Below are 120,593 nucleotides of genomic sequence, written 5' to 3'. Positions count from 1 at the left end.
TAAACTTGCTAGCATAAGATTAAGACCATAGGGAGTCGGGCGGTAGCACAGTGGGTTAAGCGCATGTGGCACAAAGCACAAGGACCGGCATAAGGTTCCCGGTTCGAGCCCCCGGCTCCCCACCTGCAGGGGAGTGAAGCAGGTTTGCAGGTGTCTGTCTTTCTCTCCTCCTCTCTGTCTTCCCCTCCTCTCTCCATTTCTCTCTGTCCTATCCAACAATGACGACAACAACAACAACAATAATAACCACAACAATAAAACAACAAGGGTAACAAACGGGAATAAATATATATTTCAAAAAAAAAAAAAAAGATTCCTGGTGACAAACATTTCTGGTCCTTGTGGAATTTGGTTCCAGAGCCCTCTGGTCATCTTCCCCTAATATTTTCCCCTTGGGGGGGCATGAACCAACATTCTTTTTGGGGAACAGGGTGAAGTGGCTCTGGCTTCAGTAATCGCTTCTCTACTGGACATGGACGTCAGCAGGTGGATCCACACCCCCAGCCTATTTCTCTCTTTCCCTAGTGGGGTAGGGCTCTGGAAAGTGGCGGTCATCTGGCCAGGAGGTCAGGATGGAATCATAGAGCATCTGCAACATGGAAGGCTCTAACTTTCCATTCCTGCTAAAACTCAGGAAGTTTTTCCAAGCTACATTCCCAAGAAAAGAGGCAGCCGTGATTAATTTTTTAACCATATTACTTATCAACCAGCTCTTTTTTTTTGCCTTTATTAGGGGATTAATGTTATTTACATTTGACAGTAAATACAATAGTTTGTACATGCATAACATTTCTCAGTCTTCCACATAACAATACAACCCCCACTAGGTCCTCTGTCATGCTTCTTGGACCTGTATTCTCCCCACCCACCCACCCCAGAGTCTTTTACTTTGGTGCACTACGCCAATTCCAGTTCAGGTTCTACCCCCTCTTAGGGTGGTGCACCCCACACTTGGAGGTTACAAGGCCTCTGGATCTTGTCCCATAACCCTAGAATTGCCGTGAGAAGGAAATTTAAGAGCCACCAAACATACAAAAGGCAGCGATTTCTTCAGGGAAAACGAGAAGAGTACACACACCATAAGTGTGGTGCAGTGAGGTCTCAGCACTGCTTGCTGCTCTTCAAGCTTCCCCCTGAAGATACTCCCGTGTGATGACTGGGGGCTTGAACCTAGATCTTCACGCACAGGAAAGTGTGCAATCTACAGAGCGAGCTACCTTCCAGTCCCCAAGCTTGAGTTTCTTTCCTTTTTTTCTCTTTCTTCTTCTTCTTTTTTATTTATTATTGGATAGAGATAAAGAATAATTGAGAGGGGAAAGGAGAGAAAGAGAGAGACCTGTAGCCCTGCTTCACCCATTGTGAAGTTTCCCTACTACAGATAGAGTCCAGGGGCTTGAACTAGGTCCTCGCTCACTGTAATGTGAGAGCTTAACCAGCTGTGCCACCACCTGGCCCTTTCTTTTCTTTTCTTTTCTTTTCTATCTCTTCTATTTCCTTCTTTTTTCTCCTTCCCTCCGTTCCTCCCTTCCTTCCTTCTTCAACAGAGAAACAGAGAGAATCAAAGAGAGCACAGCACTAAAGCTTCTTCCCCGAAATGTCATGGGGCCAGGCTCAAACCTGGGTCTCCCTGACACGGGAAGCAGCTGACAGTGCAGTGAGTTATTTCCCTAGTCCACCTCAAATCCCGGCACTCTGCCTTCCCCCACTCACCAGGCTCCACCTTGGAGAACGCTGCCCTCCTCAGCCCCTTTTCTCCACTTTCCTCCTCCCAGGCCAGGAAGGAATTCTACTGCTTAGTCCTGTGACAGGAAATGGCTCTGAGCTAGCCTCCTTGAGCCTATGGTTTACACTAGAATTCTAAACTTAGCTCTCGCTGCAGATCAGCTAGAGACTAAAAGAAAATGTTTGGAAGCTCAGAGCAAAACACACCAGACCCAAGCCCTGTTGTAGCTCACACAGAAGCCATTCGGACAGACGGACAGACCCTGACCTGCTGACCTGCTGGCCTTGGGTGCTTTCCTGCCCGCCAGCCCCACCTCTCCTCCCACCCACCATAAACATCCCACTGACAACAGGCCCTGCTTGGCATCAGCCACTGGGTCTCGGCGGCGGCAGCAGCTGGTTCTGGGAGTGGGGACACAGGAGTCAGAGCACGCTTCTCTGACAGGGGCTGCCTTGTTTCTCTGGGGCTCCAGCTTCCTGAGGAGACAGACGGTCTGTCCAGCTTTCTGGGGCTCTTCATCAGGTGAACACCCCCTCGTTTCTCATTCCCTTCACCTCCTCCAAGTCCACTAACTACCTTCATTTCCCGAGTTTTGTTTTTTTCTTCCTCCAGGGTTATCACTGAGCTCAGTGTCTGCATTATGAATCCACTGCTCCTGTGGTCATTATTATTATTATTTTATTTTTTGAACTGGACAGAGAAATTGTGAGAAAAGGAAATAGAGAGGGAGAGAGAACGACGCCTGCAGACCTGCTTCAGCACATGTGAAGCAACCCCCCTGCAGGTGGGGAGCCGGGGGATCAAACCGGGATCCTTGCATGGGTCTGTGCGCTTCATACCATGTGCGCTACCTCCTGACCCGAGTCTAAATTATTACAGTGGTTTGTGTTTCTTGGTCTGACGTTGATTTTTTTTTTTAAATTTTATTTATTAATGAGAAACATAGGAGGGGGAGAGAGAGAGAGAGCCAGATATCACTTTGGTACATGTGCTGCCAGGGATTGAACTCAGGACCTCATGCCTGAGAGTCCTGTGCTTTATCCACTGCGCCACCTCCTGGACCACTGACTTTGATTTAAAAAAAAAAATTATTATCTTTACTTATTGGATAGAAACAGCCAGAAATCGAGAGGGAAGGAGGAGATAGACAGAGAGACACCTACAGCCCTGTTTCACCACTCGCAAAGCTTTCCCCCTGCAGGTGGGGGGCAGGGGCTCGAACCCGGGTCATTCTGCACTGTGACATGTTGCTCAACCAGGTGTGCCACCACCCGGCCCCTGACTTTGATTTTTTAAGAAAAAAATTCTAAGGGGGTCGGGCGATAGTGCAGCGGATTAAGCGCAGGTGGCACAAAGCACAAGGACCGGCATAAGGATCCCGGTTCAAGCCCCCGGCTCCCCACCTGCAGGGGAGTCGCTTCACAGGCGGTGAAGCAGGTCTGCAGGTGTCTGTCTTTCTCTCCCCCTCTCTGTCTTCCCCTCCTCTCTCCATTTTTCTGTCCTGTCCAACAATGAATGACATCAACAATAACAATAATGATCACAACAAGGCTACAACAACAAGGGCAACAAAAGGGGGGGAATGGCTCCCAGGAGCAGTAGATTCATGGTGCAGGCACTGAGCCCCAGAAATAACCCTGGAGGCAAAAAAATAATAATAATTTTCTTTTATCCCCCTTTTGTTGCCCTTTATTTTTTTGTTGTTGTAGTTATTGTTGTCATCGTTGTTGGATAGGACAGAGAGAAATGGAGAGAGGAGGGGCAGACAGAGAGGGGGAGAGAAAGACAGACACCTGCAGACCTGCTTTACCGCCTGTGAAGCGACTCCCCTGCAGGTGAGGAGCCGGGGGCTCGAACCGGGATCCTTATGCCGGTCCCTGCGCTTAGTGCTACATGCGCTTAACCCGCTGCGCCACCGCCCGACTCCCCATTTGTTAACTTTTTGAAGTTATTCTTTCTTTTAAGTTTCCATAGAACGTCTCAACTGTATTTCCACATCGGTGTCTTGCCCTGAACTAGAAGTTCCTCGGTTCTTGTCGAACTCCCATTATATTACCTGAGTATTAAGGGCATCCACTGCAGGGCTTGGCAGTAGGGTTCTGGCAAAGGAGACAGTCTAGAAAAAATGCCCTTAGTGGAGAGCTAAGTCCGCCATCTAGCGGTGAAATGGAAAAATTGCACGCGGCTTTTGGCTTCTAACATAACTTTGATGCAAAAGTAACACTCAGAATTTATTTATTTTGCTTTTGATCTTTTATTAATGTTTTACTGGTGTCAGAAGAAAATTGAGAGGGAAGGGGGGATTGAGAAGGGAGAGATAGAGAGAGACCTGTTGCTCTGAGTCACCACTTATGGTTTTTTTCTCCCTTGCAGGTGAGAACTAGGGGCTTGAACCCACATCACCGAACATTGAAACATGCATTCTATCAGCTGCACCACATGGCCCCCCAAGACCTCCATATTTAAAGCAGTTCCTTAGGTATTTCACTGTCTATATTTAGAAATGCAATCTCACCTTTCAAGTAACACAACCCATCTTTTAGCAGATTTCTTGATTTATTTATTTAAGAACTGAGAGTATCACTCTGGCACGTTCAGTGCCAGGGACCAAACCTGAGTTGGATCTTACATTTGAGAGTCCAACACTTTACCCATCATGATACCTCCTGGGCAGTATGACATGCCTCTTCCTTAGAGCATTTTGATCAAGTACTTTTTTCAGTTAACTACACAAAACTATAAAGCTTCTGTGTGAAAAGAAGCTTCCCCAGAGACCCACCCTACTAGGGAAAGAGAGAGGCAGGCTGGGAGTATGGACCGACCAGTCAACATCCATGTTCAGCGGGGAAGCAGCTACAGAAGCCAGACCTTCCACCGTCTGCACCCACAGTGACCCTGGGTCCATGCTCCCAGAGGGATAGAGAATGGGAAAGCTATCAGGGGAGGGGGTGGGATGCGGAGTTCTGGTGGTGGGAACTGTGTGGAGTTGTGCCTCTCTTATCCTATGGTTTTGTTGTCTCCTTTCTTAAATAAAAAATTTTTAAAAAAAGAAGCTACCATTGGGAGCCCTGCAGTAGCACAGCGGGTTAAGCACTTGTGGAGCGAAGCGCAGGGACCGGCATGAGGATCCCGGTTCGAGCCCCCGGCTCCCCACCTGCAGGGGAGTCGCTTCCCAGGCGGTGAAGCAGGTCTGCAGGTGTCTGTCTTTCTCTCCCCCTCTCTGTCTTCCCCTCCTCTCTCCATTTCTCTCTGTCCTATCCAACAACAGCAACAACAATAATAACTGCAACAATAAAACAAGGGCAACAAAATGGCAAGAATGGCCTTCAGGAGCAGTGGAGTGTGTAGGGCACTGAGCCCCAACGATAACCCTGAAGGTAAAAAGACAGAAAGAAAGACAGACAGACAGACAGAAAGAAAGGAAGAAAGAAAGAAAGAGGGGTTAGGCGGTGGCGCAGTGGGTTAAGCATAGGTGGCGCAAAGCACAAGGACTGGCTTAAGGATCCCGGTTCGAGCCCCCGGGACTCGAGGGACTGAAGGAGACCACTCTTCCACCAGCACAGGGAGCGAGGGGATGGCCGCAGAACTGCCATCGCCACACACACACACACTCACACACACACTCACTCACACAAACACACACACACACACTCACACAAACACACACACACACACTCACACACACACACACACACTTACACACACACACACACTCACACACACACACTCACACACACACACAATACACACAAATACACACACACACAATACACACACAAATACACACACTCACTCACACACACTCAGACACACACCCACTCACACACACAACACACACACAAATACACACACACTCACACCAACATACACACACACACACTCACACAAAGATACACACAAACACACACACACAAATACACACACTGACACACACACACACACACACACTGTGACATGAATGTGGGTCTCCTGTTGTAGACGAGGCCTCTGGCTGTGATCTTTTATAAACTGGGACCTGTGGCAATGGTGCAGTAAACAATTGATATCAACTCTTCAGTCTTGTGCTGCTTCTCTGGGCTACCTTTCCTCTGGAAATAAAGCTCATTCATTTTTTTTTTTTTAATTTTTGAAATTTTATTTATTTTCCCTTTTGTAGCCCTTGTTTTTATTGTTGTTGTAGTTATTGTTGTTGTTATTGATATTGTTGTCGTTAGATAGGACAGAGAGAAATGGAGAGAGGAGGGGAAGACAAGAGAGTGGGGGAGAGAAAGACAGACACCTGCAGACCTGCTTCACCACCTGTGAAGTGACCCCCCTGCAGGTGGGGAACCAGGGGCTTGAACCAGGATCCTTATGCTGGTCCCTGCACTTCGCACCACGTGCACTTAACCCACTGCGCTACCGCCCGACTCCCATAAAGCTCATTCTTACTGGAAAGACTTTTAATTTTTTAAAATATATATTTATTCCCTTTTGTTGCCCTTGTTGTTTTATTGTTATAGTCATTATTGTTGTTGATGTCGTCATTGTTAGATAGGACAGAGAGGAATGGAGAGAAGAGGGGAAGACAGAGAGGGGGAGAGAAAGACAGACACCTGCAGACTTGCTTCACCGCCTGTGAAGCGACTCCCCTGGAGGTGGGGAGCCGGGGCTCGATCCAGGATCTTTTCGCTGGTCCTTGAGCTTTGCCCCATGTGCCCTTAACCCTGAGCTACCGCCCGACTCCTATGTGCCCACTCTCATACCTGCCCCCACTGCCCCAATCTACAACCAGGCAGATATACGATAGGAGAGTTTATTTACTTATTTATTTGCTTCCAGGGTTATCGCCCGACTCCCGGCTTTTTTTTTTTTTGCCAGGGTTATCACTGAGGCTCAGAGCCTGCACAGCTCCACTGTACTTAGTGGCTATTTTTTTTTCCTTTTGCTAGGGGGGATGAGAAAAAGAAATAAGGGGGGGTGGAGAGGCCTACAACAGTGCTCCACCGCTTGTGAAGTCTCCCTCCTACAGGTGGGGCCTGGGGCTTGAACCCAGATCCTCCTGCACAGGAACGCTTGTTCTTTATGATGTGTACCACTGTCTGAATCCATGGCCATCACATTTATTAGTTTATAGGGTGGGGGCTAAAGGTTTGTTGACACATGGGTGTATTTCCTCATCTCACTCACAGGTGTCTGCAAAACACTCTCACCCCCAAACTAGCTCCTTTGCTGCTGTCATGCACCTGGGTCCTCAAGCCTGCCGCTCCCTGCCCTGCCCTGCCCTGCCCTGCCCTGCCCTGCCCTGCCCTGCCCTGCCCTGCCCTCACGAGTATCATTTTAAGTTGACTTGAAAGGCGTCTGAAGTCAAGATGCTGGCTAAAAACTGATAGACCGCGACCCTGTGAAACCACCACCAGAAAGAGCTTTTCAGAGCGACCTGGCCAGTGTTTGAACGGTTTGCTGTACTTACCACTGGCAGAAGAGAAGGAGGCCATAAAGATGTCAGGGTCCTAGGGAAGAAGGCAGAAGAGCGGACAGCCTTGTCCATCCCAGGGCGCTGCCTGCGTTCCTTTGGTGAGAAGGCTGGCGGCGAGGAGAGGCTGGGCAGGGGTGCCTGTGATGAGCCCCGACCCAGGGCCCGCACTTCCCAGGCCAGGCATTTTAAACAGCAGCTATGAGGAAGTCGGGTTGGAATGACTGGAGGGACACGCCTCCTTTCCCAGGTCCTACAACATCTGTAAACTTAGGAAGGCTCAGGAGGGGGTTCGTGCACTCCAAGGTAACAATGCTGAGCTTCAGAAACAACCTCAACAGATTTAAAAAAAATCAAGTCCTGGCTCTAGGGTGGGCTGGAGCAGGGGTAGCCTAATGGTGATGTCAGTACACTCAGCAACTCCCCTTCTGGCGAAAGCTCCAAAGGCAACAAACGCACCCATCCAAAGTCATGTGCGGACATCCTATGCTCGCGGCAGCACAACTGGTAAACAGTACCAAACCGGAAGCAACCCAGGTGTCCAGCAACAGATGAGTGAGCGGCTGAGCAAGTCATGGGATTTGTACGCAATGGAATAGCATTCACCTGTAAATAATGATGGAGTCAAGAGGCTGGGTAGTGGCTCACATGGCTAAGCGACTTACTCTGAAGCACAAAGGACCTGTACAAGGATCCCGGTTCCAGCCCCCGGCTCCCCACCTACAGGGGGGTCCCTTCACAAGCGGTGAAGCAGGTCTGCAGGTGTCTGTCTTTCTCCCTCCTCCCCTCTCAATTTTTCTCTCTGTCCTATCCAATAAAGTGGAAAAAAATGGCCTCCAGGAGCAGTGGATTCATAGCGCTGGCACTGAGCCCCAGCAATCACCCTGGAGGCAAAAAAAAAGTCACCTCCTTCACCTTATCTTGGATGGAGTTTAAAGGAACCATATTAAGTGAGATAAATGAAAAAGGCAGCTAAACACCAGATGAGCTCACTCATAGCTAAAACAACAGTGACGAAAAGGGAAAACAAAGTAAAACTTGGACTAGATTTGGTGTTCTACACTAAATCAAAGGATTCTGGGAAAGGAGCCGGGGTGGGGGGGGGCGCGTTACAGAGACAGGACTTCTGCATCCTGGTGGATGATGGTGAAAAAATATCTAAGTTGGGGAAGAGAGTGTTTTGCAGACACCTGGTAAGATGAGAAATTTTATCCATGTGACAACCGTACTATAAGCCATTACCCCCCCCCCCCAATAAAATCACTTAAAACCTCCATAACTTTCATGCCTGAGACACCAAAATCCTGGCTTAGGGGCCGGGTGGTGGTGCACCTGGTTGAGCAAACGTTACTATGCGCAGGGACCCAGGTTCAAGTGCCTGGTCCCCACCTGCAGGGGGAAAGCTTTGCAAGTGGTGAAACAGGGCTGCAGGTGTCTCTCTGTCCCTCCCTTCCCACTTGATTTCTGGCTGTCTCTATCCAATAAATAAATTAATTAATTAAATAAATTTTTAAAAAATCCTAGCTTTCAGTTTATGTTAACAGGTGTTGAGTTGGGTCAATTTGCAAAATGCTGAATCAACATTTATAATGCTGAGGAACAGCTAAAATTTCAAAGGAGCGGGAGTCGGGCGGCGGCGCAGCGGGTTAAGCACACGTGGCGCAAAGCACAAGGACCAGTGTAAGGATCCCGGTTCGAGCCCCCGGCTCCCCACCTGCAGGGGAGTCGCTTCACAGGCGGTGAAGCAGGTCTGCAGGTGTCTGTCTCTCTCTCCCCCTCTCTGTCCAATCCAACAACAATGACATCAATAACAACTGCAACAAAAGGGAAGAAGTTAAAAAAAATCTCAAAGGAAAAGGCAAGGTACCAGTTAACACTCTGCATCAGTAGATGATCCACCTAAATTTAGTCCTAAGAACCTTGTTTTTCTCTTGGCCCCTTAACAGTGTGAATTCTTACCTTTTTCTTCTATATATAGCCTGTTACATAAACCTCTAATTGGCACTTCTCACAGAACAGCTAGTTCTTTAAAAGACTGTGAGCTCCTTGGGAGTCGGGCGGTAGCGCAGCGGGTTAAGCGCACGTGGCGCAAAGCACAAGGACCAGCGTAAGGATGCTGGTTTGAGCCCCCGGCTCCCCACCTGCAGGGGAGTCACTTCACAGGCGGTGAAGCAGGCCTGCAGGTGTCTGTCTTTCTCTCCCCCTCTCCGTCTTCCCCTCCTCTCTCCATTTATCTCTGTCTTATCCAACAACGACAACAGCAATAACAACAATAATAAACAAGGGCAACAAAAGCGGAAAAAAAATGGCCTTTAGCAGTGGATTCACAGTATAGGCACCGAGTCCCAGCGATAACCCTGGAGGGAAAAAAAAAATAGTGAGGGGGAGACAGAAAAGGAGAAAGAGAAGACACCTGCAGACCTACCTTACTGCCTGTGAAGCAGCCTTGCTGCAGCTGGGGAGCAGGGGCTCAAAGCCAGGCCCTTGTGCCGTCCCTTGCGCTTGGTACTCTGTGCACTTAACTGGGCGCACTACCCCCTACTCCCAAGGTTCTCTTTCTGTGGCGCCTGGGTCACACATATGTGATTTTTGCTGCTCTGGGCTGCTTTCTCAGAGACACACAGAGAAAGAGACACCACAGCACTCCCACGATTCTCTCTCATCTGACAGTAAGACTAGAACACAGTCCCTCCCACCCCCCATCTTATTGCCTCATTAAATAGCTCTTGAAGATGGTCTGTGATTATATTTTTCCTGTCTGCCACTGAGAATTAAGATACCCCCTTTTTGTTTTGCCTCCAGGGTTACTGCTGGGGCTCGGTGCCCGCACTATGAACCCACTGCTCCTGGAGGCCATTTTTTTCCCCTTTTGTTGTCTATCGTTGTTGCTGTTAATATTATTGTTGTCATCGTTGTTGGACAGTTGTTGGACAGGACAGAGAGAAATGGAGAGGAGGGGAAGACAGAGGGGGAGAGAAAGACAGACACCTGCAGACCTGCTTCACCACCTGTGAAGCGACTCCCCTGCAGGTGGGGAACCAGGGCTCGAACTGGGATCCTTACTCTGGTCCTTGCGCTTCACGCCACGCGCGCTTCACCCGCTGCGCTACCGCCCGGCCCCTGAGAACCAAGATATCTTAAAGTAACAAATTTTTATTTTTTTAAAATTATTTTGATTTGATAGAGACAGTTAGAAATCAAGAGAAGGGGGAGACAGGGAGACAGACACCTGCAGCCCTGCTCTACTGTGAAGCTGTTCCCCTGCAGGTGAGGACTAGGGGCTCCAACCTGGGTGTTTGTGCATTGTAATGGGTGCGCTCAACCAGGTGCGCCACCACCTGGTCCCTAAATTTTTGAGGGTTATATATATATTTTGGGGGCGGAGTGAGAAGTACTTCAGAATTTTGGTTATGGGTTCATCTTGTGTGGGACGTTTCCGTCTCTCTAACTGCTTCCACGCAGCTCTCCAAGGCTGAGGTTCTGCGGACACAGCAGAGCTCATGTCCAGATAGGTAGGCAGGCTGTTGGCTCAGACCCTGGCTACAGTGTAAGTGACGGGCCCAGGTGCTGTCCCTGGCTGGATCTCTTGTTCCCTTTCAAGAGTGAAACTCCCCCCTCAGACCCTGCTTTCATTACTCTTCAGGAACTGAATTTCCTGACCGCTCTTTCCTGCTTCCAAGCCTCACAGTCTAGATACTGGCTTACAAGTTGAGTGCCCTTGTATTTCTGGTTCTTGGGGAAGGAGCACACTGCTTTTAGACACAGCTGTGCTTAAAGATTCCATTTCCCCCAGTCACCATGCCCACATATCTAGGCGCTCCTGAAGAGAACATTTTAAAAGCAGATATGTATGTAACTGAGCCAAGGAAAAAATGGATCCTGGACAATAAAGTTCTGCCATGTGCCATCTACTGGTAACAGATCTGAGTGAATTCTGACAAGTGAGACCTGTGGATTTGTCTGGATTTATAACAAGCACAGAGCAGATTAGCCGCACGGCTGGAGTTCATGAGATCAAATGAAGAAGGCCGTCAAGTTTGCTGACAAAACGGCGTGCCACCTGGAGGAACAGACCCCACAAATAACCTCAAGGTCCAGCCAGATTAATAGAAAATGTTTTTAATTGTTTTTGAAAACATTTAAAAAACAATTTTTGAGCACTTTCAATAAAAAAGAGAACTGAAATGCTACTGCAATATTCAACTACTGTAGTTCCAGCAGGTACAACAGACAACAAAACACTGGGGAAAACTGACTTTTTTGTACTAAATGAAAACATGAAAGAGGGCTTGTTTTTGTCATTTATGGTGGAGTAAAGCACAGTATAGTACAAGACTATTAAATGGATCTCAGAGGCACTGCACACACACACACACACACACACACACACACACACACACACACACACACCCCTTTCCTTCTTTTCAGTTCAAAAGTCAGTGCGTATTGCAATTATATGCAAAGTTATTTACTTCAGGAAGTCCTATCATGATAAACATCAAGCAAAGATGTGGTAAACACCAAAACAATGAGAACAATCTGAGTAAAGAAACATATTCAACAATAACTAAGCAAAAGGAGCAAACATTAAAAAAAGAAAAAGTCCCAGTAAATAACTTGTGGATAACTATGCCTGTCTGTTCAGCATGGAACCAGTTTCAATACAGCCAAAACAAAACAAAAAAGCCCCAACAAACAAACAAACAAACAAACCCAAATAAAAAGAAGTGGTTACAGGAATACCTAGTGCTGTACAGGGAAAGTCAGTGACAGTCATGCACAACGGTGGTCATGTATCGACACGGGGAAGCAGACCAAACTTGATTCTTCCTGCTGTGATATTCTCATGTGAGAGAAGAAGAAATAGAAACATCTCATTGAGATCAATGTACATTGCTACATAAGACAATTTTATCTGTCACTTTGATGACATTTTTTTTTTTGTCTTTTCATAATGAAACACATTTAAAAAGTTTTTAATCTGTGGACTGCATTGGTTGCATTTATCCTAAGAGATGTGCCTACCAACAGGTTCAACAAATTTAGTGCAATATATGAACCCCAGAAAAGTTTGCCGGACAAATTTAACCAAATTTAAAGTGTTTGCTGCAATACTGCGCAGGGGGGTTAAAAATTCTCCAGTCTTTATGATTTAATTTTTTTATCAAAAAGATTACATTATTATTATTTTGTATGTTAGTAGGAAGCTAATAATGTAAACAAGGGATTAGAATGGCCTCAAAATCTCCTTTTCAGAGTATCTCATATAGAAAGGCTCCCATCATTTGTTAAAAGAAATTACACAGTTTCCTTTGGGTATTGCATACTTTGGTGTGCAGTAGTACTGTGTCTCAAAGTACAGTGAAGAAATGACTAGCGTCAAGGAAAATATCTAACAGATTAAATCAAGATAACAGCAAACACACACAAATGCCAGTAACTAGGACATATCAATATATAAACCTCTGAGCCAACCCTAGCACCATTTATTTATCAAGATATGTTAATACCCTAACCTTGCAAAGTTACTGAACAATGAAACCAAATTAAATTAAACCCTTCATCACATTTGTTAAACACTCATTGATTGTAATAGTCTTCTGATTGGCTTCCTAATTAAGGTAAAGGAGAGTTTAGCTAGGTTCAAGGTAGCACAGTTCTGGTTTAATGTGAGCTTTGAAAACTTAATGGCAATTTTAAAATCTCTTCAAAAATGTTGAAACTCACTGAAACAAAGCTGTTGACTAGTGAGTAGATTTGTGTCAATATGAAATTCATAAATAATTATTTGTAAAACAAAACAGAACCGCAGAGAGAAACATTTTAAAACAAATCCTGAGAGCTTCTTTTGCAATTGTGTTCCTCACAATAAATTAAGCACGTAATAAAATGCCCTCTTTTTCAAGTGATATTATTATCCCCTTTGTTTGATCAGAGATAAAGATTTTGTGGCTTCAGACCTCAGGCGGTGAATTAAGTGTTGGCTCCTTCATTCTTACTTGTTTCTCAAAAGAATCCTATGACCAAACTGTATTAAACTCAGCAGCAGCCAAGGGGTGAGTCGTCACTAAGTGCAGGGCTTGAGGATTTTATAAATGTCCTCCCCCTGCCAAAAAAAAAAAAAGCATCAGACAGATTTGAGTACATTTTTTCAGCCATTGTGATGAAGCTGAGAAATGCTTGTTTTTCGGAATTCCTCAATCTCAACTATCAGATAGTGAGACATACAGTGTCATCCCAACATGCTTGCATTTTACTCTGGGAAATGCTAGTGCCTGAAGCTGTTTCGTGTGTCTATGCTATGTGTTAGCTCCATAGTAAAGTCAACACATTAAAATAAGATGAATGCAAGGTCACGATAAAAATGGCTACTTGCTTTTCTTTTTTAAAACTTTAGTGCAGCTTCTGCTTTCCTTAAATTAACATGTAATCCTCCATTATTTTCTCCTATTCAAGCCCTTCATTGCAGGTGCAAGTGGTACTGAAGTCCCAGAATGTTCTACAGAGATCTTTCATTCTACAGTAGCTCAAATAGTTAGAAGAACCTGAATATTATCCCTGTTTTCAAGGAAGACCTCCGTGTCTACATCTTAGCTATGATCTCACATCTAATAAAAGACAATGCCAACTCAGCAAAAAAGCCTACCCCTAAAAATCAATGGTTTCCTCTAAATTCTGAGTAGGTCAACTGATGAATCAAAATGAACTTACACAAAATAAAGATCTAAACTGTTCTTGTAAAAGCTGGTTAGTCACCTGCTTACTAGCAAACAATGGGATTAAGTGGGGGGGGGGGATGTCAAACAGTTTAAAGACCTAATGCTTGCTCTTCTGCAGCCTACTGTCTTCAGAAATGTGTCACGACTGAGGCAAGTCTAACCATTCATTTCCTACTTGAAGAAGCAGCCACTTCTGCAGCAAACTCTTTGAAAACGTCACAAGTGATAGTAAGTGTTTCTGCTGCGGGAGGCACTTCCATTAAGACAAATACAATACATATGTCTTAAGATACAGTGTGCTACATATCATAAAACACAACTAACCCAACATTTCAACAGCAGGATGGTCCTTGCTTTCTATCCACTCAAAACCTGACGGCGTCATAGAGCTCATGGACTCGTTGCAAATCTGTTGGAACAAAGGGTCATTCTTTAACTCTTCCAGTGCGGCCTCGTCATCTTGTCCCTGCTGACGGCCTGGGTCAAACAGTAGGTTTGGGTCTAAAGTGTTCAGATCATTGATGCTGCCTGAGAGCTCAGAAGACAGCCTGATGTCACTCGACAAATCTGATGTCACCTGGCTCGCCAGCTGCTGGCCGGTCTGCAGGCTGTCTCCGCTCAGCAGGTCTTTAACAGTGCTACTGAAATCCAACTGCTGCTCTCCGATATCTGATTGTGCTTGATTTTCCTCAGGAGAAAAACTGATCTGGTCGGTGCTATTACTTCTGGTGAGGTAAGATGGTGTTTGGAATTCATACACAGACGTGCTGGAGTCCATCATATTCTGTGGGTTGGCACTGGGGAGAACGGTGGAAGTCTCCAAGATCTGAGTGAGGTTCATCCGGGCAGTGTAGTTGGAGGGTAGGTTGTTCACGCCCAGGCCTCTTACCGCATCATCGTTGTCAGAGTCCAGCTTACTCAACAGGACGCTGGTTATTTTTTTACTGTTGGTTTGCTTCTGTAGAGTGTTAGGGAAAGCTGTCTGCATCATGACGGTCAGTGGAACCGATTGACTTCTTTGAGCTATGTTATTGGCACATGCGTCTGTGTGAACATTTGTGAAAACATGAACTTCGGGGGCTACTGGGCTTCCAAAGGGGGTCACATTAGATCGAGGGAGATTAGACACGGGGTAGAGGGTGCTTCCACTAAGGTTACGCTGGCGATGGACAGCAGGACTCACGCTGCGACACCTGAAGCTGCCGCTGCCAGATGCATTAGTTCCTTTGCTATCAAGAGGGGCAGGGACGGCGAAACCCTCCTGCTTGCTAGCACTGCTTACAGTGACTGCACCCTGGTGCTGCACAGGAGACACGGGGGTCAGGCGGCCAAAGTGAGTGTCGTGGTGTCTGGACTGAGACTGGTAAGACTGTCCGGGCACAGCGAAGGCGTGAGGCTTCCTGAAACGGTCTTCTACCAGCTCCTGGTAGCTTGGCAGGATGCCGTGGCCAGACACTGAGGAGCCCCCCACCCCACCGTACCCGTTATTCATCCACTCCAGCTTGGTTTTGTCAGGGTGGGTGGCCATGGGCCTCTGCATCGGTTTCACGGGACTACTGGAGACGATGCTGGCATCGTGGTACGCCATGCTGGAGCTGATGGGAGTGAACGCGAACGGATTCCTGCACTCCACGGGGCTGGGAGGGACGCTGCTGCTGCAGTTCGAGTGTGGGGTTCCGATGGGCGTGTGGCGGCTGCTGCCGAGGGCGCTGTCCACAGGAGTGGTCTGAGCTAGCCGAGAGCAAGGGCTCTCCCGTGACAGGCCCTGAGACCCAGCGATCATCTCAGAGGTGGGCGTGGGGGTGGGGGTCGGGGTGGGCGTGGGCGTGGGGGTGGGCGTGTGGATCGGAGTGCCGCTGCTGTGGATCGGGTGGTAGAAGTGGGTGCCGGAGGCGTGCGAGGGCACGGGCGCTCCTGGGGTGACGGACGGGCTCTGCAGGGCCATTCCCAGACAGTTTCCGTAAGTGTGGGGACGGTTCATGGACATCTGCTGCTCCATCAGCACCAGCTCCTCCACAATACTGTCCTGCGTGAGCTCGTCGTCAAACGGGAAGTAGCTTTCGTTGGTCTGGGAGACAGAAGGCTCATACTCGGCCAGTTCAGACGGGAGAGGTAACTGAGCCGAAGTCTGCGCTTGGATTTGATTCAGAGAAGATTCCGGCATCTGGTCATGCAGCTGTGGGGTATAGGGGCCCCGGGGCATCCCTTCCAAGTCCCAGACGGCCTTCTCTAAGTCATGGGTATCAGGCTGCTCGGGAAGCGACAGAACACTCATGTCCTGCTGCTGTTCGCAGGTGGCGGGTAGCAACTCGGATTCCTTAGAGACCGGCTGCCATTCGTTCGGACTGAAGCTGCCATCTGATTTTGACTCACTGTCCAAGAGAAAGACGCTCCTTTCAAGCTTCACTTTTACTTCTGGAGAGGATGACGGTGTCGCATGCTGCTCCGAAGCCAGCTCAGTGGTCACGAGAGGAGAGGCGTTCAAGGGCTGGTCTGCCACTGTGTGCGTGCTAACACTCGCCGGTACCTTGTCAGGAGCCTGCGCGCCGGCTGCCGGACTCTCTGTTTGCCCTGGATGTGGGACCTTCTGGTCCTTCTTCCCACTGCCCGGTTTCTGCCCCTCGACCGGCGCTGCAGGAAGCCGCTCCACAATCGGCTTCTTTACAGGAGGCACCTGGGACTCTTGCGGTGCGGAAGAAAGTCGCTTTCTTGGACATTTAGCGCACGGTTTAGGGTCTTTGTTTGTTGAGTCGCCGTGGGATGGTGAGTTGGCGCCGGTGAGAGTTGCATTTGGAGTGGCGACTGGGAGACTGGCGGTGCTTTGATTACCGCCTGCTGAAGTGCCTGGTGGAAGCTCAGTACAGCGACTGTTACATTTGGTCCTCTGGTCACAGACCTTAGCTGCTTTTACTTCAGTGACACTGTCACTCGAAGGCTTTTGCACTCCCCCATCTGTATTACTTTTCTGCCCTGGAAGGGCACTGGTAGTTGTTCTGGGTGCTTTACTCGAGTCAAGGCTCTCTTGGCACTGCAAAGGACGCTCCTCTGATGATGTTTCCGGCTCCATTTTTACTTCCACGGCGGATGTCCCCCCAGTACTGCCGGACCTGGATCCTGGAGACTGAAGTGAAACAACAGAACCATTCTTGATCTGTGGAAAGGTCCTTGGCTCCTCAGCGGTTCCTGAAGCGCTGCTCGCTGAGGCAGTGGTTTTGAGAGGCGCGCTGCTGTTGCTGGGTGTGAGTGATACTGCCGTCATTTTCACCACACTGAGAGAACTCATGTGTGAAGTGGGGACCACAGCTGTCTTGATGGGACTGCTAGTAAAGAGGACAGTAGTCGGAGAGCGGATGGTGAGCGCGCTGCTGTTGGCGGGTTTGGGCAAGATCTGAGGGTAGCGGTGCCGGGCAGAACGGTCCCCCCCCGGACTGGCTGGGACGTTCTGTGGAGTCTTCGGTGCCTGTTTCACAGACTGCATGTGCTGAGTGACCACCTGCACGTTGAGGGGGAGCACTCTGCCGTCAGAGGAACTCACTGGGCTTGGTGAAGTCACCAACTGCCTGGTCCGCTGGACCTGTTAGAAGGTCAAAAAGCACAAAACATCAGATTTAAACACATCTAGGATGCAAACATTCATTTAGACGTTTGTGCAATGCCAAGACATTTAATAAATGTAGTACTGAGAGAGAGAGAGAGAGAGAGGCGGCTCCAGTGTTAGACTAGAGCTCTTCAAGGCTGAGCTTCTTCCCACCAGCTACATTAATATAATAAATACAACCCAGTGCAATAAAGTTAAAAAAAAAAAAAGCAAAGCTATATGTAAGAATACCAAGACACTTTCCAATTAACAAAATTCAAAACTTCATACTTGTGAATACCTGCCAAAATGACAATCTTAAAATAATTTTTTTTATTTATTTATTCCCTTTTTTGTTGCCCTTGTTGTTTATTCTTATTGGTGTCGTCGTTATTGGATAAGACAGAGAGAAATGGAGAGAGGAGGGGAAGACAGAGGGGGGAGAGAAAGACAGACACCTGCAGACCTGCTTCATCGCCTGTGAAGCGACTCCCCTGCAGGTGGGGAGCCGGGGGCTCGAACCAGGATCCTCACGCCGGTCCTTGCACTTAACACACTGTGCTCCCACCCGACTCCCCGAAATGACAATTTTTACTGTCATCTAGAAGAGGAGATGAAATCCTGAAGACAGTGACTAAGAAGATGACAGACTCAATGGGGGGAGCGGGGGGCTGCCTTCTCAGTGTCTGAGTCTGGATGTCAGTGACCAATGGCTGCTATGGTCGGGTGCTAGATAAAACCACTGTTTTCCCAAGTTTTCTCTAGAGTGAACAGTACAAGAATAGTCCTTTTTCAAATAACATGAAAATGGTGAGTATAAGAAGAATGCGAAGGAATGGCTCCTAACTAGTAACAGAAAATACCAAGCTGTTTGGGCATGATAGACTCATTTTCAAAGCCCCCTTTGCCATAACCTTAGCTGTGTGAGACCAGAAGGAAGAAGACATCAGTAACCTCTAGTCGTTGGTGAGGAAACAAACTGAAATGATCTCAGGGACTTGCCCAAGCTTCTGTGTATATTCGGCAAGAAAGATAGGTCTGTATCAAAGTACTATTAATCCATATAATTTTCCTCCATCTCAATGTTAGAAGGAAAAATTAAACCAGAAACTGCAAATGTGCAATCTTGGTTTATGCTCACAATGTTTATGTCTTCGATCTTTGTATTTTTCGTGTCTGTTCCCTCTGTAATCAACAACACGCACACTGAATTAAAGACTGGTCAAACTGGAATCTGCGCCTACACTTTCCTCCTCTTCACACACTATTTGTCATCTCCCCGCCGTCCCAGTAGAGCCAAGCACTACTTAGCCATGTTACCGGAATGGGGCTAGGCACAGCTGCCACGACAATGCCGATAGGCTGAGGAGAGAGAATGGAAGGGTTTCCATTAGGAAGAGTGTTCACTCCATTGGCTGCGGTTCCTTCTGATTTTTTTGCTGAGGATTCTCCTGGCAAAGGGGACTGCAGCTTCTGTTCTTGCTGCTTCTTCTGGATTTTGCGTTGTAACTGCTGCTTCGCATCTACAGGAGACTGCAACGTCTTTACTTGAGGTTGAAAAGAATGACTTTCAGCTGTTGGGATGAACGCAGAAGGCGGCGTAACTCCTTTAAGCCCTGAAAATTAACAGAAAGATAAAATAAATATTGCCTCTTACCGAATTTCTTTAATTTCTTTGAATACATAGCCACCTACTGGGTAAAGCAACCAAATCCAGCACACCTTGCCACATGACTTCTTTACAATGCTCTGGAATTAGAACTGCCAACTTACAGACACTTGTCAGCATGATTCTAGTTATCATCTTATAGTTCAATTACGAGGCTGTTTTAGTTAAATCAACAATAACAGATGAAAATTTGAAGAGTAACAGAAACATCGCAAATGTGCAGAAGCTAAGCTAAGTGTACATTTTGTCAGTAGGTATCAGGAAACACATTGACATTTATAGTTTCCATCTAGAGACAGGAAAATGTTCTCATAAGATTAGTTTGCTGTAGTGGGTTCTCCAATTGTCCATAAAGAAACCAAATCTAGTAATTTTCTGAGTCACAGTTACATCACTAATAATAAAAGTGAAAATTAAACAACAAAGAAAGATAAGACAATATTAACAGACTGAATAACTGAGGGAGTCATTTAATACAATACTGTTAACCCTCAAAACCGTCAGTTCTGATATTTCTGTCTGAGTGCATATATTAAAACATACTCTTTTGATTTTATACTGTTTAATGTAATTAATTTTTGCAGACAAAGGCACTTCTTGTTTTCTTCAAAATTTACTTCATTTGTAAATATTAGTTTCTGGGATAGAAGTTTGGCAAATAATTCTAAGATGAATCAACTTTCTTTCTTTCTTTCTTTCGGCCTCCAGGGTTATTGCTGGGGCTCGGTGCCTGCACTATGAATCCACTGCTCCTGGAGACCATTTTTTTCCCCCTTTTGTTGCCCTTCTTGTAGCCTTGTTGTGGTTATTATTGTTGTTGTTGATGTCGTTCATTGTTGGATAGGACAAAGAGAAATGGAGAGAGGAGGGGAAGGCAGAGAGGGGGAGAGAAAGACAGACACCTGCTGACCTGCTTCACCACCTGTGAAGCGGCTCCCCTGTAGGTGGGGAGCCGGGGGCTGGAAATGGGATCCTCACGCTGGTCCTTGCGCTTTGCGCCACCTGCGCTTAACCCGCTGCGCTACTGCCTGACCCCCATGAATCAACTTTCTATTTGTAATATTTACTAAAGATATATACTTGAAAGTGCAAATATACATGTTTACAGTTTAAGTAGCAATGGAAAAATTTATGAGTATGAAGCAGAAAATCTTTATTCTTATCATAGAAAAGCAGAAAACATTTCTAAGTTTCACAAAGAAAGCACTAGGAAGGGGGCCGGCCGGTGGTGCACTCCGCTGAGCACATAAACTCCCATGTACAAAGACCCCACCTGCAGGGAAGCAGCAGCAGCCTGGCAAGTGGTGAAGCAACACTACTCTTGTCTCTTTCTCTCTGTGTTCTCCTTCCCTCATGTTCTCTCTGTCTCTATCCAAAATAAATCATAAAAAGAATTAAAAGACATAAACTCTTTGGTCAATCTCTTCCTTTGTCAGAAACTCTAGCTATCCTGACACTGTGTGAGTCTTAACTTGTTAACAGTTATTCTGTACCTGGTGATGCCGCCGCCATTACAGTAAGAGCTGCTACTGACTTTGTGCCTATGCAGTGGCTCTTCACAAGGAAGCGGGCCAACTCCAGAACCGTGTCAAACGGCTGACTTAACACTTTCTGGGCCCATTCACACACCAGACTGCAAGCGGAAGAGATGACTTCCTCGTCAATATTTTGCTGCCCTGAAGGTTCAGCAACTTCCGACTAAACAAAGAAAAGAAAGAGTTAATTTTTAAGAGCGTTCAGAGAAGCAAAACTGAAGCATATGTCGTATAATCTTCATCCTGGGAGACAGGACTTGCGTGCCTGAGCCAGGCACAGTTCTTGGCACGGCCACAGGCCAAAGCTGAGCAGTGCTTTAGTTTCCTATTCTTGCTCATCAAAGTAAATAAATAAGTAAATGTTAAAAAATGGGAAGAGTACCTATTCTTAAGAATATTAAGTAACCTGTTGGCAGCCATGTTAAATAAAGGTCTTCAAAGGGTTTACTGCCCATAAATTTGTCTGCATTTGCCAGTCCACAGCTGTGGGCAGCACTGTGAGTCTGACCGCCTTAGACAGACAGAAGAGTACGAGATCTTCTTACACGCTTTCCTGCATCACCACCTCTCCACCTTGGGAGCCCAGGAGGGCGTACAGCGGGCAAAGAGAACCAGACTCACAGGCATAAGGTCCTGAGTTGAGTTCAAACCCTGACACCCCTTGTGCCAAAGTGATGTCCTGGTTCTCCCCTCTTCTCTCTTTCATAAATAGATAAAGAAAGAAAGAAATTACCACTTCCCTCTCAAAGGTCAAACTGTGCCGCTAGCCATATTGTTGGAAGATTGTGAGGATGTGGCTGAGCTTGGCAGGGCCTGACCTGAGGAGCGCGTCTATCCCGTCAGTCTCTCTCTACCGAGAGCGTGCCACTAGCCATCTGTTCTGAGAAAATATATATACTTACATGCTAGTCTACAACTTAATTCTTCCTCCTCTGTTGGGTTTCTTGCTATGGTACGTGTGTGTGGGCGTAACATGTGTCTCGATACAAACTACAAACTGGTAGCTTCGGATCGAATTTCATGAGCTGCGTTGAAGCAAGCAACTGTGTAGTTAGCACTTTTCAGCGAACACGATGGGGTTTGCTCACTTATTTTCTAAGAGGCAATTTTTGGTCCCTAATTATATACAAATGAGGTGGTATAGCATTCATTTCAACGCTGCTGTAAGATATGATTCTACGTGTGAAAAAGGAAATGCAGAATTCTTACCCCATCTCCAGTTTTGTGAAAGTCAAGATTGGGCAGTGTTGGCATATGGACAAAAGCCTTTTTTCTTAGTCCACTGTAGCAATACGTAATAAACAGTTAAGGTCTAAAGTATTCTACATTAAGTGACTTACTTATATTACTGACCTCTGAGAAATAACCATATATGAAATGAGAATAAAACCAATATAGTATCTATTTACTGAATTCTTTAGAAAGAGAAACCTTTATATTGGAAAGACAGGGCATTTTCACTCTTGTGAAACTGGAACAGTCCTTGAAGAATGTAACTGTTTTAAGTGAAAAAAAAAAAAAAGATTCTCGTTTGTTATGAATTTTATAAATAAATATTCTTAGTAAGTTGGGCCTGTCACCAGTGACAGGTCAGAAGGCAAGATTATCCCAATGGAAACCTGGCACAGGGACGGGAAACTTAAACCAAGGCACTTGGACAAAAACAGCTCTGAAGAGCGTCACAAGGGTTTTAACCTTCTCATTTCTCTTTTTCCACTGAAGCACACAGGATTATCGCCTTCAACATGCCAAACACACATCAATATGTTTCTGTTTTTACTCAGGAAACAAGGACAGGTCATGAAACATCTAGTCAAAAGACACCTGGAACCATTTTAGACCAGCAGTCATTGTCCTGTTTCATCTTTTTGTCTCCCCCACAGGAGTGACTCTATGTGTTGGAAATGGCCAAGAGCTAAGGAGAAACATGAAGCATTTCTAATGTGAGACACAGACCTTCTACTTCACAGTCTTTGATTATGAGTAGTAATAACGGTACTGAATCAGTACTTCACATTATCTGACTTCTGCTTGCTCCTAAGTATTCCTCCATCTTAAGAGGGGCCTTTTGTGGTCCTATGTTGATTTGATTTTTTAAATATAGGTTTCAAAAGGATGGCTGAAAAAAAAATACTTTTAGGATTTAACATAATTTCTATCTACAAGAAAAAAATGTTCCCTCCTGGCTCGGTGCCAGCACAACAAATCCACTTCTGCTGTGGCGATCTCTCTCCCTTGCTCTCTCTTCCTTTCTTGTTTTATTTGACAGGACAGAGAAATTGAGAGAGATAGGGTGATGGAGAGAGACGCCTGCTTCACTGCTCATGAGGTGTCCCCCTCCTGCAGGTGGGGAGTGGGGGCTTGAACCCTAGTCCTTTGCACTTAGTACTGTTGTGTGCTTAACTGGATGTGCCACCGCCTGGGCCCCTCTACAGGAAACTTTTTGCCAGGGCTATTCCCCTGTGTCTAAATCAGAGGCAGGAAAGAAGATAAGCTACCACCGTTCCACTTTTATTTGTAAAATACACACCTGCTATACTATCACTCTTACTGTTAAAGCAAAGGCGACCAGACCAGGAAGAGCATATTACAGAGTAAGACGAACTCTATCACAATCTTCATAACCACTCTTCAGAATTTCTCTTGTAGTTTGAAAAATAGCCAGGAAAATAACACTCACAATTATTCTCCTAAGTACTTTTGAATGTTACTGTTGATTTAAATTAATTTCTAAATATAGTTGTTAATTTAACAACAACAACAACAACAGATGTTCTATAACGAGGGAGAAACTTGAAGAGATCACCAAGAGTCGTCCTGGTAAAGGATATTTGGATTTGCCTCTTGTTCCCAGACGGCGTGCCTTCATGTTTGGAAAGACGTTTTTCATGATCTTTCCAAAGTCAGCAGCACTCAGGGGATGGTAACCAAGATTGTCACAGTAGCTCCTGCAAAAGAAGAAGGGACCCATTGAGAGCGTCAGACTTAACGATCCCACGGCACAGTGCTCCTTCAATATGACTGGATCCCTTTGACAAAGTGAAGAAATGCACCTTCAAGCCGCCCGCCACAATTCTGCCTGACACGTGACCATCATTTTCTGGAGATGAATTTAGGTCTAATTAATTCCGTATGTGGGGTCCATAGCACTGCTTTCAGCAGCATTCAAGAAATGTGCAGTGGAGTGTGGCACAGAATAAGAATTTCAGGGCAGGGGAGACAGCATAATGGTTATGCAAACAGACTCTCCTGCCTGAGGCTCTGAAGTCCCAGGTTCAATCCCCCGCACCACCATCAGCCAGAGCTGAGCAGGGCTCTGGTGTGTCTCTGTGTGTCTCTCTCTCCATCTCTCTCAAAAATAAAATAAAATTTAGAAAAAAAGAATTTCAGCTTCATGGCGGGTGGGGGAGGGTGGGGAACTGAACATTGGGGCACAGTCTGTTGGTGGTGGGAAGGGTGCTGATGTCCACTCCGAATAACCTGTAGTCTCATAAATCACTATTTAATTAATATGAGAGGGGGAAAAACTGATAGAAAGTCTCAAACCTTTTTTTTTTTTTTTTACTGTTGTAGTTATTATCGCTGTTGTTACTGGATAAGACAGAGAGAAACGGAGAGAGGAGGGGAAGACAGAGAAGGGGAGAGAAAGACAGACACCTGCAGACCTGCTTCACCGCCTGTGAAGCGACTCCCCTGCAGGTGGGGAGCCGTGGGCTTGAACCAGTATCCTTATGCCGGTCCTTTGCGCCACCTGCGCTTATTAACCCGCTGCACTACCACCCGACTCTTATCTCAAACCTTTCAATGCACAGACCATAGGCTGAGTATATGTTCCTTCAATCTAAGCACTTCAGACTTCAAACGTGTAACCAGACTGAATTTTAACAGTGCTCTCAAATTGTTAATACATTTCTTTTTTAAAAAATTTTTTATTTATAAAAAAGAAACATTGACAAAAACATAGGTTAAGAGGGGCACAGACAATTCCCACCACCAGAACTCCATATCCCCTCCCAATAGTTTTCCTATTCTTTATCCCTCTGGGAGTATGGACCCAAGGTCATTGTGGGATGCAGAAGGTGGAAGGTCTGGCTTCTGTAACTGCTTCCATGCTGACCATGGGCGTTGACAGGTGGATCCATACTCCCAGCCTATTTCTCTCTTTCCCTAGTGGGTCGGGGCTCTGGGGAAGCAGAGCTCCAGGACACATTGGTGGGGTTGTCTGCCCAGGGAAGTCTGGTTGGCATCATGCTGGTATCTGAAACCTGGTAGTTGACAGAGAGTTATCATACAAAGCCAAACAAACTGTTGACCAACCATGGACCTAAAGGCTGGAATAGTGCAGATGAAGAGTTCGGGGTGGGGGTGGGGGTGGGGTGTCCTCCATTTTGTAGATAGCTAGTAGGCATATTTTAGTTAAATTCCAAAGGGCCTGTGGCTATACTACTGTTTTTTTTTTTTCCTTTTTCTTTTTGCCTGTGAGCCTGAAATATGATATGCAGGTGGATCCAAGTTATTGTCCGGGGAGATGATGTCATGGCTGGAAAAAGGACCAGAAAGCTGGATCAGGGAAGAGAGTAGCTCCCTAATATGGGAAAGGGGTATAAATATTCTTGACTGTAAACCCCACCAATTTGATGTGATCTGGGGCCCATATTCAGCTTAGGAGCCTATGTGACCTCTGCATCCCTGTAGAGCTGAGCTCACATTCTGTGGTCATGAGTAGGAACATTCCAAGCTGCCCCAATATCAGGACCCATCTTCCTCAGGTGCAGCATAGAGTATGTTGACCAGCCTCCCTTCGGAGGATGGAACATTCTCTACCATTGTTGATCCACGTTGAGGGCAAGGTCCTGTGGGGACCTATTTTGTTGTTCCTGATAGAAAAAACCAGTAACAATGGAGAGAGGGGTTTATTCGAGGTCTAGGCCCATCAAGTCTGTCTGGGAACCTCAGGACTCCCCGATTAGGGCCCCAGCTGATGGGGTGGCCTGATAGTGACTAAAGAGTCATCGTTAAAGTATGCCAGTCTCTTGCCCTTATTCAGCTTTTGCAGTCCTTGCTTTGATAAGGTTAGCTTTGGAGTGAGTGACAGAACTTTAATAGTGTTAATACATTTCTAATAATGGCTTGATTTTTCAAATGTTGACTTTTCTGAAAGCTTAGACCAGGGAGAAAAGAAGCAAACAGTGGTGTTACTTTATAAGAGATAGCTATATATAAATAATGTCAAAGGACATAAACTATGATAATGTTGTGTATGATACAGCAAATCCTAACAATGGGATCTTCAAAGTTAACCCAACTGCCAAATAATTTGATTATAGCAATAACTATCTATTGACTTATTAAGACAGCAGAAACCTCCCTCCTGCTTCCTCTATAGAGCCTGTATTTCTCCTCTAGCGTGGGGCTCACTTTCCAACATGCTGCTCTCAATTTATACCAAATGATACCGCATCTGCTGATCCCAACCTAATCAATGCAATGTGTACCACCTCAGCATGCTTCACTTCAGACTGTGTCCAGAGACGTCAGGCGTGGAATGTCAACCCTTCAGCCTCATTACTCGGGTGAGACCTTTCCTTTCTCATAGGATTCTCTGATTCCAGTTCGTCTGCTTCACTTCCTAACAAAGCCCCAAAACCTAGATATAGAACAGGTCCCATGAGATAGGGCATATGTTCACATGTATCCACAAATTAGGGCAAAATATATACCTGAAAGCAAAAGTACACAATAGTCTGCAGTGAGTCAGTATATGCAGCAAGCAAGTAGAAAGACCTAAAAAGAAACCTTAAAGTACCTAATGAAATAGTTTCTACTTAGACATAGGTACCCTCCTCACCTACTTCCTATCACACTTCCCTCAGTCACTCCAAAGCTAACCTTATCAAAGTAAGGACTACAAAAGGTGAATAAGGGCAAGAGACTGGCAGACTTTATTTTTTAAATATTATTATTATTGTTGTTATTTATTTCCCCTTTTATTGTCCTTGCTTTTTATTGTTGTGGTATTGATGTCGTTGGATAGGACAGAGAGAAATGGAGAGAGGAGGGGAAGACAGAGAGAGGGGGAGAGAAAGACAGACACCTGCAGACCTGCTTCACCGCCTGTGAAGCGACTCCCCTGCAGGAGGGGAGCTGGGGCTCAAACCGGGATCGCCATGCCGGTCCTTGCGCTTTGCGCCACATGCGCTCAGCCCGCTGCCCTACTGCCTGACCTGCCCCGCATACTTTAATGATGACTCTTTAGTCACTATCAGGCCACCGCATCATTTGGGGCTCTAGTTGGGGAGTCCTGAGATTCCCACATAGACATGATGGGCCCAGAGGGATAAAGAATAGGAAAGCTCTCGGGGGAGGGGGGGGATAGGGAGTTCTGGTGGTGGGAATTGTGTGGAGATGTGCCCCTCTTATCCTATGGTTTTGTCAGTGTTTCCTTTTTATAAATAAATAAATTAAATTTAAAAACAAAGGACAACTACCAGAAAAGAAAAGAAAGAAAGAAACGTGTAGTGAGATACGATGGTGGTGTACTGCTTTCCAATGACCGCCCACTGCCACAATCTATTCAGCTCTACTCACAGAGCTACAAGTTTCCATCTAAGGATCAAGCTCAGGTACCAGAATGATTTTCAATATAAACACAATTTCACATGTAAGTCAGACACTAGAAATACTACACAGTTCAAAAGCAAAACATGGTATGCTAGAGCTAAAAAAAAAAAAAGGCCTTCCGGATCGTGTATACCAGCCGTTACCTTCTGCACAAGGGAGAGATCAAGAGCAAAAGAGGACCCGAAGGCACAGTGCTGTCTCCTCAACTCACACCACCCTATCACTGGCAGGAATAGAAAGCACTGTGTAAGGCAGTACGTTGAGTGGGGTCAGGGAAACAATCCAAGTCTTAATCACGACTGGAACCAGGTGTCGTGTTGGTCGCATCCAGTGAGCGGTAAACAACCAGTGCTCCTCTCTACCAGTTCCCAGGACGGGCAGATGGGCCTAAGGCAGATCAGAGAGCCTGGTGGTGCGGCTAATGGAGAGACGTGCGATTCATTTACCTTCAGATTCTTTTTTAAAGATTTTATTTATTTTATTAATGAGAAAGATAGGAGGAGAGAGAGAAAGAGCCAGACATCACTCTGGTACATGTGCTGCTGGGGACTGAACTCAGGATCTCATGCCTGAGAGTCTAGTTCCTTAAACACTGGGCCACCTCCCGGACCACTAGATTCAGATTCTGATGTCCTTTCATCTTATTGGGATGCTCAATTTTTTTCATTTTGACAAGGGAAAAGTGAAAGGTTGGTAAAATTAATTATTTAGATAGTCAGTGAAAAAATCTGTCAATTGTCACGCTGAAATGATTCCAAGTGTTATTTCAGAATATGGCCATTTATTTATTAGTTTTCCTTATTTATACCAGGAAAAGACTAACTTTCGTTAAGAATGGTTGCTTTCCTTCTTCCCCTACCCTCACTTCTTTTTTTTTTTTTTTTACAATGATCTTATCTTTAAAATAGTCTCTAGTGGATAAATAGAAATAATTCAAACAATTCTTCCTGAATAAGATAGCAGGTAATATTAGGAAAAAAACTGCTTATGATTCAAAATTCTATACCTTGACATCTCAAAGAGAAATTTAAAAAAAATTTTAAAAAACCAACAACTACAACTGAACAGGCTCTCAATTTCTTTAATTGTGCAAAATCTTTGAGCTAGACATAACATTGAGATGTGTAGTTCCACTTCCTGAGAGATGTAAAAATGACTCTACCATCATTACCTCAATGTGAACACTTCCCGAGACTGAGTAAGAGGGGGTTTACATTGTGTGTGAGGTAGTCCACACAATTTTTAGTGGTTCTGATTTACAAAGAAAAAAATTTCATTTTTAGGACTTCTTTCCCATTGGAAAGATCTAAATAGTCAATAATTCTGTTTTTAATGTGTTTTGAGGATGCATATTCGTAACTTTGATGCCAATACTACATACCAAGTCAAAGGATTCCAGACCATGTGGAGAACTTGGCTAGTTCATATCTCATGTTCCTGCTTCATAACTACTAATATAATTAACTAATATACTAATATAATCAACTAATAAGCTGATCCTGGATGGCATGGTGCCAGTTAACACCTAATTCAGCATCAGACTCTATTTGATACAACACTCAAAAACAGAGTAGAAACAAAGTGTTCTTTCTGTACAATGCTCTAATGCCTTTGTTGAGCCCATCTGCAAGGACCTGCATTCAAGCCCCTGGCCCCCACCACAAGGGGGACATTTCATGAGTAGTGACGCAGTCCTGTAAGCATCTCTCTCTCTCTCTCTCTCTCTCTCTCTCTCTCTCTCTCTCTCCCTTCCTTCTCAATTTTTCTGTATCCAAAATAAACACAATTTTCAAAGAGAAAAATTGAAGACTAGTGCTTTACCTAATGGTACTTACCAAAATGAGTACCAGCTGTACCAAAGGACTATAGGAGTACAACGAAATGAGCATTTCATTTGAACTATTGCAGCCTTTAATTTCATGCTTAGTCAACAATCTGTTTGGCTTTATGTGAACTCTTTTTTCAGCCACCAGGTTCCAGATGCTGCCATGATGCCAACTGGACTCGCCTGGGCAGACGACCCCACCAATGTGTCCTGGAGCCCCACTTCCCCAGAGCCCCGCCTCGTTAGGGGAAGAGAGAGACGGGCTGGGAGTATGGACTAACCTCCAACATCCATGTTCAGCGGGGAAGCAATGACAGAAGTCAGACCTTCCACCCTCTGCATCCCATAATGACCCCATAATGACTCCCAGAGGGATAAAGAATAGGAAAGCTATCAGGGGAGGGGAGGGGATACGGAGTTCTGATGGTGGGAATTGTGTGGAGTTGTACCCCTCTTATCCTATGGCTTTTGTGTTTCCTTTTTATAAATAAAAATAAAAATAAATAAAAGAAATGAATATATAGGAAAACACAAGCATTTAGTTACTAGTGGCATAACAAATTTCTTTTTAAGTATTATAGCTATGCTACATGGTATTAAATAAGTAGACAGACTAGACTACTTACACAAAACTAGCTAAAATTAAACCATTAATGATAATGAAAAAATTTATATTGTATTTTACATTTATTTTCATTTATTTACTTATTTTAGCACCAGGGGTTGGGGCTTGGTGCCTGTATGGCAAATCTACTGTTCCTGGTGGTCATTTTTTTCTTTTCTTTTTTCTTGCCTGAGACAGAAATGTTGGGAAGGGGACAGAGAGGGAGAGAGACATCTACAAGTACTGCTTTACCCCTGAAGGTGAACTTGGAGGCTTGAACCTGGGTCCTTACACATGGTGATGGGCACACTCTACTGGGTGTGCCACCACCAGTTCCCCCACATTTTACATTTTAATAAGCCAAGTATCTTTATATAGGTTTACAACTCAGCAATTTCAATAATCTATACTACGTTATATAGTTAGCAATGTTCACTGCAGTGTTCCTCTACTCAAGAATTATGGAAACAGTGGGGCTGAACTTGTTTAAACAACAACTAATATATTTACATGAAAGAAGACATTAGAGGCAATCGAAAGGAGCCAGATTCCGTATGTAAGAAGTCTGTGCTCAAGCACTGAGCTACATTCTTGGCCCATATTATTGTATAGTTGGAAAAATAACATAGAAACACACTAACAGGAAACGAGAGCTGTGCAGCAGGTTGATGGATGGGCACAAGAATCTGGGTTCGAGCCCCCAGCTCTGCACCGGCGGTGGGATGGTGAAGCAGGTCTGCAGGTGTCTGTCTTTCTCTCCCCCTGTCTTCCCCTCCTCTCTCCATTTCTCTCTGTCCCGTCCAACATCAGCAGCAGTGGGAACAATAACAACAACAACAAGGGCAACAAAAAAATGGGAAAAAATGGCCTTCAGGAGCAGTGGATTCATAGTGCAGGCTGAGCCCTAGTGATAACCCTGGAGGAAAACAAACAAACCCCAACAACGAAACCACTAAAGATCACGTTCCTGCACACATGGTAAAAGCCTCAGCAAATGCTAAAGCTCACAACGGTTTGTTTGCACATCAGACTGTCTGCCTGCATGCAGAAACCCCTTGAAGGTTTTTTGATTTTATTAGTCTTAATTTAGCATGAAAATATGTTATAAGAAGTCAATCCTGTCCTAGATTACATCTTTTTCATTCTCAAATAGTTTTGGTTTCAATTATTATTAAAGGACTTTTCATACAAAAATATCTAAACATCACTGCAGTCAGCTTATACAAGGGTAAATACTCAATAAGGATAGCTTAGCATGAAGGTATACAAGGCAGGTTTTATACTAATATTTCAGTTAAAATGTATTTATTTATTTTTAATATTTTATTTATTAATGAGAGATACAGGAGAGGGAGGAGAAAGAGAGAGAAAGAACCAGACATCACTCTGTTACATGTGCTGCCGGGGACTGAACTCAGGACCTCATGCTTGTGAGACCAACATTTTTTTTTTAATATTTATTTTTATTTATTTATTCCCTTTTGTTGCCCTTGTTGCTTTATTGTTGTAGTTATTATGGTTGTCGTCGTTGTTGAATAGGACAGAGAGAAATGGAGAGGGGAGGGGAAGACAGAGAGAGGGAGAGAAAGACACCTGCAGACCTGTTTCACCGCTTGTGAAGCGACACCTCTGCAGGTGGGGAGCCGGGGCTTGAACCAGGGTCCTTACGCGGGTCCTTGTGCTTAGCGCCACCTGTGCTTAACCCACTGAGAGACCAACATTTTATCCACTGCGCCACCTCCCGGACCACTCAGTTAAAATTTAGAACACAATTTAAGACTGGCCATTCTGTGCTAATTTATATTCAGAAAACCTCATTAAGGCAATTTAAACAGGAAAACAACTCCTTTACCAAGCCCCTAGGAGGGAGGTTGGGCTCTGGTGCACGCGTTTCAGCGCTGGTATTACCAAGGACCTAGGTGTCCGTCTAGCTTTCTCGCTCCTCTCCCCTCAAGTTCTCACTGTCCTATCAAATATCATAGACAGAAAACAACAACAAAAAAAATCCAACAACAATAAAAGGCCCCTAGGAAAGGACATTTCTCTAAATGTCTTAACTGACAAGAAGTGATATTAAAGTCTAACTAAAATACGACCTTTTGTGAGTCTTCGTGAAAAACACAGCTCTATCTCTGTTTTGCCTTCTTTAGAACATAGTCAATCATTTTAACTAGCTATTTCATAGTGCTTTCACTGATTTCTCTTCTACATGTTCTGTATCTCTCAAGCTTGAAAACCCACTGAGCAAGTTCTGATCAAATGAGAGTAACCTGGAGCTCCCATCTGCTGTTTGCTGTGAGAACACAAACAAGCTTTCTTCACAGCATATGCCAGGCTGCTAGTAAGTCACTGTGCTGTGATGACACTCACTTGTAAGCATATGTCCCATGTGCAGACTGATTCATCTTTTGAGCAAGCAGCTAAGTCACCCCAAGTGGAAGTCTTAGCTTTCTCTTGACTATTTGCCCAACTTGATACTCGCTCCATTTGTTATCATTCAACAAAAGTGTGCCTTCTTACCTCTGATTACTTAATCATGGAATTTGGAGTTCTAGCCTAAGATATGCACTAACTAGATTTGTCACACTGGGAGAGTCAGTTAATCCATATGAGCGAGACTAGAGATAACCAGAAGATTTTGGAAGTCTTTTCCAAAAAAATTATCACTGTTATATTATTGGAGTATATTCTTTTTTAAAAATATGGTGACTGGGAACAAATTTTTATTCTTATGTATATAAGATACCACTGAGTATCTCCTTGGCCCATTTTATTTTTTAACTTAGAGAGACAGCGAGAGAAGAGACCCCCCCTGCACTGTTCCACTGTCTATGAAGCTCCTTTCGTGCCTTCACAGAGCTACCCTCTGGTGCTGGAGCCTAAGGCCTGGCATACGATAAACCAGTACAGTGCCCTGCCAGCCTGCAGACCCTTCATGCCCTCCAATTACTGTTTAACCACTCTTAATATTAAATTACTGCTTACTATGTGCAAACAGGATGAGAAATATAACAATGAACAAAGCAAATGTTTAGAGAAATGCTACCTGAACTGAAGTCAGTTATAAAGTTATGATCGTGAGCACAATTATTTCTTAGAATAAAACCAATTACTTCTTCCCTAGTCCTGCTATCTTAAAAAGTTTCCCTTATTACTACATTTCTTTTTGAAACACTATTCTAAATCACTTTTTTTCAACCCATATTACTCTTTACTGAACTTTAAATTGTTGAAAACTTTCACCCACCTCCCAATGTTGCAATGTTTTGATTCTCTTGTCTAGGAAAAACATTTAACATTGTTTAGTGAAACAAACAAAAATAAAACATATAACCAAAGATCTGTGGCATCTCTATAAAATGATTTAATGGGAAAATTCAGAAAACATTGTAGAAAACTATAATTTGTTCAGTGGAAGAGACTTAGGGATATACGGCCTGCTCTAACAGGTCCGAGTCATGCTCCACAAACACTCTGCTCTTTCTTTCTGCTGGTTTCTCTTCCGCACAGTGCCCAGGTCACGCACGTGCATTATTTCACTTTCCCCAGGCCCACATTAACATTTACATACCATACACATTTACCTGACAGTAAAAACCATTTAGTAAATTCAAAATGGCTTCTGTGTACTTCACTGGCTGATTGTGTGTTTTTTTTTTTTTTTTTTTTTCCTCCATGGCTATCGCTGGGGCTCGGTGCCTGCACTGTGAATCCACTGCTCCTGGAGGCCATTTTTTTCCCTTTTGTAGCCCTTGTTGTTTATCAGTGTTGTTATTATTGTTGTTGTCACTGCTGTCATTGTTGGATAAAACAGAGAGAAATGGAGAGAGATGGGGAAGACAGAGAGGGGGAGAGAAAAAGATATAGACACCCGCAGACCTGCTTCACTACCTGTGAAGCGACTCCCCTGCAGGTGGAGAGCCGGGGGATGGAACCGGGATCCTTACGCCGGTCCTTGCGCTTATCTCTTATTTTACTAAATGCAATTGAGCAAATAATGTATGCTCACTTTTTATATAAACACATAGTAGATATTCAACAGACTGCTGTAGATTATTTGATGGGACAGAGATAAATTGAGAGGGGAGTGGAAAATAGGGAGAGAGAAAGATAGACACTTTCAGACCAGCTTCGCTCGCTGCTCATGAAGCTTCCACCTGTAGGTGGGGAGCAGGGGCTTGGACCTGGGTCCTTGTGCATGGTGATATGTGTCACCACCTGGCCTCAAGAATGATTTTTACAGAACTGAATCACATATACTATTAGCTTCATTTTCCTAAAGAAAAAATTCACAGCATTTTGGTTTAACTCTGTTCCTATGATCACTTAAAATCGTTTTCTCTGGACTATTGGCAGCCCCAATATATGATCTATCCTTCAGCATTCTGAATGAGGGAAAATCATCTGTCTAGACACCAATAATTCTCTCAATTAGTGTAGTCCCTTTGCATCCTCTTATACTTACACCCTTACTTGATATGCCTCTTCCAAAGTGTACGAATACAATACATTAATGCTGGTTGGTGTGACATTTCAATGCCCAGAAAATCTGAGGTTTCTTTAACAAATTTCCTCTTCCAGCTCAGTTATAAAAATGTTAAAGAAGATTTAGAACCTATTAGTTTCTATCCAGAAGGCTCATTAGCCTCGCTATTTTTGTTTTCTATGTTTCAGTAACTTACTTACATAATCAAAATTACTTAAGTCACTGCACTGCCTTGCTCATAAGTAATTCACAACAGTCTAGAAACACTTTTTAGCCGAGCTGTGGCATAACTAGCTGAAGACAAACATTACCTTGCTCAAGGACCCAGGTTCAAGCCCTTGGTCCCAAGCTGTGGAGAAGAGGGGATGGAGGTGGAGTGGGAGACGCTTCCTGAGAGGTGACGCAGGGCTGCAGGTGCTTCTTATTCTCTCCTCCCCGCCCTGTCTAAAATTCTCTCTATCCCGTAAAGTTTTTAAATAATAAATACATAAAAAAAGAAAAAGAAAGGAGGGGTGGAGAGAAGGAAGGGAGGGAGGGAGAGAGCACAGCACCGAAGCTCCCTTCAATGCTGTGCATGAGTCTGGCTCGCGCACATGGCTCACGCACATGGCATATGCAGCATAGGCCTGTAACAGGGATCAGAATGCTTCGGATTCATAGAAAAGGTCTTCACCAACACGAGTGCCACCTCAACAACATGTTTCACCTCAGACTGTGTCCAGAGACTTCACGTGTGGAATGACAACCCTTCAGCTTCATTACTCGGGTGAGACCTTTCCTTTTATAGTACACTCTAATTTCATCTCAGGTGGTTCACTTTCTAACAAAGTCCCATACCTAGATATACACCAGTTTCTGTGAGAGAGAGCGTATGCTCACACGTATCCGTAAACTACTGCAAAATATATACCTGAAAGCAGAAGTACACTAGAGTTTGCAGTGAGTATCCTCCTAACACTTCCTCTCCACTATTCCAAGCTTCGGGCCCATGATTGCTCAACAATTTGTTTGGCTTCGCATGTTAACTCTCTTTTCAGTCACCAGGTTCCAGATGTCATCAGGATGCCGGCCAGGCTTCCCTAGACTGAAGACCCCAACAATGTGTCCTGGAGCTCTGCTTCCCCAGAGACCCACCCTACTAGGGAAAGAGAGAGGCAGACTGGGAGTATGGACCGACCAGTCAATGTCCATGTTCAGCGGGGAAGCAATTACAGAAGCCAGACCTTCTACCTTCTGCAACCCACAATGACCCTGGGTCCATGCTCCCAGAGGGATAGAGAATGGGAAAGCTATCAGGGGAGGGGGTGGGATATGGAGATAGGGTGGTGGGAATTGTGTGGAATTGTACCCCTCCTACCCTATGGTTTTGTTAATTAATCCTTTCTTAAATAAAAAAATTTAAAAAAAAAAGGTCTTTAAACATCCAAGCACAGAATGGTATCTACGTTCTTTCTTACCAGAGCACTGCTCAGCTCTGGCTTATGGTGGTGTGGGGAACTGAACCTGAGGCTTTTGGAGCCTCAGGCATGAGAGTCTCTTTGCATAACCATTATGCTATCTACCCCTACCCCCCACCCCAATAATATTTAGTTTCTATGTAAGGATCAATTGAACTTATCTTCCATGGTCTGTCTAACCCCAGTTACACCTTCCTGACATCTTTAAGAATCCTTAAACATCATTTCTACCATCCAGAGTATACTAGAGAAATCCTCTTCTTTCTGTTCCCCACCCCCATAATTCTGTCCTTTATTGCATATGCTACCAGAGAAGCTTAGACGAGAAATTTCTAAGTTAAGCCCCCACTCAGCAATGATAAGACAAATCACGGTGTGTGAGTACTGCATTTAAGCTTCTGAAACACATCGGTATGCTTGACATGTGAATATGATACTTACTTGTACTCATCATAGACTTCCTGTTTGGGCAGTGAAGTCTCAGGATGTTCCTCCAGCGTGTTTCGAATCCAGGAAAAGGCATGCATTTGCTGTGCCCGACTAGATGACATGGCATTCTGATCACTAGCCGTGAAATAAAAGCATATTGTTAGCTGAATCAGACAGCTATTTGTTGACATTATCTTTGCTAAGACCTAAATGGTCCACGAAAGAACTGCGTGTAAACATACACCAAAGCAAGCTTAGAAGGTGCGGTAGACGGCCAGTTATTTACATGCACATTGTCCACTGCGCCTGGGTCGTTTCCTGTGGCCGCTGTTCACTGAAGCTGCTCAGGAGTTACACGGAAACTAAAGTCGCTCATCCCTCCCCCGGCCTCTCACACAGAGCACTGCCAGCATGAGGTGTGTGTCTGGCCAAAAACTCTCTAAGTGGGTGTCTGCTCATTTGTTCATCTGCTTAGACTTACCAACCCCAAATCTTTCTTTCTTCATTTTAAAAATATATTTATTTATTATTGGATAGAGACAGAGAGAAATTGAGAGGGGAGGGGGATAGACAGGGAGGGGGACAGAGACACCTGCAGCCCTGCTTCACCACTTGTGAAGATTCCCCCCTGCAGGTGGGGACCAGGGGCTCGAACCCCGGCCTTTGTGCACTGCAGTGTGTGCGCTTAACCAAGTGTGCCACAGCCGGCCCCCAAATCTTTCAAAATAAAAGTAACAGAAAAAGTCATTTCTTTTTTTTTTATATTTATTTATTTCCCTTTTATTGCCCTTGTTTTTTATTGTTGTTTTAGTTATCGATGTCATCACTGTTAGATAAGGCAGAGAGAAATGGAGAGAGATGGGGAAGACAGAGAGGGGGAGAGAAAGACAGACACCTGCAGACCTGCTTCACCACCTGGGAAGCGACTCCCCTGCAGGTGGGAAGCCGGGGGCTCGAACTGGGATCCTTGAGCTGGTCCCTGTGCTTAACCCGCTGCGCTACCGCCCGATTCCCGTCGTTTATTTTCTATTTGCTCATTAGCATTCAAGTAACTGCCCTAGATCTTGTAGCACACACTAAACCCTAGAGCAGAACTCACGGCAGGATGGCCCTGAGAGGACACACTCCCCATTCAGTTGTCCCTGTAACTGCCCCTTTTGGATCAGCACCTCCACTAGACACCACAAGGTGTGTTTGCTTTGGTTTGCGTTTGTGGTGTCTGTCAGTTTTTATATCTGCACTATACCAGAGCATCGCCTGGTCCAAAGTTTCTTTACAAATTCTGTCTTTCTTCAGAGACTGACAGATAAATGGAGGTGTGAGGAGCTGGAGACAAAGAGATGCCAAGGCACTGCTCCATCATCCCTGCACCTCCACTGGTGCTGTCCGTGGGCTCCCATGTGGTGCCGGGCACCACACCCAGAGTCTGAGCCAGCAGGGAAAGGCCTCACTGCAGACTTCCTGTTTGGGCAGTGAAGTGTTCCAACCACTGAGCCACCTTTTAGGTCCCAAATCACAAGCTTGAAAATATATACTAGTGTTACTTACAAACTAATTCCATGAACTGGACACTGAAGCTCCTCTAAGGATTCAGACATTCATCTCAGAAAACTATAGCAATGTATTTCATTCCAAAGAAGATACTGATCAAGTTTTTAGGACACAAAATGGTTAAATAGTTATGACTTTTGGACCAAAGGTAACAGTGACACAATTTTCATTTCATGTTTTGGCATAATGTTTTAATTAACACGGTGTTAAAAATAATGTATATGAAGCGACTCCCCTGCAGGTGGGGAGCCGGGGGCTCGAACCGGGACCCTTCAGCCGGTCCTTGCGCTTTGCGCCACGTGCGCTTAACCCACTGCGCTACCACCCGACTCCCTTGACATTACTTTTTATTAACTCATGTTCCACATAGGTCATTTCACTTCTCCGCTTCTATTTCACATTTTGTGTTCTGCAACCCGACAGTAAGTGCCTAATGAACTTTTGCACAATACATATCTGTTTATTCTTTGGTTTGGGTTAGATTTTACAACTCCTCACACTGCATAGAGTCCAGATGTGCTGTAAACAATAAGAACCACACCACGCGAGCATCCTGGGGACAGTGCAGACACTGATTAAGCGAAGACAAGAACAGGTGTACCTTTTCTCTGCATTGCTGAGACCAGAAGGCAGCTGAAGGTAGAGGTAGAGTTTCTCTAGGTCTGTAAACTTCTCAACTTCTTGCTGGTTACCAAGGATTTAAAAAAAGAGGGAAAAAGAGAGAGGGAGAAAGAAAGAGGGAGGGAGAGAGAGAGAGAGAGAGAGAGAGACCATTTATAAATACAATTGCTTCTCCCTCAATAAAATTTGCCAACTGAAAAAAGGACTGTCTAGGTTGAAAATAGTAACTATCATCACCTGGTCCTCCAAGAGACGTTTTCTCATCAGTAAAAATAAGTGACAGGTTTATTGTATTAAAAAATAGTTCATAAGAGAAAATGACACTTTCCTATGAATCACTATATTATATGTATAAAAAATCAGATATATAAATGATTCGATACAAGGAGTTTTTGTTTGTTTTTAATCACAATGAAAGGAAAGAGTGGGGAGATATCCTGGCTGACTAGAGCACAGAGCTGCCTGCCTGAGGATCCAGGTTAAATCCTTGCTCCACCAGCTGCCAGGAACGAGCAAAGTTCTTTCTGTTGGGGGTGGGGAGGAAGGAGGCTTCCACACCGGGACAGGAAAAGAGCTTGGCTGCACTGCAGGGATTGTGAACTTGTCTTAGCTTGACCAGGTTTGAGGCTTCAGTGTCCTGCCATTTCCCTTACAAGATGGGGTAAATTCTAGGATCATTTTTAATATATATTTACTATTGGATAGAGACAGAGAAATGCAGAGAGGAGAGGGAGACACCTGTAGCACTACTTTACTGCTCACGAAGCTTCCTCCCTGCAGGCAGGGAGCGGGGGTTGAAGCCGAGTGCATGCACCGGTGCCGTGCATGTGCATGTGCATGTGCATGTGCAGCCGGCTGAGCTCCCCACCAGCTCCGCATGTAGGATTCTTTTCTCATTCTTCAATACCCAGAACACCTGACTGATGTTGCTACTGTCACCAGTGAATAGAAATGAGGGTGAACTGAGGCTCAAAAACACCGGAGGTACAACCAACAACCCTTTCCTACTATGCAGACATATTGTTCTTTGACTTCCAACAGTGACTGCTATTTGGAGAATCTACCTATGAGATTCTTACTACTGACAGGCAACAATGTCATTTTATTTATAATGTCCCTTTTAAACAATCCCTGCTATACAGACAACTGTATAGTCTGGTCTTCTTTCTCAGTTAAGTTTGCCACTGACTAGCTTTAAAGTTTGCCACACTTATACTAAACAGACTAATAGTAAGACTTTGGTAGTCAAACTCAAGCAAAATGCCCTCGTAATGGAAAAATCTGAACAGATAACAGGCATTCCCGATGGCAGATTCATTCTTAGATAACATATGATATGACAGCATAGCTTAAATAAACACTGATCTAATTTTATAAACAAGGTTAAAATATCTAACTCAATTTACTCTTCATCTCACCAGAATTCATCCACAAAATAATTCAAACTTAGGATTCAACCACATTTCCCAGCCACCATATGATTTACCAATTAAATGCAAATAACTTTCCAGACCCCACTTTTTTTTAATTTATTTTTTATTTAAGAAAGGATAAATTAATAAAACCATAGGGTAGAAGGGGTACAACTTCACACAATTCCCACCACCCAATCTCCATATCCCACCCCCTCCCCTGACAGCTTTCCCACTCTCTATCCCTCTGGGAGCATGCACCCAGGCAGACCCCACTTTTTAATCCGCTGTTTAGAGAGTATTTCCCAGTTATTCCTCAAGCCGATACCTAGCAGTTACCATCAATATCCTGTCTAGTCCCTCTTTCAGAGAAACGAAGTACAATATGTAGATATCTCACTCCTCAACTACTACCTAAAAACCTTCCCTTTCTCCGGCATCAGTCTGGAGTCTGCATGAACTTGCTTCTCCGGACACACTCGGCTATGATCAGTCTTTTCGATTCATTTCCCATGATTTGCCAGTGTCTTTTTTTTTTCCCACTGCTACCATCTGAGTCTAGGTTTTTTAAAGCTATTTTCCTTTCAACACTAGAGGAGAATTCATCATTCATTTAATTTATTCATTCATTAATAATTTTTCCTGCCAAGTTCTTCAAACAACTTAAGTATGAGCTAGTAGTGTGTGTCATGATCTATGCAAAGAATGGAAACATACAATGACCATCTCTTGCCCCCAAGTAACTTATGATCTGAAACACACTAAAATGTCTAACCAACTGGTTTCCTAGCCGCCACTCTTTTTCTACTTTCTCTTAAATAGCTTCTAAAATTTATTTTGTTAAGTATCATTAACACCACTTACTTAATGCCAACAGTTCTTACCATATTAAATTCAAAGTAGAGTGTCACAAATAAAACAGGTATAAGTATCATTATGGTAAAAGTCTGAAAAATTGAAATAGGGAACATTTTTGGTGACTAGGAAGAAAAAAAACTTCATACTATTAGAAGAAACCCAGAATTCTATCTTGTTTTCAAATTTTACACAAACTAGTGATAAGAAAAAAGAAGAAATTTTAGAATAGAGAAGACAAGGAATTCATAAAACTTCACATGACAAATAGCCAGCATTCCTATTCACTGAGCTTAAATGTCTTCCTGTATTTTCAGCTGATACGTTCTAAAAGTAAGGCTAATGAAAATAGTTCCTACTTTGGAGGGGAAACATCAGAGATTATTTAGTCAGTTGAATAAGCTAAGGTGACAATTTTCTATTTATAATCAATATAGTGAATTTTTTTTTCCCCTGAGAACTTAAAAAGACCTCGCACACACACATTTTTGTATTTGTAAGAAAACAACCAATCTTTGAACTAAGTTTGCTTTAGATCTCAAAGTCACTCCAGAAACCTGCCTTGGACAGTTCTGGTAAAAATCTGCACTTCTTACTCTCAAGTAAGAACAGAACTTTTGTGGTCTCTTCCCACTTACTTCTGAAGTAACATATTTATGAAACTGCTCTGGATTTTGGGCTATGAAAACAAAGCAAAACTACAGATTCAATACTGCAAAAGATTTGATCCTTTTATCAATAGGACAGAGAAGTGACAGTATGATTCAACATCTCTACAATATCATATGGTCTGGGGGAATAATGTTCTAATACATGATATGCAAAACCAAGTTACTTTTGGAGGTTCAAGGTGAGCTTGGTACTCTAATCCTCCTACCCAAAGGCTTCCTGTATAAAGCTTTGACTAAAACAGGATGTTCACATGTGGAACTGCTAGTACGCAGCTACTTCCTTCTCTGCCCTGCAAAATGATGACAAGAATTTGGACAGAGAGGGTGCTTGTTAAACATACTGTCTACTCACTTCACTTCCCAGCCTCCTTTGTGGTTGGTTCATGGCCATGCAGTCAGAGCCTGTGAAGTATCCCATGTCTCACTCAACACCACCGAACATCAATGTGCCACTTCTATCTGTTTCCCACTGTTAGAGAATAAAGCAGGCCAAGCGCTTCTGTGGTGGATTCCCAAAGGATCCAGGGGAGCGGGGCCGGTGATTTGGGCTGCACTAGCCATGTGAATGAGGTAAGTCGGCGTGGCCCAGTCGCTGGTACTCTAGCAGAAAGGCCCGTCCTGAGCACTGAGATCACATTCTAGCTACACAGGAAGGTAAAAATGGCTCTTCTGTATAATCACAAAAGCTCTCATTCATTTGGCTTTAGAATAAGAATTAAATTTTTAACTTTAAAATCACATTAACCAAGAACGTAAGATGTACGTGTCTTAGCATAGGATAAAAAAAAGGTTGAGAATCAACAATTTGGGGTATAAAGTTTTCTTGTACTCTTCCATTTAACTTTTACTTGGGGGTAAAAAAAAAAAAAGTTAAAATTCAACCTTAGTGGCCCAAGAGGTGGTGCAGTAGCTAAGGTGCTAGACTCTCAAGCATGAGGTCTTGAGTTCGATCCCTCGCATCACATACGACGTGATACTCTGGTTTTCAAGTTTTATATACATGTTCCTTTTAGTATGCCTTTCATTTTGGGCCACACCAATTATTCAGGACAATTTACTCAATTAGTATTTACTATAGATAGTTCTAAAAAATGTATTTGTGTCTAGTTAAGTCCTTCCCCCTCAACTAGACTGCAGATATTGCTTTGTCAAACCCAATCAACCTCTGAAGATGAATCCTGAAAGCTAAGGGAGTCAGCTGGGCACTCTGTCACTTGCTCACTATCTCAATTATATTTTATGTTACATACTACAGTGCATTTCAAATGAAGCAGAGAAAACAGGTAACAGGTATCACTGAGCACACTTCAAAGATGCTCACTTTTTGTCACGTTTGCTTCTATAATCCTCCTTTGCGAAGTTGAGGACCTGCACCTGTGTGATTTCATCAATCCTGGGCTGCTTTTCCATTCAGATAAAGAAGGAAAGGTACCGTAGCACCAGAGCCTCCCTCGGCACTACGGCGCTCCTACACGATGCCAGGGTTTGAATCAGAGCCGCGGTCAGGGCACGGCACGCGCCCTATCTAGTGAGGCGCCCCTGTGGCAGCTGCGATTTTTTTTTTTTCAAATTTTATCTTTCACTGTTTATTTTACAAAGCAAATGTTACTGACTTACCACTGGCTTAGAATACTGTCAAATTTCAGGAATACAGACTCACCCTTTATACATGAATCAGATGCACTGTAACCACCACCAAAATTCCAGTGCTATGTACTATCAAAATGACCCCTCTCAGGTGGTAGAGCAGCGGGTTAAGCGCACATGGGGTAAAGCATAAGGACAGGTGCAAGGATCCTGGTTCAAGCCCCCGGCTCCCCACCTGAAGGAGGGTCACTTCACAAGCAGTGAAGCAGGTATGCAGGTGTCTTATCTTTCTTCTTCTTTTTAAAAGTATTTTATTTATTTATTTATTCATTTATTTTTATTTTTGAGAGAGATGCAGAGAGAGAAAGACACAGAGCAACACCAGAAGACTGCTCAGCTCTGGCTTATGGTGGTGCAGGGGATTGAACCTGGGACTTCGGAGCCTCAGGCATGAGAGTCTCTTGCGTAAACATTACCCTATCTATCCCTGCCCCAGGTGTCTGTCTTCCTCTCTCTCTCTCTGTCTCTCCCCGTCTTGATTTCTCTCTGTTCTATCCAACAACAAGAGTAACAAAAAAATAGCAAAACGGCCTCCAGGAGCCCCAGTGATAACCCTGAAGGCAAAAACCAAAATGACAAAACCGAAAACCTCTCCCATCCTCCCCACCTTTCTTCCCCATTCTTTTTGGTGACCATATGCCTTTTACAAGAGGCAAAGAGTTATTTCTGCTGTGCTCTGCTAGTTTGCTTTGGTTATTTATATTCCACATATATGTGAAGCCAGCAAGGGCAGCCTTTCACTTCCTGACTCATTTCAGTGAGTATCATCACACTGTCACACCAACTACAGTGTTACAAAAAGCATGACTTGACAGCTGAGAAACATTTTCTTTTGATTTAATTACCTTAACTTTTCTCTGGAAGCTTTTAAAACTGCTACATGGATTAAAACCATCTGTTTATCTGTCTGCTGACAATTAGTTATAAAATTCCACTATTTCAGGCAGTGGTACTACAATGAAAATTCTCATTGTGTGGTCCGGGAGGCGGCGCAGTGGATAAGGCACTGGACTCTCAAGCATGAGGTCCTGCGCTCAATCCCTGGCAGCACGTGCACCAGAGTGACGTCTGCTTCTCTGACTCTCTCCCATCTTTCTCATTAGTAAATATGTAAAATCTTCAAAGATTCTTATTGTGGTGATTTCTGTCTTTGTGTGAGACTTTTTTTTTTTTGGCTATGATATGTACCCAGAAGTAGAAATAATTAATCATAAAGTAAAGATACCTTAACTTTATTGAGTATTTTAAAATCATTCCCCACCAACTGTTAAACTGTTTTACTTTTCCATCAATATTACAATTTCTTTACATCCTTATTCAAATTTAAGATATAAAAAATCTTTTATTTACTTATTGGATGGAGACAGCCAGAAATCGAGAGGTAAGGAGGAGATAGGGGTAGGGAGAGAGAGAGACACCTGTAGCCCTGCTTCTCCACTCACAGCTTTCCCCCTGCAGGTGGGGACTGGGGGCTTGAACCCAGGTCTTCATGCATTGAAATGTGTGCTCAACCAGGTGCGCCACCACCCGGCCCCTAAATTTAAGATTTAAATCTTTATTTTTCTTCTTTTTCTTAATTTTATTTATTTATTGGGTAGAGAAAGAGAGAAACTGAGAAGGGAGTAGGAGACCAAGAGGCAAAGAGAGAGAGGAGAGAGAGAGAGAGACAGAGAGAGACCTGCAGCTGCTTCACCACTCGTGAAGCTTTGTGAAGCTTTCCCCCTGCAGGTGGAGACCGGGGGTTTGAACCTGGGTCCTTGCACACTGTAGTGTGTTCACTGAACAAGGTGCGCCACTGACTGGTCTCTTTTCTTTTTCTTTTTCTCCTTTACCCTCCCTCCCTTCCTTCCTTGCTCTCACCAGAGCACTGCTCAGCTTTGGTTTATGGTGGTGCTGGAGATTGAACCTGGGACTTTTGGTACCTCAGGCTTGAAAGACTTTTTCATAATAGCCATTACACTGTCTCCCCAGCCCTAAGATTTAAATCTAAAGAACTCTTTTTTTTTTTTTTTTTTGCCTCCAGGGTTATTGCTGGGACTTGGTGCCTACACCACCAATCCACTGCTCCTGGAGGCTATTTTTCCCCCTTTTATTGCTCTTGCTGTTTTATCATTGTTGTGGTTATTATTACTCTTTCATCACTGTCATTGTTGGATAGGGCAGAGAGAAATTGAGAGAGGAGGAGAGACAGGGAGGGGAGAGAAAGATAAGACACTTGGGGAGTCAGGCAGTAGTGCAGCAGGATAAGCGCATGTGGCGCAAAGCACAAGGACGGACTCCCGGCTCGAGCCCCCGACTCCCCACCTGCAGGGGGGTCACTTCACAAGCGGTGAAGCAGGTCTGCAGGTGTCTGTCTTTCTCTCCCCCTCTCTGTCTTTCCCTCCTCTCTCCACTTCTCTCTGTTCTACCCAACAACGATGACATCAATAACAACAACAACTACAACAACAGTTAAAAAAAAAAAAGGGGGCAACAAAAAGGGGATAAATAAATAAATATTAAAAAAAAAAAAAGATAAAACACCTGCAGACCTGCTTCACTGCCTGTGAAGTGACCCCCCTGCAGGTGGGTGGCCAGGGGCTCAAACTGGGATCTTTATGCGGGTCCTTGTGCTTTGTGCGCTTAACCTGCTGCACTACCACCCGACCCCCATCTTAAGAAATCTTACGGGCAAAAAAAAAAACCAACAAACAACTCATTGCTTTAACTTACATTTCCTTTAAAAAGACGGATCTGTCTTCACGCAGAAATGTGTATTGCCTTATGTGGTGCTAGGGACTGAACCTGCAGCCACGCGTACAATTTGTGCGCTCTACCACTGAGCTATCTCCCTGCTTGTCTGACTTCTTCTTCTAGCGTTTGCCCTTCTTCCGTAGCCAGTCAACAGCGTCAGGTTGAGCCTGATGTAAAGTTTCGAGACCTCCTTTGAATCTGGAGAGGTGGCAGTCGTTGACTATGTGGGTCATAGTCTGTCTGGAGCCGCAGGGGCAGTTCGGGTTGTCTGACTGACAGTGAGTATCAATCAAGTCACCTGTCGTGAGTTCAATACATTGGCTACCAGCATTTAGCATCTGAATCACACCAAGAATTTATCAGAATTGCAATGTCCCAACTCAAGAGCCTCTGGTGCAAAAGCTCTGTGGTTCCTAGGTGGAACAGATACTACTAGTCCGACGATCTCATCTAAAGAACTGTTCGGGAAATGCCCTGCTTTAAAAAAATCACACTGCGTTACAGTACTACCTACCTTTCGGGAGCATATCACTAAAAATCAGCTTTGGCATACACTACACAAAGCTCAACGCTAAAATTCTAGTTCTATTTTACAAAATATAATTAAACTCTTTTCCCTGATTTGTTCACCCTGCTTCCCACTGCCTTTCTGGTAAACACTGACTGGGCGTTTGGTCTACACTTTCAATCCACCTGTTTGTTTTCTCTATGTGTCACAAACAAGTGAAATCACATGTGCTTATCTGTGTCTGCCTCATGTCACTAGACCTTCTAGCTCTGTCGAAGGTGGGAATGACAGGCTTTACAGGGAGCAGTACTCCATCGGTTTTCTCTACCCACTTATCCATAGGCACTTAAAATTGTTCCCTGTTGTCGGGTTTTGTAAAAAGTGCTGCAAAAGACATACACATACATATCTTTTTATTGTTTTTTCTGATAAATACCAGAAAAGGGATAACAGAATTTCTATTTTGTGGGCCTGTCGTACTGGAGCTTCCTGTTGCCACAGCAACTGCCATAGGGTGGCAGGGCTCAAACCGGCCATGTGCATTACAGGGCACACACTCTACTGGGTAATCTCTTTGGCCCTTGCCTCTTTTTTAAGTGAGTTGGCCCCCCCCACACCCCCCAACTTTTATGTTTTGGAGCTAGGGTCACATGAATGTGCAGTCCTACCAGTCCTGGGTCTTTTTTTTTTCCATTCAGAAAGAGAAAGAGCGGAAGAGAGAGTCAGCACAGCACTTAGTATACAGTGGCAGATACAGAGCTTAGAATCTCATGCATACAAGGTATGTGCCGAGCCAACTCCCTGGACTAAATGAAACAGAAACGTTTTTAAGCATCACTGAAATATACTAGTCATTTTATTTATAATTGGCGCTTTGTGTATCATTTTGAAATTGCTTTCTGGCTTTGTGTCATAAAGACATTAGCTCCCAACCTAATCAATGCAGTGAGTGCCACCCCAGCAGGCTTCACTGCAGACTGTGTCCAGAGACATCAGGCGTGGAATGTCAACCCTTCAGCCTCATTTCTCAGGTGAGACCTTTCTTTTCATAGGATTCTCTAATTCCATTTCAGGTGGTTCACTTCCTAATAAAGTCCCAAAACCTAGATATAGACCAGGTCCCATGAGATAGGGCATATGTTCACATGTATCCATAAATTAGGGCAAAATATATGCCTGAAAGTAAAAACTACACAATAGTCTGCAGTGAGTCAGTATGAAGTTTCTAATGAAACAGCGTCTACTTAAGACTTACATATCCTCCTCACCTACTTCCTATTACACTTCCCTCACTCACTCCAAAGCTCACCTTATCAAAGCAATGACTACAAAAGCTGAATAAGGGCAAGAGACTGGCAGACTTTAATGATGACTCTTTAGTCACTATCAGGCCACCCCATCAGCTCGGGCCCTATTTGGGGAGTCCTGAGATTCCCAAACAGACGTGACGGGCCTAGACCTCGAATAAACCCCTCTCGCCATTGTTACAGTCATCTCTATCATCTTCACAAGCGGTGAAGTAGGTCTGCAGGTGTCTATCTTTCTTTCTCCCTCTCTGTCTTCCCCTCCTCTCTTGATTTCTCTCTGCCTTATCCAACAACAATGGCAGCAATGACAACAATAATAACAACGATGATAAACAAGGGCCACAAAGGGGAAAAAATGGCCTCCAGGAGCAGTGGATTCACAGTGCAGACACTGAGCCCTTGTGCTAACCTTGGAAGCAATAAATAAAATAAATAAATAAAATTTTAAAAAAAGAGAGAGAGAAAAGTTTCTGCACAACAAAAGAAACCACTACCCAAACAGACTTTTTACAGAATGGGAGAAAATCTTTACATGCTATACACCAGACAAAAGGCTAATAACCAAAAAAAAAAAAAAAAAAAAAAAAAAAAAAATATATATATATATATATATATATATATATATATATATATATATATATATATAAAAAGTTCACCAAACTCAGCAATAAGAACAAAAACAAATGACCTCATCCAAAAGTGAAGAGGCTAAGAGCAGAATATTCACCAAGGAAGAGATCCCAAAGGCCAATAGATATATGAAAAAATGCTCCAAGTCACTGACTGTTAGAGAAATGCATATAACGCCAACAATGAGATAGCACTTTACCCCTGTGAGAATGTCATACACCAGGTAGGAGACTAACAACAAGTGCTGGAGAGGTTGTGGGGGTAAAGGAGCCCTCCTGCATTACTGTGGAAATGTAAATTGGCCCAAGCCCTCTGGAGGGCCGTCTGGAGTACTCTCAGAAGGCTAGAAATAGACCTATCCTATGACCCTGAAATTTCTCTCCTGGGGAAGTATCCTAAGGAACCAAGACACAGCCATCCAAAAAGATCTGTGTACACCTTTGTTTATAGCAGTACAATTTATAATAGCCAAAACCTGGAAGCAACCTACAGGTAAGTAGTTGATAAATATACACAATAGAATACTACTACTCAGCTATCAAAAATGATGAATTCACCCCTTTCATCTCCTCTTGGATGGAACTTAAAGGAATCATGTTGAGTAAGATAAGCAACAAAGAGAAAGATGAATATGAAATGATCTCACTCAGAGAGAAGTTGAGAAACAAGAACAGAAACGGGAAACACAGTGCAGGACTCGGATTGCGTTTGGCGTGTTGCACCAAAGTGAAGAACTCGGGGCTGGGGGCCTTTCGGGTCCTGGTGCTGATGGTGGAGGAGGGCCTAGGCTGGGGATTCGAGTGTTTTGCAGAAAACTGAGAAACTTTGCACATGTACCAATAACTGTATTTACTGGAAACCATTAATCTTCCCCCTAAAAAAAGGAAACAGCATAAGCAATACTTGATAAAAACAAATCATCTACAAATCAACTTTAGAGCAAATAAATGATCATTAATAAAAAATGGATTGAGTCTCTTTGAAATGAGAATCAAATAAGAGCCACTAGTAAAGAGAACTTTGCTTCCCATAGCTGAGCTCTGCCAGAGTAACCGTTAGGGTTCACTTGGGTGAGGCATGTGTCTGTACTGTGGAAAAACCCTGGGGTTCTCCTACTGGTTTGTGATGGGGTGGAGGCTGGGGTTGGGGGAATGGTGATAGGATTAACAGGAGGCTTCCTGGCCAGGGAAATGCCTTCACTGGTAGAGAGCAGGACTTGCTTTCCTGATCACCCCGGTTTGATTTCTAGTGCTGCACACACAGAATGATGTTCTGGCTTCTCTCTCTCTTTCTCTCTCTCTGGCTTCTCTCTCTCTCTCTCTCTCCTTCTCCCCTCTCTTCCTCATATAAAAAGTAAAATAAGGGGGTCGGGCGGTGGCGCAGTGGGTTAAGCGCATGCGGCGCAAAGCGCAGGGACCGGCGTAAGGATCCTGGTTCGAGCCCCCGGATCCCCACATGCAGGGGAGTCGCTTCCCAGGCGGTGAAGCAGGTCTGCAGGTGTCTATCTTTCTCTCCCCCTCTCTGTCTTCCCCTCCTCTCTCCATGTCTCTCTGTCCTATCCAACAAAGAATTGCGTCAACATGGGCAATAATAATAACCACAATGAAGCTACAACAAGGGCAACAAAAGGGGGGAAAAAAATGGCCTCCAGGAGCGGTGGATTCATGGTGCAGGCACCGAGCCCAGCAATAACCCTGGAGGAGGAAGGAAAAAAAACAAAAGTAAAATAAATATGTAAGTAAAAACAAACAAAAACAACAACAAGGTTTAGATTAAGAAATATTGTGTTTCAACTTTTTTTTTCAGCATGAGAAAGACTCAGCCCTGAGGATTTCACTAGTTGTGTCTCAGAAGTTTTGAGATCTCTTGTAGACTCCTTCAAGATTAGTAAGCCACGGCCTCACCCACAGGTCAAAAACAGGCGGCCAGTTCTTGAATTCCTATTTGTTCGCTCTCTGGTTTTCTTTAAGTTTGAAATGAGTTGGAGCAAAGATACATAAAAAATAACCGGGTGCTACAAAAATACAGCTGTTTTCTATCAGAGCACACTTCTGTGTATTATGCCATTCTTTTACCATTTAATGAAAATTGGGCTTCTTTTAGACAACCGTGAGAAACTGCCATGGTATTTTTTACTATTTCTCTATGTGACAATGAGATGAATTTGAAGGCTATCTGACACTGATTAGGGCATTCTTTATAATATGAAAGGAAAGAATTACCAGGATTATGATTTGGACCTTATAATGTCAATTTAGTCCACCTAAGTGCCTAATAGGAGAAAAAAAAATCTGAAAGACATTATAACAGCATCATTTCCTGTTATTAAGATAGCACAGCAATGACCATGAGGTTTAATAAATAAAAGGAGGGGAAATGGGAGGTTCAACATTATTGAAATCGCATGGTTTTACACTGATTATATTTTTCTTTATTTCTTTACTGGGGATTAATGGTTCATAGTTGCTAGTAAAAATACAATTTGTACAGTGTAACAGTTCCCGGCTTTCTACACAATTCCGTCCCCACTAGGTCCTCCTCTGCCATCAGGATACAGGACCTGAGCCCACCTCTCCCCCTCCCCCAGAGTCTTTTACTGATTATACACTGCACTGATTATATCTTTTTGTGATATTCAAAAGCTAAAACTAGCTGTATAAATAAGATCCTTCTTGTCACCTCTCCCCCCAAAAAAACCATACATGCACAAAAATGTTCCTTATTTTAAAAGCTGCCCATTTTTTCACCATGTTACTGAAAAAGCACAGGTCAGATTCTGAGCTTAGACTTTACTTAAGGTAAGCCCAGCGCCAATCCTAAGAACAATTCTACCTTTTAACAATGAACATTTTTTCAAGTCACAATGTATTTTAGTTACATATTTAGTGACAACCAAGCCTGGGTCAGTAGAGTGAGTGTGCTGCATATTTAGCATTCCCTGCAGTAAGGATGTAAGGTGAGACTGAAGCATTCCCTGCAGTAAGGATGTAAGGTAAGACTGAAGCATTCCCTGCAGTAAGGATCTAAGGTAAGACTGAAGTACTCCCTGCAGTAAGGATGTAAGGTAAGACTGAAGCATTCCCTGCAGTAAGGATGTAAGGTAAGACTGAAGCATTCCCTGCAGTAAGGAGCTAAGGTAAGACTGAAGCATTCCCTGCAGTAAGGATGTAAGGTGAGACTGAAGCATTCCCTGCAGTAAGGATGTAAGGTAAGACTGAAGCATTCCCTGCAGTAAGGATCTAAGGTAAGACTGAAGTACTCCCTGCAGTAAGGATGTAAGGTAAGACTGAAGCATTCCCTGCAGTAAGGATGTAAGGTAAGACTGAAGCATTCCCTGCAGTAAGGATGTAAGGTAAGACTGAACTACTCCCTGCAGTAAGGATGTAAGGTAAGACTGAAGCATTCCCTGCAGTAAGGAGCTAAGGTGAGACTGAAGCATTCCCTGCAGTAAGGATGTAAGGTGAGACTGAAGCATTCCCTGCAGTAAGGATGTAAGGTGAGACTGAAGCATTCCCTGCAGTAAGGAGCTAAGGTAAGACTGAAGCATTCCCTGCAGTAAGGATGTAAGGTAAGACTGAAGCATTCCCTGCAGTAAGGATGTAAGGTAAGACTGAAGCATTCCCTGCAGTAAGGATGTAAGGTAAGACTGAAGCACTCCTTGCAGTAAGGATCTAAGGTAAGACTGAAGCATTCCCTGCAGTAAGGATGTAAGGTAAGATTGAAGCATTCCCTGCAGTAAGGATGTAAGGTAAGACTGAAGCATTCCCTGCAGTAAGGATGTAAGGTAAGACTGAAGCATTCCCTGCAGTAAGGATGTAAGGTAAGACTGAAGCACTCCCTGCAGTAAGGATGTAAGGTAAGACTGAAGCATTCCCTGCAGTAAGGATGTAAGGTAAGACTGAAGTACTCCCTGCAGTAAGGATGTAAGGTAAGACTGAAGCATTCCCTGCAGTAAGGATGTAAGGTAAGACTGAAGCAGGTAAGACTGAAGCACTCCCTGCAGTAAGGATGTAAGGTAAGACTGAAGCATTCCCTGCAGTAAGGATCTAAGGTAAGACTGAAGCATTCCCTGCAGTAAGGATGTAAGGTAAGACTGAAGTACTCCCTGCAGTAAGGATGTAAGGTAAGACTGAAGTACTCCCTGCAGTAAGGATGTAAGGTAAGACTGAAGCATTCCCTGCAGTAAGGATCTAAGGTAAGACTGAAGCAATCCCTGCAGTAAGGATGTAAGGTAAGACTGAATGAAGGATTCCCTGCAGTAAGGATGTAAGGTAAGACTGAAGCATTCCCTTTAGTAAAGTTGTAAGGTAAGACTGAAGCATTCCCTGCAGTAAGGATCTAAGTAAGGTAAGACTGAAGTACTCCCTGCAGTAAGGATGTAAGGTAAGACTGAAGTACTCCCTGCAGTAAGGATGTAAGGTGAGACTGAAGCATTCCCTGCAGTAAGGATGTAAGGTGAGACTGAAGTACTCCCTGCAGTAAGGATGTAAGACTGAAGTACTCCCTGCAGTAAGGATGTAAGGTAAGACTGAAGCATTCCCTGCAGTAAGGATGTAAGGTGAGACTGAAGCATTCCCTGCAGTAAGGATGTAAGGTAAGACTGAACTCCTGTCTCGTACAGGAGGCAGTGAGCAACAAGTCTCCTCAAACTACACACTCCTGACGCATCTCCTCAGTGACACACTGCTTATCTCTGGGGACAGGACAGGAGCTGCACCTCTGGTTTAAACTGACCTCTGGGATTGTGTCGTCTGTTGTACAAAGCCCCACACTATTTCAGACATATCCTATTATTTCAGATTACCCCCTAGTTCCCAACGATTCACCCTAGAAATAGGCACATTAAAAAACTGGCTCCCAACTTAAAGACATTAACCACTAGATAGAGCTGACAAATTTAAAAGTTAAACGCCATTATTCATTCAGACTGTATGCTCTGGGCATGGCTATTTTTTTTAAGGTTTTTAAAAATATTTATTTTCCCTTTTGTTGCCCTTGTGTTTTTATTGTTGTTGTAGTTATTATTGTTGTTATTGACGTTGTTGTTGTTAGGACAGAGAAATGGAGAGAGGAGGGGAGGACAGGGAGGGGGTGAGAAAGGCAGACACCTGCAGACCTGCTTCACCACCTGTGAAGCGATTCCCCTGCAGGTAGGGAGCCGGGGGCTTGAAGCGGGATCCTTAAGCCGGTCCTTGCACTTTGTGCCACATGAGCTTAACTCGCTGCGCTACTGCCCGACTCCCAGGCATGGCAATTAAAAAAAATTTTTTTTTTAATTTATTATTGGAAAGAGACAGAGAGAAGCTGAGAGGGGAGGGAAAGATAGAGAAGGAGAAAGACAGAGAGACAGCTATAGCCCTGCTTTACCACTTGTGAATCTTTCCCCCTGCAGGTGGGGACCAGGGGCTTGAACCTGGGTCTTAGTACATTGTAGTGTGTTCACTGAACCAGGTCCGCCACCACCTGGCCCTGACATGACAACGAACACAATTTCACTGTAAAACATATATTCCAGGATGAGAAATGCTATTAAGAGAGTGCTGGGAGTAGGTACAATTTCAAACAGTCAGTGAAGGTTTCCTGGGGAAATAATAATTGATTAATTTATTAAATGTTTTGTACAGTGGCTAACAAAAAGACTCTCAAAAGAACTATTATTCTTCAGTCCTTTCTACTCTACTATCTGGCTGTTGTGATGGCTGATCATAGAATAATAGTAAAAGAAGTCCATACTCAGAAAGGCTGTTATTCCGCGCTCTGTCCTAGAGTATGGCGGCTCCCTCAGATCTGTGAGGAATGACACGCCAGCATCTGACACAAAGGCCGGGCAGCTGATGAGGGACTGGAGAGCACGCGCCACGCGTGAAGTGGCCACACAGGCTCAGTCAGCTGCTGAGTGGAGAGAAGGGTTCCGTGCCCTAAGATCTCAAAATAAACTAGACACCTGCTATTTTTTTTCGTAAACACTTCCAATACCAAAATATGGCAACTTGTTTGAAAAATTTAATGTCAGTGGGGTAAACTGAACCAAACCAAAACACAAACACAGAAAACCAACTAACCAACCAAACAAGCAAAAACTGAGGCACCTCTGCAGTGCAGGTCTGGTCTGTAGGTCTCCACCGCAGTCTATTCCAGTGAGAGGCCTGTAGGTCTCCACCGCAGTCTATTCCAGTGAGAGGCCTGTAGGTCTCCACTGCAGTCTATTCCAGTGAGAGGCCTGATCCTAGTAGGGATAAGAGTTGACTCCTTTCAGGCCAAATCATATTTCTTCCATAGCACTATGTATTTTTCATTCACTAGTCTTGTTTTTATGCAACCGTACATTTAAAGCCTGGAGAGATATCTCACTGGATAGGCTGTATGTGTGGTCCAGGTTTGGGCCCAGCACCACTTGAGAGATGCTACGGCACCAGAGGAAAGTGAAATGCTGTGATGTCTCTCCTTCTATCTATCTAAAGGAAAAAGCATTCCCAGGTGGCAAAGTTGGCCCAGCCTCAGCAACAATCAAACCAGACCAGAGCAGAGCAGACCACCACCACCACCACCACCACCCCAGCCACAATCAAACCAGACCAGAGCAGACCAGAGCAGACCACCACCACCCCCGCACACCACAAAACTCCACAGTGAGCAGCCGGTTCATCCTGTTAAGAACTGGTGAAGATGTGGAACAAAGGGAACATTTTTGTTTTCAAAGGTGGGGTTGTAAATTAGTACAGCAATTATGGAAACCGTAATTAGAGAAATTCCTCTAAAAATCTGTTAAGATTCACAAACCCCTATGTTCACTGTGGCACTATTTACCACTGCCATATAGAAAGACAACCTAAATGCCCAACGGCAGGTGAGTGAATAAAGAAGACACGGTATAAATACTCCTCAACTATTAAGAAGATGAAAAACTACAGGTTTGTGGCAACATGGGTGGGCCATGAAAGAATTATGCTCAATAAAATCAGCATAAAATTATGCTCAATAAAATCAAAAGTCATCTGACTGTTCTAAGACCTCACCAGTACAACATGGTAAGAAAAGTAAATGTATGTTTAGATTTAAATGGAGGAACAGAAAATATGACTGAGTAAAAAATCCTAAAGTCTCCATAAAAGCAACCGTATCTGCACGTTTGCAGACTGTCAGGTCAATATAAAAATCAGCAGCAGCAACAACAATTCTGACACCATCAGCAGAAATGCTAATAATGAGTCCTTAGCCTAAGAAGACTTAAACAAGTTAATTTATTTGAGAAAAAATGAGAGGGGGTGAGAGAGAAAAGGAAAGAGTGAAAGATAAGTTCATCCAGCTCTGAGGTGAGGTGGTGCTGGGGTCTGAACCAGTGCCCTACAGCATGCAAGCTCTACCAGGCTGAGCTGGCTTCCTCACCCCAGTAATAGTCCTAAGACCTCCAAACCTAAAGACACTTAGGAATTATTCGAATACACAAAAAGCCTGTACACAGAAAACTATAAAACTGTGCTAAGAGAAATAATAAAACCAAAGTTGAGACATGTGCGACACTCAGGAATTACAAGATTTATCATTAAGATGTCAAATATTCCCCGTTTAACTTATAAACTCACTGTAATCCCACTGAAGATCCCAGCAGACACATAAGAGTCAAGCCGTTGAGAGCAAGATGTACTGGGTGAGCGAATAGCCAACTGAATGAACACATAATGGAATCTTGGAAGCAACAAGGGAACAGCTGCACATCCAAACACAGGACAATGGCGTCCTTAGCAATGATGCTGTCCACTTCTCAACAGAAAGTAAAGCCTAACGGCAGTGGGATGACCTACTTAAGGCAATGGGAGCCACCGAGAACTCTGTAGCTAGTAGAAGTGCAGGGAGATACAGACATTCAGAGGTGAATATTCATCAAGCAAATCTACCCCACATGAATATGCCTAATCAGAGATTCTTTAGACAACAGGAACCATCCTTGGTCCCTCTCTTCCTCCTTCCACGCTCAGTCCAGCAGCAAGGAAGGTCTTGTGGACATACATCTGAAACATGCTTTCAATTCACAGGTCTAGTCTGCCTTCCAGCTGCCATCATCTGAGCAAGAGTCTTAGCTTCTTTTGGGGGCTCCTATAATAACCCAACTAGTTTTCTTACTTCTACTCTTGTTCTGAGTGGTCACTGACTTACTCCGCCCGCAGCAGGGAGGGCACAGCGGCAGAGCACAGGACTGGCATGCACCGAGATCCTGAGTTTGGGCCCAGCCACTGCCAAGGCTGGGAGGGTGCTCTAGCCCATTCCTTTTCTCTAATAAGTAAACACATCTTTCAGATCTTTTTCTTAAGCTTATCTTTTTGCTCATTTATTTACCAGAGACAGAAACTGAGATAATTTTTAACAACAGCCAAGATATCTTTCAAAGTTAAATCATAGTATTTACTGTAAGCCATTAATCCAATTTAAAAAAATCAAACCGTACTATTCTCCTGCTTAAAACCCTCAAGATGGCTTTGCATGCACTTAGCACGAGCCCCACACGACCTTCAGCAGATAGCAGCACTTACACAAACCAGTTCCCAGGTGAGCTCTGCTCTCATCACTCTTTGCTCCCTTCTATAAGCTCCAGCATATTTGATGTACAGCTCTGTGCTCTTCACAGACCCAGCCGCAGCCCTGCTTCAGAACTGCACTTACTCTTCCTTCTGCCCAGTCTGTGTGACAGACAAGCCCATAGTTATGCAAGACGGAATAGTTGTTACTCAGGTCTCCCCTCAAATATCACTTCTTTATTATTAGATAGAGACAGAAAGATGTTGAGAAGCGGGAGGAAGATAGAGAGGAAGACAGACACCTGCAGCCCTGCTTCACCACTCGTGAAGCATTCCCCCTGCAGGTGGGGAACAGGGGTTTGAACCTGGGTCCTTGTGCACTCAAATATCACTTCTTTACAGAGGTTTTTCCTCATCAATTTAGCCACCACCATCTGCCTCTATTATGCCTTAAAAACAAACAAACAAATTGTCAGTAGTATTTATCATTATCTGAAATTATAATACTCACTTGTGTTTGACTATTCATTTAATGTCTATCTCACTCAATATATTCTCAGTACATTAAGGATGATGGGCACAGAAATTCTACTACCGTGCTACTTACACACACACACACACACACACACACACACACACACACACACACCCTTTGTTGGACTAGGGAGACAGCACAGTGGCTGTATAAAAAGACTTCTATACTTGAGGCAGCAAAGGTCCCAAATTCAATCCCCAGCACCATAAACCAGAGCTGATAATAATTTAAAAATAAATAAAAATAATTCGATTTTTAAATTTAATGACTTTTGTTCTTAAGTTAGCTTTTTTAAATGCTGTAGTTTATTATGCCAATCTTCTGTTTTCTTAATGATGAGAGAGTTAAATAATCCTACTCACACCCAGAACATGGGTCAGTACATAGTAATTATGCAATAATTACTGAGTAACAGATAACTAGTGACTATTTTTGAGAGTTGGGAGAGCTAGGCAATGCTCTGAGGGGTGGAAGCAAGGTGGCCTTCCTATGCCAATCACCACCCTTGACTAAACTCTGACAATATACTGAACTTTTTGAGAGCAGGGAGTATGCATTTTAAATTCTCTATCCCTTAAATATGGGATCGCAGCCTGAAGCTGTCAGTTATTTTCTTAACTAAATGATAAAAGCATCAGTTTCTGCATTTGTGGAAGAGAAATAACATAACTACCTACCATAGAGACAAAAGAGGGAGAGAGGGAAGAAGAACAGAGAGAGGAAAAAAGGAAAGGATTCGGGGAGAAACCTTAAAAAAAGGCACCTTCTAAAGCTGATCCAAACTGAGTAAGAAAAGGTCTGAAGTCACAAGGAAGGAAAATGTATTAACATCAATGATACTTTGCAGAAACTTACAGTAAAGAGTCACTGAATATTCCTGAGTCTGGGGAGTATTTTATCATGAGAGACTTCAGTATCCCCAGTGCATTCCCTTCACATGTTTGAGAGAACTGTTGAGACCTAGTCTTTAGGACTAGAATCTAAATTTAAGTTACTACAGTAGCTTTGACCCTAGATTTGCAGGCCACACAAGAAGACTGTATTATAAGATAAAAAACTAATGCATGAGGTTGGGGAGGGGGCATAGCATAATGGCCATGTAAGAAGTCTCACAGGCCTGAAGTTCCAAAGCCACAGGTTCAAACCCCCTCACTGTCACAAACCAGAGTTGAGCAATGTTCTGGTAAAAGCAAATGAATAAATTTTTAAAGGGTAGAACATATGCCCAGTGTGGAACACGCACACCACAGAAATAGCACAATGGCTATGCAAAAAAGACTGTCTGTTACACCTGAGGCGCCAAAGGTCCCAGGTTTGATTCCCAGCACAACCTTAAACCAGAGCTCAACATGCTTTGTAAAGAAAACAAAACAACAAAAACTAATGAATGAAGCATTTTAAAGTCTCATTTAAATTCTTACAGTTCTACAAGTACAACAAAAATTTAACTATTAATGTGATTTTACTTCCTAAAGTATAGCAAACCTAATATGAAAAATATACTGTCACAACAGAAATTATCTTAATTTTTAAAACAAATTCTAATAGTTATTAGAACAGAATAAATATCCATTTTAGTAAATGTCAACTTTCAGTCAAAGCCAATTAAGTTTTGAAAACATACTATTCTCATATATATGAATAAAAGTCTCTAAGCTTCTACTCAGTTCACCCAAAGGACTGTAATTAAATGTCAATTTTTATTCACTGAAATCGGGTTATATTTACTATCAATCTCTACTCCAGATATTCTGTAGGGCGGTATAAAAGCTATTGTAATAGAACGTCAAGGATGGTTATTTTACTTACCAAAATGCAGTCCACCTTAGACTGTACAGTTTTGCTAGAAGGAAAAGAAAGGCAGGTTAATAAGACTGCTAAGTATCTGAAATGTTTACATAAAGGCAACCACTAGACATATTCTGCACCTCCTCCCTCAACACTGTTTTGGAAATTTATAATAAATTAGACATTACCTGCTGCAAAACAGTCTACTGAATAAACTTACCATTTTTCTACTCAAAGATAATTGTGTACTTTCCAGTTTTACTATAAACAGCACTTCAATAAATGTCTCCTTGGAAGGATAAGTGAGAACTTCTCAGTTATAAATCAAGAAGGTGATTTGCTGGGTCTCGTGGATGTATCTTTAATCTACTATGTTTCACAAAATTCTCCATTCACGCACTTGCATCCATTATTTCCACCTGCAGTACCCTACTACTATGTACAAATACATTCCTAGTGTCATTTGTAGATTGTATATACTTTATATTATTTAAAATCGCTATTCCACTAAATACTAGGAATAAATACTAGGAATACTGTGTACTTTCCCACTATTAATTGTCCTATGTTTTTTCCCCACTATAACTTCCGGCTCATATTCTCAACACTTTTTTTAAAACTTTATTTATTTCTATGAGGTGTGAAGGAGAGAAACCAGAATGCCACTCTTATACATGCAACACCAGGACCAAACTGGTAACCTCAGGCAAGCAAGTCTATCCTCTTAACAGTTTCTTGTTTTTATTTCGTTTTATTTTGTTCTTAATGTTCTACCTCACTTAATGCACATGAGAAAGTTCCAGGTGGTACACAGAGAGACAGAAACCAGAGCACCACACTAGCACATGTGGTGCTAGATATAAAACTGGAAACATCAGAAGAGCAAGCCCAGGGGCTGGGTGGTGGCACACCTGGTTAAGTGCACACATTACAGTGCACAAGGACCCGGCTAGCTCAGTCGGTAGAGCATGAGACTCTTAATCTCAGGGTCGTAGGTTCGTGCCCCACGTTGGGCACCAGGTGCCACGTCCTGCGGGGTTATCGACGGAAACCTAGGGTAGGGGCGAGAGAATGGAGGGGACGAGAGACACGGAGAACGAGAGCAAGACAGGTTTCTGATCAAGCTCTGAAAATTTTATTTTGCAGCCGCATTTTAAGCACACACCATGAGGAAGTTCTGCTAAGGTAGTGGGGGGAGGGAGGCGGGTGAGCAACTTTCCAAACAGATGACAATCGCAGTTCCAATGATCGGAATGTCCGCTCACCGGTTATGTGAGAGACTTAGCTAAGGTTTTGGCTCCCGGCATTTTCTCTTTTGTTGCCCTTGTTTGTTGTTGTTGTTGTAATTTTTTTTTTTAAAGATTTTATTTATGAGAAAGATAGGGGAGAGAGAGAAAGAACCAGACATCACTCTGGTACATGTGCTGCCAGGGATTGAACTCAGGACCTCATGCTTGAGAATCTAGTGCCTTAGCCACTGCGCCACCTTCTGGACCACGTTGTTGTAATTATTATTGTTGTTGTTGATGTCATCGTTGTTGGACAGGTCATCGAGAAATGGAGAGAGGAGGGGATGACAGAGAGGGGAGTGACAAAGACAGACACCTGCAGACCTGCTTCACTGCTTGTGAAGCGACCCCCTGCAGGTATGGAGCTGGGGGCTCGAACTGGGATCCTTACTGGTCCTGATTTTATTTTTTAACCAGAGCACTGCTCAGCTCTGGTTTATGGCGGTGTGGTGGATTGAACCTGGGACTCTGGAGATTCAGGCCTGAGAGGCTCTTTGTATAACCATTATGTTATCCACCCCGCCCCCTCAAAAAAGATTTTAAATAATCCTCAGATTTTTCACTTAGCAGACTTTAAGTATTTTTTTTTCTTTTTTGCCTTCAGGGTTATTGCCAGAGCTCAGTGCCTGCAACCACAAATTCACTGCTCCTGGAGGTCATTTCCCCCACTTTTTGTTGTTGCTGTTATTGCTCTCGTTATTGTTACTATTGCCATTGCTGTTATTGTTGTTGGACATGTCGGAGAGTAATTGAGAGAGGAGGGGAAGATAAAGAGGGGGAAAGACAGACACCTGCAGACCTGCTTCACCGCCCATGAAGTGACCCCCGCTGCAGGTGGGGAGCCAGGGGCTCAAACTGGGATCCTTGTGCTGGTCCTTGTGCTTTGCGTCCGTCATGTGCGCTTAACCTGCTGTGCTACCGTCAGGCCCCCTAAATATTTTCTAATTCCACAAAGTCCTGGTACTACGTAACTGAGAGGAGCTTTCTCTCATAATATAAACAAATGAGAGCACTTGCTGAAAGTTTTGTGCTTGCTATTCAGTTACTTCACAGTGTCTCTGCAGAGACATTATAGTCATGTGGCATTTATGTCTGCCTGTAGCACTCACTGAAATGCGGACTTTCTAAGGAGAGAATCAGACGATCACTGTATCTCTAGCATTCAGAACACTACCTGGAAAAGAGGTCTCGGTCTCCCTCTCCCTCTCCCTCTCCCTCTCCCTCTCCCTCTCCCTCTCCCTCTCCCTCTCCCTCTCCCTCTCCCTCTCCCTCTCCCTCTCCCACAGGGTTATCACTGGGGCTCAGTGCCTACTATGAATCCATTGCTCCCGTGGCCATTTTTTCCAACTTTTTGGATAGGACAGATAGAAATTGAGAGGAGAGGGGAAAGGCAGAGAGGGTGAGAGACAGAGAGACATTGGAACACCTGCCTTCACTGCTTATGAAATGGCCCCCCTCCCCCAACAGGTGGGGAGCTGGGTGTTTGAACTGGGATCCTTGCACTTTGTACTATGTGCGCTTAACCCACTGAGCCACCACCTGACCCCTCAAATCAATTTCTCTTAAAGTTACTGAAACACAACTGAGTATTCATGACTCAAGATTTTTGTTTTCTTTTGTGGCACTGCTTAGGATTAGCTTTACTTTAAAATTTAATTAAAAGCAGTTATTTCCAGACTTCTTGTTTTAGTAATAAGCATACTCAAGAAAGACTAATTTTTTTTGTTATTGGGAAATTTCCTTCTATCAGTTGTACCCTGAAAATTCTGCCATGCAAGACTTTTGTTTTTAAATTTAAAATGTTTTAAGATGTAATGTCCGGTGTATCATGTATCCAATTAATATTGACTTTTCTTGTTTCAACATTTCACAACAAAATGCTTCTTGATTCTTTTAAAGAATCAATGTATACTATAAATAAATACATAATTTATATTTAGTTGCCAGAGGGGTATCTATATAGATACTTCAGGAGAATAAAATCTGTTACTGCCACTCAAATTAAACTTCTCATAGAAACCAGATCCTGGATGATTTAGATGTTAGGAAACAAGGTTTCAAAGCAAGTATTATAAAAATGTTCAAGTACTTAGAGGAAACTATGTTCCTAATAAACATACAAATGAGTAGCATCTCAGCTGTGAAAAGGAACCAAATTATTCTAGGCCAATATGTGTAAAATTAAAAATGAAGAAATGTAAAAGGAAATCAGATACAGAGTTCCGAAATTGGCAAAGGAACCAGTACATCAAACTGAACCTCAAGGTGACTGGAAAGGATTTCCAAAATAAGCAGTGAAACAGACTTGTGTGATATCAACTGATCTAGGTGCAGTGAGAGGGGCGCGATAAAACATGGACAGGGATGATATCTGATAGCTGGAATTTTCCCCAGGCGGGCGGGAGACAGCATGATGGTTCTGCAAACAGACTCTCATGCCTGAGGCTCCTAAATCCCAGGTTCAAACCCCCCCACCCCCACCACCACCATAAACCATGGCTGAGCAGTGCTCTGGTGTTTCTCTCTCAAAAAGATTAAATAAATAAAATTTTTAAAAAAATTTTCCCAGGTTTTGATAAAATCAAAAACTCACAAATCCAAGAAACATAGCAAAATGAATGCGGACCATTTGTGAAGTTAACTGGTGACACAAAGAAAGGGAAACATGAAGGCGGAAAGCCAGTCTTGAAGGCGGTTGGAATAAACTAACATCCTACGCAGTAAACCATGAATGACAGCCGAGCCCACACACTCAGCTGACCTGCATAAGGACACCAGAATGATTCAAGAACCAAGGGAAGTCCCCTCAGCAAAGGCTAATGAAATAACAGTAGATTTATAGAAAAATGTGAATTGGATCATAAAGAAATATTTTAGAAGAATATTCAGAGAGCTAAAAACAATGATTTAGAAGTTAAAACTGGGAGTCGGGCGCTAGCGCAGCGGGGTAAGCGCACGTGGTGCGAAGCACAAGGACCAGCATAAGGATCCCGGTTCGGTTCAAGCCCCCGGCTCCCCACCTGCAGGGGGGGGTCACTTCACAGGTGGTGAAGCAGGTCTGCAGCTGTCTGTCTTTCTCTCCCCCTCTCTGTCTTCCCCTCCTCTTTCCATTTCTGTCTGTCCTAACAACGACAATATCAATAACAATAACAATAACTACAACAACAATAAAAACAAGGGCTACAAAAGGGAAAATAAATAAAATAAAATAAGTTAAAACTACTGAAGTAGATAATTTGCCTACTCTATTTACTGTATCTGTCTGTCTCCCTCCCATTCTGACTTCAGTGAGCCAGTATTAGTCACTGAAAGAAGGTACGAGAACAAAAGAAGAGTTTGGAGATTTTTGTTTTATTTGGCTCTGTCTCTGCAAATCATTGAGTTAGTGACCAGGCAACTGATTCCCTTAGTAAGTCTTGTAAGATCTATGATACACTAAACAAAACAGAAGCAACCAAATCTTAAAAATAAATATTATGTATATAAAAACTTAAATGTTTAAAAAATCAAGCAAATGGATTTTAAGGGTACATTTAGAATACATTCAGAATTAGTTTACAGTTACTTTTTATCACTATTCTGTAATTATTTTTACACTAAGAAAAGAATTCTCATTATGTTCTCAATAACATCACTACTCAACAGCAAACACTGTAATGTAAAGCAGGTATCCAGGGGCCAGGAGGCAGTGCACTTGGTAGAGTGCACACGCTACCATGCCTAAGGACCTGGGTTCAAGCCTCTAGTCCCTACTTGCAGAGGGAAAGCTTCGCAAGTGGTGAAGTAGCGCTGCAGGTGTGAGCCTCTTCCTTCTCCACCGCCCATTCCCTCTCAGTTTCTGTCTCTATAAAAAATTATTTTAAAATATTTTAAAAACTATTTTAAAATAGAATATTTTTAAAAATAGCTAGCTTATATTTGGCTTTTTACTATTTCATTGTTTTAGTGTTCATTTTTAATTTTAAATGAAACCCTTGTAATTATTGTCACTGGGTACAATATGGTGGAAAAGGACCAAACATGGAGGTGAGAGGAACAGATTACACCCATGCGTCAACAACTGCATGGTGAACCATCACTCCCCCCCAGACATTTACACCCATGCGTCAACAACTGCATGGTGAACCATTACTCCCCCACCAAAACATTTTTTTCCAAGTCCAAAATGACATGGAAAAAAATTGAAAAAAAAAAAAAAAAAGAAACCACACACACATACAAAACTTTTGTTCTTGTCCACTTTGCCTCATAGAAACACTTAATCAAATTACCATGCTATTTTTGTTATTTAAATGATCTAATAAATTTGTAGAGCTCAATATGCATAATACATAATATACTGTTAATACCCCCTAAAAATTTTGAATTTACTTTGCTAGAGACATTTTAAAAGTGGTTTAATAAATTGTTTAAAAAATTGGTTTAATAAATTGTTCATACACTGTCTGTTTACAAATGCTGAAAATGTCATTCTCAGAGACTCTTATCCCTACCAATGCCAGGACTGACTTCTATCTAAAAGTTCAATAGCATTTCTACATTTCTTTGGAGTCCCTACGTCTAAATTCAGAGTGATTCATACTTCCTACATACTTGATGCAAGATTCTTGTGTTGCAGAAACAGATCTATGACTACTAGGTAACAGATTTCACCCACGGAAAATCTGAGGAAGGTACAGTGCAATACATCAACTATAAGAAGTTTTTCATTCTAGCTTTGCCAGAACACTCAAACTCTTGGCTTCCTCTCCCGTGAAATAATTCTGATTAAATATACTGACTTTCATTCAGATCCTTTTTGTCATTTATGATTCAGCTCACAGTCCAGCACAGTAAAACATTTTCATCTCACACTGTAACTGTCCATAATAAATATGAAGCATATACTTTTAGTTTGTTCAAATGAAAACAAAAGTTGACATTATGTTAAGATAATCATAGGCCTATAAGACTTGCCACATAGTGTCTAGAACTTGTGTGCAACAGGGCCCAGGTTCAGTCCTGGGCACCACTGACAGCCGGAGCTGAAAGGCATTCTGGGTTAAAGAAAGATGTGAGGGGTGGGTGGGTGGGAGAGAAGGTTATGAATGTAATAGCGAGTAACTTCAGCAAGTCTAAAGGGCTTCATGATTTTACATCTGATGTAAAATTTACCTCAGTGAAAAAGGAAACAGAAACTACCTTGAATTCTTGCACGCAGACATTTTGATTCATTTACTTAGCATGTCCGTGAAATGGTCAGTATTTCGGATGAGAATGTATGGGGTTGGAGCCATGAGTGCCAGAGACAGCAGGCTAGGCAGGACATTTGATGTGCCGCCCATGAGGCCCAGGTTTAAGCACCAGCGCCACGAGGAAAGCTGAGCCTTCGCTGGGTGCAGGGGACTCTCCTCCTCGCTGTCTAGCTGACAAAGTGGTTCAGAGCAGGGGGAGGGGCAGATCGAAACCAGGGACTACTGGCATATACAATGTAATGTAAGGCATTACAGCTGATACGGGAAACAATCTACTATTTCTTCAAAAAGCCAAACACAGAGTTACCACAGTATCAGTATTATTATCACAGAATCAATAATCTGACTCCTAGGTGATATACTCAAAGAAACAAAAACAGGTTTTAAAACAAAAGCTTGTATATAAATATCCATCAATGCACTACCCACTCTCACACATACATGCAGATAATAATAAGAAAGCCGAGAGACCATTAAAGTGAATAAAGGAAATATGGTATAGCCACACAACAGAGTACACAGGCACAAAAAGGAATAAAGAATTAGCGCTAGTAAAGCATGACGCAGGGAGTAGGTAGCATAATGGCTATGTAAACAAACTCTCATGCCTATGGTTCCAAAGTCCCAGGTTCAATCCTCTGCACCACAATAAAGTAGAGCTCAGTAGTGCTGGGCGGGGGCGAGTCTAAAAACACAAAGTATGCTAAGAAAAGGCAGAAGCAAATGGTGCACGTTCTACACTGTCTGGAGTATCTGTAGCGTCTTTAGCTATAGAGAGAAAAAGCAAACTGATGGCTGCGGAGGCTGAGGAGAATGGGGAGAGACCCGGGTGTCACACATGGCCAGGCTCTCACTGTGGGGTGATGAGATGTTGTGAGACTAGGTAAAGGCGATGTTTACATGACTCTGTGACTGTACACAAGGTGGCACTGAACTGTATACTTTGATACTGCTAGTACCCAAAGTAACAATCCTATCCTTTACTTTTTATTTCTAAAAAGGAAACACTGACAAAACCCTAGGCTAAGAGGGGTACAACTTTGCACAATTCCCACCACCAGAACTCCGCATCCCATCCCCTCCCCTGATAGCTTTCCTATTCTCTATCCCTCTGGGAGTATGGACCCAGGGTCATTGTGGGATGCAGAAGGTGGAAGGTCTGGCTTCTGTAATTGCTTCCCCGCTGAACATGGGTGTTGACAGGTGGATCCATACTCCCAGTCTGCCTCTCTCTTTCCCTACTGGGGCAGGGCTCTGGGGAAGCGGAGCTCCAGGACACATTGGTGGAGTTGTCTGTCCAGGGAAGTTATTTTTATAACCAAAAAATACTTTAAAGTATTTTAGAATCATTGTTCACTGTTCTTTTCTACTCTCAAGAACAGACCTTTCATTTTAGGATCTATTTTTGGAAGGGAATTAGCCTGTAGTCCAGTGTCTCTCAGTAGGATAATGACATTTACTGACAACTTACTTTCTTTTTTTCCCTTTTGTTGCCTTTGCTGTTTATCATTGTTGTTATTATTGCTGTCATTGTTGGATAGGCCAGAGAGAAATCGAGAGAGGAGGAGAAGACAAAGAGGGAGAGAGAAAGATGGACACCTGCAGACCTGCTTCACTGCTTGTGAAGCAACCTCCCTGTAGGTGTGGGGAGGCGGGGGCTCAAACTGGCATCCTTGAGCCAGTCCTTGTGCTTGGTGCCATGTGTGCTTAACCCTCTGCGCAACCGCCCAATCCCCTACTGACAACTTTTTTTACTGTGCAAACATGTACTATTCTTATAGGTCATTTGCCATTACTGGATACTTCTCAATAAGTATCAGGTGATATTCTGACAACCCCAAAATATCCCAAGTATTAATGCAGATCCTTAGTCAAGAGTCACTGCTCTAGAGTATATAGAACAGACATTCACATACTCTGTGTTTAGTCCACATGAAAGAAAGTTCCCTAAGGTATACACTACACAATGCTCAGATGAGTAATTTGAAAAGTTCACATTTAGATTTTTGAAAAAATGAATGTCTTAACTGTTTACACAAAATATTATACATGGTTAATTCTGTCTCAAGACTCGCTTTGTTCTAAGCACGAATGTTCAGACACCTGTAGCACTGCTCCACCATTCATCAAAGTGGAGAACCGCTGATCTGAACCTGGATCCTTGCACATTAGGTAATGTGTGCACTCTACGGGGTAGGTCATAGGCCTGATCCTATCTTTTGTCTTTTTTTCTCTGAAGAAAAAAAATGCTCACAGATAAAACCGAAATAAGGGTTTCCACATAGATGAGTCCTTTTTCAACTTATTTTACCATTCCGCTCTCAATGATCATTATGAAACAGAACTGCTGTTCACTGCAGTGCTGACTATACCAATAAATAAAAGGCAATTTCATTTACTTTATAAACATTGACTTATGAAATTATGATGAATTCATCATTCCATCTGTGTCTCCTAGTCATTTATCTATCCTGCTTTACTAAAATTTGCTCTTTTCATAGTGTTCGTTGTTTGGCAGGAAGCTTTTATTTCATCTCAATGCATGTACAGTCTTGAGAAAAAGGAACAAGACTGGAGGCATAACACTTCCGGATTTCAAGTTATACCACCGGGCAACTGTGATCCCACAACCCTATTTCTAGCTTTTAGAGTTTCTGTTGAGAAATAGCTGACAAATTTAAGGAATTTTTCCTTAGATGTGCTTTTCTCTAGAAATCTCCAGAACTCTCTATCTTTGATCTTTGCCATTTTATCTATCATGTGCCTTGGTGAACTTGACTTTGGATTTGTTTTCTTGGAGTTTACCGAACCTCCTGTGTCAGGGAAGGGGGATGTCTACCCCTTGTTTAATATGAGGAAATTCTCAGCTATAATGTCTTAAATATGGATGAAAATAGTTTAATGAGAGATACAGACCGAAAGATACAGAAAGAGAGATTAGAGCACTAATATGCTCTGGTTTATAGTTATGCTGGAGACTGAACCTGGGACCTTGGAGCCTCAGATAGGAAAGTCATTTGTAGAATCATTATGTTATCTCCCTGGTTCAAATATGGATTTGTCCTGTTACAGTATGTGATGACTGCTTAGAGGTGAATATGCAGAAATAAAGCAGGTCATCTGTTTCCTTTTACTAAAAAGGACTAACTCCTTAAAAAATATAAGTTGTCCATCTCTTGGGTGGAATGTCTTCAATAATATAAGCAGAATAATTCCTTTCTAGATTTTACTAGCACAGTAATAGTCAGTAGTCCAACATTTGTTCCCTCGAAAGGAATCACTGACTTAATAACCTATTGTACTTAACTTATAACCAAAAATCACAGGCACTGGTTAAAAAAAAAAAAAAAAAATATATATATATATATATATATATATATATGTATGTATGTATGTATGTATGTATGTTTTGTAATCAGTAAGAGATCATAAAATAACACAGCACAGGGCCAGGTAGAGGCGCACCTATTACAATGTGCAAGGAGCTGGGTTCGAGCCTCCAGTTCCCACCTGCAGGGGGAAAGGTTTGCAAGTGGTGAAGCAGGGCTGTAGGTGCGTCTCTGTCTGTGTCTATCACCCTTCCCACTTGATTTCTGGCTGTGTCTATTCAATAAATAAATAAAGACAGTAAGATTTTTTTTAAATGGGGGGTCGGGTGGTGGCGCAGCGGGTTAAGCGCACGTGGCGCAAAGCGCAAGGACCGGCATAAAGATCCTGGTTCGAGCCCCCGGCTCCCCATCTGCAGGGGAGTCGCTTCACAGGCGGTGAAGCAGGTCTGCAGGTGTCTGTCTATCTCTCCCCCTCTCTTAGTTTCTCTCTGTCCTATCCAACAACAAACGACATCAACAACAACAATAATAACCACAACAAGGCTACCGCAACAAGGGCAAAAAAAAAAAAAAAAAAGGGTAAAAGAAAAAAGCCTCCAGGAGCAGTGGACCCATGGTGTTAAGCACTGAGCCCCAGCAGTAACCCTGGAGGCAAAACAAACAAACAAACAAACAAAAAACCATAGCACAACGATGGTGTGAGCCAACCATATGATCACCCAGAACACACAGAACTGTAAGGTAAGAACACCTAGTGACAGATTCCCCGTGTTCCAGAATCCCGTCTTGTGAGGACTATTCTCCCCAATATTAAGCACGCATGTAGAAAGTAACCAAGAGTCAAATGAATTTAGGAATTGCTCAGTCTCCAAATACTTGGTAGGTCTCCTCATTCTAAAATAGGAGTGTTCGTGAACACTAGTATGTTAACACGCACTGTCAGCCTGAGAACGGACCACAGAGAGAGCTGAAGTGCATTTCCACACCAGACGGGTGGAAAACTGACTTCATGGATCATCTTGAGGAGCTAATTATCTCAAGTCGGAAAATGTTTTAGAAGCACTGGGCAAGACTATTCCCAGAATCTCCAAGAAGATTCAATACTAAGATACGGATGAAGACAAAGAATTCTGCTTGGCTGGGGGTCTATTTTCTAAAACATTGTAACATAAACTCTAAGGATTAAATTATCAGAACCACTTTTAAAAAATATTTTCTTGGGGAGGGGGGTACATGGTTTACAGAACAGTCTTTGACACAGGTACAACCACAACCCAGGACCACTTTTTTGACAATGATCAGTACAAAAGGTCATAGAGCTGCAGTACACCCAGTCCCACACTTAAATTGCGAGTGGCTATGAAATTAAAAAATAATAATAAAACTCTACCTCCCAACCCTTATTTTGTTCTTATATTATAGTAGGTCAAAAAGAAAAAAGGGTAAAAAAGAAAAAAGGGTAAAAAGGTGTAAAAATCTCATTTTAAAGCTGCTGCGGTTGTATGCTTAAGTACTTTATGAATTCCACAACAGAAAGTTCAAAGTAGCCAAGCAACCAGAATAATTAATGTACATAGAAACATCTAAAACAACCACACTGTCTATAGCCAAAAGGGATCTAAAATACTTATAAGGGTGCCAATTAAGACAAAGGTTGCAAAAAAGGAGTTATTTCTCTTACGCAGAGCGATTTTTGTGGCAGACAGCAGATAGCAGTGACTAACTCCAAAACATACCCTCTCCAAATCCCAGACCTGGGTTAAAGCTCTCCTACAGGATCAAAGGGGAGAAAGCAGAGACACTATTTTGGTGTTTCCCCCAGTATGTTGGGCTTTATGTGTGAAACTGTGTAACTATAGTGTGCATTTTTAACCCCTAACGGTATATTAAAATAATTTACCCATGCAATGACATATTTTCCTTCTACATAGTGCATGTGTACCAGTTCCACTCATTTTTTGTTGTTGTTGTTGTTGTTAAGTTAGTGGTTTATTTAAAAAGGTTAATTTAAGCATCTGTAATGGTGACTTCAACCTCAACACCAGGCTCAATCCTGATGGATGTCATCTGTTTAACAATCTCAGAAGGACTGCGTAAGTCAACGAGTCCCTTGTGGGTCCTCATCTGGAAGCCGTGCCATGTCTCAGAGCCTTCGCCACTGGGAGTTTTCCTTGTGGTGAACATCCGAACCAGTCCTTTCACTTTCACATTCTTCTCTTTCGCACCCCTCATCAAGTCGACGCACACTTTCTCCAGGGACTTCACGTGGCAGCTGGTCAGTGTCATCCTAATGCGGTGGGTCGCCACCTCTGGCTCACGGGGGTCTTCCCGGTATGTTTCAAGGCCAAGGCTGCAGGTATGGCTTCCTGACAGACTTGTTCCTCAGCGAGAACAGCAGTGAGTCAGGAGCTCGAGCAGGCGAGAACGCCACTGTACTAGCTGCCTCGGTTCCCTCAAAGAACGCCGCGCAAACTTGACTCGGTTTTTATTAATCTTCTAATTCTGACTAGGTATACGTATAAAAAAACTGATTTCACACTGTATTTTTGTTTATTTTTCACTTTAAACAGTAAGGTATTTTTTGTTTTTGGTTCTCACATATTTCCTACTACTTTTAGTGGAAAAAAAAAGATTCACTCAAAGAGCTTATCATTTCTCTTTTGCTCTAGTCTGTTTAGAGCATGCCAGGTTTTTTCATTTACCTATTTATGCATCCAGAATTGTGCCAATGACTGCAATGAAGTCATAGTCTGAACTTAATTCCTCTCTCTTCCTAACAGCTACCTAAATGCAGTGACACCATTTCTTAAAGAATCTTCTGATTATGATGCTGTTTTTAATAATAAATTCACATTATCACTGAAGTGAAATCTACTATGATTCTAAATATAAAAAAAGCATATGAGTAACACTGGTAAGAGTTCGCCATGGAATGGCTCTGTGTTTGTAACTGCAAGCTAGCAAGTAGCCCGGGAGGTGGCTGGGTAGGGCGAAGTACCCTCGGCACGCACGCACGCACGCACGCACGAGGCATTCACTCAGTGTGATCCCCAGTACTGCCTGTGACCAACTGCTGCACTACAAGTACTGGGCGTGCATGCACGTGTGTGCGTGCGCGTGTGCGTGCGTCTCTGTGTGGTGTTAAAAACAAGTAAGTCTTTAAGATATAAGTAAAACTGTAATTGAAGACAAAATATACAGATCTTGGGCAGATGAGTTCAGCAACGTGTCCAGAACCTCACCTCTCCAAAGCCCTTACCCGACTGAGGAAAAGTAGAAACAGGCTGGAGGGATGGATTGATCTGCCAATGCCCACATCCAGCAGAAGAGCAATTACAGAAGCCACACCTTCTACTTCCGGCACCCCATAAAGAATCTTGGTCCATTCTTGCCCTCACCATAAAAGCAGGAATGACTGGCCCAGTCTCTGAAGGGAGCTGGGGCATCCTGCCCTACCCTAGAGGAAGACGGGTCCTGAAACGAGTGCAATGTTCCCAGCTGTGACCATCAACTGTGAGCTCAGACAGGGCCTCAGAGGCTACACAGACTCCTGTGCTAATATTTATGCCCTGGATCAGGTAGATTGGGCAAAGAGTTCATTTTATTTAGATTTTTTCCCCCAAAAATAGAAGCTACTCTCAGCACTAACCCAACTTTCTAACCCTTTTCTCTACTCTTTTAACACCATGTTCTCAGACTTTTTTTTTTTTTTTTTTTTGCCTCAGGGTTATCACCGGGGCTTGGTCCCTGCACTACCAATCTACTGCTCCTGGAGGCCATTTTCCCCATTTTTGTTGCCCTTGTTATTATTGTTGTTGTTGCTGTTGTTGGATAGGACAGAAAGAAATCAAGAGAGGAGGGGAAGACAGAGAGGGGGAGAGAAAGACAGACACCTGGCAGACCTGCTTCACCACCTGTGAAGCGACTCCCCTGCAGGTGGGGAGCAGGGGGCTTGAACTGGGATCCTTATGTCAGTTCTTGTACTTTGCGCCATGTGCACTTAACCCGATGTGCTACCGCCTGGCCCCTCAGAAAATATTTTTGTCAAACTCAAGCAAAAACCACCACAGTTGTGGGCCCCTAGGAACATGCCTTTAAAATACTTTCTAGCTTCTTTCCACCCTAAGATTCCTACTCTCATCTGCTCTGATCCTACTTTTTGGTTCCCGTTCATTAATAATTTTGTCCTACTTTATATCTTACTGCCTCTCAGCCACCAAGTTGTAGATGCTGTCAAGATTCCATCCTGACTTCTCTGGGCAGACGACCTCAGTCCAGAATTGTCACCTCTCCACAGAGCCCTACCCCACTAGGGAAAAATAGAAACAGGCTGGGGGTGTGGATCAACCTGCCAACGTCCATGTCCAGCAGAGAAGCAATGACAGAAGTCAGACCTCCCACCTTCTGCACCCCAAAAAGAATTCTAACCCATCCTCCCGGTGAGGGAGAAGTGACGGGGGAAGATGCCCAGAGGGCTCTGAATTCCAGCTCCACCGGACCGGACCGGAGAGAGAGGAGGAGGAGGAAAGGGGCTGAGCAGTGGCTCACCCAGTTAATCGCACATGGCGCTAAACACAGGACACGCTCAAGACCTAGGTTCAAGTCTTCGACTCACCACCCACAGGGGGAACGCTTCCCCAGCAGTGAAGCTGGGCTGCAGGTGACTCTTTCTCTCTCTTTTGCTATCTCCCCCTCCCCTTTGTCCTATCCAATAAAATGGAAAGCGTCTGCCAACAGCAGTGGGTCTGTAGTGCGGGCACCAAGTCCCATTAATACCCTGGAGGGAAGAAAGAATAAAGACAGAGAAGAGGGAAAGGGAGGGACATTTGGGTGTAGTAATAGGCTATATGTGACGTGGAAAGGAAGAGATGGAACCTTAAAAAGGGGGTTAGAAATATATACAAATACAGACAGTTTTCGAAATAACAGTGAACCTGTATCTGAACTTTAGGAGAACTGCTGTAGTTTACAAAAAAGGGATTGGGGATTCAGAACTCTGGTGGGAGGAATGGCGTGGAGTTGTACCCGTTCTCGTGATTTTGTAAATCAATATTAAATGACCAATTAAAAAAAAAGGAGAAATGTCAGGGGAAGATGAGTAGAGGGCTCTGAACTCCAATTCTCCCAGGACCTAGAGAGAGAAGAGGAAAAAGGGGAAGGACACTCGGAAGTAGAAAGTCTGACTTTGAAAAGAAGAGAAGGCAGGACCGCAGGAAGAAACTGAGTAGCTCTATATAAACATGGACAGGTAGTTACAGAAATAAGTCGGCCTATACCGGTGATCTTGCAAGACCTAATAAATAACCTAATACAGTCTCGTCTGTAGAGACTGGCTGTATGCCCAGCAGGTTAAGCGCACAGAGTACAAAGCGTAAGGAGCCTGGTTTGAGCTCCTGGCTCCCCACCTGCAAAGGTGAAGCAGGTCTGCAGGTGTCTGTCTTCCCCTCCTCTCTCCATTTCTCCCTGTCCCATCCAACAGCAACAACACCAACAGCAATGGGGAAAAATGGCTGCCAGGAGCAGTGGATTTGTAGTTGCAGGTACCGAGCCCCAGGGACAACCAAGGAGGCAATAAAAATAAATAAATAAATAAATAGATAGATAGATAGATAGATAGATCGATAAGCCTCATTAAGCGTCAGAACAACCCAGTCAGGAAATGTAAAGTCATCTTTAGGTTTTTATACGCAAGAGAAGTGGTCATAACTTTTTGATTCTTTTATGATGTGGAGAAGAATGTGGGAGACCGAAAAACATGGCAAAAGAAGAGGGAGGAAGATTGAGAGAGAATAAAACAACAGGGAAAAAGGAGATGGGAAAAGCCCAGTAAATGCCCTCTGTGAGCAGGAGCAGCCACACTGTGCTGACAGGAGCTCTGGGAGCCGCCAGTCTGTTACCAGAACGCTCTTGGGTCTATTCCAGATCAGGTGGCTGATTCACGCGCATAGGAAACAGACCTGCAGAAGCAGACGTATTAAAATGCTGCCATTGTTGGGTTAGCCTGCCAAATACAATGATTAGGAGGGTAGGTAAGAAACTGAGGATTAACTATAAAGATTAAGAGAAAATAGAAGGGGTGAGGAGACAGACAGCACAATGGTTGTGCAAAAGATTTTCACGCCTAAGATTCTGAGGTTCCAGGTTCCATCCCCAGCACCACTATCAGCCAGAGTCAAGCAATGTTCTCATCTTCCTTTTTGTATCTCTCTAATTAAAATAAGAATTTTAAAAAGAAGTACCACCACCCAACACTCATCCTACAGAAATCACCTTTCTTTGGAGAAAAAGCTTCGGGAAGGTGACAGACAGATGCTTTATAATTAACTGAAGAGGCAGAACTAAAGGGGAAGGGGAAAAAGTGATGGAAAGGCTTAAGAAAACCCAGATGCAAACGAGCTAGAAGCAAACAGAAACCAGAAAGTAGTACAGAGAGGAGACTGGAGCTGTGACTGATACAAGCTGCCCACTAGTACATTCAGATCTGTACCCAAACACCGTAGAAATAGCTGTGCATGTGCCATGCGGAACCCTCTAGAGTTAAAGCTGGTGAGAACAAAACTGCAGCTCTAAAGCGAGCAGCACCCGGCACAGATGGGCTGACAGATGTGACTCACCAAAGAAAGAAAAGTAGCTTTCTTCCTGTTTAGGATCTCCTTAGATATGTTTCACCTAGGAGAACTTTCCTTTATTTTAAAGATGTTTTTTATCTTTATTTATTTATTGGATAAGAGACCATCAGAAATCGAGAGGAGGGGAGACAGGGAGAGAGAGACCTGCAGCCCTGCTTCACCACTCACAAAACTTTCCCCTGCATGTGGGGTCCAGGGGCTCGAACCCAGGTCCTTGTGCATTGTAACATGTGTACTCAGCCAGGTGTGCCACCACCCGCCCGCCCCCACCCCCCGCAGAAGAAACTTTCTGGAGCTCTTGTGTATTGTTAGGGAAAAAAAAACAAACCTCTGAAAATCCTTCAGGAACAAGAAAAAATAGCAAAGGAAACTTTAGTACCCACCAAGAAAAAAATGGTAAGAAAGATTTTGTAAACAAATGAAGTTCTCCCCTCCCTTTTTCTTTAGATAGAGACAGGAGAGAGAGAAGGAGAGGAAGAGGGAGAGGGAGAGAAACCACAGCACCAAAACTTCCTCAATGTAGTGGGGGCTGGGTTTGAACCTGGATCACATACAAAGCAAAAGCAGTGGGCTATTTCACCAGCCCTCAAATTACACTTCCAGGATCAGAGTTAGCCCACCATATTGAAGATTTTCCTCACACTTTGTCTGCGACAAGAAGTTGGCATGTACCAATCTGACGTGTCATCTTCTCTGGAGGCTAAACATAAAAGCCTGGGGCCGGGCGGCTGTGCAGCGACAGTGCGCCGGACTCTAACACGCCTGACTTCCCAGGTTCATTCCTTGGCAGAATGAACAGATGAACCGGATGCCAGAGCTAAGTAGTGTCATGCCCTCTCACTAATGAAAATAAATAAATCATAAAAAAAAAAAAAGCATGGCAGTGATACCAAAACTCGTTTTATTTTTTGCTGCCTCCACACCTCCAACAAGAATTTATTAAGAACTTTAGCAAATCTCTATTAAAAGCACTGAATATCATAAAACTGTCCATATAAATTTGACCACAGTGAAGCAGGGAGTATGTAGGTGAGATTCAAAACATGGGCCAATAAGGTTCAAAAAACCCTGAAAATCATACATACTGATCTGCATTCTGATAAAGCAGTGATTTGGGGCAATGTATACACGAACGCTAATCATTCACAAAAGCCACCTGTAAACAACAACAAAAAGCTGTACTTCTGTACCACTGAAAATGGTGTCTCAAGAAACTCTGAGATTCCACTGGCTATTTGGACTTGTAACTACAGTCCGCAGCCACGGAAAGTGGCACAGAAGAGGACGGGCTAGTCACTAGCTACTGGCCAGTGAGGAGAGGAAGAACTGGAAAGCTGTGTCAGGCTCCAAACTGAAGTCTAAACGAAGCTTGATGGTTACTGAATTAGCTCACGTACGCACACACATATTTACTCTGCATGGGGGACTTACTACGTGTGTGAGAGAGAATTAATTCCTGTCTTTGTGGTGCTGCCATTCTAATAACAGAAGAGGCTAGAGGAATCTAGACACTTTGCTTATTCCAAGAGTAACGCAGACTAGCAGCAGCAGAATCAGGTGACAAGCACTGAGGGCCTAACCTACCTTAAAAATCCAGAAAAGAACCCCCCCCCTTTTTTTTATTCTAAGGGAAATAGAGGTTGGCAGAACATGAACCAGGCAAAAGAACACAACTGGAAGGGAAGAACAAGACCATAAAATTAAAGATGACAAGATGGGGCTTGGGGAGACGGCGTAACGGTTATGGAAAAGAACTTTCATGCCCAAGGCTCTGAGGTCCCAGGTTCAATAAAGAAAATGCCATGATAGTGTTCTGATCTATTAAAAGCACTATCTAAATGCAATTAAAGACTCCGAGATTTTAAAAATAGTAACTTACCGAAGTCCAATGCAAAGCAGGATAGAGTAAAGCTTCTAGTCTGTTAAACGACGTCATTAGCATATTCTTTTAAATAGCACCTCTTTTGCTAATACCTACTTTCATTCTAGTTATAAATAATAGAATTACATGTAAAATATTTATGATCTAATTCTCACTTTCTACTAATTTAATTAAGTCATTTATTCCACATTGCTGATGCACCATTTTATTATAATACAGAGATTATGAACATTTAGTTTCTTTAATGGCAAACTGTTCACGTTTAATAACAGTATCTGTGATACTTACTTTGTAAATAAGTCCTAATCAAAGTACCTAACATGTTGCAGCACTTAACAAAATATTTTCAGTTCCATTTAAATACATTTATAAGTTATTCCTTACCATTAAAATGCATTTATATATCTTTTTGAAAATCTAGAAAAAGCATTAAAAAAAGGAAATCGCTCATAGCTACCTGCGTCACCCTGAGACCGCTGGCCAACACTGACAAGTATGTGCTGCCTCTTTTATGTACACACAGTGTGAATGTAAGGAGCCCAGGCCTGCCTTTGCCCCCACAGTGCCTTCTCAACACAGGTCAGCATGCATGCATTCATGCATGCATTCATGCATTCTGGGCATGAGAAACAGACTGACAGACAAGACAGACAGAATTAGAACACTGTTCTTTCCCAACATGGTGCAGAATGAACCCCAGGACCTCCTCCTGCATACAAGGAATTGCTCTATTGTTGAGCTGGGGGTGGGGGGCGGGCGCAGGCAGAGTGGCTGAGTCTTTGAAACACCAGTGGAACGATGTCACTCTCTGCTCAGAGCCCTCAACGGGCAAGCCTAACTCCCAGCACTTAGTAGGCATGCGACCCCCACACAAATCTGTCCTCCTTCAGCTCCACTCCACTCCACTCTGGCCAATTGTTCTCGCTGCCCTCGACCTTTACATCTACTGTTCCCTCCAGTACAATACCATAATCACAATCAGAAGGAGTCTTACACTTTTGCAAACAGATGGTGCATAAAAGTGGATTCTTTGAATTTTATTTCAATTTTTAAAAAAAGTAACACTCAACATTTACAGCTTTTCTTTTTTTTTTTTTGTTAACCAGAGTACTGTTCAGCTCTGGTTCAGGGCATTGAACCTGGGACACTGGAGCCTCAGGCATGAGAGTCTCTTTGGCATAACCATTATGCTATCTACCCCTGCCCCCACGTGCCAGATTAAATACTAAATTTTTATGATTGATCTCATTTAATCTTCACTAAAAAACCCTATGAGGTTACTACAATGACTATTTCGATTTCACAGAAAAAGGAAGTAACTTTAAAAGGCTGTGACTTTGGTAGTAAACTCAGGCAACTAATTTCAGAATGCATTATAATGATGGTTTCTTTAGAATTCTGATTATTTTTCACTTTACACCAGTTGGATAGAAAATGGAGTCACTTTTATTTTAAAATCAGGTGTAAGCTTTGATGCTGGGTAGAGAAAATTTCTTCCCTAACCATCATGAAGGGAAGACTAATCTAGGCGTGTACAATTACATCACAGGTACAAACTACATTACAGGGAAGATGACAGCTTCCCTAGGGTGCTCTGTAATCACAAACCGAGCACGGCTGTGCATGATGTGCAATAGGGAGGTTTACATGGGTGTTTAAGCAGTTACAGAGAGCCGAGATCAGTGAGATCTTTTCAGCATTTAAACAGGAGTCTGGGTAGTGGTGCACCTGGTTGAGCTTACACATTTCAGGGCTCATGGACACGGGTTCAAGTCCTTGGTCTCCACCCGCAGGGGGGAAGCTCCACAGCAGTAAAACAGGGTTACAAGTGTCCCCCTTCCCTATCTCCCCTTTCTTTCTCAACTTCTCCCTGTTTCTATCCAAAATAAATGAAGATTTTGAAAAAAGAATCTAAATGGATTTTTTTTTTTTTTTTTTAGCATAGCTAAAATAATTGAAGACTGGTTTACAGAGAATAAAGACAAGGGCAAAGTGCAGAGAAAAAAGAACAGTACAATTACAACTTCACCTTTTCTAGAAACCCAGGTTTACAGAGAATAAAGACAAGGGCAAAGTGCAGAGAAAAAAGAACAGTACAATTACAACTTCACCTTTTCTAGAAACCCAGGTTTACAGAGAATAAAGACAAGGGCAAAGTGCAGAGAAAAAAGAACAGTACAATTACAACTTCACCTTTTCTAGAAACCCAAGTCCTGTGGTTCAGTCTGACCAATACTGGGTTGTCAGGAAAGTCACAGCGTATTTTTCCATGTTTTCTATGCAAAAATGCATCATGACTTTTCCAGCAACCCAATAAAGTGAAAACACACTTCAATGCTCATGCACTGCTGTAATTTCCAGAATTTGATTGGGCAAATCATCTTGTGACTTCTAATCAAGTCAGTCAATAGAATTCACTTCTCAACTTTTGTTTGAGAGAGGCCATTTCACCTTTACTTTTGAAGGATAATGTCACTGGATAAAGGAATTTGGGTTCTTTTCTTCTTTTTTTTTTTTCTAGTGCTAAATTCCACTCTCTCTCCTTGAAAAAATCCAGAAGACAGGTTTGGTGTCATTCTATTTTGTTCCTCAGTACCTATGGTGTCTTTTCTTTCCCCTTTGGTTTCTTTCAGCTTTTCTGTCAATATTTTATTTTATTTATCTTTTTTTTTTAAGTTTGGATAATATAGCTAACTGCTGAAAATTTTTTGTTGTTACTTTTTTAAAAAATATTTATTTATTCCCTTTTGTTGCCCTTGTTGTTTTATTGTTGTGGTTACTGATGTTGTCGTTGTTGGATAGGACAGAGAGAAATGGAGAGAGGAGGGGAAGACAGAGAGGGGGAGAGAAAGACAGACACCTGCAGACCTGCTTCACCACCTGTGAAGCGACTCCCCTGCAGGTGGGGAGCCGGGGGCTCAAACCGGGATCCTCACGCAGGTCCTTGTGCTTTGTGCCACATGCGCTTAACCCGCTGCGCTGCCGCCCGACTCCCTGTTGTTGTTATCCCTATAGCCTGGCATTCGCGAAACTTTCTGAACCTATGGATTGGTATCTATCACAAATTTTAGAAACTTGTCAGCTGTTATACTTCAAACATCTCATTTCTTTATCTTTTCTCCTGGTATTCTAATTACAAATGTCCTGACTTTTGTAATCATCTCCCATTTGGTAGACAGTCTCTTGCACCTTCTTTATTTTTTCTCCTCTTTGCATCAGTTTTAGATATTTCGTATGTTCGCTCATCAACTCTTTGCTCAGTCATGTCCAGTCTACTGACGGGCCCATCAAAGGCATCCATACTTTCTCTTGCAGTGGTTTTGATTTCTAACACTTCCTCTGCAGCCTTTCTTAGTACTTCTGATTCTCTTATTGCAATTTGAATGTGTTTCTGCATGCTGACCACTTTTCCTATTACAGTCCTGAGCATAGGAACCATGATAATTATTAAATTTCGTCTGGTCATTTTAAAAATCTGTATTATATCTGAGTCTGATTCTGACATTTGGTTTACCTCTTCAGGCTAGAAAGTAGCTTTTTTTTTGGTTTTGTTTGGCTGTTTTTATTTTTGAGCATGTCTTGTAAATTTTGGTGAAAGCCCTCCCAAAAAACTCTGGGTAAAGGGAAGTGAGGTAGTTCTTCAGTGTGAAGTCTGAATTTTTCTGGCTAGGAGTCAAAACCGTTTGCTGTGGCCGTAGTGTCAGAGGCTACAATATCCTCCGATGACTCGTTTTTTGTCTTCATGTTTTCTTTACGAGTCCCTAGAGATTTCTTAAAAGAAGGCCTAAGATTTATAATCGCTATAGCTATAGTCCTGTTACTGTTCAGGAGTCCCAATGATGTGGTGGTACGGGGAGGGAGGGTACTACGGTCCTATTATTACTAGGCCTCAGTCTTTTAAGGTGGGTATATCCCCACTATGACCCAAGAGGACTAGAGCTAGGGTATTTCCTTCTCCCCGTCAGTAAGGATCTGGGACCTCACTAAGAGAGCAGAGAGAGCTTTCGGTCCATTTCAAAATGGTTATTTCTTCTTTTCCCTAATCTTTACATAGCCAAAGACAGCACAGACATACCTATCCGATGATATCTATGTATACACATATGTTCATGGCAGCACCATGTAAAATAGCCCAAAGTGGAAGAGATGCAGATGCCCAGCAACAGGTAAGTGGTCAAGGAAGCTGTGGTCTATATACACAACTAATCACACTACTCAGCTTCAAGGAGTCGTAACATTTCCTTTGCCATCTCTTGGATGGAACTTGAAGGATTCATATTAATGAGATAAACTAGAAAAAGGATGGCCATGCATCACACTTATAGGTAGAACTTAAGAAACAAGAAAGGGAAAACAAAGGATGAAACCAGAACTAGGTGTGGCCTGGGGGAGCCAGCGCGTGTCCATGGAGGGCTAAAGCTGGTGCTGGGAGTGGACTGTAACATCCATCATGGGAGGTAACAGACTACTCATGTCAACAGCACCTGTCTATTACATCTTCATTTCTCGGATAAACGATGCGAAAAACCCTTGACCCAGTCACTCAGACACATCCTTCTCTAAGAATCACACGGAGAGCTGTCACTAGCAAGCCTGAGGTGGAGGCCGCACTAACCAAACCACATCCCAGTGAACGCAATCTTGACTCAGGGGCTAGAGACAGGCAGCCAGGCTGTAACACCAGTACCACACGGGCGGTACCACGGCACCAGGAGAAGCTCTGGTGCTGTGGTATCTTCTGTCTCTCTCTCTTCCTGAACAAAAAGTTAGCCCCAAAATCACTGTTTTGTAAAGAAAATATCTTCAACTTAACTGACGATACATACATCTCCCACATGAGAGGTAAATATTCTAAAATAAGGGTAACATCTTAGTTTTATTTCAATCCTCCCATACCTGTGAGTGGTGGGCATTAAAATAAATATATACTTGGACTGGATTTGATGTATTGCACCAAAGTAAAAGACTCGGGGGGGGGGGGGGTAGGGGGGTCAGGTCTTGGAACATGATGGCAGAGGAGGACCTAGAAGGGGTGAATTGTTATGTGAAAAGCTGAGAAATGCTACACATGTGCAAAGTACTATATTTTATTTTCGACTGTAAGCCATAAATCCCCCCCCAGGAAAAAATATATGTGGGTTTCTTTCATCTGTAAATTAAGAATTCACTGCTAACCTTCTTGCTTCCTTGAAACCTGTATGTACAAATTTTGTTCAAAAAAATGGCTGATGCCTTTAATAGTGTGGCACTAAATTTCAGATCATAGATTGCCTATACATATAGGCAGCCAACAGATCTAACAACCAAGGGGCCGGGTGGTGGAGCAGTGGGTTAAGCGCACATAGTGCCAAGCGCAAGGACCGGCGTAGGGATCCTGGTTTGGGTCCCCGGCTCCCCACCTGCATAGAGGGTCGCTTCACAAGTGGTGAAGCAGGTCCGCAGGTGTCTGTTTTTCTCTCTGTCCTATCTAGCAACAGCAGCAATAACAACAATGACAACAAAGGGCAACAAAATGGGGGGGGGACAACATGGGGGGGATGGCCTCCAGGAGCAGCGGGTTCGTAGTGCGGGCACCGAGCCCAGCGATAACCCTGGAGGCAAGAAATTAAAAAATTACCAAAAGATCTAATACCCACAATCAAATCAGGGGAGTGAGCCATTTACAGTAAGTGAAATATCTTGTCCAAATACCAAGCTTCCATGAAGTTCCAACTATAGATATTCTAAGCAAGATGCTACTGAAGGACTCTTATCCAATCAACTTTCAAAAATGTTCATGTTGCAAAATAATAGCAAGTTTTTGGCTATTCCATACACAAATGATGACCTATGTAATTGACTTAAGCAGTGATTACACTGTTTGTGGTATGTTCTGCCTATGAATTCCTATGCACTTTACATACATAAAAATGACAATGTTCCTTTGATTTAGTAAGAATTCACTAAAAATTGCAGGTAAGACCAACCTATGCTAGTGAAAAAAAGCCGATTTCTACTCAGAGTACCAACTGAGTTGTCAATCTGAGTTGTCAGATCACAGATCCCTGGGAGATAGGGGGAAAGCGTCAGGCAGGTCTCATGGAAACAGGCATACAGACAGTCAGATCTGAAACTTAAGATACTTATATCAACAGAAAAAACCTGTTTTGAAAGTAGCAGGTAAAGTAACTAGTACAAGCACAAGCAAAGAAACAAGATCATGAAAGCAAAGGAAAGGGTTATTTATGGGCAGTGCAAAATGGATCAGCCACTTAATACAGCAACCCCATTTCATCTTGTTTCTACTTGTCAATACATGATGATCAAAGCTGGAAAACCACGGGAAATTTAATAGGAGGACAAACTGAGAAACACATACTCTACCCACTTCCCACACTTTGGTTTTATATTAATAGCAAGCATCATCAACAGCTAATACCATAACCCTTGAGATTCATGATGTCCGAAATAACCGAAAGTCTAAGGCTTTATCTAGGAGAGAGCTCAAATCCTAGAAATGACAGATTTCAGAAAGGGGAGGTAACTGCAGGGTATTATGTACCATCACTTCCTACTCCCTGGCCTTGGCTGGCATCCTGAATCAACCAGATTTAGCATGCAAGATCAAATCAGTTTACTAATCCTGGATTAGAATGAGTTCATTCTTTGCTAGCTAAACCCTTACACTGTCTAAACTCAGACTGTGCAAAGGTGTGATCATTTTTTTCCCCAAGATCAGACTATTTGGAAGACATGGTATTTCATACCGTATGAACTTTGAGTTTCCAAAATTCCAAAACATAACAGATAAGAATCGGTTACTTGGGGAGTCGGGCGGTAGCGTAATGGGTTAAGCGCAGGTGGTGCAAAGCACAAGGACCAACGTAAGGATCCCGGTTCGAGACCCCCGGCTCTCCACCTACAGGGGAGTCGCTTCACAGGCGGTGAAGCAGGTCTGCAGGTGTCTGTCTTTCTCTCCCCCTCTCAGTCTTCCCCTGCTCTCTCCATTTTTCTCTATCCTATCTAACAATGATGACATCAATAACTACTACAACAATTAAAAAAAACAAGGGCAACAAAAGGGAATAAATAAATTAAATAAATAAAAATCGGTTACTTTGACCTGAGTTTTCAAACTCAGGAGCCAAGTAGAGATCCAAATAAGGATATGAAGACTATAAAGCCTTATTTTCCACACAACTTCTTGTGAGATATATATATATGATAGATGCCTAATGGGTAATCAAATCTCACTGTGTTTTCCCCTTTTATAAATAGCTGTGTAGTCTGCAAAACGGGAAAAGAAAAAAGTAAATGTCTCAGTAAAGAACAATGAAGTGTTTTTAAGTCTATGTGGGTTAAGGTTAAGTATAATCTTTCCTAATCTCACAGTCAGCAATCAAGTGCTTTAAGGCTACTGCTTCTTGTTACTCTACACAAAGCAGCAAGAACCCTCCTCTCACTCCATACTGCTCATCTTTAACCTAAACTCTCACAACACTCCAGAAAGCAACTAAAAGACGGTGGAGAAAATGGGGGGGGGGGGGGAGGGCCACCAGTGGATCAGCGTTACAGAGTAGCCATTTCATGGTCTTGTTCTCTATGCTTATAAAGCACATAGAGTCCTGGGAGTCCTGTGGTAGCGCAGCCAGTTAAGCGAAGCGCAAAGACCCGCATAAGGGTCCCGGTTCGAGCCCCCGGCTCCCCCCCTGCAGGGGAGTCGCTTCACAGGCGGTGAAGCAGGTCTGCAGGTGTCTGTCTTTCTCTCCCCCTCTCTGTCTTCCCCTCCTCTCTCCATTTCTCTCTGTCCTATCCAATAACGATGACATCAATAATAACTATAACAATAAAACAACAAGGGCAACAAAAGGGACTAAGTAAATAAATATTTTTTAAATAAATAATTAAGAGTCCTTATGTGTCCCTACGTACGTGAGCTGCTTGTAAGGAGGGCATAGACTTTATAAGCATAGAGCCACCTAGTGCGATTATCCAACTAACAACTAGTAAACTGCCCTAGTCACAGGGACTATGGAGTAGTCTAGAAATGCATGGATGTAATGCCGGCTCAGTAAATATTTGCAGACTGAATCTCACAGAACAGAACTCTGCAGAGGCAATATTAAGTGCATAAGACCCCCTGGGCGACCACCTGAAGCAGCCCTGACAAACCCCATCGGCTATCCACTGATGGATTACTGTTGATTGCCTGCCGTCAGTTAATTCTGCTAGTCTTTTAGTGAGCTTTGTGATTTCAGTCAATCTTAATTTAGTAACAGTCATAGAAATTGAAACTAAAAGAGCTTACAAGGTGATCTGGTACCCTTTAACAAAATTATACACAAAAGAAACTAAGACCTACTCTTCCTCCGCTTAACACAATGGCACCTGTCATCACTTTTCTGGCCCCATAACTGAATTAAAGAGTAGTTTTATTGTACAGTTTTGCTTAGGTTAAATATTACTAGTCAACAGGCACTGCTTAAATGCCAGTCTCTGACACTGCATTGTGTATACAGCAGATATTCAGGTGAGGACTGACCACAGTTCTTGCTTAACAAACTCCAATGTGGTAAAGGAAAAAGCTCCTTGTCATGTGTTAAATCTTAGTGAGCAACATTCTTTTTTGAATATAAAAAGTTACTTAAGTTTTTATTCCAAGCACATCTTTTGCAACAAGTAAGATAATCCTATCTTTTCTACCACCAGGAAGCTTCTTTGCCCCAGTAATATCGAAAGAGTAATACCAAAAAGACAGAGATGAAGTCAGTTGTGTAGGGAAACACTGCTCATGGCATCGCTGCTGGCTGGGGGCTGGGGGGCTGGGGGGTTGGGGGCAGCTCAGCAAGTCCAGCCTTCCTCCCCAAGTGGTGCAGTTTCATCGTGTGGTCAAGTACTCACCTGAGTACCTGCTACATACAGAGGGCAGTGCCAGAGCCTGGCATTTAAGGAATGCTTGACCACTTGCAATATCAACTTAAGCAAAACTGTGCAGTGAAACTGCTCTTTTGTGCAAGACCTGTGATGTTAAGATACTAGGCGGGTGTGTGTCCCTCATTAAGTAAATATGCCTCAAAAATGTAAAAAACATAAATAAGACATCTCTTGATGGAAAGACCATAAACACACACACACACACACACACACACACACACACACACACACACACACACACACTTCAAACTAAGTAAGGTCAGAACACAGAGGGCCTGGATATTGCTTAACTGTCCTTTCTGGTCAATGAGGGAGATGGTTTTCGATAGTTTCAAATCACAGGAGAGCAAGAAAACACGAATATTTCTGGAATCAGAAATACTGAGTGCTGGCAAAAAGCACCTATATCTTTTATGCAATTAGTATAAAAAGAAAGGCTGAATTTGGACCAGGTAGCACGCCAATCAACTAAAAAAAAAAAAAAAAGTACTACTCTGTCTGCAATGTTAAAGCAAAAATTTGTAGTTAAATTCTAAAGTTAGGAACTCTGGTTTTACACTTAAAGCAAATGCTAAAGTTATGAAGTTTAATAGTTAGAGCTCAGCATGTTGGGTGCATGCCCTGTCACGTGTGTGGCCCAGCACCACACAGGAAGTGCTGTGGCACTGGGGGAAGCTCTCCTGCTAGTGTCTCTGTTTCTGTCCATCTAAGTGAAAGCTGTCTGCGAGCAGTGAAGTTGCATACATCTAAGGTCCCAGTTCCAGGGGAAGAATACAAAAAGAAAACAAGGCTAACGATTCTTACTCTGTGTTCAACAGGCAAAGCAAAACTGCTCTCAGTTGGGTTTATTTTAGTATTTCGGCAACATCCAAAAAGGTCCACACGTAGAATCTGTCTGTGTTCAACAGGTAAAGCAAAACTGCTCTCAGTTGGGTTTATTTTAGTATTTCGGCAACATCCAAAAAGGTCCACACGTAGAATCTGTCTAGGTCTAAAATGTACCTGGCTCAGGATCTGAAAGACAAACAGGACTGAACACAGACGAGGAGTTCTGGCCCCAGCACTGTTTCCTGGGTCTGGTGATGAGTCAGAGGAGCGCTGCAGCTGCCCTACCACCCCACTTATCTATCTCCACAGAGTGAGTGAACAGAACTGTGACACATCTTAGAAGGGCATTTTAAGGGAGTCGGGCTGTAGCGCGGCGGGTTAAGCGCACGTGGCGCAAAGCACAAGGACCGGCGTAAGGATCCCGGTTCGAGCCCCCGGCTCCCCACCTGCAGGGGAGTCGCTTCCCAGGCGGTGAAGCAAGTCTGCAGGTGTCTGTCTTTCTCTCCCCCTCTCTGTCTCCCCTTCCTCTCTCCATTTCTCTCTGTCCTATCCAGCAACGAGGATATCGACGACAACAATAACCACAACAATAAAACAAGGTTAAAAAAGGAAATAAATAAATATTAAAAAAAAAACTAAGACTATTTAAGATAGAATTTTTATGGACTGGTTACCTGCCTGCTGACATGTGCTCCTCCCAGTTTTGGATCTGGTCTCCACTAGGCTAGGAGGAAGATATGGTTACTGTACTTTCTTCTCTCTGTCTCTTTTTCTCTGAAAAATCTAGCCAGGAATGGTGATGCCCCAGTGATGACCAGCACATACCCACACCCACACCAATCTTTAAGGTTTTACCTACAAATAGTTATAGTTACTTAAATAATAAAGCAAGTGTTAACTAATTCTTTGAAGAATCCCTGAATTTAATTAAGTATAGTATTAGACTATTATCTACAATAAAATATCCAGAGCTGCTTTTTAATTTCTAAGTAGATTTATTTATAGGCTAACTGCAAATATGTTAATCACTACACCCATGTAGGCATTATTCCTTTATTTGTTTATTTGTTTTAACTACGGCTAGGCATATCACTGGTGCTGCACTATAAATTCACTACTCCCAGTGGTCATTTTGTTTCCTTTCTGATTGAGACATAGAGAGGAATGGAGAGGAAAGGGTGAGACAGGGAGGGAGACACACCTGCAGTGCCGCCTCACCACTTGTGAAGCTTTGCCCCTGCTAGCTGGGCCGGGCCTTGAACCTTATGCACAGTCACACGTATGCCTACTAGGTGCACACCGTCTATTTGGTATGGTTATACTTTTTTTTTTTTTTTTTTTTTTTTTAACCAGAGCACTGCTCAACTCTGGCTTATGGTGGTGCAGGGGATTAAACCTGGAGCTATGGAGCCTCAAGCATGAGAGTCTGTTTGCATAACCATTATGCTATCTACCCCCGCCCTGATTATTCTTTTTTTTTTTTTTTTAAACCAGAGCACTGATCAGTGTTGGTTTATGGTGGTGTGGGAGACTGAACAAGGGACTTTGGAGCCTCAGGCAAGATAGTCTATTTGCATAACCATTATGCTATCTCCCCACACCCAATATGATTATTCTTAAACATAAGTAGTTCACAAACAAGAAGGCTACATTCCAGATGAAAATTCTTCTATGCTGTTTCTCACAATGATCTTATTTTATCAAAGCTCTGCAGGTGGGAACCACGGGACTGAACCTGGATCCCTGCACTCTGTAATGTGCAAGCTCAGCCAAGTGCGCTACCAACTGGCCCCCAAAATTGTTCTTTAAAAAAGGGGGAAAAAGTGGCCCAGGAAGTGGCACAGCAGATAAGGAATTAAACTTTCAAGCACGAGGTTCCGAACTCAATTTCTGACAAGTGACTTTGGCAAGTGTAGTGTCTGGTTCTCTCTCCTCTTTCAATAATAAAACAAATATTTAAAAAAGAAAAAAAAGAAAAAGAAAAGGAAAGAAAAACTCTGTAAATGCTTGCCTCAGTAGAACACATTTTTTTTCTTTTTTAACTACGATGACATTGGAAGTTAAAAGAAACATAAAATTTAGTTTGCTATGGTTTGTATTGATAAATGACCAAAGGAGGATGTCGTGTAACTAACTTATGGCGATGAGGTTAGACTGTGACTTTATTTCAGCTTGTTACTGTAGTTCTTCACTTAGAAAAGAGATAAGGACTACCAGGTTTGTTTGTTTAACAAATGACTTATGTTGAAATGCCACTGTTTAAAAAATACAAATAACGTTCTTACAGCATCTTCAGTGTGAAAACACACCTCTCCAAATAAACAGCCTTCGAGTGGAGAACGTGATTTGTGTGATGGGAATGAGCGAAGTCAAGAAAGGTGTGGACTCGTTCACTTCGGCTGAAGTAAAAAATATTTATAAATAAGCTACACAAATATCCCAGATTGAGCTGCCAGTAGCTTTCATTTCTGTAACTACCTTAAAAACACTTTATATATTCAATACTGAAGACATACAGCCGCTGGTCTCAGTCAGTGCTTTAATTTCCACTTTGAATACTTTTTTTCCAAAGACTCAATCAATGCTTAAAATTACTATGGAGACACTTTAATCAAACAGTATTCAGTTTAATAAATTATGAGCTGGTATAATAAATAACTCATTGTTGGGCAAAGGCCCACAGCACATACTATATTTAAATGTGTAGAATAGGACAAGTGCAGACTTGTTAGCCATCTGCAGGCCTATGGTAGTTGAAATTAAAGCACTTACTGAGGCCAGAAGCTGATATGAACCAGTGGATCAAAACGCAGGAATTCTGAGGCCATATTTCTATCTGGTGTAGTTAGAACTTCTCATTAGTAAAGATACCAAAAGTTGACACAGGAAATAGCACAAAATGGATCAATTCTTTGAGCGATATGAGGTGATAAAATAAAAGTGATTTAAAAAAAAAAAGACATTATCCTCTCAAAAAAAGTTAAACATTTATGAAATTGCAATTTCATCTATTAAAATGGTATGTCTTTTATACAGTCATTTGATGAATAACATAAGTTCAACCTTGTGGAGCTAGTGATATGAGACACGTTTTAATATATTGACTAGTAATATGTACTTTCAAGTAAACAGATAAAATTATTTTTGCAAATAGGACTTCAGAAAAATTAAAAACTTAATGCTTGTCAGTGTGCCATTACAATTTAAAATAAGGATCCAGAAAGCGCAAGGACCCGGAGTAAGACCCCCGGTTCCCCACCTGCAGGGGAGTCGCTTCACAGGCGGTGAAGCAGGTCTGCAGGTGTCTGTCTTTCTCTCCCCCTCTCTGTCTTCCCCTCCTCTCTCCATTTCTCACTGTCCTATCCAACAATGACAACAACAATAATAACTACAACAATAAAAACACCAAGGGCAACAAAACGGGGAAAGTAAATAAATAAATATTTAAATAAAATCAAATAAAGATCCAGAATTGTATTTTAGGACGAATACAATTTTTTCAGAACCAATACCAACACCTGAAGTGCTGTCCTCATGCTAAGCCTACAATGTCAAGTTGTAACAGACGTGTAAGTATGAATCATCAACGGGGAAACAGTCACATCACCAGATTCACCTACAAAGCAGTCTGCCGGGGGTCGGGCGGTGGCGCAGCGGGTTAAGCGCAGGTGGCGCAAAGCGCAGGGACCGGCGTCAGGATCCCGGTTCGAGCCCCCGGCTCCCCACCTGCAGGGGAGTCGCTTCACAGGCGGTGAAGCAGGTCTGCAGGTGTCTGTCTTTCTCTCCCCCTCTCTCTGTCTTCCCCTCCTCTCTCCATTTCTCTCTGCCCTATCCAACAACGAATTGCGTCAACAAGGGCAATAATAATAATAACCACAACGAAGCTACAACAAGGGCAACAAAAGGGGGAAAAAAATGGCCTCCAGGAGCGGTGGATTCCTGGTGCAGGCACCGAGCCCAGCAATAACCCTGGAGGAGGAAAAAATAAAAATAAAAGCAGTCTGCCATCCTCATTCCAGCACTGTGGCTGCTTATTCAACTCGTGTGTGTGTGTGTGTGTGTGTGTGTGTGTGTGTGTGTGTGTGTGTGTGTGTGTGTGAAAAGTTTAAGTCTGGGTCTATTCTTACTTGTTTCCAGATTGATGGTGTCTGTCTTGGTCTCTGGTCAATGTCTACCCTACTCTTTTTATTTGTTTTAAAAAATATTTCATGTATTTACTTTTAGATAGTGACACAGAGAAATTAGAGAAAGCGATACTCGCAGTGCTGCTTCACTGCCTGTAAAGTTTCCTGCCCTGCAAGTGGGGGACAAGGGACCTGAACCCCAACTCACTCATCAAACTATAAAACGCTGGCTTTTCCTTTCCCCTACTGTTCTCACAACACACCGAGGCGCACACGGTTAATCCGATCCTCAAGATATACCCTTTCCTGTAAGATGTGAGTCACTTAACTTGGATGTCCCTTATCTGAAAGGAAAACGCCAGGGTGCTTCAACTGCAAGGTTACCGAAGGGGCGCTTAGTGGCATCAGGTTAACAGAAGGGAAACTTAAAAAACAAAGCGAAACAAGAAAGCCCTCTGGTTCCTGGACCCACCACCTACTCCTCTAAGTCTCAGCTCCAAAGCGGGGAGGGGCGGGGGAGGGAGGCGGCCAGAACCCGCAGAGGAATAGAATGGGGGGGGGGGTCCTCTCTGCTCCCCACGCAAAGGCCCAGAACCACCCTACTTAGCTGACCCATTCGGCTTACCACAGCACGACTTTTTCCAAAGCCGAAATAGGTCGCCCTTAAAAAGCCTTTCCGTTCATTTTAAAATTAAAACTGAAAGCAGGAGACTCGGTTGCCAGCTACTGTGCGGCGTGGAAGTGCCTGCGAAGGCCTGCGCTGGCCTGGACGCACGACGGGAGGATGCGCGCCCAGAAAAAAAAGAGTGCGGGTGACCACACCACGCACATGGGCTCGGCTTTAAACGTGTTCCCAGACTGCGGTGCCGACCTCAGTCTGATCACACAATCCATTTTAAAAACGCAATCAAAAAGTAAGGAGTGTCATTGTTCTGGGAGTCAGATTCACTAAGGGACACGCGCGGGTCTTTTTTTTTTTTTAATCAGGCACTTTTTCACATCACACTTAAATCATGTTCTTCACGGCCAGTAAAAAGCAGTCTCTTTCAGACCAAATTCCAAATATCGCTTTCCATAAGCACAACAGCAACAGAATTTAAACAAAAAAAGAAAGAAAGAAAGAAAGAAAGAAAGAAAGAAAGAAAGAAAGAAAGAAAGACGTGAGACAAGCATCCTGCAACAACAACGCCGCAGGCCCATGTTCCAAAGAAAATCTGCAATGGCTGCGGCGGAGGCGGCTCCACAGCGCGGGAGAGGCGCTGAGCCCCGCACCCACCGAGCGACCGAGCGACCGAGCGACCGCGGACATTCTTGTAGACAGACACACGGCCGGCCGGTGGGGCCGCTGGGACGCAGACCGGCCCGCGACTGCAGCTGTCTTTCTCCCTCTCCTGGTCAAGGCCACCGCGCGGCGCAGACGGCCACCCGAAAGCTTTAAGAACCGCCGCCCATCTCTTTCTTTCTGACGCTGAGCGAGAAACCGCACGGCGTGCATCGCCTCCCGCAGCCGCCTCCCCCGGCAGAAAAAGAAAAAAGAAAAAAAAAAAAAGGAGGAAAGCAGCAGCAGCAGCAAGAGGGCGACGCTGTGGGCCGGGCCGGGCCGGGCCGGGCCGGGGCTGCGGCTGCGGCTGCGGCGGCGGCGGCTGCAGACGCGCGTGTGCGGGGCGCGGGGTCCGCCCATCCCGCCGCCGGGGCGCCCCGCACACGCGCCCGGGTGCAGCCGCGCGGTCGTGGGGCTGCGGCTCGGCGCCCGGCGGCCGGGCCCCCTCCTTGCCCCAGGGTGCGGGGAGGCCCCCGCGCCGCCCCGCGCCCCCCGCCCCGCGCCCCCCGCCCCGCGCCCCCCGCCCGGGAGGCCCTCACCAGATGGAGCTCCTGATCTTGTGCGGCAGCGCGCCGGCCTCCGGCCCCGGCAGCCCGGGCACGAGCGCGGGCGGGGGTCCCCCCGGGCCGGGGGGCAGCTGCGGAGGGGCGTCGGGCTGCGGGGGCGGCGGCGGCGGCTGTCGTTCCTCGGCCATGGCGGCTGCGGGGGCGGCGGGAGGGCGCGGGGCGCGGGGAGCAGGGCGCGGGCGGCGAGGCCTTCACCCCAGGGCTCGAGTGAGCGGCCGGCGCCCGCCGCGCAGGGACATCGCCGGGCGGCTCCGGGCGGCTCCGGCGCCTCAGCGAAGCAGCGGCAGCGGCAGCGGCAGCGGCATGGCGGCGTCGGCGGCCGGGAGCGGTCGTCTGCAGCCCGGCCCGCGCCCCGAAGCGCAGGGAACGGCCGCTCGGGAGCGCGAAAGCCGGGCCTCCCCGCGCCTCCCCGCGCCCCCGCGCCGCCGCCCCCCGCGCCCCGCGCCCCCGCGCCGCTCGCCCCCGGCCCCGGCCCCGCCGCCCCGCAGCCCCGGACGGCCCAGCGCGCAGCCGCACTGCAGCCCGGCGCGACGGCGGACTCGGAGCGCGGCCCCGGGGACGGAGGGAGGGAGGGACGGAGGGAGGGAGGGGGGCGGTCCCGGGGGCGCGGGCGCGCGGGCGCCGAGGGAGGCGCGGGGCTCCGGCGTGAGAGGACCCGCCCGCGCTCCGCCGAGGCGAGCGCACGCGGCTTCACCCTTGGCTTCCTCGTCCCTCACGGGCCCCGCGCGGCGCGGCGACCGGCATGAACGCCCACGCTCCCTCCGCCCTCGCGCGCGCCGCGCCGAGTCACCGTGCGGACGCCGCGGACCGCGCGGAAGCCCCCGGCCGGGCCCGGCACCTCGGCGCCCGCGGCGGGGTCGGGCGGCCGCTCGCCGTGCTCCGGAGCTGGGCCCGCTAGCCCCGCCCAGCCGCGCCCGGACCCAATCAGGGGCGCCGCCTCCGGCCCCGCCCTCCCCGGCCGCAGGCCCCGCCCGCCCCCGACGCCGGCCCCGCCCACCCCGGCCGCAGGCCCCGCCCGCCCCCGACGCCGGCCCCGCCCACCCCGGCCGCGGGCCCCGGAGCCGCGCGCTGCAGGCCGCAACATGGAGGCCGCGCGGGGCCGGGCGGGGGCGCGGGGCCTGCGGCGTCGCGGGCGCCCCGTCGGGCCTTCAGGTCCCTCGGGGACGGCGGCCGATCGGAGTCCGCGGGCTCGGCCGCCCCCGGCGCGGGTGGCGTGCGGGTGGCTCCCGCCCAGGCCTCGGTGTGGCGCAGACAGGCCTCCTTGTCCGCGCTGGTGCGGGCGGTGCGGGCGGTGCGGGCCGGGGCTGCGGCTGCGGCTGCGGCTGCGGCTGGGAGGCCGCACAACGGTCGTGCAGAGACGTTCATGCCTGAGCCTCCAAAGCCCCGGGTTCGATCCCTCGCATCACCGGAAACCGGGATGGAGCAGCGCTCTGCTGGGATTAAAGGCTGATGACAGAAGAAAGACTGGGGTCGGGCGGCGGCGCGAAGCGCAGGGACCGGCCTAAGGATCCCGGTTCGAGCCCCGGCTCCCCACCTGCAGGGGAGTCGCTGCACAGGCGGTGCAGCAGGTCTGCAGGTGTCTGTCTGTCTCTCCTCTCTGTCTTCCCCTCCTCTCTCCGTTTCTCTCTGTCCTGTCCAACAATAACGACATCCGTAACAACAACAATGATAACTACAACAGTAAAACAAGGGCAACAAAAGGGAATAAAAGCGCAAGGACCAGCGTAAGGATCCCGGTTCGAACCCCCGGCTCCCCACCTGCAGGGGAGTCGCAGCACAGGCGGTGCAGCAGGTCTGCGGGTGTCTGTCTTTCTCTCCCCCTCTCTGTCTGCCCCTCCTCTCTCCATTTCTCTCTGTCCTATCCAACAACGACAACATCAACAATAATAATAACCACAACAAGGGCAACAAAAGGGTGAAAAATGGCCTCCAGGAGCAGTGGATTCATACCGAGCCCCAGCAATAACCCTGGAGGCAAAAAAAAAAAAAAAAGACAAAACAACGGATGATATAAGAAAGATTTAAAAGGGGGGAGAGTCCTGTGTGAAGGAAGACGCACAGGGCGCGGGTGAATTTGCCCTGCATGTGTTTGCCGGGTGCTGTGCTGAGTGAGACCTTAGTCTGCGCCCGGCTGATAGCAGCGGTGCGTATCCTCATCACTCCTCCAGCCCCAAATGCAGGTGCTGCTACCCTCTGTTTCATAGCTGAAACAGAAGCTGTGAAAAGAAACCATCCATCTCTCATATCCATGCACACACACAAATACACTAGTGTTAATGAGAAATTGGAGGAGAGACAAAGAGAATCAGATGTCACTCTGAGACATGTACCGCCAAGGCTCAGACTTGGGACCTCGTACTTGAGAGTCCAACATTTCATTCCCTGCATGATCTACTGGACCGTGAAACTTTTTTTTTTTTTAAGCATTTTATTGGCGCCATACCGAATCACGGGACAGCTGTGGATACAGGGCTTTGATTTCTCATACCCCTGTGATGGCTGTTTTGCAGAACACTCGCCCCCCATTTGAATGAATATATATTAGACACACAGATGTCGAGCGATAAGGAAGAGAGACGATTAGTATTTACTGCTCCTGGGGACCTAGACTTGAACCTATGTCCTTGTGCATGGCAGTGGCGATGTGTGAGCTCTGCCAGGCGTGGCACCGCTCAGCCCCTTCATAAGAAACTTTTTTTTGCCTCCAAGGTTATCACTGAAGCTCGGTGCCTGCACTACAAATCCCCTGCTGCTGCTCCTGGAGGTAATTTTTCCCTTTTTGTTTTTTTTTGTTTTTGCCCTGTTGTTGTTATTGTTGGATAGGACAGAGAGAAATGGAGAGAGGAGGGGAAGACAGAGAGGGGGAGAGAAAGACAGACACCCGCAGACCTGCTTCACCGCCTGGGAAGCGACTCCCCTGCAGGGGGGGAGCCGGGGGCTCGAACCAGGGGTAGATAGCACAGTGGTTATGCAAAGAGACACTTATTCCTGAGGCTCCCAGGTCTCAGGTTCATGGTGAATTCTCCCTCTTTACCCCATCTTGGATGGAGCTCGAAGACATCATGTTAGGTGAGATCATTCAGAAAGAGAAGGATGAATATGGGATGATCTCACTCACAGGCAGAAGCTGAAAAACAAGATCAGAAGGGAAAACTCTAAGCAGAACCTTGGACTGGAGCTGGGGTATTGCACCAGAGTAGAAGACGAGTGGTGGTGGGGTTCAGGTCCTGAAACATGACGGCAGAGGAGGACTGGGGGGGATTGTTATGTGGAAATGTTATGCATTGTATTTTACTGTTGACTGTAAAACCATTAATCCTCCAATAAAGAAATTAAATATATATATATATATATATATATATATATCACCAGGGAAAGTTTCTCAGCAACCCAAGTTTATTATTATTATTTTTAACCTCGCTAAGAGTGAATAGTAACCACACGCAGTAACAACCAGGTGGGGGGGTGGGAAGAAACCCTAGTAAATGGGGGATTATCCAAGAAAAATAATACCTTCAGCATAAGCATTAAATAAAGGAACTGAGCACCAAGACGACATGTATCTATTTGCTTGTTTAATTTTATTTTTTAAGCTTGCTACCCAGTGTCACACGGGTTGACTTCCTTTTTTTCCGCAATAATTTCCATGAAAGAGCCATGGCACCCCAGTTTGACCGCCAGAGGGTGCGGCGGACCTGCGGGCCTGTGCTGCCCTCTGGCGGCCGTGCTGGGAACAGTTCTTTCCAGGACAGAAGAGCAGCAGACACACTTACCCTTTTGTAACTTGATTGAAGAACTGTGGGCTGTTACAGAGTTGTTACGGGAGGGAACAGTAAAGCAGTGACGGAGGCTGCCAGACCGAAGAGACCCATTTCAGACAGCCGTGAGGGTAAGGAGTCAACCCCTCCATGCACTCAAGTCCTGGGAGCAGAGTGTGTAAAATGACTCGGAATCTGGGGTAGGTACTCTGACTGCTCCAGCCAAATCTGGATCCCTGAATAAAAGATTCAGTGTTGAGATATATATATATATATATATATATATATATATATATATATCTTTTTTTTTTTTTTTTTCCGCTTACAACACTTGGAATTACACTGCTCTGGGACAACTTAAAAAAAGAAGGGAAGAAAGAAAAACATTGAAGTTTCAGATAGAGAAAGGGAGAGAAAGAAACGGAGAAGACAGGCCACAGCACGGTTACATTGACTGCGGGTGCCCGCCCTGTCCTGGCATTCGAATCACTGTTCCACGCTGCATGTGAGGCCAGCATTTTACGGGTGAGCTAGCTTAAAGCCCCTGACACTTGCTTCTTCAGTTGTGTGTCTATTTCTCTGTTACGCAGCCATGTACTAAGCACCCTAAAGGATCCAGAATCCATGTTATTTGTTTTCTCAGAACTTGAGTCTGACCTGTTGAGAAGCAGAAGAGAGCACTATAGTCCAGATTAGTTTTTAAGAAAATGCACTCAATTTTCTGCTTATATTCCCTCATTTCTGAGGAGAGTAAGTGTACATTATCTATGAAAGTACACACCTGGGAGTCGGGCGGTAGCGTAGTAGGTTAAGTGCACGTTGGCGCAAAAGCATAAGGATCCCGGTTCAGGCCCCCGGCTCCCCACCTGCAGGGGAGTCGCTTCCCAGGCGGTGAAGCAGGTCTGCAGGTGTCTGTCTTTCTCTCCCCCTCTCTGTCTTCCCCTCCTCTCTCCGTTTCTCTCTGCCCTATCTAACAAAGACAACAATAATAACTACAGCAATAAAACAACAAGGGCAACAAAAGGGAATAAATAAATAATATTTTTAAGAAAAAAAAAAGTACACACCAGAGCCAAGAAAGATAGTTCACTTGGACAGTACACTGCTTCATCCTGCGTCCCTACCACATGGAAGGAAGCTGCGGTGTTTGCTCTCTTGCATCCTTTCTTTGCCTTTCTGTCTCTGTCTCATTTTTTTTCTTTCAAAAAAAGGGCAAAATACACCATTACCAAGATATAGTACACAGAAAAGTTCTGGCTTTGGAGTCAGAACACCTGGCAATTTAAATCTCTTGCTTCTACCTCTAAAATTAAACTGTGACTTTTCTCATGGGATTGCTAGGTGTGTATATAAAGGAAGATGAAACTAGAAGTGGTGTACACACAGAAAGACCATCTACAGCTTGCACTGGAGCATCTCAAAGGAAGTGAGCGCCTTATTCATCCTAGTCGGTGTGGGACACTTTCGTATTCCTGTGTGTTTAGTATTTGCTTAATTTAGTTACTGCATTAATCTTAGGGTTTTTTTTTTTTTTTTTAGCCTCTTATGTTGTCTCTTAGGGAAGTGTAATTTTATACTGTCTATACTGAGTCTTATGCTTTTATCGTGCCTGATACGAAATAGTTTGGGGCAGGGGAGATAAATAGATTTAGTCCCAACTTGTGCTATTTTTTACACTCTGGACATCAGAAAGACACATATTAAAAAACAGTCATTTTCTTAAGATTTGCTTATCAGTAAAAGAGAGGAAACCACAGCACCACTATGGCACATATGATGCTGAAGAATCAAGCTCAGGACCTCTCAGCTTTATCCACCAGACCACCTGGCCACTAAAGCCAATGGCTTCTAGCCAGAAGGCAACGTTGCCTCCTGATGCGATGGAGGCATCGTGGAGAGAGAAATTGGCTCTGCATGGATTTAAAGGACTGTTTGGAAAAAGCCTCCTGACTCTCATTTGAACTGGGTCTCCCGGAATGAACGGGATGCCGGCAGTGGGAGCATCAGGGGCCTGTCTCTAGGTCAGGAGCGGCAGGAGCACCGGTGTGGAGCCCTGGAAGCACATGTGGGAGGGCAGATAAGACACAGCCAACTGAGAGTCTGGGCTAGAGTCCTCCTGGCGTGTGTAAGGGGGGAGAAGGCGGACTTTGGCCAGACGTTATGTTATTATTATGCTTGCTCTGACAAAGACCAGGAGGTCTTGCTTGCTTTCATCAGCAGTAACTTTTAGTGAACTTCCTGAAGTCGGTGGTTTGGGGGAGTCGGGCGGTAGCACAGTGAGTTAAACGCACATGGTGCAAAGCACAAGGACCAGTTCAAGCCCCCGGCTCCCCACCTGCAGGGGAGTCACTTCACAGGCGGTGAAGCAGGTCTGCAGGTGTCTGTTTTTCTCTCCCCCTCTCTGTCTTCCCCTCCTCTCTCCATTTCTCTCTGTCCTATCCAACAACAACAACATCAGTCATAACTACAACAATAAAACAACAAGGGCAACAAAAGGAAACAAATATTTTCTTAAAAAAAAGAAAATGTGAATTGTCCCATTAGAACACGTAATCTATTATGTCATTAAAACACCAGGTCATTCAGGAAAAATAACCTCCCTATTCAAATACTGGGTAAGGCAGTGACAACATCGTCACCAGCAGTCTATGCAGCCCTTTGTAAAAGCCGATCTTTCAGGAACCTTTACTTATCTCCAGAGATTGATAGGATAACGTCCTCATAGTGCGCGTGGCTCTTGAAGTGGATGACATTATGAAAATAAACACCAGAGGCTGCTCTGATTCCACTTTGGAAATTTCCACTGTTGCCACCTTGTTTATGCTGCGTCACAGTTCTGCTTATACTAAAGAAGGTTCAAGTTCGTATCACCCTGAATTTTAAAAGACGTCTTTACTTTTATTCTGGGTTAGAAAGTTCTCTAATGTGAATTTGATATCTAGGAAATTCAGGCCAGCAGCAACTGGAAACAGAAGCAGGTAAAGAAAAAGCATACATGTCTGGGTGCAGACAGGAGCGTGCAAAGGGTCAGTCTTGCCAGGAAGAAGTCAAGGCAGGCTGTCTTAACTGGGATCTAGTCAGTATACGAAATCTGTCATTCCTCAATTCAATTCAAGACACACAGTCGGTAACTCAGGAAGGGGGAGAGAGAGGAAGAGAGCAGGAGACATCAACCGGAGCACTACTCAGCTGGGGCTGGAACCTGGGACCTCTGAGTCTCAGGATGAAACTGGTATAACTATGACACTATCTCCCTAGACCACATTTTTTTCTTTTCTTTTTTTCTTTCTTTCTTTCTTTCTTTCTTTCTTTCTTTCTTTCTTTCTTTCTTTCTTTTTTTCTTTCTTTCTTCCTATTGCTGAGGCTCAGTAACTGCGTGGCCTCACTGTTTCTGGGGCTTTTTAATTTTTTTTTTTTTTTTTTGCCTCCAAGGTTATTGCTGGGGCTCAGTGCCTGCACCATGAATCCGCCGCTCCTGGAGGCCTTTTTTTTCCCCCTTTTGTTGCCTTTGTTGTTGTAACCTTGTTGTGGTTATTATTGTTATTGTTGATGTCGTCATTGTTGGATAGGACAGAGAGCAATGGAGAGAGGAGGGGAAGACAGAGGGGGGAGAGACAGACACCTGCAGACCTGCTTCACCGCCTGGGAAGCGACTCCCCTGCAGGTGGGGAGCCGGGGGCTCGAACCGGGATCCTCACGGCGGTCCTGGCACTTTGCGCCACCTGCGTTTAACCCGCTGCTCCACCACCCGACCCCCGCTTTTTAAATTTTTGATAGAGGAGAAACAGAGGGGGAGGCTGGGCGAGAGGGAGCTACAGAGAGAGAGCTACAGCACTGTTCGACTTCGTATGAGGCTTCTCCCTTGCAGGTAGGGACCAGGGGTTTGAACCCAGGCCCTCATATATGGTAATGCATATGCTCTGCTGTGTGAGCCACCACCCAGCCCTGAAGGAATTTCGGGAAAGAAAAGAACAAAAGGAGCTTATTATAGGAGGGTTCTCCGCAGATTTGGCGAAGAGCTACAGTGTATGGAAGGTGCAAAAGCTTATCAAGGTGAAAGAGACAAAAATAAAAGAGAAAACGGCAAGATCAGAAACAAGGACATAAACACAGCAAGTGGAGACTGGTCTGACTGTGGTAATAGCTAATGAGGTTATACAGGATATCAGATTCCACATCTGGGGTGGGGAAGATAGCAAAAAGATTCTTATGCCAGTGGCTCCAAAGTCCTAGGTTCAGTCCCCCATAAGCGAGAGCTGAGCAGTGTTCTGGGAGGAAAAATTCTGTTGGGTTAAGCGCACTTGCCATGAAGCCCCGGCTCCCCACCTGCAGGGGAGTCGCTTCCCAGGTGGTGAAGCAGGTCTGCAGGTGTCTGTCTTTCTCTCCCCCTCTCTGTCTTCCCCTCCTCTCTCCATTTCTCTCTGTCCTATCCAACAACGACAACATCAGTAACAACAATAACTACAACAATAAAGCAACAAGGGCAACAAAAGGGAAAATAAATATTAAAAAAAATTTTTTTTAAGTTTCTGTTCAATTGAGAGCCCAGAAGTGAGGCCCCACACCTATGGACATCTAATCTTTGACAAAGGGGCCCAGACTATTACATGGGGAAAGCAGAGTCTCTTCAACAAATGGTGTGGGAAACAATGGGTTGAAACATGCAGAAGAATGAAACTGAATCACTGTATTTCACCGAATACAAAAGTAAATTCCAAGTGGATCAAGGACTTGGATGTTAGACCACAAACTATCAAATACTTAGAGGAAAATATTGGCAGAACTCTTTTCTGCATAAATTTTAAAGACATTTTCAATGAAACGACTCCAATTACAAGGAAGACTAAGGCAAGTATAAACCTATGGGACTACATCAAATTAAAAAGCTTCTTCACAGCAAAAGAAACCACTACCCAAACCAAGAGACCCCTCACAGAATGGGAGAAGATCTTTACATGCCATACATCAGATAAGAGTTTAATAACCAACATATATAAAGAGCTTGCCAGACTCAACAACAAGACAACAAATGACCCCATCCAAAAATGGGGGGAGGACTTGGACAGAATATTCACCACAGAAGAGACACAAAAGGCCAAGTAACACATGAAAAAATGCTCCAAGTCTCTGATTGTCAGAGAAATGCAAATCAAGACAACAATGAGATACCACTTCACTCCTGTGAGAATGTCACACATCAGAAAAGGTAACAGCAGCAAATGCTGGAGAGGGTGTGGGGTCAAAGGAACCCTCCTGCACTGCTGGTGGGAATGTCAATGGGTCCAACCTCTGTGGAGAACAGTCTGGAGAACTCTCAGAAGGCTAGAAATGGACCTACCCTATGACCCTGCAATTCCCCTCCTGGGGATATATCCTAAGGAACCCAACACACCCATCCAAAAAGATCTGTGTACACATATGTTCTTGGCAGCACAATTTGTAATAGCCAAAACCTGGAAGCAACCCAGGTGTCCAACAACAGATGAGTGGCTGAGCAAGCTGTGGTCTATATACACAATGGAATACTACTCAGCTGTAAAAAATGGTGACTTCACCATTTTCAGCCGATCTTGGATGGACCTTGAAAAAATCATGTTGAGTGAAATAAGTCAGAAACAGAAGGATGAATATGGGATGATCTCACTCTCAGGCAGAAGTTGAAAAACAAGATCAGAAGAGAAAACACAAGTAGAACCTGAAATGGAATTGGAGTATTACACCCAAGTAAAAGACTCTGGGGTGGGTGGGTGGCGGGGGAGAATACAGGTCCATGAAGGATGATGAATGACATAGTGGGGGTTGTATTGTTATATGGGAAACTGGGGAATGTTATGCATGTACAAACTATTGTATTTACTGTTGAATGTAAAACATTAATTCCCCAATAAAGAAATAAATTTTTTAAAAAGTTTCTGTTCATGAGATTCCACATCTATGTTTCCATGTCCGCTGTATAAGGCAGGACCCAGCTATTATATTATATTATAATGTATTATAATATAATACATTATAATATATTATATTGTAATGTATTATATTATTATATTGTAATGTATTATATTATTATATTTATTTATAAATATATTTATTATAATTATAATATAATTATTATATTATAATGTATTATATTATTATATTGTAATGTATTATATTATTATTATATAATGTATTATATTATTATATTGTAATGTATTATATTATAATTATATTTATAAATATATTTATTATAATTATATTATAATTATTATATTATTATACTTATAATATATTATATTATAATGTATTATATTATTATATTGTAATGTATTATATTATTATATAATGTATTATATTATATTGTAATGTATTATATTATTATAATTATATTTATTTATAAATATATTTATTATAATTATAATTGTTATATTATTATAATTATAATATATTATATTATAATGTATTATATTATTATTGTATTGTAATGTATTATATTATATTGTAATGTATTATATTATTATTATATTTTAATGTATTATATTATTATTATATTGTAATGTATTATATTATTATATTGTAATGTATTATATTATTATATTGTAATGTATTGTATTATTATATTGTAATGTATTATATTATTATATTGTAATGTATTATATTATTATATTGTAATGTATTATATTATTATATTGTAATGTATTATATTATTATTATTATATAATGTATTACATTATTATATTGTAATGTATTATATTATCATATAATGTATTATATTATCATATAATGTATTATTATTATTGTATTGTAATGTATTATATTATTATATAATGTATTACATTATTATATTGTAATATATTATCATATAATGTATTATATTATTATTGTATTGTAATGTATTATATTATTATATAATGTATTATATTATTATATTTTAATGTATTATATTATTATATTTTAATGTATTATATTATTATATAATATATTATATTATTATATAATGTATTATATTATTATTGTATTGTAATGTATTATATTACTATTATATTGTAATGTATTATATTATTATTGTATTGTAATGTATTATATTATTATTATATTGTAATGTATTATATTATTATATAATGTATTATATTATTATTATATAATGTATTATATCATATAATGTATTATATCATTATATAATGTATTATATCATTATATAATGTATTATATCATTATATAATGTATTATATCATTATATAATGTATTATATTATTATATAATGTATTATATTATTATATAATGTATTATATTATTATATAATGTATTATATTATTATTATATCATGTGTATTATATTATTATATTGTAATGTATTATATTATTATATAATGTATTATATTATTATATTGTAATGTATTATATTATTGTTATATAATGTATTATATTATTATATAATGTATTATATTATTGTTATATAATGTATTATATTATTATATAATGTATTATATTATTATATAATTCATTATATTATTATATTTTAATGTATTATATTATCTTGTAATGCATTATATTATTATTATATAATGTATTGTATTATTATTATATTGTAATGTATTATAATACGCTTATTGTCAAGCTTATGATGCTGTATAACTGAAAAGAGTTGACTTACATGATTATGGAGATAAGCCTGAGATCTGTCAGGAACTCTCAGGCAAAAATAGTGTTGCAGACACAGGTTGAATTTCTCTTTCCTCCAAAAAATTGATTTCCTCACCTTGATTGGATGGAATCCTTGCCCATCTCCCAACTCCCACTCTGACCAGTATCTAGGATGATCTCCTAAAAGTCAACTGATTTTAAAGTCACATCTATAGAAAAACCTTCACAGAAAGACCCAGCCTTGTGTTTAAGTGAGTAACTGGGTATACTAGCCAGCCAAGTTGGCACATAAAACTAACGCACCACCTTCACTATACTTTTTTAAATTTTTTATTAATGACTAGCAGTGGGGTACAAAATAATACGATTTCAGGATATGAGTCTGCAATTCACCACAGGCTACAGTGACTTCTCTCAGTAACCACCATAGTTTTCACAAAGTCAAAAGCAGTTAGCTTACCATTTCTTTCTTTCAATTTATTTTTCCCTTTTGTTGCCCTTGCTTATTGTCGTTGTTGTTATTATTATTGCTGTTGCTGCTGTCATTGTTGTTGAATATGACAGAGAGAAATTGAGAGAGGAAGACAGAGAGAGGAGAGAAAGACAGACACCTGCAGACCTGCTTCACTGTCAGTGAAGCGACCTCCCTGAGGGCATGTGGGGTGGGGGAGCTTGAACCAGGAACCTTATGCTAGTCATTGTGCTTCATGCCTCGTGCGCTTAACCCGCTGTGCCTTTAATTTATTGTTTATTGGTGTGGGGGGTACTGTTTTACAGTCGACAGTAAATACAATAGTTTGTACATGCATAACATTTCCCAGTTTTCCACATAACAATACAACCCCCACTAGGTCCTCTGCCCTCAAGTGAAATGGGTCACCATTTCTTAAGAGTGAAATCATCTAGTGGCTGCCCTTAATCTCTTATTTCACTTAGCATAATCACCTCTAGTTCTATCCCTTTTGTTCCAAGTAATAAAACATTATTCCAGTTTCTTGGTTGCCTTTTTATATTTGTGGCAGCCTCTTCTGACATGTAGGGCCTTTTTAATCTGATATATTCTTCCTTTGAAGTTCCTCTTGCCCATGGAATTGAATGTCCAAATATATTGTTGATGTTAAGGTTTTAAAGCGTTTCACCAAAATTTTTGTGCATGTCTTTTAAAGTTTCAAATAGAAGTCTTTAATTCACTTTGAATTAATTTTGGTGTATGGAGTTAAATGTTTGGCTACCTTCATTCTTCTACATGGAACAATCGAGTTTTCTTAACAACATTTGTTGAGTCTCTTCCTTCTTGAATGCATCTGGCTTCATTATAGTTTATTAGATTTCCATTTTTGTATCAGTTTATTTTGGGCTCTCTGCCCTGTTTCTTTAGTCTGAGTGTAAGTTTTGTACAAAAACCACATGATTTTAACTACTGTTGCTTTGCAGTACTTTGGAATTGAGGAATGTGATGCTTCCATTTTTTATGTTTTCTTTCAGAATTGTTTTGACTACCCATGGTCTTTTGTGAATCTGTACAAATTGTAGGATTAATTCTACTTCCTTGAAGGATGTAACTGAAATGTCTTTTTTAAAAGATTTTATTTATTTATGAGAAAGATAGGAGGAGAAGGAAAGAACCAGACATCACTCTGGCACATGTGCTGCCGGGGATTGAACTCAGGACCTCATGCTTGAGAGTCCAAAGCCCTATCACTGTGCCACCACTGTTTTTGTTTTTTATGGACCACTGTTTTTGTTTTTTATGCAGTGGTGGGGAATGAGCCCAGTGCCTTGCACATGAGTAACACCTTAAGTATGCACCTTACCCACTGAATCATCTCTTGAGTTCTCCCTACCTTAAAAAAGTTTATATATATATATATATATATATATATATATATATATATATATATATATATATATATATATGTAGTGAGTGGGAGATGCAGAGAACAGAGTACTGCTCAGCTTTGGCTTATGGTTGTGCTGGGGAATTGAACTTGGAACCTCAGAGCCTCAGGCGTGAAAATCTTTTGCACTGTCATTATGCTATCTTCTCAGCTCCCTACTTTTTAAAATGTATTTTTTCTCTTATTCTGATATACTTCTCTCAAATCATAAAAAATATATATTACTGGGAGTTGGGTGGTAGCACAGCAGGTTAACTGCACATGGCGCGAAGCACAAGGACTGGCATAAGGATCCCAGTTCGAGCCCCCGGCTTCCTAACTGCAGGGGAGTCACTTCACAAGTGGTGAAGCAGGTCTGTAGGTGTCTATCTTTCTCTCCCCCTCTCTGTCTTCCCCTCCTCTCTCCATTTCTCTCTGTCCTATCCAACAACGACAACAACAACAATAAAACTAACTACAACAACAATAAAATTTAACTACAACAACAATAAAACAACAAGGGCTAGAAAAGGGAAAATAAACCCCTTTAAAAGCACTCGCTGGGCCTCTTGCTAGTGACCCATTGAGTAGAGACACCACTTTTGGGTGAAGCGACAGCATGTTGTGTTTGCTTCAATCGGTGGTGTGACAAGTTACACCACATTTGGCAGCTGTTTGGGCGTGTGAATGGGCGGGGAGACATGGACATCAAGGGACGACTGAAGAGGCTTCCTGCTGCTGGTGTGGGTGACATGGTGCTGGCCACAGTCAACAAAGGCAAACCAGAGCTCAGAAAGAAGGTACATCCGGTGGTGGTAATTCGACAACAAAAGTCATACCAGACAACAGACGGCGTCTTTCTATATTTTGAAGGCAATATGGGTGGCATTGGATCGACCTTCTCGTGGTGCATCCCGTGAGTCCCCATTCATTGGGGAAACTGACGATCCTTCCTAGCCGACTGAATCCACATGGATCCCAGTCACTTTCAAAGCCAGCAACAAGCAGCTCCTGACAGCTTTCAACTTGACCTGTTGACTGGCTACGGAAGAAGGGCAAACGCTAGAAGAAGAAGAAGGCAATGCGGGGGTCATGGTAAATAGTAAAGGGGAAAGGAAAGCTTCTACCCTCACAGGACCAGTTGCAAAGGAGTGTGCAGACTTATGGCCCAGGATTGCATGGCAGTGTTGCATGATTCTTCGGTGTATTTGTAAAAAATAAAAACTTATTTGTTCCCATGAAAAATACATTTAAAAAAAAAAAAGGGAAAATAAATAAATATAAAATTTTAAATATATATATATATATATATATATATATATATATATATTACTAGTCCTGTTTATTATTGGTATAGAAATTTCTAAACAGGGGAGTTGGGGGGTGGCGCAGCTGGTTAAGCCCACGTGGCGCAAAGCACACGTGATGCAAAGCGCAAGGACCGGCGTAAGGATCCCAGTTCGAGCCCCCGGCTCCCTACCTGCAGGGGAGTCGCTTCCCAGGCGGTGAAGCAGGTCTGCAGGTGTCTGTCTTTCTCTCCCCTCTCTGTCTTCCCCTCCTCTCTCCATTTCTCTCTGTCCTATCCAACAACGACGACATCGACAACAATAATAGCTACAACAATAAAACAACATGGGCAAAAAACGGAATAAATAAATAAGTATAAAAAAATTTAATGAAAAAAAAGAAGTTTCTAAACAGAGGCAGAAAAGAGAAAGGAATAATACACATTTCTAATCTACCATAACCAAAAGGGATTTTATCCCAAGAAAGTAATTAAGATTCAGTACTAGGAAATTTCTTTTTTAAATATTTTACTTATGTATGTATGTATTTTAGATACAGACAGAAATTAGGAGGGAAAGGGGAGATAGGGAGAGAGAGAGCACTGTGTCACTGCTCATGGAGTTTCTTCACAGTAGGTGCAGACTGGGGACTTGAACCTGGATTCTCGTGCTCTGTAAAGTGTGCACTCAACCAAGTGCACCACTTCCTAGTCCCAATACCATAATTTTTTTTTCTGTGATGTTATAATAAAAAAGCCATACAAAAGTCAGATCATCTCAACAGATGTGAGAAGCACACGCCATGAAATGAAAATAACCATATTTTCTAAAGTAAAGTGGCTAGATTCTCACTTTCATTCCAAACCAACAGTAGACATCATATTGTGAAGTAAAACAAACAAGAAAAAGAAATATTTTGAACTCTAGCAACACTGGGTTGAGGAAATGTTGCTGTACAGGATTTTTGTTGTCATGAGTACATTTCCACAGTTTCCCAAGCTAAGTATGATTAAGTTTCACCAAAGCCCTCTCAACAGTACTCCCTTCTTACTTCTGGAGTTCCCACATGTGCAGCAACAGGCTATGGGATCCTTTCGGGATTCCCTCTGTATTGTCTTTTTTTTTCCTTTTCCTTAGAGCTCATCTGTAAGTGAGACTATCTTGTGTTTGTTCTTCTCCTGGCTCATCTCGCTCACCATGAGTTCCTCTGGATCTGTCCACGTGGCAGCAAAGAAGAATATGAGCGGTTTCGTATTCCACTGTGTATATATGCCACAACAGTCAGCTGCTGTCACACATTTGGCTGTTTCCAGATGTTTGGCTTACCACAAACAGCACTGACACAAGCATGGGTGTACAGAGATCTTTCAAGGTAGATGTTTTAGTGTTTGGATAGATGCCTATGAGAGGAAGTGCTGGGTAAAAGCTAGGTTGATTTTTAATAGTTTTCAGGAATCTCCGAACTTTCCCGCAGCGTCTGCACTAATGTGCATTCCTGCCAACAGTGTAGACGTGTCCTCCTTTTCCTCAGTCTCACCAGCACTTACTATTATTTCTATGCTTTTTGATGTGGGAGATTCTCATTGTTTTGGTTTGCGTTTCTCTGACAATCCGTGATTTTTTAGTATTTTTTTCATATGTGTGCTGACTACCTTAATATCTTCTATGGAGAAATGTCTGTTCCATTCTTTCTCTCATTTTTAGTATTTTGCTATTGTTATTGAGTTTTGTGAGTTATTTATATATTTTGGTTATTAGTCTTTTGTACTCTGTGTGGCATGTAAGTATATTTTCCTATTCTGTGATTTTTTTTTTCTGTTTTGGTGATGGTTCCCTTTTGCTATGAGGAAGCTTTTCAGTTTGATATAGTCCCAGGTGTTTACCTTTTTTTTCTTTTTCTTTTCTTTCTGTTGAGCTCAAGACTCCAAAGACATTCCCAAAGTCGTTATCATGCAGTCGTTATCATTCAGTGTTTTCTTTATGAATTTTATGTTTTTGTTTAACATAGATGCTTTAATACATTTTAACTTTACCTCTGTGCATAGTGACATGTGTTGTTCTGTTTCACTCTTCTGCATCTGGCTACCCAATTTCCCCAACACTATTTATTAAAGAAACTTTTGTTTTTCCAAATAACGTTCTGGGAATTTTTGTTATAGTTCGTCTATAAATGTGAGAGCTTATTTCTGGGCTCTCAGGTCTGCTACATTGACCTATTTTTTCAACACCACACAGTTTTGATTACTATAGCTCTATGATATATTTGTAAGTCAGGAAATGTGATGCCTCCATTCTCATTCTTTTTTTCCCTTAGGGTTGTTTTGATGCTCCTTAGTCTTATGTGGGTCCAAATAAACTTACAGAATATTTGTTCTATTCTTTTCAAGAAATTCATAGGAATGTTAATAGTCTTGAACTGAATCTGTGTATTACTTTTGGTAAGATGGTCATTTAAGTGATACTAATTCTTTCAATCCGTGAGCATAGGATAGCTTCATGTTTTATTTTATTACTATTTTTAATAGTTTACAGTCTTGTTTCCCCACCACTTCTATCATCAAAGGTCTATGTCCTCATCCCCACCCCCACAGATAAACACTATAGAACTACTGAAAAATAGTTCCCATAACTATTTTTGCCTCTACTTTTTTGGTATTGGTACTACGTACGGATCTACTGTTCCCGGTGGCCATTTTTCTTTCCTTTCTTTTTTCTTCCATTTTATTCAATATGATAGAAAGAAATGAGAGGGGAAGGGGTAGCAGAGAGAAAGATGGACACCTGCAGACCAACTTTATTGCTTGTGAAGTGTCCCCTCTACAGGTGGGGAGTGGGGCCTCCGACCTGAATCCTCGCCCAGGTCCTTGCACTTAGCACTGTGTGTGCTCAAGTAGCCCCCACCGACCCCCATGTGCCATGACTTTTTATCCACTCATCTTTCAAAGGTCATTTTGGTTGTTTCCAAGTTTCTACTGTTGTGAACAAAGCTGTATAAACATGGGGGCACATATAGCCCTTCGAATCAGTTTTATTGCATCTTTTGGATAAATGCCTAGGAGTGGAATTGCTGGATCGTAATGTAATGGCATTTGTATTTGTTTAAGGATTCTCCGTTGTCTTCTCCATAATGGCTGTGACCAATTTACCATCCCACCAGCAGTGCAGTAGAATTCCTCTCCAGATCTCCAACAGTTATCTTCTCTTATTGTGTTGATACAGAGAGCATTGGCTATCTTTCTAATTCTTTGTATCTCCTTGTATTTCTTTTTATAGTAACCCACAGTTTTCAGTGTATATGTCCTTTGTCTCCTTTGTGAAATTTATGCCTAGATAAGCAATTCACTTTGAAACTACTATGAATGAGATTGATTCCTTCTTCTAATTTATTACTTGCATAAAGGAATTCTCTGATTTTTGTACATTAATTTTGTAGCCTTCTCTACCTTACTATATTGCCTAAAAAATTCCAAGAGTTTTCTATTGTATTCTTTAAAAAATTTATTTATTTATTTATTTTTACTTATTTATTCTGGATAGAGACACAGAGAATTTGAGAAGGGACGGGGATAGAGAGGGAAAGAGACAGAGAGATACCTGCAGACCTGCTTCACCACTTGTGAAGTGACTCTTCTGCAGGTGTCCTTACCCCGGTTCTTGTGTTTTGCACCATGTGCACTTAGCTCGTTGCACTAAGGCCTGACTCCCATTCTATTGTATTCTTTAGGGTCTTTTCTGGATATTATCATGTTATATGCAAATAGTGTTAATTTTACCTCTCTCCCAATCTGAACACCTTTTATTTCTTTTTCTTGCCTAATTGCTTTGCTAGAACTTCTAAGACTAGCAGTGATGGCAGACAGCCTTGCCTTATTCCTTTTTTTTTTTTTTAATCTTCATTATTTTTTTCTCTCCTTTTTTTTATTGGGTGATTAATGTTTTTTAAAATATTTATTTATTTATTCCATTTTATTGCCCCTTGTTGTCTTTATTGTTGTAGTTATTGATGTTGTCGTTGTTGGATAGGACAGAGAGAAATGGAGAGAGGAGGGGAAGACAGGGGGGGGGAGAGAAAGACAGACACCTGCAGACCAGCTTCACCGTCTGTGAAGCGACTCCCCTGCAGGTGGGGAGCCGGGGGCTCAACTGGATCCTTATGCCACCCTTGTGCTTTGCGCCACCTGTGCTTAACCCACTGAGCTACAGCCCGACTCCCGTGATTAATGTTTTTACAATTGACAGTAAATACAAAATTTTGTACATGCATAATGTTTCTCAGTGTGCCACATGACAATACTACCCTCTCAAGGTCCTCTCCCATCATGCTCCAGGACTTAAACCCTTCCCCCACCCCCAGCCACCCCAGAGTCTTTTACTTTGGTGCAATACACAAACTCCAGTTCAAGTTCTGCTTTGTGTTTTCTTTTCTGATCTTGTTTTTCATCTTCTGTCTATGAGTGAGATCATCCCATATTCATCCTTCTGTTTCTGACTTATTTCACTTTACATGATTTCTTCAAGCTCCACCCAAGATGGGCTGAAAACAGTGAAGTCACCATTTTTAATAGCCGAGTCGTATTCCATTGTGTGTATAGACCACACCTTGCTCAGCCACTCATCTGTCTTTGAACACCTGGGTTGCCTCCAGGTTTTGGCTATTACACAATGTGCTGCTTTTAGCTTTATAACTGAGAGGTGGTATCTTATCACAATAAAGTCAGAAGCATTGGAGAGTGAGATTCATTTTATAGTTTAAGCCCTGGGTTTGGGAGGGAGCCTGACTTCTATGCTCCAAAATTATAAGCTCATCCCCCTTTATTCTATCCGGCCATTTGACTGAATTTTTGCCACAGTAAACTATTGAGAATACAAGCTCACCTTTGGAAAAGGAAAACTGGACCAAATCCAGGTGAGTAGGACCCTAACAGTATGCTCTTAAGAGGGCAGATAATGGGGAGTTGGTGGTAGCGCAGCGGGTTAAGCGCAGGTGGCGCAAAGCGCAGGGACCAGCGTAAGGATCCCGGTTCGAGCCCCCGGCTCCCCACCTGCAGGGGAGTCGCTTCACAGGCGCTGAAGCAGGTCTGCAGGTGTCTGTCTTTCTCTCCCCCTCTCTGTCTGTCTTCCCCTCCTCTCTCCATTTCTCTCTGTCCTATCCAACAACGACAACATTAATAGCAACAACAATAATAACTACAATAAAACAAGGGCAACAAAAGAGAAAATAAATATTTGTTTGTTTTTTTAAAAAGAGGCCAGATATTGTGTTCCATTAGTCTTTGTTAGGTTTCTGCTCTTGTAACCCCAAAACCACAGCCTTCCCTGACTGAATTATTTCCCCCTCTCTATAGGGTTACTCGCTAGAACAGACCCAGTTTCAATGCCAGTTTGAAGCAGTGGTGAATTTCCTATTCCAACAGTAGATTGATGCAACACCACCAACCTTATAACTGTAGCAAGTCATTTCTCCTCCTGCCCTATCCTGGATGCAGGACCAAGAATATGTCACATTACTCCAAGCAACAGCACCGCTAAATGCCCTGCAACATTCTTTACAACATCACTTAAATTATATCCTCTAGATTGTAGAATTACTTATTCTCTCCTATGCACTTCTTTTAAAAATCTTCTAGTTATCTAATTTTGTGACTATCATTCTAGTTTATTATAGAGTTTCAAATACTATTTTGTTTTAGAGCCTGAGGAACATTTCACATGTTGTTTTCATTAGTATCAATGTGGTTGTCAACTTTTCAGGATGAAGCCATTGTCTTTCAGCATTATTTAAAGCTACGGCATTACACCTAGCTGGGGAGTTTTTAAGACTTGCTCATTATGACCCAGTTTTAAATGTAACATAAAAAAAGGATCATTAATAAGACTTTACCCTATCTCTTTGGGTAATACTATTACAAAGTTATATAAAAAGTTAATTGCTAGCCAAAAGTATCATTTTTCTCTGTGTAAAATACAATACCAGTCAACTGTCTATTTCAGGAAAAGTAAAGCTTGAGTAATGCAAAATGAATTTATATTTGTCTTTGGGATGCTGATGCCCTTAAATTGGAATAGGAATGAAGCCATGTCTAGAGAACTCATGTGAAAATAATAAAGTTATAATATAAAGACCTCAGAGCTTAAAGCTGTTATTTTACTTTCTCTCTTTTAAATCTATTAAATCGTGGGTCTGTGAGGAATCCCATAGCATATTAGAATATGAAATAGAGAGAGTCGGGCTGTAGCGCTGCGCTTGCACGTGGCGCAAAGCGCAAGGACCAGCGTAAGGATCTCGGTTCGAGCCCCAGGATCCCCACCTGCAGGGGAGTCACTTCACAAGCAGTGAAGCAGGTCTTCAGGTGTCTGTCTTTCTCTCCCTCTCTCTCTGTCTTCCCCTGCTCTCTCCATTTCTCTCTGTGTTGTCCAACAACAACGACATCAATAACAACAACAATAATAACCACAACAATAAAACAACAAGGGCAACAAAAGGGAATAAATCAATATTTAAAAAAGACTGTGAAATAAAGGGCTTGTTAGGGGGGAGGGGAGTAGGTAACATAATGGTTAATGCGAAGAGACTCTCATTCCTGAGACTCCAAAGTCCCAGGCTCAATCCCCTGAACCACCATATGCCAGAGCAGAGCAGTGCTCTGGTAGATTTAAAAAAAAAGAAAAGTGTTGCTGAAACCAAGGACTAGGGAAACAGAATAGTGGTTCTGCAAAGATACTCTAGCGTCTGAGACTCCAAAGTCCCAGGTGTAAGCCCTGCACCATCATAAACCAGAGCTGTACAGTGCTCTGGCATAAGAAAGGAAGGAGAGAAAGGAGGAATGAGAAAATGAGATACATTTTTTAAAGCTACCCATTGCGTTATGTGCTTAAATAAAACAAAAAAGAAAAAAGAAAGAAAGAAAGAAAAAGAAAAGAAAAGAAATGAAATGATGGTCATAAAAAGGGGAACATGGGGGAGTCGGGCTGTAGCGCAGCGGGTTAAGCGCAGGTGGTGCAAAGCACAAGGACCGGCATAAGGATCCTGGTTCGAACCCCGGCTCCGGCTCCCCACCTGCAGGGGAGTCGCTTCACAGGCGGTGAAGCAGGTCTGCAGGTGTCTATCTTTCTCTCCCCCTATCTGTCTTCCCCTCCTCTCTCCATTTCTCTCTGTCCTATCCAACAATGACAACAACGATAATAACTACAACAATAAAACAACAAGGGCAACAAAAGGGAATAAATAAATAAAATAAATATTAAAAAAAGGGGGGGAACATGGATTACACTATAGAAAAACATTTAGAGAAAATACTGTGGTCCGGGAGGTGGCGCAGTGGTAAAGCTTTGGACTCTCAAGCATGAGGTCCCGAGTTTGATCCCCGGCAGCACATGTGCCAGAGTGATGTCTGGTTCTTTCTCTCTTCCTCCTATCTTTCTCATAAATAAATAAAATCTTTTAAAAAATACTGCAGAAGTTCCATAAAGAGAACGGAAAATGACATTGACTAAGCATTGTGCTGGCTTAGCACATGTGTACCATTATACAGAATGCATGCTAGAGCGGCGTCGCGATTTAAATGAAAGGACTTTGCTGCAGCACATAAAGGACTTGGCTGCGGGGAGACTGGGGGCCTGTGTAACCTCTGCATCCCTGCAGGTCTCAGCTCACATCCTGTGGTCACTGCTAGGAACGTTCCAGGCTGTGCCGATTTCAGGACCCATCATCCACTGGTGATGGGCAGAGTGTGCTATCCAACCTCCCTTTGGAGAATGGAACAGTTCCTACCACTGTTGATCCACACTGAGGGCCAGGGCTAATAGGGGCCTACAGAGGGGTCCATTATGTTGTTCCTGATGGAGATGACCAGTGACAGTGGTGAGAGGGATCTGTTAGAGGTCTAGGCCCATCATGTCTGTGTGGGAATCCCAGGGCTTCCTGACTAGGGCCCCAGATGATGGGGTGGCCTGATCTGATAGTGACTAGAGAGTCATCATTAAAGTATGCCAGTCTCCTGCCCTTATTCAGCTTTTGTAGTCCTGACCTTGTCTGACATGGTTAGCTTTTTTATGACCATCATTTCATTTCTTTTCTTTTTCTTTCTTTCTTTTTTGTTTTATTTAAGCACATAACAAGTTGTTGGCTAATCATGAACCTAAAGGCTGAAGCAGTGCAGATGAAGAGTTGGGGGGGGGGGGGTCTCTGTTCTGTAGTAAGCTAGTGGGCCTATTTTAGTTACATTCCAAAGGGCCTGTGGCTATACTAGGTTTTTTTTTTTTTTTTTTTTTTTCTCCTGAGCCTGGAATCTGATATGCAGGTGGATCCAAGTTATTGTCTGGGGAGATGGTGTCATAGTTGGAAAAAGGACTAGAAAGCTGCATCAGGGAAGAGAGTAGCTCCCTAATATGGGAAAGGGGTATAAATATTGTTGACTATAAACCCCATCGATTTGATCTGATCTGGGGCCCATATTCTAAAGGTCTGGCTTCATAATTCACAGGTTGATGACTATCTGCTTCAAAATAAATGTTGATAATGTCAATTTTGGATTCCTTCTTATTGATAAGAGTTTCCAAGACAGAGGTTGTAGCTCTTCTGCTTGACCTCAGTCCATTTAGTTAGTTTAAGCAAAAGAGATTGGTCTAGGGAGCTGGAGCATAGAGTTTATGCAAAAGAATTGAAAGCCAGAAGCTCTGAGTTCAGTCCCCAGTACCACCATGAACCAGAATTGAGTACTGCACTGGTAAAACACAAAAACAAACAAACAAAAAACCCAACAACCACAACAAAACAAAGGTGGTGACACACCTGGCTAAGCACAAACATTACAGTTTGCAAGGTCCTAGGTTCAAGACCCTGGTCCCCACCTATCGGGGGAAGCTTCATGAGTGGTATAGCCAGACTGCAGGAGTCTGTCTGTCTGTCTCTTCTTCCTCTCTTTCTCCTCTCACAGTTCCAGTGTAGCGGGGGAATCTTCTAGCTTATTTCTTTCTTCAAAGATAGAGAATTTTAGAATAGACTTAGATCTTGCAACAACAACAACAAAACAAACAAGACCGTGGCAGAGTTCACATTTTAGCTTCATCCAGTTCTCCCAGTCACCATCTTACATTCATTAGTGAGCGCGTTAGGATCAGCGAATCATCACAGACACAGCACTGTCAGTAACTGAAGGACATAGCTCATTCAGACATTTAGGTGTCACCAGATGTACTGACAGAAACCTAGATGCAAACCTAGGCTACACACAGGTGCCACTCTGTGCCGTTGTGCATGCGGTCAGTTGCTGTTGACTGAAATGCTAGGCTCCACCATGCATGATTGTAGTATTTCTCTCTCTCTTGCCTCCATGGTTATTGTGGGGGCTTGGTGCCTGCACTACAAATCTACTACTCCTGGTGGCTATTTTTTCCTATCCTTATTTTTTAGATAGGAGAGAGAGAACTTGAGAGGGGAGGAGGACATAGGGAGGGAGAGAGAAAGACCTGCTTCTCTACTTGCGAAGTGTCCCCCTGCAGGTGGGGGACTGTAGGCTTGAACTTGGGTCCTTGTGTGGGTCCTGACACCTAGTACTCTGTGCACTTAACTGGGACACCACTGCCAGGTACCATGACTGCAGTATTTCTTTTTGGGTGACTTTTGGGAGTTGACTCCTTTGTACCTAATATATTAAATGTACGGATAGAAAATTCTGGGATTTTCCAGCTACTTTTCTGTTACTGGTTTTTTTTTTTTTTTTTTATTGTTGTAGTTATTATTGTTCTTGTTATTGATGTCGTCGTTGTTGGATAGGACAGAGAGAAATGGAGAGAGGAGGGAAGGACAGAGAGGGGGAGAGAAAGACAGACACCTGCAGACCTGCTTCACCGCCTGTGAAGTGACTCCCCTGCAGGTGGGGAGCCAACGGCTGGAACGGGGATCCTTACGCCGGTCCTTGCGCTTGGCGCCACCTGTGCTTAACCCGCTGTGCTACCACCTGTTACTGGTTTCTATTCTAAGTCTGTTGTGGTCTGAGGACACAGGTTGTGTGATATCTGTTATAAACTGAGTAGTGTTCATGCCCCTCCCAAAGTTTTAAACACCCCCTCCTTCCATAAATATGACCTTGTTTGGAAATAGAATGTTTGCTGAGAAATTAAGTGAAGATGAGGTTATATGCGTAGAAGTCTAGTGCCTGGCAACAAGCATTTGTGATTGTAATGTCAATATGTGATTGCTGAGGCTGCCATTAAAAAAAACACTCATTAACATATCACCAGCAATTACTACCCAAACAGCCATTGATAGATAAAAACTTAGGCTTCCAGCTCTCATGAAATCACCCTTTATAAAGCCCTAGGTAACCCAGGCCACTGAACACTAGAGTGACCCCATTTTTCCTTTCCCAGCTCCTACTTCTCACCCTTGTGATTTTTTTTTCAGGTTAATAATAAAGAGTGAACCCTTGAATCCCAGGCGCCTCCCCCATGGCCCCCACAAAGGCAGAACCTCGGGTTCTCTCTTTCTCTCTCACAGAATGTGGTCCATCTGGGCAACTGTCCCAAGGGGCCTGTGGAAGAATGTGGATCTTGCTGTTGCTGAGTGGAGTGTTCTTTCCGTGTCAGTCGCCTCAAGATGGTGGGTGGTGCTGTTCAGGCCGTAACATACTTGCTGATTTTCTGCCTGCACGAACTACCAGTCACTGAAAGAGGGGTGCTGTCTCCAAATATATTAGTTGGTTTATCTATATCTCTTTGCCATGTGATTTGTTTTTGCCTCATGCACTTTGAGACTAAATTGGCAGGTGCCCGCACATCAAAGATCATTATGTCTCCTTGGATAATCGACCTCCTTGTCATACGTAATGGTTCCCTTGGTCCCCGGTCGTTTTCCTGGTACTGAAGTCAGCTTTGTTTGGAAATATTTTTTTTTACTCCATCTTTTTGTCATTGTTATTTTTTACTGCCACCAGGGTTTTTGCTGGGATGTGTCTGCAGTATGATGACCTCCTCCCAGTGGCCAATGTTCTCCTGTTGTTGTTGTTCTTCCTGCTCACGAACGTGTGTGTGCTCTGCCAAGTGCACCACACCCCGCCCCGCCCCACCCCTCCATATATGTTTGTCAGTAGCGTTGGCGTGGTATATCTTTCTCCACTGTTTGTGCCTTTTCCCCCTGATTTAATCATTAAAAAATGTTCACATCACTTGATATATCTCACATCTTGGCCAGTTCACCCAAAGTGTACCATCTCGCACATTCTCAGAGCTGTGCAGTCTTCGTCGAGACACATTTCAGAACATCTTCATCATGGCCTCCAAAAACCACACAAATCCTTCACCAACGCCTCACCACCAGCAAGGATTAGACAGTCCCTGATGCGCTTTCTGTCGTCTAGAGAGGAGACAGAAAGCCTGTTTATTGTGAGGGCCGGGGAGATGGCGCAGTATCACACACATGCCTGAAGTCTTAAAGGTTCGTTCCACATCCACACCCTGGTACAGCCATGCGCCAACCAAGCAGTGTGCTCCTTTCTCACTGTCTTTCTCAGGAGAACAAACAATTTCTAAGTGACTGCTCTGTATAGGACAGATAATACGTGGCTTTCTTTCCATGAATTGCTTCTTTCACATGGCACGCTTTCAAGATTCATTCATATTGTAGTATGCATTAATCCCTTATTCTTTTTTGGCTGGTAAATAATATTCCTTTGCGTAAATATGTTACTCTTTATTTTTATTATTTCCATATCCTTCCCCCCCCCCCCCCGATGGTCATCTTAATGGGTACAAGGTGGTATTGTATTATTTTGACTAGTAATTCTCTGGAGAATATTGAGCACATTTTATTGATTTTTTTGGTTTGCTTGTTTTCTACTTTTATTCTTTTTTTAAACATTTTGTTTATTGGATAAAACAGAGAGAAACTGAGACGGGAAGGAGAGGGAGAGAGACAGAGAGACACCTGCAGCCCTGCTTCGCCACTTGTGAAGCTTTCCCTCTGCAGGTGGGGCCTCGGGTCTCAAACCCTGGTCCCTGCGCGCTGTAACACGTGCGCTCGGCCAGGTGCGCCGCCACCCGGCCCTTCTACTTTTATTTTTCAGAGGTTTTTTTTTTTTTTTTTGTATTCAGGATCCCATTATTACTAAGTTTTTTCTTTTTAATATTAATTTATTGATTCCCTTTGGTTGTCCTTGTTGTTTTGTTGTTGTAGTTATTATTATTGTTGTTGTTGGACAGGACAGAGAGACATGGAGAGAGGAGGGGCAGACAGAGAGGGGGAGAGAAAGACAGACACCTGCAGACCTGCTTCACCGCCTGGGAAGCGACTCCCCTGCAGGTGGGGAGCCGGGGGCTCGACTTTTATTGTTTTCAAGCACGAAGTTCTTAGTCTGCGGGTGCTGCTCGGTCGCTCCTGCCGCGACTTCCCCACTCTGGAGTCCCTCCCCACCACTGTCACTGGTGCCACGCACGCTAAAAACAAGCGAATATAAAATAAAGTGAAATGGTGGCCCGGTCCGGGAGGTGGCGCCGTGGATCCAGCATCGGACTCTCGAGGTCCCGAGTTCAGTCCCCGGCAGCACATGGACCGGAGTGATGTCTGGCTCTCTCTCTCTCGCTCTCTCTCTCTCGCTCTCTCTCTCGCTCGCTCTCTCTCCTCCTGTCTTTCTCATGAATAAAGAAATAAGACCAGTGGCCTGCGACTGCTTGGCACGTCGGCAGGCCGGGGATGCTGCAGGGCGCTCCCAGGCCGCGCCCGGCCGGCTGTAGCGCATTTTCAGACGTGCGAGACCCGGAGCCGGGCGGCGGCGCGGCGGGTGAAGCGCACAAGGACCCGCGTCAGGATCCGGGTTCGAGCCCCCGGCTCCCCACCTGCAGGGGCGTCGCTTCCCAGGCGGTGAGGCAGGTCTGCGGGTGTCCGTCTGTCTCTCCCCCTCTCTGTCTTCCCCTCCTCTCTCCGTTTCTCTCGGTCCTGTCCAACAATGACGACATCAGTAATAACAATAACAATAATATTGTCATAATAATGACAACAATAATAATAACTTCCCAGGCGGTGAAGCAGGTCTGCAGGTGTCTGTCTCTCCCTCTCTGCCCCTCCTCTCTCC

General features: G+C 43.4%; 2 protein-coding genes, 1 long non-coding RNA gene and 1 pseudogene across 4 annotated transcripts in view; all 4 read right to left on the bottom strand.

The window, feature by feature from the left end:
- Nucleotides 1-13,272: 13,272 nt before the first annotated feature.
- RFX7 (regulatory factor X7) lies at nucleotides 13,273-93,131 on the bottom strand. 2 transcript variants are annotated; one of them, XM_060178199.1, is made up of 9 exons: nucleotides 92,960-93,131; nucleotides 58,893-58,926; nucleotides 38,253-38,335; nucleotides 36,113-36,235; nucleotides 23,510-23,626; nucleotides 21,888-21,972; nucleotides 20,637-20,841; nucleotides 18,795-19,090; nucleotides 13,273-17,471 (listed from the first exon to the last, which is right to left on the bottom strand). In XM_060178199.1, exons 1-9 carry the CDS (start codon nucleotides 93,112-93,114, stop codon nucleotides 14,217-14,219), a joined length of 4,353 nt encoding a protein of 1,450 aa, XP_060034182.1. In that variant the 5' UTR covers nucleotides 93,115-93,131; the 3' UTR covers nucleotides 13,273-14,216. The 2 variants fall into 2 exon arrangements, with proteins under 2 accessions (XP_060034182.1, XP_060034183.1); XM_060178200.1 differs by lacking the exons at nucleotides 23,510-23,626; nucleotides 36,113-36,235; nucleotides 38,253-38,335; nucleotides 58,893-58,926; nucleotides 92,960-93,131 and adding an exon at nucleotides 21,300-21,377 and having other exon boundaries at nucleotides 21,888-22,566.
- On the bottom strand, nucleotides 69,053-71,116 carry LOC132534351 (small ribosomal subunit protein uS10-like; annotated as a pseudogene).
- Nucleotides 93,132-93,244: 113 nt separating the features above from the next.
- Nucleotides 93,245-94,351, bottom strand: LOC132534279 (collagen alpha-1(I) chain-like). The gene is made up of 2 exons (XM_060178104.1): nucleotides 94,028-94,351; nucleotides 93,245-93,936 (listed from the first exon to the last, which is right to left on the bottom strand). Exons 1-2 carry the CDS (start codon nucleotides 94,349-94,351, stop codon nucleotides 93,256-93,258), a joined length of 1,005 nt encoding a protein of 334 aa, XP_060034087.1. The 3' UTR covers nucleotides 93,245-93,255.
- Nucleotides 94,352-118,688: 24,337 nt separating this feature from the next.
- Nucleotides 118,689-120,593, bottom strand: part of LOC132534359 (uncharacterized) — a 2,639-nt gene continuing 734 nt past the window's right edge. Inside the window, exon 2 of the long non-coding RNA XR_009546083.1 lies at nucleotides 118,689-118,879. This is a non-coding gene — a long non-coding RNA (uncharacterized LOC132534359). The remainder of the gene's footprint in view (nucleotides 118,880-120,593) is intronic.

The sequence above is a fragment of the Erinaceus europaeus genome, chromosome 18 (genome assembly GCF_950295315.1).
Source record: "Erinaceus europaeus chromosome 18, mEriEur2.1, whole genome shotgun sequence".
Lineage (NCBI taxonomy): Eukaryota > Metazoa > Chordata > Mammalia > Eulipotyphla > Erinaceidae > Erinaceus > Erinaceus europaeus.
This window is presented reverse-complemented; position numbering and strand designations above follow the sequence as displayed.

Bases quoted from the DNA above. Each gene is read 5' to 3' on its own strand.
- LOC132534279 (XM_060178104.1), bottom strand. From the start codon at position 94,351: ATGAACGTCTCTGCACGACCGTTGTGCGGCCTCCCAGCCGCAGCCGCA. The intron at 93,937-94,027 runs GTGGGCGGGGCC...GCGGCCGGGGAG, and splicing joins CTCCGGGGCCCGCGGCCGGG to GGCGGGGCCGGAGGCGGCGC.
- RFX7 (XM_060178199.1), bottom strand. From the start codon at position 93,114: ATGGCCGAGGAACGACAGCCGCCGCCGCCGCCCCCGCAGCCCGACGCC. The intron at 58,927-92,959 runs GTGAGGGCCTCC...TTTTCCTTCTAG, and splicing joins AAGATCAGGAGCTCCATCTG to CAAAACTGTACAGTCTAAGG. The intron at 36,236-38,252 runs GTACACCTGTTC...TTTCACGGCTAG, and splicing joins CTCAGCAATGCAGAGAAAAG to TGATCAGAATGCCATGTCAT.